Below are 144,179 nucleotides of genomic sequence, written 5' to 3' on the forward strand. Positions count from 1 at the left end.
CATCCGCTAGGCAGCACCTTGCCTCCTCCTTCGTGTCGAGCCCCCCCCCCCGGCCCGGTGGTGGCAACGCTGGATCCACGACTGATGGGGCCGGATCCAGCCTCGGCCGGGCGGCCAGTGCGTGGGTCAGACTGCTGGTGCATGGTTGCTCGGGGGTTTCGCCGGCGACGGCTTCATCGGTGGCTGACCTTCTTGTGCTGGCGTGCGGCCTTGGCTTGGAGAGCACAGGGAGAAATCTCAGATTGCGTCATGCCAGCCAGAATGGCTTTGTTGATGTGCTATCGTACATGTAGCTTCCTGAATGTCAGGTGTTACGGGAAACCATTTGAGGACATCATTGTCCGGTATAGCGCTGGTGTCGGCATTGGTGACATTGTTTGATGTCATCCCCTCCCTGGAGGTGATGTCGCAGATAGAGGTCTATGGGAAAAGGGCAAGCAATAGAGCATCTGGACTTCAAGTTTGTAAGTAGGCGAGTGATGTGACAGACTGCTACGTGGGAAGACAGTGCAAGATTGAAGTCTGAATGAAGAAGAAGCCTGAAGCTTAGTTTTGTGGGTTACTTTATTTATTATATATTTTTTCATGCATTTGTGAAATCCCTCGTCGAGGTGAGTCTAATAACTCTTATAACTCTTTTGGTTGTAGTCATTCGCATGTGAATGATCAAGGCCGGAACTTTTACCATAATCTAAAAAAATTCTTTGTTATGATTTTCTTTGTGAAAATATTGGAAAATAATTCGAAATACTATGATTCAATCCAACTATCTATTAGAGAATTTTGATGGAAAGAGAACAGGTTAAAATAGTTATATACTAATAAAAGAAAAAAAGATTTATCTGCCAAGCAAAGAGAAAAATATATACAACATGTTCTAAGACAATCTATAGTAGTAGGAAGGTGCACTAGAGATACTAATTCATAAGAATGGAGTGTAATAAAAAAATATTTAAGAAATAATGGTATGTGAACTCATCCAAATTCATCAGATCACATGGTTCCTAAATGCAAGTTCATCAAGACATCACAATATCTTTTAAAAAAATCTAAAAGGATGAAAAATATGCAAATTGTGAGAACAGATAAATAAATTAGTTCGAAATGTAGACATAGATATTCTCTAACCAAACATTTTATTAAACAATTCATCAACTTCGTCAATTTTGAGGATGGTTCATTCTTTGAATATGCTTATAATTGTCACACTCCAAAATTTCAATTTTGGGATGTGACCATCTAGACCTTTTGAGAATTATCCAGATTTTACTTGCTTTTATTCTCAACTTTCTAGAGCAATTGCATTCCTTGAAAACATCTAGACTCTTTTTCACGAGCTCTAACTATTTTATTGGAGCTTCTTGTGTTCTATTTATTCTGTGGAAATTTTTCTCTTATAGTTTTTGGATAAAATTAACAGAGCTTATTTCTTCTTCCTAGCTGAAGAAAAGAATTAATTTTATTTTCTTTATTCTTTCCCCTCTTTTCTTCCTTTTCTTTTCTCCCCTTGTTTTTTTTCCTCCGCCAGCCCACTTTCCCTTGTTATTTATTTTCCTCCGCCGGCCCATCTTTTGTTTCCTTTTCTAGTTGCTTCTCCATCGGCCCACCTCAGCCCGTCCGTGAGGTCAATGCGTGCAGCATGCTAGCATCGCCATCGTCCTTGACTCAAACATGTTAAGAAATCAGATATTTGTTGCACACAAACACACACTACCAAGAACACTAGGAAGGACACTGATGTAGAGAGGAGGAATTCCTTGTATTGCTTTCACTTTTCAATAGTTACAAGTGATGGATGACAGGATGAGACCTCCTATTTATAGATGGAGAGTCTCATATGAATACAAATGTATAGTGTATGAAAACTTGAACTTCTCCCCCTATCCTCATTAATTGGCCACCATCAAAGTCAAGGAATTCACATTGCTTTTGGACTTTGATTCATAACACTCCCCCTTGGCCAATTATAGTCATGGTACTTTTAGGTATGGGACTTCAGGTCCCAAAGCCTTCTCATCCTCTTCCTTGGGTCAGAATAGATCTTTACCCGCTTCCAAGGATCGAACGACCATGGGGGTTTTCAGAGGGTGGCACTTGTCTATATTAAACTTTTCAACTACCCTCTTTGTGTAGGTGGACTGGTGTACAAACACTCCTTTAAGGAGGTGTTTGAGCTGCAGGCCCAAACAAAATTTGGTTTTACTCAAATCTTCATCTCAAAATCCATCTTGAGGTAAGCTGATGCTTCCTCAATGTCCCTTGTGGTCCTGATGATATTCAAATCATCAACATAAAATGAGATGATGCAGAATCCATCAGTGGATTTCTTGATGAACAAACAGGGACAATCAATATTGTTTGTGTAACCTCTCTTCAGGAGAAAGTTACTCAAATGGTTGAACCACATCATTCCAGACTGTTTCAACCCATACAACGACTGCTGCAGACGGACGCTGAACATGTTGCGATTTGTCCTTCAGGAACTCTCATATAAATTTTCGAATCAAGTGACCCATATAAATATGCGGTCACAACATCCATCAACTGCATTTTTAAATTCAAGTTGGCTGCCATAGATATGAGATATCGGAACGTTATGCCACTCATAACAAGAGAGTAAGTCTCATCATAATCGATGCCGGGTCTCTGCGTGAACCCTTGTGCCACCAGCCTCGCTTTGTATCTTACCACCACACCAAGTTCATTCCTCTTCCGGAGGAAGACCCATTTGCATCCTACAGGGATGACTTTTGGAGGTGTTCAGACTACAGGTCCAAAAACCTCTCTTTGAGAAAGCGAGTGCAATTCTGCCTCAATTGCTGCTTTCCATTTGTCCCAGTCAAAGCGCTTCTAGCACTCTATTATGGACTTTTGTTCTGGATCCGGATCCATTGAATCAGCATTTTTTGAGGCAAAATTTATGTCGACATTAGTGGTCTTTCTATTGTATGACTCTCCTGATTATACATAATTAGTGGCGATCTTCTCATGATCATCCTCCCGCTCATCGTGATTTCCCATAACGATCGAGCTGGGGCGTTCCGATCCACCAATACGATATTGAGCGCACGACGCATGGTGGTTTCCATCTTCAGGATGGGGTCCTTCAGGGACCAACTCGACTCCAGGTCGAGCCACCACGTTAGGGGCGTTTTCAACTTCAGGTTGAGCTTCTTCAACTGATTCTTTAAGTGATGCAAGTGGATCAAGTACTCGCCTCTGCGGACGTCTCCACGGGACCTTGTCCTGAGTGCTCAGAGAACTCCCCCTCTTCCTAGGATTAGGGGCGGAGACTGTAGAGTTGGTAGCCATGAGGGGTATCTGAACTTTCTCCGGCGCATTTACTGCAGGTATCAACCTTGTCACTTTCTTATGATTAGTGAAGGCATGTGGCAGCTCATTTGCAAGATTTTGCAAATGTATGATCCTTTGAACTTCCAGTTCAGACTCACTGGTGCTTGGATCTAAGGATTGCAACCCCGATGCATTCCATTCAATTTCACGACATTCTTCTGGATGTCTATCTCCCCCTAATGCTGGGAAATGGTCTTCATCGAAGACACAATCAGCGTATCAAGCCGTATGAAGATCCCCAGTCATATGCTCTAAATATTTGATTTTGGATGGAGTCTCATAACCAACATAGATCTCCAACTTCTTGTGGGGTACCATTGATGTATGTTGTGGTGGTGGTATTGGCACGTATACTGCACTGCCAAATATACGCAGATGGGAAATACTTAGTCCTTTTCCACGCACCAACTGTAAGGGGGATGTTTCATGATATGCAGTTGTCCGGAGTTGAATTAGTGCTGCAGCATGCAACATTGCATGGCCCCAACAACTGGTTGGCAGCTTACAATTCTGCAACAACAGCCATGCAATCCACTTGATCCTCTTGATCAAGGATTCAGCTAGACTGTTTTGTGTGTGGACATGTGGTACTGAATGCTCTACCTTGATGCCCATGGCTAAGCAATAATCATCAAAGGCTTTTGACTGGAACTCACCAGCATTATCTATCTGAATGGACTGAATGTGGTTATCAGGGAAACTCGCCTTTAGCTTGATTATTTGGGCAATGAGCTTGGTTTTTAGTGGACAACAAGTCCACATAGCACTATCTGGTAGATGCATCAATTAGTACCATGAAATGCCTAAACGGGCTCGACAGGGGTTGAATAGGTATCCTTTGCAGGAACACAGGCAACTCATCCCTAATCTTCAGGATGGATGGTCTAGTGATTAGCTTCCCCTTTGCACATGTAGTGCAAATTAAATCTCTAGGATTAGGGAAGTCTCTAACATCATGGCCAGCAGAATTATTGATGATTCTCCTCATCATGCTCAACCCAGGATGACCCAATCGGTCATGCCATATTCGAAACGATTTCGCATTTCGGAATATGGTTTTCATTGCAACATATCCTTCACTGAGTTTTATGTACATATAGTACAATCCTGATGGCGAAGAAGGGAGTTTTTCCACTACTTGCTTCTGGTATCAGTCGAATTTAGTGATTAGCAGGTAATCAGAACATTGCTCAATCTCGGTTTCTACATGGAAACCGTTCGCACGGATGTCTTTGAAGCTCGAAAGGGTACGTTTTGAGTCAGGATACAATAATGCATCCTTCACAAAGATTCTAGTACCCATAGGGAGAACCAGTGTGACACTTCCAGTGCCCACAATATGAGCATTGCTTCCGGCAATGGTCATAATATTTCAATTTATGAGCATTGCTTCCGGCAATGGTCATAATATTTCAATTTCTCTTTGTCAACGTTTGGAAATATGTGGTTTCCCTTAGTATCATATTAGTAGTGCCACTGCCTACCAGACAGATCTCCGCTTCAGCCATAGGGCTCCCAATGATTCTATTAAATACAATAAATATGAATTTAACATAAGACAATCATAAAGGCAAGACTTTATTACCTTGCTACCGGGAAATAAAAATTTGGACCATACGTTAGTCAAATGCTGTTCAGGAGCATGTATGTCCAAATATTACCGACTAACATTTGTGGACTTCGCATGATATTTTGGTGATTACTGCAGGTTCCCCCAAAATATCAAAGTCATCAAGAAGGTCATCCTCATCGTCGTCCATTTGGACGTCTCCACTGTTCGCGTCGATCTTTATGTCGGCACGTTTTTGAGCTTCACGCCCGCTGGTGTCATCGTGCTTCTGAGCTTCCGGCTCAGTGGCGAGGTGGGACTCATATTGACCTTTTTCTTTCATTCTTTCTCAGCTGGTAAAGGTCAACGAGGTGTTTTGGGGGTGCGGCAGTTTCGGGACCAATGCCCATTTGGCTCGGCATCTGTAGCAATTTTGCTCTTTCCCACAATGATCACCTCTTTCCTTCTTAGCGATGTCCGACATCTGTATAGTAGATGTATAGAGTTATTGTCGGTGCATAATCTTTAGGATTATGACTTATGCATAGTCTTCGAGAGTATACAATTTCCCAGTTGTAATCTTCAGAATTATATTGCAATTAAACGTATAATATATAAATTGGAAGAATTTAAATTTGCAAAATTTTAATAGATGCGAGAAAATAAATTGAATTAAATAAAGTGGACTTCGGGCCACTAAAGATCCACGGACTTCAGGCCGTGTCATTTAAGTATTGTAGTGGACTTCGGGCCACTACTGCTGCACGGGCATCGAGCCGTGTATCGATCTGGACTTCAGGCCACTATATTGTTTGCAATAAATAATTAGGCAGGAAATAAATGCATAAATATAAAATGAATGAAATAATAACATAAAAAGTAAATATAGTGGGCTTTAAGCCACTAAATTTCCACGGGCTTCGGGCCGTGTTATTTGGATATTTCAGTGGACTTTGGGCCACCGAGTAAATGACTTTAGGCCATTTATTTTTAGCCTCGTATGCAGAGGCGAGCAGCTGTACAGCTGTGGCTATGCAGCTGCGATAAGGGTTTTTTTTACCGACCGGTGGGATCAAACCGCCGCCCACCGGTAGCGGTAAACCGGTCTGGTTTGACAGATTACCGGTAAAAACCGGACAAATTCAAAATCCAAATCAAAAACCTCTGTTCAACCGGTTGTTATCAGTAAGCCGACCAGTTAGACCGGTATACCGGTCTGGTTTGACCGGTTTCCGGTTGTTTAAACAAAAAAATCTGACGGTTGTAAAGTGGTTCCTGGGTGTGAAATAAATGGGAATTTTGGCATGAGCTATGCACATATTAAAGTTAAAGACCACACCAAAACAATAATTTATAATCATGCATACAAATACAATAGTAATAAGCGTGCATACAAATACCGTAGTCATAAGTGTGCATACAAATACCATAGTCATTATCATCCATACATTGATACACATAAATAAAAGTTCAACGTAGGAACGGGAAGACCCCCATTTGGGACACAGTTTGCTATTCGGCGGTGGACATCACAGTGATACCTCACACTCTAAGCAGCTCAGCCTTGTAGTGTTGCCAAGTTTGGCCCGTCCACGCCGATGTTGTCTTCCATTCCTGAACTAACATAGTGTAAAAATCGGGGTCTTCCCATTCGTAGACCCATCTCGTCGATGGCTGCATGGTCGGTGTCCTGAGTAGCATGTGTGAACAATTGGCGTCCCATTCGTACACCCATCTCGCTGATGTCAGGTATGAGATAGTGAAAAGACTGCGAGGTATCGCTGTAGGAGGAAGAAGAGTACTGTGGAGTGTCGTAGTCCGTCGGTCCAATTGTTCTCCTCTGCGATTGCGGTGCTCCATGGTCGGTGTCCTGAGTAGCATGTGTGAACTGAGTCTCCCCTGCAATCAACCATATATCATAATTAGTACTCATAGTGAGAAATATGTGTGCATATGTAGGTGCAATGTATACATGTGAAACGAACACCACCAACACCACCACGACCACCACCACCACCACCACCACCACCACTACCACCACCACCACCACTACCACCACCACCACCACCACCACCACCCCCACCACCACTACCACCACCACCAGCATCAGCACCATCACTATTATCACCATCATCAGACGAGCTGCTATCCTTGGTCTCTTGATACGGTGGACTATGCTCACCTTCGCCATCATCAGTCTCGGTGTCGCTGCTCACTGGTTTTGTTGCTGCTTTGCCTTTTCCTTTTTGACACTTCGGGTCAGCCTTCGTAGGCCCCTTCTGGAACTTCCACTTCCCTAGGTGAGTGTCACCCATATGTTTACGTGCCCAATCGTTGATACAATCATCCCCCGTAGCCTCATGTAGATCTGAGAGGTTTATTTGATCTCTGATAATATGGGATGGGAGATGGACGTCTCTGTCATCATCATCCTCTTCCAGAACTGGAGCCCGGTTAGATCTACCATATTCCATCCATTCCCGCACCAGATTATTCTCATCATAGAATGAAAGATGGGCCAGCTGGTCAATGAAATCACCTTCTTCACGCATCGGTGAGCCGGAGACCTCCTCAAATCACAGACGAAGGTTGTAGTTGACATAGACAAGCTTGTTAAGTTTCTTGTGCGACAACCGATTGCGAACCTTTGTATGCAGTAAGGCAAAAGTACTCTAGTTCTGCTCGCATCCACTGGACGAACAACATTGTGAAACAAGCTGCATGGCAAGGTACTGCAGCTTTGGAGTGCTTGATCCGAATATCATCCACCAGGACACTGCATGTGCAACCGAGTATGTAAGCAATATATTCAAATAGAGCAAAAAACAATGTCGTATGGAATAACTCTTACATGTGGATGTCCTTGGGTCCATCACCATTTTTATTGCCATTTCACCGCCAAACTCGCGAACCTTCTGCCGAAACAGGTCAAGCTCCTGTAATGCCTGCACGGCGCTCTGGAGATCCATCATGCGCTGAATTGTATCCTTGAGTGCACAAAATATTTCTTGAGTTGGATCCATCGTATATGCATACCTCGGATTTAGGACAGCAGCTGCAAAATATAAATCACTTCAAATAAGCATAAGGTCAATAGAGCTTAAAAATAGATGACTCGTATAGTCTTACCTGGACCCACATACGTGCCTATGAACACGTCAGGCAACCTCCCGTCCACAACGTTGAGATACTCCGTCAGAGTGGAAACATTTGTTCCAAAGAAAGACTACAGCTCCCGTCTCGTAGTCTGGTAGGCCATCACGAGTTCGCACATGTTGGGCCGCTTGTCCTGATCAGCGAAGCAAAGGAATTTGTATATTGGTTGAACTGTGTCGATGATATATTTCAATCCATCCCACCACTCCATACTTGAAAACCTGGCATGAGTAAATCTACCATCTTCGGTATCCGCCCATTTGCTTTGTAAAAACTCATTAGATGAAATCCACTGCATGAAACGATCACGTTTCCGATAGATGCTCTCTAGGAATATGTAGTTGGTTCCAAATTGAGTGGCATTCCACTTGACCAACTCACCACCGATTGCGTTCCTCATCATTGTATTCAACTGACCATGATTGTGTAACCAATTTGAAATTCGCTTGCACTGCTTGATCGTAATAGCATGTTCGGGCCTTTGAGTTATATCCTTCAACATCAAATTGACGGTGTGTGCTAGACAAGGTGTCTAAGCAATGTGTTCATACACATCTCTTAGTTCCTTGTATACTTTCTTGTAGTTCGAGCCGTTCTCAGTGACTACGTGCACGACATGCTCCGGTCCATGTTTATCGAATCTCCTGCCAACAAATGCAGATTCTTTAGTAACATATCAAAACATACTCAATGTCAATGGTACATGTTTAGGGACTACCTCGAGCAAATATGTGGCATCTTGAGTTCTTCCACTCGCATCAATAGACTTGTGGAACCACATGACCCCATTGCAATATATCAGAAAGTTGATGACACTCATCCTCGTCGGGCCAGTCCATGAATCACACATCAACATCATGCCAAATAAGGGCCAGTCTTTCTGAAACTTTACGTACCTCGTCTTCAAGTCTTGCTCGTTCTGGTCAAGGTACTTGCCATCAATATCCCGTCCAGTGGGTGATGTGATACCTTCACCTGCAACCATATGAAAATCATGAGATACAGGAATGTAAGCTCATAGATGTCATTCCAATGAAAGAAAACTTACCCCACTTCTGTGTCTCCCTGACCACGATGACAAAGTATGGACTGTCAGCCTGTCTTCCAGGTACTCCCGCAATATGGAAAAAATTTGACCAAGCTTTACCAATAGCTTCCTTTGCATTCCTACCCTTATGCGTCCAGGAGCCTGTATCAATCCTTGGTTGAGTCATTCCTCTTCTCCCACCGGCTGCCAAGTTATAGTCTTCCACCGCAGGACTCTCCCTCTGCGAAGTTGCCCGTCGAAACATCCTCTGCATATGATTCCCCCTCATCGAACCACTACCCCCTCCATGCTCGTATGCACCTCCTCTCTGTTCCACCCCCCCCCCCCCCCGTCGGAACTTGGCTTCCGCTCTCGATAGATCCATGGCACGCTGCAGCTGAGCCTCCTCATCTTCTTCATCACCGGGATAGTTTCCCTCTGCTGCAAACTTCTGCCGTCTCAACCTCTCTTGAGCCCGGTCAGTAGTTGCCTTTTTAGCCCTCTCAATGTCACGCTGAAAGAACTCCCGCACATCTGGTGGCACATTCCAGATGAACTCGATAACTTTTGAACTCAAAGCCTAGATGAACTCGATAACTTTTGAATAGATTTGAACGAAGCTACAGCGATGCGCCCGGTAGCTAAAGCTCAAATATACTCGGTAAAACGAAAACTCACCAGCAAATCAAGTCGCTCGAATGTGAGTTGTCCTTGATCAACTCCAAAGAACTCGTCGAAAAAAGAAGAGCAAAGGAATTGTAAAGTTTGTTGTATTGGATGTGTATCAAGTTTTTCCGGTCCCTTACAACTCATATTTATAGCCTAGCGCTATCAAGTCCTAGCCGATTACGGCAAACATTACTTGACCCTAAAGAAAAGACTATTTAAAAGATAAACTACTTAAAATATTACAACCGAATCATCAAGATTTTCGTAGAGTCCGGATCCTCTTCTCCTTTCTTGACTTCATCGGCAACTCTCCATCGGCCGAGCACCAGAGCTAGCGGATCAGCATCTTCGCAGAATATTCCTCTGGCCCATCGGACGGGCTCCATCGGCCAATTCCAACCCTGTGCATATTTTGGTTTCTTTCAAATTGGCCACCTTCCCTTCACAAAAATCAACTTCCTTGACACGTGTCAAAAAACGGTGTCAATACATGCCCCCTAATTTCGGAATAATTTATTTTGTTCCGAAATTACTCCAACCAGCATTCAAAGCCATTCCTCGTACCCCGTGCACATGGCTTACCCCGTACAACTGGGTAAAACTCTTCTTTGCCCTCAACCCTTCATCTTCTTGTCCGCACAACGGGAATCTGCTGATTCTCCTTCTGTCTTTTTACCCCCGCATCCCTCGATTAGATCCAAGACTAAAGGCTATGCAGGGGCACGCAACCGATTCACCTTCCCTGCCTTGGGCTATAAATCACCCCACCGGCATTGTATTCTCTTCATCGGCCAAAGCTTTCTTTGCCTTCTTCTTCTTCCAGCCCAAAAAACCCCAGCCTCCACTCCTTCCTCAAGACAGATGGCCAACAACAAGCGCATCGGTGAGGGCTCCTCCGATGTTCCTCCACTGCTCCGGCCCCGTCTGGGTAAGTCATTGTTTTCTTCTCTGTCAATGCTGCATCTCTGATATGCTTTTGACCATCTGCTCTTCTCTGTAGATACGCCGCCATGGAACTTCCCCCAAACTTCCGGATCCTGGATGCAGGCACCAAGGAGTACATCCGTGACCTCCTCCGCCAGCTCAACGAGGTCCGTAGCGACCTCGACCGGGCATGGACGGACTAGGTCATCATCCACGGCCAACTCACCAGCGCCGACACCAAGGCCACAAGTAAGTTTTAGAACCATGTCTTCTTTAATGACCTTCAGATTTTCCACTCTCATCCCTTCCTCTTTCTTAGAGCTGGAGGCACAAGTCCAGTCTCTGCTTGACGCCGCCCGAGTCGCCATTGACTCGGTGAATGCGAAGGGGGACACCATCGCCGTGTGTCTCCATTCCAGCCCGCGTCACTGAGGTCGCAGAGTACGGGGCCCATGAGGGCACCGCCAGAGCCATCGCCGTCGTCTCCACCATGTCCGGGGCGGACTATCGGCAATGGGCACCGGTCTTCCCCGAGCCAGGACCACGGCGCGATGCCTTCGAAGAGCTTGTTGAGGACCTCTACTACCCAGCTGATGCCGTTGCCCATGATGTCAGCTCGGAGGGGGTCATTAGCAACCCCTTCGGGGAAGAGTCAAACTAGGTTGTAGCATGTAACAGCCTATTCTGGCTTTTGTAAATATAATCAATGAATGGCTCCCCTTGTTGGCTCTTGTCTTCTGTCTTTACTGTATTTTGCATTAATTTCCGTCTTGCAATCGCTCCAAATATAACAATACCTTCTTGCGATCACAATTGAACCAGAAAACCAAATCAAAAATAAACCATGCATCTCTAGATTAAATTTTTTGATCTAAGGGCGATACATGTCATATCGGCCACGAAAACACTTGAACGCATTATGATACGATCAAGCCTTTTCTTATTTTTCGTGCTAAAGACGATACACTCTCTGCATTGGCTATCTTGAATTCAACCGATCTTTTTACTTAATCGGCTATGCATCTACCCAAACACTTGGGTAATATTTCTTCAGATACTTCCCATTAAGAGCTCTAGAATACTCTTCCCCTTTGAGTGTCTCTAAAATATAGGCATTGCCAGGAACGCATCTGTTTACTCTGAATGGTCCTTCCCACGTCGGCGACCACTTGCCAAATTTTGAACTCTTTGTTCCTATTGGCAGTATCAACTTCCAAACCAATTCCCCATGCTCAGGTTTTGGCTTTTACTTTTTTATCATACCATCGGCTAACTCTGGCTTTATTTGCCTTAACATTTATGAGAGCCTTCAGCCGATGACCAGCCAAATCCTCTAATTCATCTTTCATCAGAGCAGAGTATTCATCGGCCGTCAATTGATTCTGAAATGTGACACGCCGTGAATCAAGTTTCAACTCCCATGGGAGAACAGCTTCATGTCCGTATACCAAATGATATGGAGACACCTTTGTAGCACCATGACAAGCCATTCTGTATGCCATAAAGCCTCATGAAGCACAGTATGCCACTTTCTAGGATATTCATCAATCTTTCTCTTGATCAATTTGATGACCCCTTTATTAGATGCTTCTTCCCGACCGTTAGCTTGGGCATAATATGGAGAAGAATTCAGCAATTTAATCCCCATTCCAGTAGCAAATTCCTAAAATTCATCTGACGTAAACATAGTACCCTGATCGGTCGTAATGGTCTGTGGAATACCAAACCGATAGATAATATGTTCTTTGACGAATTCAATCATCTCCTTTGATGTAACATTTTTCAGAGGAATTGCTTCAACCCACTTGGTGAAATAATCAGTAGCGACAAAGATAAACTTATGATTTTTACTGACCGATCAAATCAATTCCCCATCCTCTAAACGGTCACGGCTTGATTATGGGATTCATGGCTGACGCAGGAACTCTTTGCACGCTCCCAAACTTCTGACATTCTTGGCATCCTCTGTAATATATGAAGCAATCTTCCAGTATCGTCGGCCAAAAATATCCATTCCTTCTGATTACCCATTTCATCTTATAGGCCGATTGATGGGATCCACAGACCCCTTCATGAATTTCACCCATTAATACCTTAGCTTCTTCTTTATCGATGTATTTGAACAAAACTCCATCAATCGTCCGATAATATAAATCTTCCTCCAACAATACTTACTTGATTGCCTGGAATCTGATTTTTCTGTTCACTTTCTTGGATGGATCTTTCAAATAATCAATAATCTCTTTCCTCCAATCATCAGCTGTTAATTCCAAGGCCATTATTCCTTCCATCTGCCGATATCCTAAAGCATGCTGAGCCAGCCGATTTGCATCACTGTTATGAAATTTGGGAACATGCTCGATGGTTACCTTCTTGAATTCTTTCAGCAGCCGGAGACATTCTTCATGATATAACTGCAAAATATCATCTTTGCATTCGTACTCCCCATCTAACTGATTAATCACCAGCATAGAATCTCCAAAAATCTCAACAGCATTGGCTTTGATCTCTCGAAGTAATTGAATTCCCTTGAGAATAGCACGATACTCAGCTTGATTATTGGTTGCAGAGGCTTCAATTGGAAATGAGAACTCAAAATTTGCCCCCCCCGAGGGGAAATCAGCACCACACCAATTCCAGAACCATTCCCACATGAAGATCCATCAAAGAATAAAATCCAAGGAACAAGATCTACCATGTTTAGCTCTGGTCCACAATGTTGCACAATACAATCGGCTATGGCTTGACCCTTAACTACTTTAGCCGATTCATATCTCAAATCAAATTTTGATAATGCCAAAATCTATTTCCCTATTCTCCGTTTTAAAATTGGCAATGAGAGCATATATCTAATAACGTCATCTTTGCTCACAACAACACATTCGGTCGATAATAAATAATATCTAAGCTTGGTACAGGAGAAGTATAAGCAAAGACACAATCTCTCGACAGGAGAATACCTGGTTTCAGCATCCAGCAACCTTCTGCTCACAAAATAAATAGCTCTTTCTTTTCCTTCAAATTCTTGAATAAGGGCCGATCCGATAGCACGCTCATCAGTCGATAAATACAATTTAAACAGCTTGTGCTTTTGGGGAGGAACCAACACCGGAGGATTTACCAAATAATATTTGATTTCATCCAATGCCTTCTGATGTTCCTCTCTCCATACAAATTAATGATCGGCCTTCAACTTCAGTAAAGAACTGAACGGCTGAATTTTTCCCGACAGATTAGATATAAATCTTCGAATAAAATTAATCTTGCCGATCAATGCTGAAGTTCAACCTTCGTTGTAGGGGCTTCAACTTTGTCGATGGCTGATATAGTCTTCTGACTGATTTCAATCCCTCACTCATGTACCATAAAACCCAAGAATTGGCCAGCTGATACACCAAAAGCGCACTTGTTTGGATTCATCTTTAAACCATGCTTTCTGGTGCATTCCAAAGCTCTACGCAGATCGGCCAAATGTTCTTGGTGCCCCTTCGATTTCACAACCACGTCATCAATGTATATCTCCACAATTTTGCCGATGAGTTCATGAAATATATAATTCATGTCTCTCTGGTACGTAGCACCAGCATTTTTTAATCCGAAGGTCATGACTACCTACTCGAATAAACCGAGATGCCCTAGACATCTGAACGCAGTCTTGTGGATGTCTTCTTCTGCCATAAAATCTAATTGTATCCAGCATTGCCATCCATAAAACTGATCACTTTGTGCCCAGTAGCAGCATCTACCAACATATCAACTATTGGCATAGGGTAACCATCCATCGGCGTAGCTTTGTTGAGATCCCTGAAATCAATGCACACTCGTAGTTTTCCATTCTTCTTGTAAACAGGAACCACATTAGAAATCCATCCGGCATAACGACACTGCCGAACAAAATTAGCTTCAATTAACCATGTAATCTCGGCCTTTATATCTGGCAAAATCTTAGGATTACATCGCCTCGCTCCTTGTTGATATGGCCGATATCACGGTTTTATAGGCAAACGATGTTCCACGATAGATCTATCCAAGTCAGGCATCTCATAATATTCCCAAGCAAAGCAATCTTTGTACTCTCTTTTCAGTTCCTGCTTGTATTTGGGATCCAAGTTGGCGCTAATAAATGTCGGCCTCAGTCTATCACCATCTCCAATGTCAATTTCCTATAGTAAATCGGCCGACGTAAACACATGCCCCAACTTCCCTTCTTCCTCTAGGAACTCATCCATCAGGAACTTTCTGAAGAACCGACTGCTTGGATCGGTGTGGAACTGTTACTGGTCGATTCGCCATCGGCCTTAGCCTTGACACGCCAGACTTGTGATTTGACGCTTTCTTGTTTAGAGTCTGTTCTTGTTCTTCCTCAATGATCTCCAGCTGGCGTAACCTCTAAACACATCGCTTCTGGGACCTGGTCAAACCTCCTGGGCACCATTGAAACTGATCCATACGATCAGGCTCATGTTCTGGATCTCTCCGCATTGGCTGATCATCATGTACTCTGTCATCGACCACCTGTTCTAGCTGATCGTGTACAGGCACTCTTCTCCCAGCAGGATCACGTAGCATTGTGCTGCCCCCCAGTCGATCATGCACTGATACCCTTTTTCCTAGCCGATCATGCATAGGAGTGCGCTCACATAGATAGGGCTCATGACGCGACCTTTCATATGATCGGCTGCCTTGACCATTACATTCGGGACAATCATATGCCGATGGCAATATCAACCCTTCTTCCCAACAGTAGACAAAGAAAGGACACCTCCAATGATCTAGCTCGCGTCGCTCCTCTTCTTCTCTATGCTGCTGCCTTTCACCATCACGCTGAAACTTGTTCAACAGCATTTGAGACGTTACACGTCTACGTGATGCCGATGAACGATCAGCATCCCTCATCGGACCCTTTCCTTTGACCTCATCGGCCGCTATCTGCGCTTTAGGATCAACAGCTCCAGATTTCTTGGCCGATGATGACGTTAGAATCTTAGCTTGAGAAGAACATTCATCTCTGGCCACATCAACCATGTTCGTGGCGAAAGGATGTCCGTCGATCTTCATCGTCTTCTTGGGAGCTTCAAACTTCAATCTCCCTTGTTCGAATGCCATCTGAATCTGCTGTCGGAAGACCTTGCACTCATTTGTGTCATGTGACGTGGCATTGTGCCACTTGCAGTACTTTATATTCTTGAGCTTGTCCTCCGATGGAATCTTGTGATATGACTTCAACTTGATCCACCCTTCCGACAATAACAAGTCAAAGATCTTATTGGCTTTGGTGATGTCGAACCCATATGACTCAGGCTCTTTCTTTCCAAATGGACACGTCACCGGCTTCTTGCTGTTCTGTATCCACTCAGCCGATGTGACTGTTTCTTGCTCCCCTTCAGACTCATCATTAGCAGTATATTCCACATAGTTGATCTTCTTCTGAAAAGGCTTCTTGGACTCGTAGGATCGAGTCTCTCCTGTCATCCGACTTGCGATCTGGCTAATACTTTCAAACTCCTGTGATGCATATTTATCTTTAATGTGCGGCAAGAGCCCGTTAAATGCTGCATCGGCCAACTGCTGATCGGACAGAACTAAACTGTAACATCGGTTCTTGACATCTCTGAACCTTTGGATAAATGCAGCAACCGATTCATCGTTTCTTTGTCTCAAGCCAGTCAAATCGGTCAACTTTAACTCAGTAATCCCAGAGAAAAAGAACTAATGAAATTGTCTCTCTAGATCGACCCAATATAATATGGAGTTTGCCGGCAAAGTGGTGAACTAAGCAAAGGCCGATCTAGACAAAGACAAGGAGAACAAACGGACTCTGAGTGCATCTTGGTTGCCCGCTTCTCCCAACTGTAGAAGGAACCTATTAACATGTTCCATCGTAGAAACTTCTCCCTGCCCTGAGAACTTTGTGAAGTCAGGCATCTTGTACTTGTGGGGGAGAGGAATCTGATCATAAGCTGGAGGATAGGGAGTCTTGTACATGACGGATTGTTGCTTTGGTCTCAAACCAAACTTCTCCCTCATCACTTCAGCAATCTTTGTGCTCCAATCAACTTGCGGTTCAACTATTGGCATTTGCCGAGGGGAAACCGTGCTCGTTGCATTGGTCATCATCGTAAGTTGCTGAGCTACATGGTTCATCGGCTGTCCAGCCGATTGCATCTGATGTGTTTACTGTACTATCCGATTGGGTGTTTGCTGAGTCATCGTCGGCTGTGTAGCTGATGGGTTAGCCAATTGTTGACCAGTAATATCCATGTACGGCACATTGACATACCGTATCTGTCCAGTTGCTTGATTGTGGAATACCAGTTGATTCCCTTCTGATGCGGAGATTGCGACAATAACACTTCTGAAGGAGATTGGGGTTCCGATGCATTAGCTTGTGCCATATGTTGTGGACTCCATGCGCCTTGTGCATTTGGCTGTGTTGCCAATGCATCCTGCTGCGTACCCATCGGCTGAACGGCCGATGGATCAGGCTAAGAGGCTATCGGCTGAGAAGCCGATGCATTAAACTGCATCTTGGGTGACGTAGAAAAGAAATCTAGATGCATACCATACCCAGTAGCAAGATCCCATCCTTTAGGAAATTCGGACGTAGATCCACCTTGCACAGTAGTAACAATCGGTGGCGTGGTTGAGTAGATAGGATCTATCGTACCCGCCGGTGCTACAGAAGTCATCTAGGGTGGAGTTTGACTGTTGCTTGTTCCTGCCTGGCCATCTTGAGCCGATAGGGCTGCTGCCATAGACACCTCCAAGGGAGTATATTGCATCTGATCTGGTTGTATATAGCAAGGACCCATGCACCCTGGTAACGTGCCTTCAGCAAAATTCTTGGCCACTGCATTATGCACCGTGTTGCCCATGACTGTTGCACTCTTGATGAAGGCTTGTGCCACAACCTGGCCAACTGCGTCTATCATATTGGTTTCACATTGAGCATTCACTCTATATGACTTGAGGCATTCATGTTTGAATTTCTCTACCAACTCTTCATATTCCTTCTTCTGTTCTTCTTTGAGCTTATCTTCAGGAACAGGAATCTGGTTTTCTTCACTAACTGCAGATTTATCTGTGAGTTCCACCATGTTGAAGCTTTCGTGTCCCACCGAGCGTGCCAAAAGATGTGTTGACGCAAAAATCAACACACTGGAATCCGAGGGCAAGTGTTCGCCGAGTCACGGAAAGTCAACCAAGCGTGCCAGTCAATTTGACCTGAAATTGACAAGGGAGAAAACAAAAACAAATTCGAGAGCGTATCGGCCGGGATTCCGAATATCTCTCAGATGGGCGTATCGTCAAGCTTTGCCGATACTATAAACGATAAAAAGATATTAAATGCAAGCGCGTAGTAAAGAGCGCATCGGCAGGATCAGCCGATACACTAAACGACAAAACCGGCTTTGAATAGCCGATCGTGTATGTATGACAAGATCTAAGCTACAAATGTGTAACTTAGATGGTGTGAAGCTAAAAACAGATCTAAACCGGCTTTTGAGGTAACTAAAGTGTTACTCCAAAACCTAAAGCCGATCTAGTATATTTTTAGATGTGATAATGGCCAAAAAGCATAGGAAAACCTATAAATCTAGCCGATATCGATAATTGGTGAATAAATTTAGACGAGACGACAGCGATGCGGCCGGAAGTCAAAGCCTAGATGAACTCGATAACTATTAAATAGATTTGAACGAAGCTATAGCGACGCGCCTAAAGCTCAAATATACTCGGTAAAATGAAAACTCACCAGCAAATCAAGTCGCTCGAATGTGAGATGTCCTTGATCAACTCGAAAGAACTCGTCGAAGAAAGAAGAGAAAAGGCGAAGTCGCCGAAAAAGTGCAAAGGAATTGTAAAGTTTGTTGTATTGGATGTGTATCAAGTTTTTCCAGTCCCTTACAACTCATATTTATAGCCTAGCGCTATCAAGTCCTAGCCGATTACGGCAAACATTACTTGACCCTAAAGAAAAGACTATTTAAAAGATAAACTACTTAAAATATTACAACCGAATCATCAAGATTTTCGTAGAGTCCGGATCCTCTTCTCCTTTCTTGACTTCATCGGCAACTCTCCATCGGCCGAGCACCAGAGCTAGCGGATCAGCATCTTCGCAGAATATTCCTCTGGCCCATCGGATGGGCTCCATCGGCCGATTCCAACCCTGTGCATCTTTTGGTTTCTTCCAAATCGGCCACCTTCCCTTCACAAAAATCAACTTCCTTGACACGTGTCAAAAACGGTGTCAATATCTGAGTTTTGGACGCTATGAAGGTCGCCAGCGCGGTGGGCCTTAATGGGCCGGCCCATTTGTTTTCTTTTTCTTTTTTGGTTTAACTTCAAATGCCCGCAAAGTATACTAAATGAACGAATATTTGAGAAATTTTGACACGAATAGATTTGTCGCAACTTGAAGTATTTTTAGGAATTTTTTGGGAATTTTTCATTTTTTGAAAAATCAAATTTGATTTTTGAATTTGAGCCAATTTCTAACCGCCCGGTACCGGAACCGGCCCGGACCGGTTCCACCGGTTACCGCGGTTTCAGGACCGGTTCCGGTCGGAAAAAATAACCTTGGCTGCGATATCACAAAGTAATAAATGAGGCCGAGCCCCTCGCACCGTCCCACGTTCCCACTCACGAGAGGAACGGTTTTTAGAGAACAGAGCCCATTCTTATCTTCTTTCGGAAGAAAAGAAAGGATTGCCATCCTTCTCTCTATTCTCTATCTCCTCAAGATGGGAATGGGCCGACCCGGCCCTAGCCTTGGACCCGGCCCATGACCTCGAGGCCAATTCTAGGGGTCATGGGTCGACCCATTTCTCCTAGATGCTATGGCTTTGATGGCTCATTAGTTATTATGAGTCGACCCAAATATTTTTCTATAATCCTAAACCATGAATACTATCAACACTTTTAGAAAAGATAAGATTGAAGATTAAAATATATGACAATAATATATTAAGATTGTTAGCAATGCATCAAATTAAATATGTTTACTAGCGATCCATGATTTTAATTTTATCCATTTTCACTTCTAACATATGATATTCCTCACAATATTTTGAAGTATATAGAATCTAATAACCTATGACCAGTTCTATTTATTCAAAAGAATGACGAAAACCAATAAATCAAATAAAAAAATTTATTAATATGACAAGTGGGTCGACCCATAATACCTATTGGGTCAATAGGTTCCGGCACTATTGACCCATTTTGAAATTTAGGGTAGGCCCCTAGAACCTAACCCTATTTTTGTGGGTCCAGTCAACTAACCAATGGGTCGACCCGACCCATTCCCATCCATACTCTCTCCCCTATCTCCTTTGCTTCACACACAGGAGAGAGGAGGCGGTGCTGGCCTGACCAGGCCGCAGGGCGTTCTACGCCCGCGCCCCTCCCCTGGCGCTCGGGCTGGCGGTCGGAGGCCGCGCGCGTGCGGTGGCCGGGGAGTCGCGCCCGAGCTGGGCGTTGCGCAGCGCGTGCTGGCAGCCATGGCCGAAGGCTGACCGCGCCATTCCGACGGCTGGGGGGTTGCCCGCACCCAGGCCGTACCAGTCGCGCCCGTGTTGAGCCGAGCCGGCGGCTGGGGGCCCGCGCCTAGGCCTAGGCATTGTCTCGCCGGAGCACCGGCAGCTGGCGACCGTGGGCTGCGACAACGGTTTAGCTTGTAGGGCCATGGTGTGGCGGCCGGGGGTGCCCGCGCCAGCCGATGGTGCGCCGCGTGGCCTCGCGCTCGTCTTCAGGACGGCGCAATCTGTTCTCTCCTATGCAACACGGCATCCGTAGGTTCGATTTGCACGCATGTCATCAGGACAACGGCAGTTTGGCACATTCCAAGGCCTGTCCTCAACGCGCGACGACAGGGCCATCCTTGCGACGCCACCGTCGATTCTCTAGACCGATGGGGTTATTTTCGGCGATGGACAGCAACGACGGCTGAGCCACTTTCATGTCGCTGGGCGCTGCCGATGCGCCAACAACATAGTGGTTCCTGCTTGTGTTCTTGTGTGTGTGTGTGTGTATGTGTGTGTGCGTGCTTGCTTAAAGCAAAGTCACAGAGTGCAAGAAAAATTGATTTCTCACCTTGTTACCTTTAGCTCTGTAGAATTTCGTGCTGATAACGTGTTAAGAAATCAGCTCTTTGTTGCACACAAACACACAATACCAAGGACACTGATGTAGAGAGGAGTTTCTTGTATTGCTTTCACTTTTCAGTAGTTACAAGTGATGGATGAGACCTCCTATTTATAGATGGAGAGTCTCATATGAATACAAATGTATAGTGTATGAACACTAGAACTTCTCCCCCTATCTTCATTAATTGGCCACCATCAAAGTCAAGGAATTCACATTGCTTTGGACTTTGATTCATAACAAAACAAGCTAGCGTTGCCGCCGTTGTTCCTGTGCACCTCGCTCTCGGCCCCACGCCCACGCCCTGACTTGCTTCTCCTCTGCCGTGCATAGGGATGGCAAGGGTACAAATTCGCTGGGTTTACCCACAGATCGAGAAATTGATGACCCAGACCCATACCCTAATGGAGTAAAAATCCATTGGATTTTCAGCTTTCAGGTACCCATTGCCATCTCAAGTCGCACGCTCGTCTCGTTGGGAGTACAACTGAGCCTGCCGACGGGTGCTCATCGCTAATTCTCCACGTCTGTTGGCCGCAGGACCAATCCAGCGCCTCCCACGCACGGCTAAAGCAACCTGCCAAAGCCTTGGCGCCGACCCTCGTCATCTCTCCGCCCTGGCCCCTGGAAAAGCTGTCACCCTAGAATAGAACCGACATTACCGGAAACCGCGAGTTCACCGTGTGCCTCAATGTTTGCCGTGTGCTTTTCCTCGGGCACACGGTGAACAGAACTTTTGCCGTGAGCCGAGAACTAAACACACGGCGAACAGAAAGCACATGGCGAATCGAGACTTCGCCGTGTGCACCAGGCCCGACACACGGCGAATCAAGACTTCGTCGTGTGCCCATCAGACAGCCCACGACAAAATAGGCTCCACATTAACGGCCGTTCGCTGCAGCTCAACGCCGTCAGCATTCGCCGTGTGCCCACAGCCCAGCACACGGCGAACCTTAATCTTTGCCGTGTACCTTGGGGCAGCACACGGCGAAATCATGGCCCCATTAACCGATACCAAACGGCCGTGGACGTCGTCGCCTTTGCCGTGTGCTAGAGTTAGGCACACGGCAAACGTAAGGGTTTGCCGTGTGCTGTTTCTAGGCACACAGCAAAGAAGAATGTTCGCCATGTGCTGAGCCTTTTTGAAAGGCCCTTGTTTGGTTTTGGTAATTGAGTTACAACTTAGGTGGACTAATAAGTGTTTATGTTGAGATACACAGGAGATTAGTCCACACAAAGACACTAGTATGAGCGACATATGCCATGGAGGAGAAATGGCTAAGGGTTGATGCTATGCTCATATAGTGTGATGGAGGAACTCATTACATATGAGACATGACATGGAGTTATGTGACCAAAGTGGAGAAGATCAAGACAAGGCTTGGCTTGATGGACCGGTTGCAATGGAGAAGGGCAAGTCAAGGCTTTGAAGCGAGGGACCGCGAGGCGGTGAAGCTTGGGCAAGATTTGGCGCCGATGGACCGAGGCAATGGTGAAGAGCGAGCAAGGTCAAGATCGATGGACCAAAGAGGTCATGTGATGATATGGAGTGGATCATATCATTCAAGGAAGATCAAGCCAAGTGTTGACTCATGAAGATGATCAAAAGGCTTGATGGAGTTTGGTGCTTGTGTGGCATCAATATTTGGGAAGATGAAATGGAATGCGCAAGGCAAAGGTATGACTTGTAGGGCATTTCATTTCATCGGTCAAAGGTTGTATAGAGAAGTGCATGACCGGATTTAGGATAGATGGCCGTACTATCAAGAGGGGCAAACTTGTTTGCATATCGGTCATCTAGTGCCACTTGAGCAATGAGTCCGGGCCTCCTCCTAGCCGTCCGTGCGCCCCCTCCTCCTTCCGCTGCCCTAACCCTAACCCTAGCCTGCACGTGGGACTCCACCCACGAGCAGCCACCTCCTGGTGTCGCCCCCCCTGCAAGCGACACCTCCTCCCACACCACCCAGGCGCCCCCCTTCCCTAGGGCTGCGCCTTCCCCCCAACAGATTCAATATGTTGATGTCCCCCGAGGTCTCCAGTTCCTCCTCTGCGCCTACTGCTCCAGTCATGGGTGAGGTCACGATCAGCCCCTTCGCCACCATCAACGTGAAGTCTCACGTCCCCATCATGCTGGAACTTCGTGCCTCCAACTACACCAAGTGGAGCATCTTCTTCCTCGACATGTGCGGCAAGTTTGGGCTGCTCAGGCACATCGACGGGACTGCTCCTCCTGATCCTGTTGATGCGCCCTATGCCCAAAATGACTGCTGCGTTCGCACTTGGCTGTATGGCTCCGTCTCGGAGTCCGTCCTCGACTTCACCATGGCGCCAAATCAGACAGTGCGACAGCTTTGGGTCGCCATTGAAAATCACATTCAAGTGAACAAAGCCCCTCGCTCCATCTACCTGAGTCATGAATTCCACAACATGACTCAGGGAGATCTGTCTGTTGAAGACTACGGGAAGAAGATGAAGGTCGCCGCCGATGCGCTTCGTGACGTTGGTCACCCAATTACGGAGGCCACCCTCGTCCTCAACCTCATGCGCGGCATCAACAAGAAATTCAGCAATACCGCTGACTTCATCGCCGGCCAGAAGAACATCACCTTCACCGAGGCTCTCGATCAGCTTCAGCTGAAAGAGCTCCGGCTGGCAAACGAAGATCAAGTTGCTGCTGCCACTGCTCTCGTCGCCGCCTCCAATTCTGCTGGCTGCGGCTCCGCTTGTCGGTCATCTTCAACCACAACCGGCGCCCAGCGGCAGCAGTCCCAGCAGTAGCAGCAGTGGCGCCCAAGGAAGAACCGGCACAATGGTGGCAGCAATCAGCAGCAGCAGCAGCAGATGCGCCCTCCTTCCCCAGCAGGCCCGTGGTTCTGTTTTAACCCATGGGCTGCTCAGGGAGGATGGCAGCCTGGCGGCCAAGGTGCTAGAACACGTGTTGGATCTTCTAGTATGGGCGGCTGGGGTGGGCAAGGTCTGCTAGGCCCTCCACCTCAGGCCCACACCGCCTTTGCCCCGCTCCAGCAATCCTCCCAAAACTCGGCACAGTCTTGGGATCAAGCTAGTCTTATTGCTGCACTTCAACAGATGTATGTCCAGGGCTCCTCTCCATGGGTTCTGGACACTGGCGCCTCCACCCACATGCACTCATCTGAAGGTATACTTCTTTCTCGTGCTCCCTTGCTGCATTCTTCTATTATTTCACATATTCCTGTCACGTCTCAGGGTCAATCAATCCTCCACACTCCAGCATCTAAATTCACATTGAACAACGTCCTTGTCGTTCCAACCATAGTTCGCAATCTTCTTTCTGTTAGACAGTTCACTCGCGACAATAGTTGTTCCATTGAATTTGATGCCCTTGGTTTTTCTGTGAAGGACCTCAGGACCCGACGCGTGATTCTTCGCTGCAATAGTGATGGTGACTTATACACCTCACTACTGCCACACCAGCCACTGCCCACGCCCTCGTTGCAGCTTCTTCATCCCTATGGCACCAGCGTCTTGGTCATCCTGCTCCAGCTACTGTTGCCTCCCTTCGCCAGAATAAACATATCTCTTGTACTAAAGTAGATCGCTTTGTCTGTCATGCTTGTCAGCTCGGCAAACACACGCGCCTCCCCTTTAGTACTTCTACTTCTAGGACTTCGTCGCCCTTTGAATTAGTTCATTGTGATGTTTGGACCTCTCCTGTTCCTAGTATCTCGGGCTACAATTATTATTTGGTCATCCTGAATGATTTTACTCATTTTTGTTGGACGTTTCCTCTTCATCATAAGTCTGATGTTCATGAGCATATCATTCAGTTTATTGCTTACGCACAAACTCAGTTCAGCCTCCCTGTTAAGTGCTTTCAGACTGATAACGGCAAAGAGTTTATTAATAATGCCACGACACAGCACCTAGCGTCTCGTGGGATTTTATTTCGTCGCTCTTGTCCCTACACCTCTCCACAAAATGGCAAGGCTGAACGCGTTCTTCGAACTCTTAACAACTTTGTGCGTACTTTGCTGATGCATGCATCTATGCCTCCTCCTTATTGGGCTGAGGCGCTATCTGCAGCCACGTACTTCTTAAACAGACGTCCATCATCTTCTATTTCTGGCGAAATTCCCTTTGCACGCCTCTATGGCCGACCCCCCTCCTTTGATCACTTGAGAGTTTTTGGGTGCCTCTGCTACCCCAATCTCCAAGCGACCTCGGCTCATAAGCTTGCTCCTCGGTCTGCTGCTTGTGTATTTTTGGGCTATCCATCGGCACATAAAGGGTATCGTTGTCTTGACATCTCCACCCGTCGTGTTATCATCTCTCGTCAAGTTGTTTTTGATGAGTTTTCTTTTCCCTTCGCACGCGACGCTCCAACCCCACCTTCTTTTGATTTTCTGCGAGACGATGATTTGGATATTATTGTGCCTTGCTCTACTAACAATCCAGTAGTAGCTTCGCCGGTCGCTCCATCCTCCATGGATGTTGAGTAGCCGCAACCTTTTGGTGGGAGCGGTGTCATACCTCCACCAGGACCATCTTCGGGCGACCTCAGTGCTGGTGGGCACGGTTCTGTACCCCCATCGGCTTCTTCACTTTCGGGCGGGAGCACCGCTCCTGTTGATGCGCCTGCTGCTCAGCAGGATGCTGCCCCTCCTGGACATTTCGGCAACGTCTACACTCGTCGCCCTCAGCAGCCTGCTGTCCAGCAGCAGCAACTTGCTGCTCCTCCCGGACGATTCGGCCACATCTACACTTGACGACCTGTTCAAGGACCTCTTCCAGTCAGACAGTTCAGTCCGTCTGCTCGGGTGTTGCCGCCGGTTCCTCCACCTCCACGCCCCATGCGTGGCCCATCACCACCGCCGATCATGCGCCGCTTGACTCGGCTTCAGACAGGGACCATTCAACCAGTGAGCTATAAGAATTTGTCTGCCGTGCATCTTATTGCTTCTCCGATACCGTCCAACTATCGGAGTGCTCTAGCTGATTCCAATTGGCGTGAAGCTATGGTTGATGAGTACAAGGCTTTCATGGACAATGGCACCTGGCGTCTTGTTCCTCGTCCACTAAGGGCTAATGTGGTCACAGGCAAATGGATCTTTAAACATAAACATCATTCAGATGGTTCTCTTGCTCGCCAGAAAGCTCGTTGGGTCATTCGGGGATTTTCACAGCAACATGGAATTGATTATGATGAGACCTTCAGTCCTGTGGTTAAGCCTGCAACAATCAGACTTGTCCTTAGCATTGCAACCTCTCGTCATTGGCTGATCCATCAGCTTGATGTGAAAAATGCTTTTCTTCATGGACATCTTGATGAGACAGTATACTGCCAGCAGCCTCCTGGTTTTGTTGATCCAGCACATCCTGATCATGTCTGTTTACTACAGAAGTCTCTATATGGTTTGAAGCAGGCTCCTCGTGCGTGGTACCAGCGTTTTGCCACATATATTCAACAGCTGGGTTTTGTTCCTTCGGTTTTCGACACCTCCTTGTTTGTTTACAAGGATGGCACTCAGTTGGCTTCTCTTCTGCTGTATGTGGATGACATTGTACTCACAACTTCTTCAGATGCACTGCTTCGCTCTATTATTGGTCGACTTCATATTGAATTCGCTATGACTGATCTTGGTGCACTTCATCACTTTCTAGGGATATCAGTTACTTGATCATCAGATGGTTTATTCTTGTCCTTGCTTTGGATCTCCTACAACGTGCTGGCATGAGTGATTGCCATTCCACCACGATGCCAGTAGACTATAAATCCAAGCTCTCTGCATCAGATGGCCCTCCTATTGCTGATCCTTCTGCCTACAAGAGTATTGCTGGTGCTCTTCAGTACTTGACTCTCACTCGACCAGATCTTGCCTATGCTGTTCAGTAAGTGTGCTTGTTTATGCATGATCCCAAGGAGCCACATCTCACTCTTGTCAAGCGCATCCTGCGCTATGTCAAGAGAACATTATCTTCTGGTCTTCAGATTGGTGTTGGACCCGTGGAGTCACTCACGGCATACTCTGATGCAGATTGGGCGGGTTGTCCCGACTCTCGACACTCCACTTCTGGCTACTGTGTCTATCTTGGTGACACTCTGGTTTCCTGGTCGTCTAAGCGACATACCACAGTCTCCGGCTCCAGTGCTGAGGCTGAGTACTGTGTAGTTACACATGTTGTTGCCGAATGTTGCTGGATATGTCAGTTGCTTCAGGAGCTTCATCTCCCTCTCTCCAAGGCTATGATCGTCTATTGTGACAATGTCAGCACAGTTTACATGACTGCCAACCCTGTTCATCATCGACGAACGAAGCATATTGAGATTGACATTCATTTTGTTCGCGAGAAGGTTGCCTTGGGACATGTTCGGGTTCTTCATGTGCCTTCTTCACATCAGTTTGCTGACATTATGACAAAGGGCCTCCCTGTACATTTGTTTAATGAGTTTAGGTCCAGTCTTGGTGTCTGACAGGCTCCCCCTGCAGCTGCAGGCGGGTATTAGATGTATATAGCTATATTGGTATTGTACACGTCATGTAACTTGTGCCCCAAGCCTATACGGCTTATATATATATATATATATGGTCACCCCCTATCCAAGGTGTGTGGTGTTTACCCTAATCATACCTCTCTACATTCTTCAACATGAACCTAGTTGTATGAGTTGCAGCTTTCAGTATATGGATGGATGGATGATAGATTGAAAGACTAGTTGTGATTAACTGTTTAGCACGACTTACATAGAAATAGAAGGCTGGCTATTGTTAGTAAATGTTTGGTTGGGTATCAGCTAGGTTGGTCTTTTGCAGTTTTGTTCATGTTTGGCATATTTGGAAGCTCGTCTGATATCTATGTTTCGATCCGTGCCTTTTGATTGATTTCAGCTATAGAGCTGGCTCTGGCTCTGGAAAAGCTAGTTAATGAGAAGCTGCACAACCTGCATGGTGTAAGTTGCTTTCACTCACATGCTTATTTGTGTAGAAATACTGTGTGCTTTGCGTAAGGCATACTTAAAAACATTTATGGGCAAACATAAATTGATTAACTGGAGCCACTACATGTTGTTTGTACAATTGTGCCACGTAAGATTTCTAATGAGTTTTTCACTTTTAATTAACAGGTGGCAACAAGGTGCAATGATCCTCAGCTCACAGACTTCATCGAGAGTGAGTTCCTTGAGGAGCAGGTAAATGCAACCAAAGCATATGTTCTGTATTGTGGAAACAAATGAGGCGGAGCCTTACTTTGTTCTATATAGTTTTTGCAGAGCCTTACTTTGTTCTATATAGTTGTTGCTCTACTTATGAAATCTTAGCTGAACGGAAGTTTTGTATTTTCTTTTGAAAGGTGGAAGCCATCAATAAGATCTCCAAGTATGTCGCCCAGCTGAGGAGAGTGGGCAAGGGACACAGTTAGTCTGTCGCTGAACTTGGTTTCATCCGCTGCTGTCTCATGCCTAAAGTTACCCCTAGTTGATATTGTCGAGATGTGATTTGCTTGCAGGTGTGTGGCACTTCGATCAGATGCTGCTCGAGGAAGTGTCAGGACATGTCTAGTGTGACCAGTGCAGGGTAACGCATTGGCCGGGAACTCCTTATGGGCCACGTGCCGGGTAATAGCTTTGGCCAGATGGGCCTTGCAGTTGGGCTTGCCGGCCAGCCTGTGACCGTGCATATTAATAACCGAACGGATGAAACCCCCGGGGTATCGATGAATTGATAGAGGAAACATTTCCCAAAGTTCCTCTTCTCAACTTTGTTCTTTCCCCTTCTAGCCATTTCCCCCGAATCTCTTTCTCTAGATATCTTGGATCATAACAATTGGTATCCAGAGCTACCGATCCCATCCACCAGCCTAGATTCCACCTAAAATTTTTGTCCTCCGTGAGTTCCTCGATCTGGCACCGTCGCGCAAACCGACGAGGTTTGAGTCGCAGATGACTTCTTCCATTGACGACCACTAAGAAGTTCGACGGGTTTGAAGCGGTGATGTCGAAGATGCTCGACAAGCTTACGGGCTTGGAGGTGTGGCAGACCATAGCGGACGCGGCGCTGGCTAATCTGCTGCCCTCGACTACCAGCACCGTGCCACCCTTGCACTGCGCTGAGTCGGCACCGCCTGTTTCGGCACCGCCGCCTCTTCCTCCTCTCCGGCTGTCCACAGCTCCGCCGCAACCGCCCGAGAGATGGATTAACCCGTTCAAACTCAATGTGGCTCCACAGTAGGATATGCGCCCACGTGCATCGTCCTAGGAGCGGCCCAACGGGCACCACGTCGCCTACCACCACAAGGATGTTGGCGGTGGGATCCTGGGATCCCATCCGCCACACCCGGTCACGGGTATGTCTCTTGACCCCCTTCCCACTCACCACGAGTTTCCAGTTGCTGAGCCACACCCTGTTGCTCGATCGTCCCTGCTCCCCAAGCTTGATTTTCCCAAATTCGATGGAGAGAACCCTAGGCTTTGGCGAGATCGGTGTGAGATGTATTTTGAGGTGTATGGGGTGAGCGATTCCTTGAAAACCCGTTTTGCTGCCTTGAATTTCTCGGGCGCAGCAACATCGTGGCTTCATTCCATAGAATGCAAGGGGCGCATTGGGGATTGGGAAGCCTGATACAGGAGGCTCTTCGAAGCCGCATCTGAGGCATGATTTCCTCAAACCTTATAGGAAGGATAAGGGCCTCTGTTTTAATTGTGGTGACAAGTGGAGCCGTCAACATCAGTGTCCTCAACAAGTTCCCTTGCACATTATTGAGGAACTGCTAGAAGTTTTGGATTATTCAGATGATGACATTACTGAAGAAAGCCAGTTGACCTAGCCAGTTGACTCTTCTCTGATGGCAGTCTCTGATTCTTCACATTCACCACCCCAGAAGAGAAGAACTATGCAACTCAGAGGTTTTTTGGGCAAACAGGAAGTATTGATCTTGGTTGATTCAGGAAGTATTTCTTCATTGGTCAGTGATGCTATTGTTCAGCAGTTGAAATTACCTGTGAAGCAAATCTCTTCTGAACAGTTTATTGTGGCAGATGGGGGTTCTATTCAGTGTTCTGGAATTGTGGAGAATCTGCAGTGGTGGACTTAGGGATACTCTTTCACCCAACATATGCGAGTCTTGGCCTTGTGTAGTTTTGATATCATCCTAGGAGCTGACTGGTTGGAAGACCATAGTCCTATGTGGGTCCATTGGCAAAAGAAGAAAATGAGGTTTACCCACAAAGGTCAAAGGATTTTGTTACAAGACCTTAAACATGACAGTATTGTCTGCAGACCTGTATCTTGCCACAAGTTGAAAGGCCTGCTCAAAAGAAAAGCTGTGACTCATGTTGTGCAGCTCCAGAGAGTCCCTTTATCTCAACCAGAGTCTGCACATATTGCTGCAATTACAGAACATGAACAGCAACAGGATTTACCCCCTGCCATTCAGTCAGTGTTGGACAAATTTCCCTTGGTATTTCAGGAAACAGATGCCTTGCCACCACAACGCAGGTGTGATCACACTATTGAGCTACTCCCAGGGGCCCAACCTGTGAATGCCAGAGCCTACAGGCTTCCTCCTGATAAAAAAGATGAGGTAGAGAAACAGCTGCGAGAGATGTTGAGCAAAGGTTTGATCCGACACAGCACAAGTCCCTTTGCTTCACCAGTGTTGTTGGTACGTAAGAAGGATGGGTCCTGGCGGTTTTGCATCGATTACCGCAGGCTTAATGATGTCACTGTGAAGAATAAGCACCCTATGCCCATTGTGGAAGAGTTGTTGGACGAGTTGGTTGGCTCTACATGGTTTTCCATGCTGGACTTACATTCTAGATATCATCAGATAAGAGTGGCAACACAAGATATCCATAAAACAGCTTTCAAGACTCATCAAGGCTTATATGAGTTTGTGGTTATGCCATTTGGATTAACCAATGCCCCAGCTACTTTTCAGGGATTGATGAATGAAATATTTGCTCCATTGCTGATGAAAGGTGTTTTGGTTTTCATGGTTGATATCCTTATCTATTCAGCAACATTGGCTAACCGTACCCTTTTGCTTGCAGCAGTCCTCCAGATTTTGGCAGATAACAACCTATTTGTTAAGCCCTCTAAATGCTCTTTTGCTTAGTCCAGCATTGAATACTTTGGACATGTGATTTCTAGCCAAGGGGTTTCCATTGACCCCAACAAAATCCAGGCAGTAACTGACTGGCCTACACCTACCAATGTCAAGGATGTCAGGGGATTTTTGGAATTGACTGGATATTATAGACATTTCATCAGACACTACAGTCTTGTTAGTCGACCTTTAACCTTATTGCTCCGGAAAGGAACACCATTTGTTTGGTCCTCAGCTACTCAGACAGCATTTGATACGCTGAAGCATGCGTTGGTGACTGCACCTGTCTTGGCACTACCCCAATTTCACAAATCATTCACACTGGAAACTGATGCAAGTGATCATGGAGTGGGGGCAATTTTGATGCAGGATGGACACCCTATTGCTTTTATTAGTCAAGCATTGAGTCCTTGCAATGCAGCCATGTCAACCTATGAGAAAGAATGTCTTGCGATACTAATGGCCATTGACAAGTGGCGTTCATACTTGCAGGCACAACCATTTGTTATCAGAATAGATCACAAAAGTCTGCTACACCTGACAGAGCAAAAAGATTCAGCAGAAGGCACTACTAAAGCTAATGGACCTGGATTACTCTATCCAGTATAAGAAAGGTATTAACAATGCTGCAGATGATTCTTTGTCCAGAAAGCCTGCTACTCCTCTTATGGCTGTCTCAATGTGTACTCCAAGTTGGATTGAACAATTGAAAACTGGGTATGCTAAGGATGAATTTACCAAACAGCTGTTGACTAAACTCAGTCTCTCACATGACAATGACAAGGGCTTTCAGTTACTCAATGGAGTGCTCAAGTACAAAGGTCGAGTTTGGGTTGGGAATAATGTTTTAGCTCAACAACATATATTGCAGGCTCTTCATGACAGTGGTATTGGGGAGCACTCTGAGTTTAATGCTACATATCAGAGGATAAAGCAGTTGTTTGCTTGGCCACAACTTAAGGCCTCTGTTCAGAAATATGTTGCTGCTTGTGAAGTTTGTCAGCAGGCAAAGGTAGAGCATGTCAAATCACCTGGCTTACTACAACCACTACCTGTCCCTACTGCTGCATGGACAGTGATAAGCTTAGATTTCATTGAAGGTCTTCCCACTTTTAACAACAAGTCAGTGATTCTGGTAGTGATTGATAAGTTCTCAAAATATGCACATTTTATTCTAATGTCCCACCCATTCACAGCTCTCCAAGTGGCTCAAGTGTACCTGAACCACATTTACAAGCTTCATGGTCTACCCTCTGCAATCATCCCAGACAGAGACCGTGTCTTCACAAGTAAAGTATGGCAAGAGTTATTTCATCTTTCTAACACCAAATTGCTGATAAGTTCGGCCTACCATCCACAAACTGATGGCCAAACAGAACGCCTCAATCAATGTTTGGAGACCTTTCTCCGTTGCCTGGTACATGCTTGTCCTAGAAAGTGGCTCGAGTGGCTTCCTCTTGTAGAGTACTGGTACAATACAACATTCCATTCAGCTCTGGGCAAAACACCATTCGAAGTTCTTTATGGTCACACCCCTCGCCATTTGGGCATCTCTGACTCTTCCTCCTGTGAGGCACCTGAATTGGAAGCTTGGCTTCAGGAGCGCGATCTGTTGAATAAGCTGATACAACAATAGCTTCTTGGGGCACAACAAAGTATGAAACAACATGCCGATAAGAATCGATCTGAATGAACATTTGAAGTGGGGGATTTAGTCTACTTGAAACTGCAACCCTACATTCAGTCTTCAGTGGCTCCACGCAGTAATCAAAAGTTGGCTTATCACTTCATCTAACATTGCGTTGTTGCTAGGATCGAGTGGCGTGGTGAGATCAAGTGAAAATCCTTTGAAAATGATTGTGAAATGCTAACACACATGCACATGGTGATGTTCATGTGGTGGTGTTGGCACATTTGCAAAGGAAAAAGAGTTGGAGTTGATGTTGATCAACTTTGGGAAGCAAGAAAGGTTTTTCGGTTTTCTCCGGAAATTAGGTGGTCTCTTGGAGTGGAGTACTGCTTTGATCCATTGTGTTTTGGATCAAGTATTTAGTTGGGTTGTGTAGCCCTCTGAATTAGCTTTCCATAGAGTCCAAAATCACCTAATTTGGACATCGGAGCTAAGAGTTATGGCCGTTTTACCGAGGTACATTTCTGCTGGAAATATACCTACGGACGGTCCGCCCATGTGGGGCGGACGGTCCGCCGTTATCTCGGATAAGCTCGAACAGAACCGTTTTTGTCTCTGTGGGTGGTCCAAAATGACCTGCGGACCGTCCGGGTCCATGGGGGCGGACGGTCCGCCTTTAAAAGCTGAAACGGGCGCAGAAACTTGGTTGTTCTGTCTTGGATGTCCAAAATGAACTGCGGACCGTCCGGTCCTTGGGGGCGGACAGTCCGCCTCCTACTGAAAATTCTGGGACAGAAACACTGCGGTTTCTGTGTGTGCTCACATTTTGAACTGCGGACAGTCCGCCCCTTGGGTGCGGACAGTCCGCCGGTCACTTCCAGATTTAGTCAGAGACGTTTGCAAATTGGTTGGTTCTAAGTTTTGAACCGCGGACAGTCCGCCCCAGGGGCGCGGACAGTCCGCCCGGGGCTCTAACGGTCGACTCTAACACATAATCATTGCAGTTCTAGCCGTTGGTTTTAAATGGCGGACGGTCCGGTTTTTGTGAGGCGGACAGTCCGCGAAAACTCAGTTTTCACGGGATTTGAGTGTAACAGCTAGTTTGGGGCCTCCCTCTATAAATAGAGGGTGTGGCCGGCCATTTGAGATGGGAGAGCACCTTGGGGACTTGGTGTCCATGTGTTAGAGTGCTTGAGAGCCCTCTACTCACTCTAACTTGATAGTAATCATCCGATCGAGTGAGAGAGCGATTCTAGTGCGATTGCTTTGAGAGATTGCATTGAGTGGCACTAGGTGATCGTGTTGCAAGCTGGTGTGCTTGTTACTCTTGGAGGTTGCCACCTCCTAGACGGCTTGGTGGCAAGAGACTCCGTTGAAGCCCGCAAGAAGTTTGTGCGGTGCTCCGGAGAAGAGTTTGTGAGGGGTATTGTGCTCACCCCGCGGGAGCCGCGAAGAGCAACTCTAGTTGAGCGAGACGTGAAGAGCAACAAGTGGTCCGGCCGGATCATGTGCTAGAGCTCGGTGTGAGCACTCCACGTGGGAGAGTGTGACTTGAGAGTCACCACTAGCAAGAGGATCGGCGGCAACCTTGGAGCTTGTCTCAACGGGGATTAGCTTGGTGGCAACCAAGTGAACCTCGGGATAAAAATCACCGTGTCAACTTTGTCTACTCTTCTCGGTGGTTTGCATTCTCCAAATCACAAGCATTGTATTTACATTCTTCTATATCTTGTGCTTGTGTAGTTGCTCTCTAGTGATTAGTTAGCTTGTGTAGCTTGCTAATCAACTTCTTGCTTGTGTAGCTAGAAGTAGAGATCCTAGTGTAACTAGTTAGCTTGTGTAGCTTAATTAGTTGCTCTTGCTTAGATTGTGTAGCTAAGCAAGTTGAGCACTTGGATTTGGATTGTGTATCCTTGTCCTTGAGCATCTAGTGAGCTTAGGTTTGGCTTTGTGATTTTGCTCATTAGAATTGTTTAGGAGCTCCCCCGGTTTGTGAAGTACTAGTGCTTAGGCTTGTGTGACTTGGCATTAGAATTGTTAGGAGAGCTCTTACTAGCTTGGCACTCCATTTGCTTTGTGTAGGATCCTTTTTGGAGGTGCCTAAGAGTCATAGTTAGAGGGGTGAAGTCTTGGCTAAGCGAATAGTTTCAATTCCGCATAAGTTTCGGTTAGCCGGCGTAATTAATTTTAGAAAGGACTATTCACCCCCCTCTAGTCCGCCATCTCGACCCTACAAGTGGTATCAGAGCCGAGGTCTCTCATTTGTGGTCCTTACCGACCCGAGAGGATGGCGACTTATGGGCTAGATGTTGAGTGTCCACACATTTTTGATGGCACACACTTTGCACTGTGGAAAAATTGGATGATATGCAATTTTAAATTTATTTGTCCTCAAATGTGGTGGATGGTGGATGTAGGTTTTTCTCATGTGTTAGATGAAGGAAATCTAACTCCAACACAAGAGAAATGCCTAGATCTAGACATCCAAGCTACTAACATATTATTTAGATCTTTGCATGATTGCATTCTTTGTGAGGTCATGGACAAGGAAACCGCCCATGAGATTTGGAGTTATCTAAATGAGAAATATGGGGCGGCCTCCGATGATCATGATGATTTTAAGGCCCTAGAGGAAATACATGAGGATGGTGAGCATATCCACGACATGGTAGTTGTGGAAGATTGCTCCACCTCATGGTCAAGTGATGATGATGATGATGATCAATCTACAACAAGCTCACTTGACATAATTGATGGTGATGATTCAAGTGTTGCAAATGATAATCCTACTCCAAGCACACTTGATAATAAAGTTGGTTCATGCATGGATGATATTTATACTTCAAGCTCATCTCCATCATCACATTGCTTCATGTCACAAGATGACACAAAGGTATCAAATTGCAATGTGATTGATCCTAATTCATATGATGAGCTCTTGAATAGATATGCTAGCATGACCAAATTATTTGAGGAAGTGTTAGCCAAAACAATCAAATTTGAAAAAGAAAACTCTTTTCTCAAAGACACATGTGAACAACAAAAGCATCTACTTTATGTCATGAGTTGTTCACATGAGGAGTTAAAATTGACTCATGAGGAGCTTAGTGTTGCTCATGAGAATTTGGTACTAGACCATGTTTTACTCACTAACAAGCTTTCCAGTAAAGTAATTAAAACTAGTGAGAGCTCATCACATGGGTCAAAGGATCAATTGCAAAATGTTGCTAACCCTTGTGATGTAGGAGAAACATGTATCCACCTCATGTGATGATTTATTGTCTATGCCATGTACTTCACATATAGATGCTTGTTCTTCTTCTACTATGCAATATGAGACTAACCTTGCAGAAGAAAACAAAGAGCTCCAAAGTCAAGTGAAGTATTTGAGCAACAAGATAGAGAGATGGACAAAATCAAAAGTCACCCTTGAAAGCATAATAAAAAATCAAAGAAGCTTCGGTGACATGAGCGGCATTGGTTCCATCGAGAGCAAAGCCAAAGGCAAGAAATGGGGCAAAAATAAATATAGTAGAAAGATGAAGAAGCAAGAAGAAATGGAGCTATCTCATTTCATGTGCTTTCAATGCCATGAGATGGGACATCTTGCAAATGGTTGCCCCAACAAAGAAAAGCTAAAGTTGAAGAAGGAAGAAGAGAAGCTTAAACATATCAAATGCTTCAAGTGCCGCACTTGGGGTCACCTCACCTCAATGTACCCAACCAAGCAATTGGTGAAGCAACAAGAACCTCAACCAAAGCCACAAGTTGAGCAAGAGAAGGCACCCCAACCTCAAGTCAAGATCAACCATGATGATCAAGTTGATGACTTGAAGATGATGAAAAAGAGAACAAGAAGGGGTGGCAAGGCAAGAGCAAGGCATCCAACTCATATTCAAGATGCCAAGATGTTAAGCAAGAACAAGATTCAAGATAAGAATCCACATGCTCACATCAAGTGCTATAGTTGTGCAATATTGGGTCACCTAGCTTCGGGCTGCCCAAACAAGCTTGAGAAGAAGGCTCAAGCAAACTATGAGAAGCAAGGCAATGAGAAGCATCAAATGAGTAAGAAAGAAAAGGCTCAACAAAAGAGAAGATGCTACTTATGCCGGGAAAGGGGACACATGGCTTATTCATGTCCCTTAGATAACAATTCTAAGCTTATTTCAATTGATGTAAATATTATGCTTAGAAAGGATGGTAATGGTACCTCATTTGTTACTATTGCAAAATATCCCGCTATTCATACTAAGGCTTTGCCAAAGTATGTTGCTCCTAACTTGAGAGGACCCAACCTAGTTTGGGTACCATCAAAACGTGGATAAATGTGTGTAGGTACCAATGACATTGGAGGCTTGACTCAATTGGTTTTATCTTGTTCAACATGTGATTGAGTCAAGTAATTGAAGCCTAGTGCTATTCTCATTCCAATGTCAAGTCAAAACAATGAAGTCCAAGTACTACAACATACAAGTATCTTTTTCTAGTTGCGATGAGTTATTGGAAATATTTGATGGCTTGCAAATTTATTTGAGTTGAATCTTGTTTTGGATGAAAAATCATTTTGCATATTGGAAAATGAGTTAAATGTCATTGACTTCTCAAAAATGATTTGAAAACTAGTACATATGACATTTGGTTCTTATGTATACTCTTTGTTTCATTTTTCTGATTTTTGAAGCAATTTTGAGCCATTTATGAGTTTTCATGATTTTACTCGTTTTATTTTTGAATTCTTATTATAACTTGTTCATATGAGTCTTTGGAAGATTTTCATGCAAGATTTGAGATTTTTAGATTTTTATATGAGCAATGATACAAATTCAAAATTGAAATTGTGAAAGTTGGCAAAATTCTGGGCTGTCTGAATTTTGGTAGTGCGGACAGTCCGCGGGTAAGAGGCGGACAGTCCGCCGTTCATGGGACTTGTTCACCAGAGAAGTTCTCAATCGCAAAAATACAATGCGGACGGTCCGCCAAAGGACCGCGGACGGTCCGCCTGTGTTGGGCAGTATTTGCCAGAGGCAGTTTCAGTCGAGCGGCAGTGTGAAAATTCAAAGGCGGACGGTCCGCTAGGATATCGCGGACAGTCCGCGAATGGACAAAAAGGAGGATCCTGACAGTTGAACTTATCATGAGCTACAAAGGTATATCCCTAGTTGATCACATTCATTTGGGTGCATATGAGATGTTTGAATTGGATATATATGCTCGTGTTGCTTGCTATAAGATGTTTGAATGGATTAAATGCTTAGTATTCAAAATTGAGTTAATTTGAATGGATATGATCATGAGATGACATTTAGTATGCGATATAATTGAATATATGTCTTGTGAGAGTATTCAAACAAGTTGACATCAAATTTGATTCAATTTGATGAAGTATAGCTCAATTGCTCAAAATCTATCCTTTATTGAAAATCTGAGTAAGCTGAGAAGATAGCCATAGTTGGATGATCAAATCTATTTGGATTGGCTTGAAATTTGGTATGCATGCCCTACACTTATGGTACTAGTTGCTGTATAAATTTCATGAGAAGATGATGAGAAATACTTTAGTTTTGGAGTGGATCTTGTCAATGCATGTGCAGCAGTTTTCAGCATGCACCCATGAGTGAAGATGTGAAATCTGGTAGCAATCTAGAAAAGCATTGAAGCTCAATTTTTTATGGCTACTAGATGACTTAGTTCCACACATCTCCACAAATTTTTGTGGCAATTCAACATGTACTTTGAGAGATTTGATGTATTCTTGGAGAAGTACAAAATCTGCCAGAAAAGTGACAAATGTTGAATTGATCTTGAGTCACTTAAATTGAAAGGTCCTCAAGTTGGAATCATCGTTACAAGTGGTTGAGGAACTTAGGTTTGGTTTTGAGAGGAGCTAGAAGCATGACAAGAAGCATGACAAGTATTAAGTACAAGGCCATTTGATTGTAGAGTGTACTTATCACATTTTTGGTACTAAAATTGGAAGATCAAGAAAAGCAAGTAATACCCAATATAGAGAGATTCATGATAATTCAAGTATATTCAAATGGTATTCTCTCATGCAAGCAAGGATCAAAGAGATGAAGCAAGCCAACCACAACAAGATAATGCATTTGATGATAAGTGATATTCATTTCATATGGGTGAAGGATGGTATTCATTGTCTTTACCAAGCTATTATAATTGGACTTCATGATGCTAGTTGGAGAACTAAATTGGAATCTAATGACTATCCTCTACTCCAACGTAGCAAGGTGAAATTGCCTGACATATGCATTCATACTATGCTAAGGACATAATTAATGCATATAGTCATATATAGTGATCATTCATGAAAAATAAAATAATTTTAAATGTTTTATGATGCCACTATTGCTTCTATGCTTGATATGATCTAGTGGTAACATATGACATGTTCATGAGCTAGTAAACCCAAGTAGTTGATCTAGAAAATGAGTTTTCAAGTGTTTAACTCAATATTGTCAAGATAACCCTTTGAATGAGGTGTGAAGAAGCTTGTCATTGGTTCAAACCGAGTTGAATTATTTGGGCAAGTAGTCTAGATCAAGTCAAAGAGAAAGAAGCTCATGGAAACAATCTAGTTCAAGAATTGGTTATCAATGTCAAATTCAATAAAGTGGTCCATCATGATTTTACAAGTGATACTAGATTCAACAAAAGGTATATAATTGTATCTCTACAAGTGATATACATGGTCATACAAGTAGTATTCATTCAAGTAGATCTAGTGCAATAATGTTGGTTCCACAAGTGATCCTCAACTTTAAGTGATCAATTCAAATCAAGAAAGCTACCCTCATCAAGAAGAGCTCAAGATTCAAGTAGATTGACAAACACTTTGACATAGGGGGAGGAGCCCCACTACAAGGTATCAAGGTCAAGAATCCTACTAGTATCCTACATGTGGCATTTCAAATCTTCATGTTTTCACATGTTGTTACAAGTAGTGTCAATTTTAATCAAATTGAAAGTGTCCATCAAAAATGAAGATTCAAGACTCAACCATCTACCCAAGTCCAACTCTTTGTATCAAACCACAAGCGCTTCATATGATTGCCTACAAGGGGTATTCAAGTGGTAGCCATTGATCTTCACATGGCAAATTTCATATGGTTTCGGCCCTTTTTATGGTCATTGATGACAAAGGGGGATAGAAATGAACAAAGATATGAATTATCCTTGGATGACAAAGGGGGAGATGAGATGAGAGTGCAATCATGGACATGGATCAGGAGGAGCAATATTGAGGAGGATCAATATTCTTGGACAAGAGGAGCACACAAGTAGGGGGAGCAAGCTCATGAACTTGGTTGTTTGCATTTGATATGTGCATATTCATGCGCTTGCTTGCATTTGCATAAGTTTTAAAATTTATATATGCATTGCTTGTGTGTGATGTATGCTAGTCATAGAACTTGATTGATTTGACAACTAGCATGCATAGATTGTAGCTAGACATTTTTTTTACAAGTGAATCAAGAGCTTTGCTAATATTGTTGATCTCATGAGGTATCTTGAGTTTTTGATGAATGTCTAGTTACTCATTGATGCTAAGGAATGAACTTCAAGGATGCAACTCAAATTGGTATCACTCAACTTAGTAGTGATAACAATCCCACAAATTTCATATTTATGCATGTGTGTGAGTTTAAAACCAAATCTCTTCAGCACACATGTAGGCGGAGTTATTACTACCAAGTCGGATTTTTATGGTGCTTATCCAATCTTTCACAAGTAGTCTTATTGGTGGATAAGAAACATAAAATCCAAACCAAGTTAGCTATTTACACATGTGTGAAGTGCTAGCTTGGAATATGCTTAATTTCCATATCTTTGTAGAGTTGTCATCAATTACCAAAAAGGGGGAGATTGAAAGGCCCTTGTTTGGTTTTGGTAATTGAGTGACAACTTAGGTGGACTAATAAGTGTTTATGTTGAGATACACAGGAGATTAGTCCACACAAAGACACTAGTATGAGCGACATATGCCATGGAGGAGAAATGGCTAAGGGTTGATGCTATGCTCATATAGTGTGATGGAGGAACTCATTACATATGAGACATGACACGGAGTTATGTGACCAAAGTGGAGAAGATCAAGACAAGGCTTGGCTTGATGGACCGGTTGCAATGGAGAAGGGCAAGTCAAGGCTTTGAAGCGAGGGACCGCGAGGCGGTGAAGCTTGGGCAAGATTTGGCGCCGATGGACCGAGGCAACGGTGAAGAGCGAGCAAGGTCAAGATCGATGGACCAAAGAGGTCATGTGATGATATGGAGTGGATCATATCATTCAAGGAAGATCAAGTCAAGTGTTGACTCATGAAGATGATCAAAAGGCTTGATGGAGTTTGGTGCTTGTGTGGCATCAATATTTGGGAAGATGAAATGGAATGCGCAAGGCAAAGGTATGACTTGTAGGGCATTTCATTTCATCGGTCAAAGGTTGTATAGAGAAGTGCATGACCGGATTTAGGATAGATGGCCGTACTATCAAGAGGGGCAAACTTGTTTGCATATCGGTCATCTAGTGCCACTTGAGCGATCTAACATTGCGTTGTTGCTAGGATCGAGTGGCGTGGTGAGATCAAGTGAAAATCCTTTGAAAATGATTGTGAAATGCTAACACACATGCACATGGTGATGTTCATGTGGTGGTGTTGGCACATTTGCAAAGGAAAAAGAGTTGGAGTTGATGTTGATCAACTTTGGGAAGCAAGAAAGGTTTTTCGGTTTTCTCCGGAAATTAGGTGGTCTCTTGGAGTTGAGTACTGCTTTGATCCATTGTGTTTTGGATCAAGTATTTAGTTGGGTTGTGTAGCCCTCTGAATTAGCTTTCCATAGAGTCCAAAATCACCTAATTTGGACATCGGAGCTAAGAGTTATGGCCGTTTTACCGTGGTACATTTCTGCTGGAAATATACCTGCGGACGGTCCGCCCATGTGGGGCGGACGGTCCGCCGTTATCTCGGATAAGCTCGAACAGAACCGTTTTTGTCTCTGTGGGTGGTCCAAAATGACCTGCGGACCGTCCGGTCCATGGGGGCGGACGGTCCGCCTTTAAAAGCTGAAACGGGCGCAGAAACTTGGTTGTTCTGTCTTGGGTGTCCAAAATGAATTGCGGACCGTCCGGTCCTTGGGGGCGGACAGTCCGCCTCCTACTGAAAATTCTGGGACAGAAACACTGCGGTTTCTGTGTGTGCTCATGTTTTGAACTGCGGACAGTCCGCCCCTGGGGTGCGGACAGTCCGCCGGTCACTTCCAGATTTAGTCAGAGACGTTTGCAAATCGGTTGGTTCTAAGTTTTGAACCGCGGACAGTCTGCCCCAGGGGCGCGGACAGCCCGCCCGGGGCTCTAACGGTCGACTCTGACACATAATCATTGCAGTTCTAGCCGTTGGTTTTAAATGGCGGACGGTCCGGTTTTTGTGAGGCGGACAGTCCGCGAAAACTCAGTTTTCACGGGATTTGAGTGTAACAGCTAGTTTGGGGCCTCCCTCTATAAATAGAGGGTGTGGCCGGCCATTTGAGATGGGAGAGCACCTTGGGGACTTGGTGTCCATGTGTTAGAGTGCTTGAGAGCCCTCTACTCACTCTAACTTGATAGTAATCATCCGATCGAGTGAGAGAGCGATTCTAGTGCGATTGCTTTGAGAGATTGCATCGAGTGGCACTAGGTGATCGTGTTGCAAGCCAGTGTGCTTGTTACTCTTGGAGGTTGCCACCTCCTAGATGGCTTGGTGGCAAGAGACTCCGTTGAAGCCCGCAAGAAGTTTGTGCGGTGCTCCGGAGAAGAGTTTGTGAGGGGTATTGTGCTCACCCCGCGGGAGCCGCGAAGAGCAACTCTAGTTGAGCGAGACGTGAAGAGCAACAAGTGGTCCGGCCGGATCATGTGCTAGAGCTCGGTGTGAGCACTCCACGTGGGAGAGTGTGACTTGAGAGTCACCACTAGCAAGAGGATCGGCGGCAACCTTGGAGCTTGTCTCAACGGGGATTAGCTTGGTGGCAACCAAGTGAACCTCGGGATAAAAATCACCGTGTCAACTTTGTCTACTCTTCTCGGTGGTTTGCATTCTCCAAATCACAAGCATTGTATTTACATTCTTCTATATCTTGTGCTTGTGTAGTTGCTCTCTAGTGATTAGTTAGCTTGTGTAGCTTGCTAATCAACTTCTTGCTTGTGTAGCTAGAAGTAGAGATCCTAGTGTAACTAGTTAGCTTGTGTAGCTTAATTAGTTGCTCTTGCTTAGATTGTGTAGCTAAGCAAGTTGAGCACTTGGATTTGGATTGTGTATCCTTGTCCTTGAGCATCTAGTGAGCTTAGGTTTGGCTTTGTGCTTTTGCTCATTAGAATTGTTTAGGAGCTCCCCCGGTTTGTGAAGTACTAGTGCTTAGGCTTGTGTGACTTGGCATTAGAATTGTTAGGAGAGCTCTTACTAGCTTGGCACTCCATTTTCTTTGTGTAGGATCCTTTTTGGAGGTGCCTTAGAGTCATAGTTAGAGGGGTGAAGTCTTGGCTAAGCGAATAGTTTCAATTCCGCATAAGTTTCGGTTAGCCAGCATAATTAATTTTAGAAAGGACTATTCACCCCCCCCTCTAGTCCGCCATCTCGACCCTACACTTTTGCACACGGCAAAATAAAAGGAACCGGTCGAATCCTCTAAGCAAGGCCATGAATACAAATATTATGGATAGTCATTTACAAATTATATGAAATCAAAAGGTGAACTAAAAATTATGAAAATTGTCATGAACTCATGTCATCATATATCGAGTCTCTAGTAAAAATTTGGTTGGATTATTCACTTGTTTCACAAACGCTACTTATAAACTACTGCTTCTCCTCAAAACATCCATATATCTTGAAAGGTTTTAGTTACGTGTGTATGTGTAACGATTTGTAAGTAATAATTTGGATTCTAAACTATTTCTATGAGTAACACACCACATAATAGTAGTTCATGTGCAATCATGATTTTTTTCTGAATGTGTTTGCCCTTTTTTGATTTTTTTAATACTATTAGAATTAAAGTGGAAATATTCAAATTGAGATATACACGCATAAAAAAATACAAAATTTTGAAATAAGCACTTCATATGATATGTTTATTTAATTTAATAATACTTTGCAATGTATATTTCGTTAAATTTAGTGAAACATGTTTGGAAAACAAAATGTGGACAAAATAAATTAGGTTTGCCGTGTGCCATAACCTAGGCACACGGCAAATCGCTGATATTGCGTCTAATTTCTATTTTTGTAAAAGAATCATTTGAAATTGAAAATTAAAAAAATGTTCGCCGTGTGCCCTGTATATGGCACACGGCGAAATAGTGTCTTCGCCGTGTGTCCAGGTCCAGGGCACACGGCGACCTCCTAAGTTCGCCGTGTGTCCTAGATCTGGCACACGGCGAACTGTTCGCTGTGTGTCCTGCATCTGGCACACGGCGAACTTTGCAACACTTAGCCGTTAGCTCTGGTCCATCACTCTCTCGCTCTCTCACTCTCTCTCACTCTCTCACGCCGGCCCGCCCTGCCCCGCCTCACCGGCACGGCCCCGGCCCGCCCGGCTCTCCCTCCCCGGCACCCCCCGCCCCGGTGCGGCCCCGCCGGCCTCGCCCTGCCTTGCCCCGGCGCCACCCCTCCGATGCGGCCCTACCCCGGCGCCGCCCAGGCCCAGCGCCCCCCTCGCCGCCCCGCCCTGCCGGCGCCCCGGCTCCATCACAGCCCTGCCCCATGGTGTCTTGCAGGAGAAGAAGAAGGTCGCTCGCCGTTAAGCTTCTAGGTGAGGACTTGAACAGAAATTTCACATCCTGTATTTTGGTAGTGCTTTTAATCAGTTTGTTGGTAGGTAGTTGTATGTCACTAGTTTAGATAGAAAACTCGATTTCCTGGTAGGTAGTTGTATCTCACTTTGCCGCTCTCGCCACCGCTAGAGAGTATTTTGGATAGAAAATTGTATTGCCTGTGATGATATATGCTATATATATTGACCTTGAGCTTGAGCATGGGTGTTAGTCGAAGTGTGTTATTTCTGTTCTATGGATATGCTTATCATGGTTGTCATGAAACCATGTGACACATCCATGCCCAAGCAACAACTCGGGTGCGATGATGTTAAGATTGGGCTGGATGTGTCTCATGGTTTAATGGCGGTCATGAATTTATTATAGGTTTCTTATGCTTCAAGTTCAAGGTCAAATGAAAGGGAACATATCTGAGGCATGTTTGTTCGTTGTCGACCACTGTACTGTTTTATCTTTGCAGAATTTCAAACTGAAATGTTCAATTATTGATACTATGTAGTTTTTTTGTAGGAGAGGTTGTGGCACCGTTCTTGACTCGTCACTTTGCAGGACAGTTAGATGAGTCGTCACAGACTTTCATTTACTTATCTTGTTTGTGCTTCACGTAACCTAGGCGTCTCCCGTTCGAAAGAGATACAATTCGAAATATGCAGCTCTTTGCATATATGGAACCGTATGTGTTTCGAATTGTCCCCGTTTTTGGGACAGTCCGAGGATGTGTTGATGTGGTTAGTTTCCATGCTCTACTACGATTCAAGATAGAGTATCGGTATCATCTCTCTGTTGTTCTCTGGATACACAATCTCCCTGTTGGGACGTGTATTTGGAGAACAGCGGGGAGGTGCTGCCGAAATTCTGTCTCGGATAGTTGTAAAGTATGGAAACTAACCACAGCTACACATTTTCAGATGGGATTAGGACCTATCTTCACCTATTAGAGCAAGCTAGACATCGTGTAGTTGGTATTGATTTTTAAATCACTTCCCCACATGGTAAAGGATGGATGACCGTGAGTGGATGTACAAGGGCTGGCAGAGCGAGCAAGAGTATGTTGAGTTTTCTCTAAAGGTCAATGACTTCTTGAAAAAGGCATTTGATAGAGGACAGAGTAGAATGCCGTGTCCATGTAACAAGTGTGAAAATAGAATACATCAATCACAACTCAGTATGGGTAAACACATTATCAGAAATGGGTTTGTGGAAAACTATACCCGGTGGATCTGCCATGGTGAAGCCCATCGTGCGAGAGAAGAGGTCGTCAGACAACACATCGATGATTATGATGCTAAAGTCGGTTGCGCAGACATGTTAGCAGACTTTCATGAAGCACACTTCCAAGAAGTACCTAGAGAGGAACCGCCAAAGCCTACCGCAAAGCAGTATTACGACATGTTGTCTGCGGCACAGAAACCACTTCACGGGCATACCAATGTTTCTCAATTTGATGCTATTGCACGTGTACTGGCCCTAAAGTCTGATGGTGGCATTAGTCGGGATGACTTTGATAAAATGTTGACGGTTTTTGGTAGTATGCTTCCGGAAGGACACATTCTTCCAAAGAGCTTGTACGAGGCACAAAAACTTCTTCGTAGTCTTAAGATGCCATATGAGAAGATACATGCTTGTCCGAAGGTATGCATGTTCTTTACAAAAGAACATGCAGACGCAAACTACTGTACAAAATGTAAATCATCTCAGTGGCTGGAGGTAGACTCTGGTGACGGTCAAAAGAAACAGCTCAAAATCCCCATGAAAATCGTACGGTACCTTCCATTCATACCGAGAATCCAATGTCTGTTCATGACCGAGGAGTCAGCACAACAGATGCGATGGCACAAAAACGGCAAACACTACCGTCCTGAGAAGATGATACATCCATCCGATGGTGAAGCAAGGAAACATTTTGACAGGCGTAACACAATGGAAGCGGGGGAGGCTCGAAATGTACGTCTTGCGTTGGCAACAGATGGATTCAATCCTTACGGAATGACGGCTGCCCCGTACAGTTGTTGGCCCGTGTTTGTTATCCCCCTCAACCTCCCCCCTGGAGTTATCTTTCAACGGCAGAACATATTCTTGTCGTTGATAATTCCTGGATATCCGGGGGATAATATGAGTGTGTATATGGAGCCTCTTATTGATGATTTGCTTAATGCTTGGGAGGAAGGTGTATGGACATATGACCGAGCTACAAAGAAAAATTTCAAAATGCGAGTGTGGTACATGTACTCACTGCATGACTTGCCAGCATATGCGATATTCTGCGGCTGGTGTGTGCACGGGAAGTTCCCTTGCCCAGTATGCAAGGCAGCTATGAGGTTCATCTGGTTGGCGAAGGGTGGCAAGTATTCTTCGTTCGACGAGCACCGACAATTCCTCCCTATTGACCATCCATTCCGACGTGACATCAAGAACTTTACGAAAGGTGTCGTGGTTGATGACCCTCCACCACAGATGATGTCAGGTGCCGCAGTCCGTAAGTGGTTACAGTCGTTGAGGGTTAAAGAAGGCGGTGGTTTTGTGGGTTATGGCGAAGAACATGCCTGGACTCAGATGTCGGGCCTGTGGAGGCTCCCCTACATGGATGATCTTCTTCTTCCTCATAACATTGATATGATGCACTCGGAAAAGAATATCGCCGAGGCACTATGGGGTACAATCATGGACATTCTTGTTAAAACAAAGAACAATGTTAAGGCCCGAGTGGATCAAGCTAGTTTATGTGATAGACCAAAACTGAATATTCCGCCACCCAAAGATGGTAAGAAATGGAAAAAACCTCCAGCTGAATTCGTCCTGAAGAAGCACCAAAGGAAAGAAGTACTAGAATGGTTCCAAACTTTAATGTTTCCCGATGGGTATGCAGCAAATCTAAGGAGAGGGGTGAATTTATCTACTATGCGAATCAATGGGCTGAAGAGTCATGACTACCACATATGGATTGAGCGGCTTCTTCCGGTGATGGTTCAAGGCTACCTCCCTGACCATGTCTGGCAAGTGCTGGCAGAGTTAAGCAATTTCTTCCGCCAGCTATGTGCTAAGGAGTTGTCTCGGACTGTGGTTGAACAAATGGAAAAATTGGCCCCTGTGTTGCTTTGTAACTTGGAGAAAATCTTTCCACCCAGCTTCTTCAATCTGATGCAGCATATGATTTTGCACCTCCCGTATGATGCACGGATGGGGGGGGGGCCTGTTCAGGGCCGTTGGTGCTACTCAATTGAGAGACAACTGTAAGGATCACTGGGGTGTCCGATCCTAGAGGGGGAGGGGGTGAATAGGGTCCCTAATCGCTTTTTAACCTAGGGCTCAATCTACTTGCATAAGATAAACCTAACACGTCCTATACATGCTAGTTATGACTAAGGTTTATCTTTGCTACTCTCTACTTACCCCAAAATACTTGCAACCAATAGCCAATCCTAAACAAACTAACTAGGAAAGTAAAGGCATGCAAGATAGAGTAAATGTGGAAACGTAATATGGTAAGTAAAGAGGTAAGTGCAAGAGGGATGCAAACTCCCCAAGTAGACACGGTCATGTAACGTGGTTCGGCACAAACGCCTACGTCCACGGGACACCGAGGCTCTTCCGATCACCATCTTGCACTACGCCACCAAGGCGATGCCGGCAAGCAAAGGCAAATGCCCACAAGACACCGAGTCTCATGCACCACCACCGTCTCTCTCGGTCACCCGGCCGAAATCCACTACGGAGCTTCTCCACCAAGGAGGGGGTCTCCTCTTCCCCCGCACAAAGTGTTGTTGCCACTCCACACCAAGTCGGAGGGTCACACGACGGATCACAAGGATTGCTTGCCGCAGCAAGACTTCTCTCAAGGGAGCTCTCGCAAGAACTAATCCCTATTACAAGCACTAAGCACTCTCACAAGTGTGCTTAAGCCTATATGATGTACAATGAAGCTCTATGGTGGTTGGAGATGATCTTTTGCTCTTGTATACTTCCTTGGAGTCTAGCACACAAATGAGCCGTGGGGTGGCATATATATAGCCCAACCCTCCAAACTAGCCATTGGGAAAAAGGCTGACGAAATCCCTTAACGCCGGTTAAACCGACGCTCTAGTTTTTGTCCTCACCGGTTTAACCGGTGAGTGTATTTTCCTAGCAACTAGCCATTACTGCTCCAACAGCTACTTGATCAATCGACCGACGCTCTTAAAACTAACATCGATCCAACCGGTGTAGGTAATCTCAGAAACCCCCCGAAAAATGGAGTCTCTGGACAACTGCACCGACACTCACTTTGCCTTGATCGTCGGTTTAACCGGCGCCTGTAAAACTTCTGTTGTTTCTTCTGTCTCCAAGTCCATTACACCGGTGAGTGTAAAACACCCAACGCCGGTTAATCCGGTGTCAAGTTCATTGCACCGATGAGTATAATTTTGCTCATCATCGGTTTAACCGGTGATAGCAAATTTGCTTTGTCTTGATCTTTTTGACTTGGATTTCTTCACGGTCTCTTCAATTCTTGTCTCTTCGGGCCTAGCTACGCCTATCTTCTCTTTGTCATCACTTGAACCTAAAAGCCTGAGAATGGTCATCTTAACAATCATATTAGTCCAAGTGTTTGTGTGTGTCATCAATCGCCAAAACATTATATTGAAATATGGCATGAGAGGTCATTTTCGTTACAACAACAAAAGATCCTTCAAACCAAATGAAAAAATAAATGCAAAATAGAAGCTTCCAATGCAGAAGCATACATTCTGGATGAAGTCTCCAACTATACAACAAAATACTATGGTGAAACCCTTCCAAGCGTGCATAATCCACCCACTCGTTACAATGAAGGCGAAAATGAAACGAACCTCAACATCTTCAAAGGGCAACTTGGAAGTGCAAGTGGTGCGACTCCTAAGGCCTTGGTCAATGAAGAGTTGCGCACTATCATGATGTATGTGTTGACGAACCTAGTGGAAGTCGAGCCGTACATATAGTAAGTTCTCAACAAACTATTTCCTCGAGTATTAACTATTCTGTATCCAACCCCCTTTACCTCTCATTTATATAGGGAATTTACTCAATAATTCTAGCGTCGCCGAAGAGTTCCAACCCCGCAGGAACTTGACGCCCTTCTTAAGTCGGGTGCGGGACAAAGAGCCCCCGATTTCATTTCTTAGTTCAAGCACAAGGTATAACAAACCATCATGCTTGTTAGACATTTGAAGTTCCTTTTCCATGTGAATAGTATGACAAACCATCATGCTTCTACCTGCAGGCCCAAAATGATGTGTCTATGTGTCCCGAGTTGAGACAGGTTGCCAATGGTTGTGCCTATAGGGTCTTATCATACTCCGGATATGATGTAAATGGATATCGCTTTCACACAAAAAGCCACGAGCAAAGTCGGCCCAATCGAAGAACAACAAATTCCAGAGTTTGTACGACAGGCCTTGATGGGGTCGAGTATTATGGCATAATTGAAGAAATCTATGAACTCACATTTCATGGTTGCAAACCTCTTAAGCCTGTCATATTCAAATGCCATTGGTTTGATCCTAACGAAGTGCGACGGACCCCTCATATCGGCCTAGTCGAAATTCGCTAGTCATCAGTGTATCTAGGAGACTATGTCTATATTGTGGCTCAACAAGCCACGCAAGTTTATTATCTCTCATATCCGTGCAAAACCGACGATCGCCTTATGGGTTGGGACGTTGTGTACAAGGTATCACCACACGGTAAAGTACCTATTCCAAATAATGAGGATTACAACATAGACCCAAACACATATGACGGGGAGTTCTTTCAAGAAGATGGGCTTGAAGGGCATTTTGAGATAGACTTAACCGGAGTGATCGAAATGGAAGTACACGATGATGAAATGGTTGATAACGAGGACGCTGGTGAGGAGGTTCATAATGCGAAGGACCTAGAATTACTTGAGCGATTACAATTAGGCGATGATAATGAGGATGAAATTCCACCTTTAGAGCACGGGGTTGAACTTCTCGACTTGCGTGATAGTGATGATGAGACATATGATCCAGCTAATCCCGATGAAGATGATTATTTCTAATACATGTATGATCCGTACTAATTGATTTATTTTCTTTAATTATGTTACTTTTTAATTATGTCGCATTTATTTTTCTTTCTCTTTATAAGATCATTTTGTATATATGTGCTGATTGGTTTACTATTTTAAATTGCAGGTGATTGAAGAAAGATGCCGGGCGGCGGACTTCAACGATCGGTCGCCTCACTGTACAGAAGAATGATGCCACACTCGGATGCTGGTGAGGGCTCCGATAGGGATTCCGAGTTGGGGCAAGGCAAGGGTCGAGGGAAGGGTGGACCCAAGAGGGGTGGAGGGAAGAGTGGAGGTAGGAGGCGACGAGAGCCTTCGCCTGTACCGCCGTCTGAGGAGGAGGAGGAGGAGCCTGCCCAGGACCAGGAGTAGGAGCGGGAGGAGGAGTGGCAGGTGGATGCACAGAAGGAGGAGGGGGGTCGTCTGAGGAGGAGGACACGGCCGAGGATACCTCTACGCCGGCTGTCTGGTTGCGAGGTCCCTCGCGACTCCCAGATAGGCCGATACCTATTGCCTTGCGCCCGCTGATTCAACCGTGTGGGGATATGTACGTAATTTGACATGTTATTACTACCTTTTCATTTCCTAACTCGAAAATCAAGGTACAAACTAATATTTTCTCTTAATCACTTTTGCAGGAGTTGGACTATCCTCAGTGGCGGTGCTCACAAACACAAGGTCAACGGCATCCTGGGTCTTTTGTGCAGGGAGCACTTCCCAGGCCTGGTCCACTATCAAGGATGGTACAAGCCGGCCTGGACGTGGGGCCACTACATTGCCGCCAACAACGATCAGTTGGATCGGAGCGGCGGAGCCTTTGAGAACAAGGCGGAGCGGGTAAAGGGCGAGCTCTGGGTAAGTTTTTCCCGGCCAAAAATGGTGAATACATCACATTTATTGAATATTTTGTTAATGATGACATGATCCATTGTCTTTATATGCAGGATTTTTACAGGTGTGATGAGGGATACGAGGAGCGGGCGGCGATTGTGGCTCACAATCGATGCGTTAAACTCATGAAGGACATGCATTATGAGGCGCAAGTCCAGTGCGTCATCAACTATTGTGCACATTTTCTAAAGCAGAAGATCGGGAAGTCTGAGGCGAGGGATTTGAACCTGACCCGAGAGCAATATTTACAGGTAAGTTCAAATTTATTATAAGATGAAAAACATCAATAAATGTCTCTTTTCCTACAGGTCATGCATTTGATCACGTGTAGGTTCCTGCGTGGTGGTGTCGTAATGACACCGTGTGTTGGGAGCGCATAGTGGACAAGTGGTTCGACCCCGAGTAGCAGGCTTTGCACGACGCTGGCCGACAGCGGCGATTGCTGATGCCAGGTCCAGCGCACCATCAAGGCAGCCTCAACAACGACGAGTACAGGGCTAGATGGGTACACAGTACACAGACTCATTTCTCTAATCTAACATTCAATTCAGCATAATTTGTAATCAACTTCTTCCTTTTTCGCAGTCGTCCTCACATGAAGGCCAGGAGTGCAACCCGTTCGTGGGATGGGCTCTGGCCCGCAAGGGCAAGGCGACATCCAACGTCACCTACAACCCTGACGACCCGTCCGTCCACAGTCGTATCCAGGCGTACACAGAGATGGGAAGACAGGTTCATGGTCCAGACTGGGATCCGAGCTCCCAGCCCTTTGATGGAGAAATCATTATGAGGGTGGGAGGAGGCAAGAAACATGGGCGCTACTACATTGGCGATGGCCTTGTAGACACGGCCAACACTCCCACCCTATCCCAGATTCGAGCGAGGAGCACGGCCAATAGCTTGGCCATACGCCCAAGTGTAGGAACTTCAGGTTATTTCTTATTTATTCATAGTTCATTCGTTTTGTACATATATTTGCTTTGCATTGTAACATTGCCGTGAACTATTGTAGCACCGAATGCAAGCGCAACAGGCGGCGTATGAGGCGGCACTGGCCAAAGAGAGGAGGATATGACAAGAGAACGAGCAGAAGCAGGTGGCCGAGATGGCCCAGATGTACAACTACATTCAAAGTCTTTCTGTCCAAATGGGTAATCCCATCCCAGCCATGCAATTCCCTGTGGCTCCTCCTCCTACTACTCCTCCGGTGAGTATCTTGAAAACCCTTTAGTTTTTTTTGAAGTATTAGATACTTAGAGAACTTTAGACTTAGAGATTGTGACTTACATTACTCACTTAACGATTTAGGGGACCAACATCTGATCCTTTAGTGCTCTATATATTGGCAAAATAAGTAAGCGAAATGGAAAGCGTTTGCAATAGCGCTAGTGTGTCTAAATTTCAATTTGGAGTTTTCATTTGGATATCCAAGTTCATAGAAAATTTAAAGTAGGTTCCATTTTGAAAAAAAAGTTACTGGCTAAACTATCCCAAACTACATATAGAAATGTTGAAATTGATTTGTAAATAAAGTCATTGGCGAAGGTTTCTTCATAGAAGAGGTTCATGGATTCGTTTGCGGTAATTTGGTCGATCTAGTTATGCAAATCAAATTCGAAACTGAAGCTTCAAGCTCGAATTACAAGATGCATTATCATAGGAATTCGAAATCAGGTATTTCAATGAAAGTTTGAACTTCTGTTCTGTCTGTCCCAATGCATTTCAGTAAACGAGTGTAGCATATCTCCTCTCATGAATTATAACTTGAGAACTTGGCTTTTGTCTCACCTGCAATTTACTGTCTTACTTTTTTTGCAGAATCTATCGGCAGCATCGAATACACCAGAATTGTCGCCGGGCATCTCACCGACGCTCCCACAGTAGTTGTTCCCGCCTCAGTTCGGCGGCGCCCCACCGTTCGACGACCCACCACAGCCATAAACTTCATTATTTCAATATTTATGGACTTGTGAACTTCTGGATATGTATTTGTGAACTTCTGGATATTTTGTGAACCTGCAGGACTTTGCATTGGACTTCTGTATGTGTTTGATGTTATTTGTGGCTAGTTGTGATATATATATTGTGATATATAATGTCTGTGACGTTTGTTATGATATGTAATGCCTGTGATATATATGTTGTGATATGGGGTCCTTTTTACGTGAAAAACCAAAAAAATAGAATTTGTTTGGTCACTTTGCCGTGTGCCAGGGACTAGTCACACGGCAAAGTGACCATTTGGCCAGCCCTGAACACCAAGTTCGCCGTGTGCCTAGACCGGGCACACGGTGAACTGACCATAGTTCGCCGTGTGCCAAAGCCAGGGGCACACGGCGAACCTGAATACTTTGCCGTGTGCCAAAGCCAAGGGCACACGGCAAAGTGGGTAATTTCGCCGTGTGCCTGATTCCTGGCACACGGCGAAGTCCTCCGTCACGCCGTTAGGCCGGCGGCGTCACGACGTCTGGCCTTTTTTTTGCTGTGTGCCCTTGGATACACATGGCGAATGTGTTTGCCGTGTGTGCGACAGATGGCACACGGCAAACTAGGCCTCAGCCGTGCCTAGCGCTGCCGTCGGGGGTTCGCCGTCGGCCACTAACGGTGAAGTCTTCGCCGTGTGCCTACTAGGCTTCGCCGTGTGCTTGGGGCACACGGCGAATTAGAGAATTCCGGTTGTGCGAGCGCCACCGCCGTGTCTTCGGCCCTCCGATTCGCGACGTCCGTCAGCCTCCAGAGCCAAGCAACACCACCATGACAATCTCTCCAGTAGGGATGTAAATGGTACGGATATTTCCCGACTATATTCGAATTCGATCCGGTCTGAAAGGGTTTTTATCCGTTCATATCTGATTCTGAGTATTCAATATCCGTAACCGATCCGTATCCGAATAATCAAAATTTACATTTTTATGATGTTGACATCCATTGCAATCTTATCCACCAAAAATTAGCACTATCCATATTTGACTCTGTATTTGAACAAAAATATGAAAACAAATACGATATTAGTAATATCCGTCCGTATCCGATCTATTTACATCCCTACTCTCTAGCCAGAAGAGCCCCCAAAGGCCCTGTACGCCATGGCCAGAGCAGCTAAGGTTTTGCGATCTAATCCCTGCAAACCTTGTTTAGTTTAGTAGTATTGTTAGACCTAGTCCGTAGTTTACAATTAAATTTAGAATCAATGTGATTAATACTTATTTAAACTAGCTAGTTTTCAAAATAAAAGCTAATTAAAGTTTTACACCGATTTTTATAATTAATATTAAATTGATTAATGTCAATGTGAATATTTTTTTATATAACTTGTTTAGTTCAAACCACGCATCATAAAGTTTCATGCTTATATGTTCTCACAAGCATGTTTTTTATTTTTGCTAGTTAAATAGTTAATCGGTTTAATCTATACTGAAATTTGGTAAATAAAATATAACTAAATTTACCTCATGTTTACAAATATGAATTAAATTGAGTTAATTCTAATATATTCTTTACATGTGTTTTTATAATTAAAATAAATCAAGTTTATAGCTTTGTTTTTGTTATAACATACATCTTCCGATAGTTATATCTTTTCAACAGTAGCTTCGTTTTTAGCGTTTCATGCGTTCTCGCGATCGTAGCTTCGAGCCATCTCCTTTAGTGTGTTCTTATAATGCTCTTATTTTGTTTAGTGTTGTGTTCTTAGTTGTGCTTGTTTGCTTCTTGTATGTTTGCACCGGTGCTTGTTGCGAATAGAAGAACACAGTTCAAGAGCTGGGAAGATGAAGCTCGAGATGCAAGAACAAGAGTTGAAGACTCTGAGCAGTTATTATACGGATTTAAGGCAAGTATATTCCTTGATCATGTTTTCTGTCCTAATAACTTTATTATTTTCTTGCATGCATTAAATTGATGGGATCCTATTATCCTTATTGTTATTCTTGTCCTTGAATAGGCTGAGTTATTTCAAATAAACTATTTTGGGTAGTTTGCTTAGTTGCTGAACAATAGTTATGGGCAGCTTATGAACACAATAATTGAGACATATTATTATATCTTTTGGAACAATGAGATGAGTTTGATAATAATAATTAAAATCAACCATGGAGCGACCACTCGGGAAAACAGCTTAACCACAAGAACTACATGACTCTGGTTTTGGCTGATTAATTAGATTTCTCAAGGTTGTTAGTAGCTTACCAAAAGGCGCAAGAGGGTGCCTGGGTTCAAGAGGGGTACTCGGCCTGCCAAAGGGGTTTGGTACGCTTACGAGGTACACTCGCTTTGAGGGAGGGTGCACTCGCCCAGCTGTCGAAACCTCAGTGGGCTATTACTAGTTAGAGAGTAATTTTAAAGGCCTCATAATGAATCACTAGCACTAACCAAAAGAAGTGTTTAAGGGCCTTGCAAACTCGGGCATCAAGTCGACTTGTGGGTAAAGTGTGCAACTTCTGTAGAGTGAAAACTGGTATATCAGTCGTGTCCACGATCAAGAGCGACTCGGACCCTCACATGTCTACTTAATAGAAATTATTGCTTTAATTTGGTGGTTTAATGTTCCAAGTTAATTTATTATTTTATTTATCATTATATTTTTTTATAAATGTGGGATGATTTTCATCATTCTAGTAAATAGATTCTTAATGCTCAACTTTTATTTAAAATGCTTACCACTTATTCAGACAGTCTTTATCTTTGATTTAGTTTTGCATGTCAATTATTTTCTAATATACTTGCTGAGTACGATATATGCTCACCCTTGCTATAACCACACTGCTCAGAGAAGTCAAAAGAGAAAGTTGCTTGAAGTTTGCTGAAGATGTTGTTGAGTTCTAGGCGTACGCAATCCCTGGTTGATTGCCTGTGAAGTGTGCAGCCGTTGTTTCCAGTTCAAGTTGTGTATCTTTGATAGACCTTTTAATCGTTATAAGCCTTGTTTATATGATATTATTGCTCATTATGCCATTATGATGTCACTATATGTATGAAACTTGATTTTGGCGTACATATAGTTATGCATTCGGTTTTCTTTTTAAAACCGGGTGTAACAATAATGGTAAGATTTGCGTATATGTGTTTACAGAGATGAGTGTACCTTTGTTGTGAGTTACTAAAAATTGTTATTAATAGCAAACTGAAATACCAAGCCATCAAGTACTTAAGTATAATTTTACCATCCTCAAGGGTCACCGACTTAAAAAAAAGAGAAAAGAAAAAACTTTCATAAATAAAACATTCAAAATATATAACAAAAGGGAAAAACCTCGCAAAAACCCCCCACCCGTGACCCGTCCTGTCGTTCCCCTCCCGCAACCGGCGATCCCAACCTTCCGCGGCGGCGGCGAAGATGATCATCTCGGTGCGCTGCTTCACCTGCGGCAAGGTCATACCGCCTCCGCCTCCCCTTTTCTCACCTACATGGTCCCCTCCTCCGTGACTAGAGGCGAGGGATTCGCTGTTCCGTGCGCCTAGGGTTAGTACTCTCGAATTGTGCATAATGTTTCGTTTTTCTTCTGATTTGTGGCTGCGCAGGTGATCGGGAACAAGTGGGACATGTACCTCGACCTCCTCCAGGCGGACTACACCGAGGGGTAGGCTCAATTTTACCCAGGCAATGGTCACATCCCCTAAGAATCGACATCTGTATTACGAAATTGTAATCTTTCTGCGTTGGTACTTCGATCACTTGGATGTTTAGGGTTATGATGGAATGCCATGTGGAGACGATTAGGCTGTCTAGGGGGGGGGGGGGGGTAACAACAGGCTTAGATACACGCTCTCGGTTTTTAGATGTTCAATCCATCCTTGTGGAATGGATTCAGTTTGTTTGTTCATTAGTCATACTGTGAGGAATATTTACCAGGCATGTATAATTGGTTGGGAATATGCAATGTGTGCCACGGCTCCAGTGATCTACTAGGTCTGTTATGCTTAATTTGTACATTGCCAATGCATCGAGCATCTATACTGGATCCTGGTGTGCTTTGACTGAGGAATCTGATGCTCGAAAAATGGTTGTAACATGTCATAAAAAGGCTTCTGTAGCTTCTGGATCTACACATGCTCGATTTGTGTCACTGTGGAACTTATGCCTTATGGTAAGGACATGTTATTCTGCTATGAGGCAGTTTGTTAACCACCAAGGAAATTAATTGTAGAAGAATGTTTTAGATAGTTGGTTTCAATGCAATTTGTAGCTGAATTGCCATAGGTACAACAAAACAGTAGCTATGGATGCACGTTCCTTTTCTGATTTGTTCAGTTATATATTTCTGTCACTGAATAAAACTAGTTGTTTGCACCCAGTTGCCTCCCTGAGCTTATGTTTTACTTTTGTCCTGATCTCATTGCTTGCTGATGGCCCTGTTGAAGTTCTTTGGTGTTGCATACTTCATTTATCTTGATATTCTGGTTTTTTATATGATGTGTTGACAGAGGCAGCCAGTGATTAGAAAAAATATTTTATAACATAGAAATCTCTACCTACGATTCGCGGCTAATTCCGTGAGCAGGGAAGCAGGCCACGTCGCCAGCTTTTTCCAACCGTCGGATCGGTCGGGCGGACGGCCTGGATCTCGCGTTTTTCATTCATTTGACACAAAAGCCCTCGAACTTCCTCGGAATACAACCCGCCGTCCACACCCCTCTCCCAGAACTTTTTTCGAATAAGCCTCTAAAGTTTTCTGAAATCGATCCGCAATCCACCACACCTCCCACCGGACACCGCCGCGCGCCCCACGAGCTGCCCGCCGCCGGCCATGCGCCCGCCGCCAGCCCGAGCTCACCGGGGAGAGAGAGAGAGCACGCGCGCGGTGGGATGGCGAGAGCGGAGGGGCATAAGTGACACCCTAGGTGTCTTTTTTGTAGTTGTGTATTTATTGTATACATCATGTGCTTGAATTGCTTGAAAAAGGATCTTTTTGTAAATATAAAGGTTATATGTGTAATTATGATTTTATGCAAGGTCCTTTCTACGGTCATATTTGAATTGGGTGTGCAATTATAGCTTTTGTGGAGGGTGCTTTTGCAAAATTTAGTGCATTTATTGCTTGGCAGGAAACTTTTCAAATCAGCCCATGTTTGAAGTGAAATTTCATTGAAAAAGACAAGTTTCCTTTGAATTCAAATTCCCTTCTATGTTTTCAAAATTAGCTCTCTATCCTTTGATCAAATAAATTTTTTCACAACATCAAAGTTGTAGATCTTGAAACATTGAACAACTTTTATGTTGGGCACTTTTTCATTTGAGCCCTATTTTAAAAGTTATCGCTGTTTTACAGTGGGGTCCCTGGAAATTTCAGAAATTGCAAATCGGTCCTTTCTTCCACCTCTAGCTCCTTCCTCTGTTTTCCCCCGCCGCCGCTGTGCAGAGCCGTCGCCGGCGCAGTGGAGGGCCTGCCCGGCCACGTTCTGCATCGCGCTGGCACCCACGCGTCGAGCTGCTCCTCCTCCACCGCCCATTGTCTCGCGCTGGAGCTCCCCTGCCGTGCCACGCAGCCCAGAGCAGCCTGCCGGCCGCCACCTCGCCGTCGCGGTGGCGAGCCCGCTGCAGAGGCCGCCGCCCTCTCCTCGCGCGCGCCCGAGCACTACAAATACCCCAGAAACCGATTCCCCTCGCTCTTTTGCTCTCTCCTCGCTCCCACGCCGCAGAACGCCGCCGCCGCTCCACCCCGTACGCCGGCAAGCTTGACGCCGCCGCGGATCCACCTCACCGCCGCTCCTCCGCCCGCTCTGACCCCCTAGCGAGCACCGCTGTGGCCTCGCGCAACTCCCAGACCACTTCCCCTCGCCCAATCCTCACCGGAGCGCCGCCTCCGCCGTTCTCCTCCGCCGCCGACCCGCCCTGCTCCGTCGAGCCGCTGCCTCCGAGCCCCTCTCTACACTCCAAGACCACTCAGAGGTGCGCCTTGGACCTCTGTAGCTCCCACACCCCTCCACCCTCGCCGCCAGTGATCCCCTCGCCGGGATTCAGCCGGTCAACCACCGCGCCCCCCTCTGACCCGGCCAAGGACCTCGGGTTTAGAATTCTAGAAACTCCAGGGTGTTCTTTGAATAGACTGTGACTCATGTGAATAGTGCTCTAAGGACTTCTTTGTAATTTCTAGCTGAGAACTTTGAAATTCAGTAGAAATTCGTAGGAAATTCGTAAAATAGCAAATCTTGATGTTCTGGAATCCTTGTGTAAATCTATTTACAGTAGAACCATAATATGTAGGTGTTTGTTGCATGTTTTTGCTGTATAAATGGTTTTGTGTCACTAGGTAAATACATACTAGGTGTTTTATCTTTTTCCTAACTGATGATTGAATCCATGTCTTGCAGTGAAACTTTTATGGTAGTTTGTTCTTGTAACACTAGTATTTCTATAAAAATTTCGTGGTCAGTTCTCTTGTGTAGCTATTTATTTGATTTAATCCTTGTTTAGTAGACTTTAATTATGATAAATAGTTTATGCTAATGATAAATCATGAAAATATTCTTGAGTATTATTTTCGAGTATCTTAGATTGTACATGAAGTTTGAGCATCAGTTCATCAACAAAACAGGAGATAAAAATGAATCTTGCTAATATGTTGTTCTGTTTTGTTTATTTTCTCATATTTATTTCTATGTAGATAAAATAATGAAAAATTCACAGTAGCTAAATCATCCATGTGTAAGCCTTCTGTTAAATTTTGAGCCTCTGTTTTTTCTCTATCTTAACCTGTGTAATTCAATCTTGTTCTAGGTGTGATCTGAATGATTGAATTGTTATGAATAATTGGCTACATGTTTTGGCATGATTTTTATAGGAGAGCTTAATCTGTTCATTTTTTGTTTAGGGTAATTTTTTCCAAATTTATAACTGTTTGTGATCTGAGTTGTTAATTTATTAGCAAACCTTGATTTAATTACTATTGGAATCAACCACCACTCACTTTGTGATGTTAGTGCAACCTTCATGTGCTGTTGATCATGATGCCTTGTGTAGTTAAATTTGTTGAGTTACTACTCTATAAACGATTGCCCATGTGTGTTTATAATACTGTTCTTGCATTACATATAGATACGACTACCTTATCGGACGGGACGTACGAGCTGATCCCGGAGTCTGACGGAGGTGATCCAGAAGTCCAGGTGAACGCCGCTGAACTAACTGAAGCCCCGAACCAAAGTTCGGAAGAGCCTAGAGCTGAAATAGTTAGCGACTACCGAGAAGGCAAGCCCCGGACATAACCTATATTTCAAATTATTATCATTTACTGTTTTTACTTGCTTAGGATTTGAATTGAAACCATAGATGCATGATCCTAGGAACCTATGTACTGAACACTAGACCTGAGTTCGACTACTTGCTAAGCTTATAGGACCGGTAAAAGTCGAGTGATTGCCTGTCACTCGCGAGCTTTATAGGAATTGCTTGTTTACTTTCTGTTATCAATATAAGGACAACGGACGGGGTCGTGTTCGATATCATAACCTTTGGTGAGACCCTGTCTGTATTGATGAACTTGCTAAGGTCGCGGTGTGTGGTAGTGCTGGTTAAGTTTTTGAACGTACTAGCCACATGCCGTAAATATGGTACGCGGTAAGCCAAGTAACCGATTGGACCGGGGAGTGGATATACCTGACACTCTCTCTTAGGGATAGGTTTTATTTTTATGTTGCGCAACACTACGACTTCGAGGGACAAGGTTCGGCCTTGGAGCCCTGTAGTCGGGGAGAGTGTTCCTATCCACAAGCCGGAAAGAAAGGAAAACGGTTGTTTGGAAACGACCCGATAGTGTTCCAAACGTGTGTGTTAGGTTTGCCTGGCCAGGTTAAGAAATTCGATTCGAATCGTCTGCTTCTCATAGTTTGGGACTGCTTGATCTCTTTGCCACACAGAGTAATAAGAGCTACATTATGATATTCAATTTTGATGTTTGCTTAAAGATCTACCATGGTTGTTTAGTAGTTGCTTACATAGAATGGTTAATCTACTAGAATCTTGAAGGCTAAAATTTGAAAGTAAGGACCTACACTTTATTGCTTTTCAGTAAAAGGAAACCAGAGCCTCTCAAACCCTGCATAGTCTAGCTAAAGTGGGTTTAGTATACCCGTTGACGGTTAAGTTTTGCTGAGTATTAGAATACTCAGCCTTGCTGTTGAAAACCTTTTCAGGTATGAGTTTTGAGGAGCAGATCGCTAGCTTGACCTATCCCTGCTCTTTGCCTCCTGGCTGGTCCGTCGAGTGGGATACGTCCTCGGCCGGCAATGACTTTGACGAGTGATACCATGCTTGGGCTAGCCTGGTATACTTTTGCGACGTGTTGTAGCCATCGTGTTTTATCTTCCGCTGTTTAAACTCTGAACTTATAGTTATGGCTTGGATAACTGTTTTACTAAGGTTGATCTTGTAATAATGCTTTAGAACTGGTTTGTAATAACTTTTATGCCTGTGATGTAAAATTTGTGGTTGTAATACCTCTGGACTCGCCTTCGTGCGGGGTATGCTTGTTCGATCCAAGAACCGGTGGTTGTATTGGGACGTTACCCGACAGACCAAGAATTGTTCCGTTTGAAGTGCGTGTGAGTTGGTGTTGCCTTTATGGTGATGGACTGCGCACTTGAGCCGGGATAATTCAGGTGGTTCTGCCACAGCTGGTATTAGAGCTGCAAGCGTACACCAGAGGTGTTGGAACCTTAAAAATCGTTTTCCGTATAAAATTAGTACAACAAAGAATTTCGGAAAACTACGTTGGAATCGTTAAGGGTTGTGCATAGAACGTAAAGTCCTAGGGAATTTACGGGAATTACTAGGTGGCTATTTATGTATGGTTTATGTTATCTGACTTCCAGCACTTTACATTTTGTTAAACCATACTCACAAGCAACTCTTAATTCCTGTAACGACGCACCTACGTTGAGGTAAGAAGGTAAGGATCCTCAGTCAGCTGAGGGAGTCTGACCTTCCCGTCGGTGATGCGAGCCGAACGCTGCCCTCAAGCAGTGACTTACTTGAGGTGCTTCCAATATACCGACTATTAGTTGACTATATTGGAAGTAAAGTGTGCTCAGTCAGCTGAGGGAGTCTGACCTTCCCGTCGGCGATGCGAACCGAACGCTGCGCTCAAGCAGTGGCCTACTTGAGCTGCTGCCAATATACCGATCTCGGTCGACTATATTGGGAGTAAAGGAACTCGTGAATACGCCACTGAGTAGCGTATGTTAACGTTGGCCATACGGTGGAAATTGTATGGCTGCCGCTTCTATAGTGAGCGGTAATGTTTTGGGACGCTTTCATGAGTGCTGGCATGAAAGGTTCATTGGATATATATATATATATATATATATATATATATATATATATATATATATATATATATATATATATGTTCTGTCAATCTTCTGCAGGTACACTAAACACGATCCGATAAGTTAAGAACGGTTAGAATGTATCGACTAGCTATATAGGGAGAGCCGTATTTATGTATGCCACCGTGCTAACCACATAAGCCCAACGATAGTTGGCAATTGTTTATCTTGTGAGGACGGTCAGGACGTGCATGCATATCAAGATGATGTTTGAATTGGTTCCTAGTGTTTGAAGTTGTTACATGAGCTTTGTAAGGATTTTCTAGTATGAATCCTCATAGATAAGTGTTAGTGTGCTTAAATCATGAGTGAGTTAAATTTTGATTTTAGAAGCATACTTGTTAAAATGCTTAGACTTTCTTGGATAAAAAAAAGATGGTTTTGAGTCTAGATTTCATCCTAAGCCCCATCTTGTTGTTATAAGGATCTTTTCATTTCTTAGAATCTCAAATGATGAACCAGTACCGATTGTGGTTTATTATTTTCTGAGTTTGGAACCATATCATCTTTTGAATTAGAATCATAATTGCTTTTCCGCAGTCTTCTTAAAGCTTTATTTGAGAAGTCTTGAGATAATCACATTACTCACATTTGAATCTTTTTAATTCAGATGGCGGACTGTTACCATATCCGTTGGGATGAGGAGGAAAATGCTCATACCGACTGTCTGTACTGGGAGGGTTTTCCGAGGATTCTTTGGGATTCACTCCGTATCTTCCACTACCCAGATCCACCCCAGTACACGGGACGCCAGTTTTCTGAGGATGGAATTCAGAAGAACCGAGTTACCATGACCATTCCTCAGCACCCCACCTTGGATTGGCCACCTATTGATATTGAGGTGGTGGGATATCGTTTGGTGGATGCTTTTGAGACGGCAGCTCTCAGAGCTATTACTACTTTTTGTGAGCACCATCCTGAGGAGGTAGCTGCGTATCCTATTAGTTTGTTTCCATCAGTCAATGCTGGTAATGCAGAGTGGCTCTTCAGGACCACACACTTTGGGCACTTAATTGGAGATGTAGCTGAGGAGACTATTCAGGCAGTAGTCAGATATATGAATGCGCAGTCTCACTACCAGATACTTCAGCAGCGACACATGGAGCAGGTGATAGACTTGGCCCAGTCCTTCCAGCGAGGTCTTCGTTTGAGGGATACTCAGATTCAGGGACTTCAGGATGCCGTTGCTGGTAGAGATCATGCCATTGCACAGTTTGAGCATCAGGCTTTGGAGCATGGTGCTGAGATAGTGCAGCGTGATACAGTGATTGGTTTTCTTCAGGGGCAGGTGCATGAGCTTCAGGAAGATTGGGCTGATGCTTTGGCCCATATTGGTGTGCTCCAAGAGCAACTAGATGTTCCAGCCGCGCCTGCAGTAGCAGAAGAGGATCCAGAGCAGATGGAGGGAGTTTCAGAGATTGCTTCAGAGCACGCGCTTGCTGAGCCTAACCCTCAGCCGGACGACTCTTCTTCCGGCAGTGCCTCTTCTGTGGGCAACCTCGACGACTTCTAGGCACCTTAGACTCGTCCTAGATAGTTTGTGTTTTCTCTTGTTGTAGCATATGTACATAGGAAAGAGATGTTGTAAAATAGCCCTAGGGAGGAGTACCACTTGTTGTATTATATGTGGTAAGGGTGTGTGATGTAGGTTGTATGAAAAATGCTACTTTGGATGTAATATAAGTAGCGACTACCAGTTTGGAAATCATGATCTTCCTACTTGCCAAATCTCTTCATTTGTGCATTTCTAGTCCGTTTGATGAATGCTATTGATGTTGCAAATTTTGTGGCATGTATGCTCATCAACTATTAGCCTATTGAATCTATGAGACTATATTTTAGTCCAATCACTTCTATGATCTCTATTGATTAGCAGCGTAGCACAGAACGGTGAAGAGTGAATTGCTAGGTTATCTTCTTTACCCTTTTGTTCTCAGCGTTGAGTATCAATACGATGGAGCATGAAGCTATCTGACAGCTGACCCGTTCTGAGTTTTATGGGTTGCACAAATATGTGTTGTGCATATTGTGCTACACCGCATTTAGTTAAATTCTACTGATTTAATTTTGATATCCAGTGTTTGATCATTGAACTTACCATTGATTTTGGGAGCAAGAGAAATGTATCTAATGGATGTCTTCCATAATTACAGATGGTTGGTCAAACTCGTGGAACGCCTGAAGGCTTCGGCCGTGAGAGTGGCAGTGGATCTCAACAGCCACCGCCACCACCGTCGAATCTGGCCGAATTAATGGCCATGCAGACTGAGCTGCTTCGCCAGCTGGTCCAAGGGCAACAAAATCAGCCACGCCAACAGCATGGAGAACGGGATGCTCAACCCGCGGGTTACCAGGAGTTCTTTGGTACCCAACTTCCACTTTTCAGCCGAGCTGATGACCCACTGGATGCTGATGCTTGGCTCCGTACAATAAATTCCAAGTTTGCTCTGTTAGCGGTACCGTGTGCTGATGCAAACAAGGCCCACTTTGCCGCCCAACAACTTTGTGGTCCTGCACGTATATGGTGGGATCATTATTGTGAGATGCAGCCTGCTGAACATGTCATCTCTTGGGAGGAATTCCGAACTGCCTTCAGATCACATCATATTCCTGAGGGACTGATAGAAAGAAAGTTGAATGAGTTCTTGGCTCTAAATCAAGGAACCCGCACTGTTCTACAATATGCACAGACCTTCAATCACCTGTGCCAGTATGCGGGCCATCATGCTGATACTGATGCCAAGAAACATGATCGTTTCCGTCGTGGCCTCACTACCAAGCTCAAGGAACGCCTGAACCTTGTTCAACCCAACACTTACAATGAGCTGGTCAACCTGGCCATTACTCAAGAAGACTGTATTGCTGCCCATCGTGCTGAAAAGAAGCGGAAGGCACCAACAGGACCCTCGAGTGCTCAGCCACCGAGATATCGTTTGGTGCAAAATACTCCACCAAGGCCTCCCCAGAGAAATGCCCCAGTGGGCAGGCTTGTCTTTAGACCGCCTCAGCAACAAGGAGGATTCAGACCTCCAGTGCCCTAGCAGCAGCACCAGTAGCAGCAGCAACAGCAGCAGTTTGGCCCAAGGCCGAATGCCCCACAGTTCAATCATGGGAATGGCAACAATCGGTGCTATAACTGCGGCAGTACTGATCACTTTGCCAAGAATTGCCCGCGACCCAAGAGGTCTGATCCAGGGCAGAACTCCAACCAGAACAACAACAAGGGCAAGGGCAAGAGGCAAATGGTGCAAGTCCGGCAAGGGCGAGTTAACTTCACTACTCTTGCAGACCTTCCAGAAGGAGCACCAGTCATGACTGGTACTTTCTCTATCCACAATAAACCCGCAGTCATATTATTTGATTCTGGTGCAACTCATAGTTTTATAAGTGCCAAATTTGGAGCAAGAATAGGATTGGACTTTTGTCATACAAAGGGATCTTTTATGGTAGCAACCCCTGGTGGGAAGATAGCTTCCAATCAAATCACTACACATGTACCCCTTAAGTTGGGTAGTAAAGTGATAAAAACAGATTTGATCTTGTTGAATTTAGAAGGCATGGATGTTATTTTGGGCAAGGATTGGATGACTAAACATAAAGTACTGTTAGATATCTCTTCCCGAGCCATCGAGATAGATTCACCACCTCAAGGAGCCACCATACTCTATCTTCCACAACGAGAGTGCTTCAACTCTTGTGCATATGCCACAAAAGAAATTAAACTTGAAGATATCCCTGTTGTGTGGGAATATGCGGATGTATTTCCAGATGATTTGCCTGGAATGCCTCCTGATAGAGATATCGAGTTTGTTATTGAACTTCAACCCGGTACCGCCCTTATTTCAAAGAGGTCATACCGAATGCCTCCAAATGAGTTAGCAGAATTGAAAGTCCAACTCCAAGACCTTCTTGACAAGGGCTTTATACGTCCAAGTTCTTCACCCTGGGGATGTCCAGCCCTGTTTGTGAAGAAGAAGGACAACAGCTTGAGGCTATGTGTTGATTATCGGCCACTCAATGCAGTCACTATTAAAAACAAGTATCCTCTTCCCCGCATTGATATCCTGTTTGATCAGTTAGCTGGAGCTAAGGTTTTCTCTAAGATTGATCTTCGTTCTGGCTATCATCAAATTAAGATCAGGCTTTGTGATATTCCAAAGACTGGTTTCTCGACCAGATATGGACTCTATGAATATCTGGTTATGTCTTTTGGTCTTACCAATGCCCCGGCATATTTTATGTACCTGATGAATTCAGTCTTCATGCCGGAGCTGGATAAATTCGTCGTGGTATTCATTGACGATATTTTGATCTACTCCAAGAATGAAGAAGAGCACGAGCAACATTTGCGTATTGTTCTTCAATGATTACGAGATCATCATCTTTATGCCAAATTCTCCAAGTGTGAATTTTGGCTGTATAGTGTGAAATTCTTAGGCCATACTATCTCCAGTGATGGTATATCAGTTGATCCAACGAAAGTACAAGAAGTGATGGATTGGGAATCTCCTACTTCTGTTCATCAAATTCGCAATTTTCTTAGTTTAGCTGGATACTATCGTCGATTCATCCCTGATTTCTCCAGAATAGCCAAACCTATGACGGAGTTATTAAAGAAGGGAGTGAAGTTTGTTTGGAATGACAAATGTGAACGAGCTTTTCAAACTCTCAAAGCATGATTAACTACTGCTCCAGTGTTGGCTACACCGGACAGTACCAAACCTTTTGATGTCTATTGTGATGCTTCTGGTACGGGACTTGGTTGTGTGCTTATGCAAGACAACTGGGTTATTGCTTATGCATCAAGAGCTCTCTAGAATCATGAGAAGAATTATCCAACACATGATCTGGAGTTAGCAGCTGTTATACACGCTCTCAAGCTTTGGAGACATCATCTTATGGGAACTCATTGTAATATTTACACTGACCATAAGAGTCTCAAATATATCTTCACCCAAGCTGATCTCAATATGAGATAGAGACGCTGGCTAGAGTTGATAAAGGACTATGATCTAGAAGTGCATTATCATCCAGGAAAGGCTAGTGTGGTTGCGGATGCACTCAGCCGCAAGTCATAATGCCATTGTTTATCTATAGAGCCATTCAATGAAACTCTATGCCAGGAAATGATGAAGTTAAACCTAGAAATGGTACCTCAAGGAAGTTTGAACCATATATCAATTGAGCCTACACTTCATGATGGCATCATCATGGCACAATTACATGATGAGGGTATCAAGATCATCAAGGAAAAGTTATCACAAGGTGAAGCAAAGTACAAATGTTTCCGAGTGGATCCTAGAGGAGTTTTATGGTTTGAATCTCGACTTGTTGTACCCAAGGATCATCAGCTTAGAAAGCAAATTCTTGACGAAGCCCATCTATCGAAGTTTTCGATTCATCCGGGTAGTACAAAGATGTACCAAGATCTTAAACAAAATTTCTGGTGGACTCGAATGAAAAGAGAGATCGCCAGATATGTTTCTGAGTGTGATGTCTGTCAAAGAGTTAAAGCTAGTCACTTGAAAGTAGCTGGTACTCTCCAACCTTTACCCATTCCATCCTGGAAAGGGGAGGACATCAGTATGGATTTTCTTGTCGGTTTACCCAACACTTCGCAGAAGCATGATTCTATTTGGGTAATCGTTGATAGACTCACCAAGACCGCCTATTTTATTCTGGTTCATACTACTTATTATGCCAAGAAGTATGCAGAGATCTATCTTGATCAAATAGTCCGTTTGCATGGAGTTCCAAAGACGATCATTTCTGATCGTGGGGCTCAGTTTATTGCACGTTTCTAGGAGCAAATGCAAGAATCCCTTGGAATAAAATTGATTCGTAGTTCAGCTTATCATCCACAAACTGATGGGCAAACTGAACGAATCAATCAAATCCTTGAAGACATGTTGAGGGCATGTGCTATTCAATATGGCAAGAACTGGGACAAATGCCTAGCACTAGCTGAATTCTCATATAATAACAGTTATCAATCCAGTTTGCAAATGGCACCATTTGAAGCATTATACGGTCGAAGGTGTCGAACTCCTTTGAGTTGGTCACAAGCTGGAGAACGCAAAATTTTTGGGCCAGATTTAGTCTCTGAGGCAAAGGAGAAAGTTAAAGTTGTCCAGACTAATCTTAAAGCAGCCCAATCAAGACGAAAAAGTTATGCAGACAAAAGAAGAGATCCTTTACAATTCGAGGTAGGGGATTTCGTATATTTACGAGTATCTCCTACTAGAGGTGTTCAACGCTTCGGTATCAAAGGGAAATTAGCACCCCGATACATCGGACCATTTGAAATCATCGAAACTTGTGGACCCGTGGCCTACCGACTTCGTCTTCCTTCTCAGTTGGCCGCCATTCATGATGTCTTCCATGTATCACAACTCCGGAAGTGCACCAGGGTACCTACTGAGATCCTTGAACCACAAGATATCGAGATTGAATCTGATCTATCCTATGCGGAGTATCCAATCAAGATTCTTGACACCAAAGAAATAAGTACTAGAAGGGAGAAAGTTAAAATGTACAAGATTCAGTGGAATCACCATACCGAGGAAGAAGCTACTTGGGAGACTGAAAATTTCCTCCAAAGAAACTTTTCCGACTTTCTTAGAACAAATCTAGGTATCAAACCTTTCCATTCTTAGTCTTCCTGTAATCTCGGGGCGAGATTCCTTTTAGGGGGGAAGACTGTGACACCCTAGGTGTCTGCTTTGTAGTTGTGTATTTATTGTATAGATCATGTGCTTGAATTGCTTGAAAAAAGATCTTTTTGTAAATATAAAGGTTATATGTGTAATTATGATTTTATGCAAGGTCCTTTCTGCAGTTATATTTGAATTGGGTGTGCAATTATAGCTTTTATGGAGGGTGCTTTTGCAAAATTCAGTGCATTTATTGCTTGGCAGGAAACTTTTCAAATCAGCCCATGTTTGAAGTGAAATTTCATTGAAAAAGACAAGTTTCCTTTGAATTCAAATTCCCTGCTATGTTTTCAAAATTAGCTCTCTATCCTTTGATCAAATAAATTTTTGCACAACATCAAAGTTGTAGATCTTGAAAAGTTGAACAACTTTCATGCTGGGCACTTTTTCATTTGAGCCCTATTATAAAAGTTATCGCTATTTTACAGTGGGGTCCCTAGAAATTTCAGAAATTGCAAATCGGTCCTTTCTTCCACCTTCAGCTCCTTCCTCTGTTTTCCCCCGCCGCCGCTGTGCAGAGCCGTCGCCGGCGCAGTGGAGGGCCAGCCCGGCCACGTTCTGCATCGCGCTGGCACCCACGCGTCGAGCTACTCCTCCACCGCCCATTGCCGCCGCCCTCTCCTCGCGCGCGCCCGAGCACTACAAATACCCCAGAAACCGATTCCCCTCGCTCTTTTGCTCTCTCCTCGCTCCCACGCCGCAGAACGCCGCCGCCGCTCCACCCCGTACGCCGGCAAGCTTGACGCCGCCGCGGAGCCGCCTCACCGCTGCTCCTCCGCCCGCTCTGACCCCCTAGCGAGCACCGTCGTGGCCTCGCGCAACTCCCAGACCACTTCCCCTCGCCCAATCCTCACCGGAGCGCCGCCTCCGCCATTCTCCTCCGCCGTCGACCCGCCCTGCTCCGTCGAGCCGCCGCCTCCGAGCCCCTCTCTACACCCCAAGACCACCCAGAGGTGCGCCTTGGACCCCTGTAGCTCCCACACCCCTCCACCCTCGCCGCCGGTGATACCCTCGCCGGGATTCGGCCGGTCAACCACCGCACCCCCCTCTGACCCGGCCAAGGATCTTGGGTTTAGAATTCTAGAAACTCCAGGGTGTTCTTTGAATAGACTGTGACTCATGTGAATAGTGCTCTATGGACTTCTTTGTAATTTCTAGCTGAGAACTTTGAAATTCAGTAGAAATTCGTAGGAAATTTGTAAAATAGCAAATCTTGATGTTCTGGAATCCTTGTGTAAATCTCTTTACAGTAGAACCATAATATGGTAGGTGTTTGTTGCATGTTTTTGCTGTATAAATGGTTTTGTGTCACTAGGTAAATAAATACTAGGTGTTTTATCTTTTTCCTAACTGATGATTGAATCCGTGTCTTGCAATGAAACTTTTATGGTAGTTTGTTCTTGTAACACTAGTATTGTTATAAAAATTTCGTGGTCAGTTCTCTTGTGTAGCTATTTATTTGATTTAATCCTTGTTTAGTAGACTTTAATTATGATAAATAGTTTATGCTGATGATAAATCATGAAAATATTCTTGAGTGTTCTTTTGGAGTATCGTAACTTGTACATGAAGTTTGAGCATCAGTTCATGAAAATAACAGGAGCTAAAAATGAATCTTGCTAATCTGTTGTTCTGTTTTGTTTATTTTCTCATATTTATTTCTGTGTAGATAAATCATGACAAATTCACAGTAGCTAAATCATCCCTGTGTAGGCCTTTTGTTAAATTTTGAGCCTATTTTTTTCTCTATCTTAATCTGTATAATTCAATCTTGTTCTAGGTGTGATCTGAATGATTGAATTGTTATGAATAATTGGCTACATGTTTTGGCATGATTTTTATAGGAGAGCTTACTCTGTTCATTTTTTGTTTAGGATAATTTTTGCCAAATTTATTACTGTTTGTGATCTGAGTTGTTAATTTATTAGCAAACCTTGATTTAATTACTATTGGAATCAACCACCACTCACTTTGTGATGTTAGTGTAACCTTCATGTGCTGTTGATCATGATGCCTTGTGTAGTTAAATTTGTTGAGTTACTACTCTATAAACGATTGCCCATGTGTGTTTATAATACTGTTCTTGCATTACATATAGATACGACTGCCTTATCGGACGGGACGTACGAGCTGATCCCGGAGTCTGACGGAGGTGATCCAGAAGTCCAGGTGAACGCCGTTGAACTAACTGAAGCCCCGAACCAAAGTTTGGAAGAGCCTAGAGCTAAAATAGTTAGCGACTACCGAGAAGGCAAGCCCCGGACATAACCTATGTTTCAAATTATTATCATTTACTGTTTTTACTTGCTTATGCATTTACAGTTCTTAGGATTTGAATTGAAACCCTAGATGCATGATCCTAGGAACCTATGTACTGAACACTAGACCTGAGTTCGACTACTTGCTAAGCTTATAGGACCGGTAAAAGTTGAGTGATTGTCTGTCACTCGCGAGCTTTATAGGAATTGCTTGTTTACTTTCTGTTATCAATATAAGGACGGCGGATGGGGTCGTGTTCGATATCATAACCTTTGGTGAGACCCCGTCTGTATTGATGAACTTGCTAAGGTCGCGGTGTGTGGTAGTGCTGGTTAAGTTTTTGAACGTACTAGCCACATGTCGTAAATATGGTACGCGATAAGCCTAGTAACCGATTGTACCGGGGAGTGGATATACCTGACACTCTCTCTTAGGGATAGGTTTTATTTTTATGTTGCGCAACACTACGACTTCGAGGGACAAGGTTCGGCCTTAGAGCCCTGTAGTCGGGGAGAGTGTTCCTATCCACAAGCCAGAAAGAAAGGCAAACGGTTGTTTGGAAACGACCCGACGGTGTTCCAAACGTGTGTGTTAGGTTTGCCTGGCCAGTTTAAGAAATTCGATTCGAATCATCTGCTTCTCATAGTTTGGGATTGCTTGATCTCTTTGCCACATAGAGTAATAAGAGCAACATTATGATATTCAATTTTGATGTTTGCTTAAAGATCTACCATGGTTGTTTAGTAGTTGCTTACATAGAATGGTTAATCTACTAGAATCTTGAAGGCTAAAATTTGAAAGTAAGGACCTACTCTTTATTGCTTTTCAGCAAAAGGAAACCAGAGCCTCTCAAACCCTGCATAGTCTAGCTAAAGTGGGTTTAGTATACCTGTTGACGGTTAAGTCTTGCTGAGTATTAGAATACTCAGCCTTGCTGTTGAAAACCTTGTCAGGTATGAGTTTTGAGGAGCAGATCACTAGCTTGACCTATCCCTGCTCTTTGCCTCCTGGCTGGTCCGTCGAGTGGGATACGTCCTCGGCCGGCAATGACTTTGACGAGTGATAGCATGCTTGGGCTAGCCTGGTATACTTTTGCGACGTGTTGTAGCCATCGTGTTTTATCTTCCGCTGTTTAAACTCTGAACTTATAGTTATGGCTTGGATAATTGTTTTACTAAGGTTGATCTTGTAATAATGCTTTAGAACTGGTTTGTAATAACTTTTATGCCTGTGATGTAAAATTTGTGGTTGTAATACCTCTGGACTCGCCTTCGCGCGGGGTATGCTTGTTCGATCCAAGAACCGGTGGTTGTATCGGGACGTTACCCGACAGACCAAGAATTGTTCCGTTTGAAGTGAGTGTGAGTTGGTGTTGCCTTTATGGTGATGGCCTGCGCACTTGAGCCGGGATAATTCAGGTGGTTCTGCCACAGCGTAGGCCAGCACGGCACCGCGCGCAGCACTCGGCCGCGGCGAACGCCACTGCACGCCCCGCTGACCGGCCACCGCCGCGCGCCTCACAAGCCGAATCGAGCTGCCGGTGTGCGCCACCTCGGCCGCCAGCGGATCTGCCGCGCCCGCCGCGCGCATCTGTGCTCGGGGCCGCTGCCGCGCCGCACCTTTGTGGTCCTGCTCGGGACCGCCGCCGCCACCGCGCCGCGCCCCCGCTCGGCAGAGGCCTCGCACGCCGGATGGCTAGAGCTTCGGTCGCGACCAGGAGGGAGAGAGAGAGATGGACCCCGCCACCTGCCCGAGCTCATGTCGCGACGAGGGGAGAGAGAGAGTGGGGAGGAACCAAGCCAGGGGAGGGGCGCACGGCAGCACGGCACCGCGCGCAGCCCTCGCCCGCACCGGCCGCCGCCACGCGCGATAGGACTGGCAGCGTAGCGATGGCGGCCGTTCATCAAGGCTCGAGGGGTCCGACGGTAAGCGCCTCACCACCGGCAGTCGAGTTCGAGCATTGTGCGCTGTTCCTAGCAGGTCGAGCACCCCCGTTCAACCCGGCGGAGACGCTACTCCTCTCCAGGGAAAGGAATCTCCAACCATTGCAGACCGTTGTTTTCCAGTTTCATGCGGCCAATCCATCTTGCCGCCAGAGCTTATGCCAGCTGAGATACCCATGATCTGTATGTATTTGATGAAATGCACAACCGTGAAGGGAGCGGCGGTCGGCATCTCCATGAGAAACCGAAAAACGGTAAGCATGTCATGGCTTTAATTTTTTCCCAAATCCAAGAATATCCAAAAAAAGAATTTAGTGCTGCAACCTTGCACTCTTTGCATTTTTCCAAACTGTGATGTGATCTTATTTTCTTACCAGTTTACTAATAAATTATAAGTTTATTAGTATGAGATATAGTTTGGTTTAAGCATTGTATTCGCCTTGAGTTCTGTAGTATGAGCAATGACCCTTTTGTGTCATAAGAGTTGTAGGAGAGTGATCGGACTTTTTTTCAGAGGACAAACATTGACTAATTGCTTGTTCCCTGTACTGATCAGAGCTTTTCAAGTATGCATGTATATAGGTGGGCAACTCGGCATATATATATTTAAATAGGCTACTCTTTTTCTGGTGGCCCTTGAATGAATGATAGTGATACTATAGTGGATGGACACATGTTCCAGGTAGTGAAGATGCAGAGGAAAAACATTAGATGCTGTTATTATATCAATTAGGATATGCATCTGCTCAATCATTGTTGCAACTTGTTCAAGGGTCCTTGCCATTTACCGGATGTTTAACCATGTCCATGCCGTGCAGCTAACAAAAGCACCTTTTTTTTTATCGCAGCAACCATCAGGGAACTAACTAAAGTTCAGCATGTTATCTCTTGGGACTGCTCTACCAGAAATAAAAGGTTGCAGAGACATATTAATGTTTTCTCCTGAATACTAATATAACTTATAGTAGATCTGTATTCAAGCATTCGGATTGAGGGTTTCAAGAAAGGGCAGATCACTACAGACATGGATTCTTGCAGTTGAAACCCTTGTTGCTTCACTTCCTATTCAGGGTTGTAGATTGGAAAACAAACCTCTCCATTAAGATTTCTAGGAATTATTTTGAAAGCTTGCAGATTTGAGATGATAGTACCTACACATTCAAATAATTCCTGCATGAGTGAACCAGGTAGCTATGTCCTCTAAATACAAGAGCTTACCTTATATTTTGTTTAAAAACAACATATGAAACTGCAAGTGTTATATCCAAAAGTTCAACTTAAAAATTCTTATATTTTATTCTCAATCTATGTATACAGTTGTGCACACCATTATACATGTTGGCTTCCAATTGTCAGACAAGATACCATGCATCTCTGCTATTGTTGCCGGCAGAGATGTGCTTATTTAACTACTAAAAATCCTCTCTAAGTTATAAACAACTTCTGAATTCTAATCACGCGCAAGATCCATAATTTGCTCAGACACTGACAGATCTTTCTATCACTGACTCACTTATTTTGTTTCATGACCTTATATAATCTCTATTCTTTTCGTTTTGTTGTGTCAACAGCAGGCTGCAAGCAGTTCTCCCTAGCATAGGCGTCCACCCAGTAGAACATAATAGAAAAGAGATTCTTTATCAGTACCACATTTCAGAAGTTACATGGTCTGCCACTTCAAAGAAAATTCTTACTGTCCTAATAAGGTGTGTTGGGGTCAACACCTTCGGTCAGATCGCCGGAGGTACACGAAGACAAGGAGTCAAGGGCGAGCCGACGCCGACAGCCAGCATAAGGTGACCCATCTTCGCGCGTCTTCGGGTCAGGAAGCGAAGATGAGGCACCCGGAACACTGAAGCCGACGCCAGGAGCAATCGCGGAGGTGTTCCGTCTTCGCTGTTCCTCGATCAAGAAGACGGAGAGGGGCGAAGACTTGGTGACGTCTCGTAGAGTACTTAGCTGCAGGCCCAGGAGCTTCGTCGGGTACGATGAAGATGTCGGGGTCGGCGTGGGTCCCGCTGTTGAGCTGTGGCGCACTCAAATTGTAACGGGCAAATTACGCTCGCGTCTAGGAATATTCCAAGAATATTACCGTTGTAGGGGTGCAGTAGAGTAATTGTACATTGAAGGTGTAACGCCACCTATAAATACCCTGTGTAATGTTCATTGATGGGGAGATCTGGAAAAAGAGAACATTTACCACTCGATTTCCGGGCCGTTCATTACTGTTGTTGTGTTCGTCCGTTTCGGAGACAACCCCCACCAACAGTTTGGCGCCCACCCGTCGGTTCGATGCACCACATGGCGGCAACGAAGAAGAGAGGGACCACCGGAGCCACTTCGGAGGACACGACGACGACGACGACAACGACGACGACAATGACGATGATGACGACGACAACAACGCCCTCGCAGGGTGAAGCAGCAGCAACACAGGCGAACAGGGCTAGCAGCGATGGCGTCTCCATCGATGCCCTCGCAGATGGCCAGCTTGAAGTCAACCTTCTGGGCATCAGCGTCACAGCCGAAGACATCGCGGCGATGCGTCGTATCGATGCTCGCATCGAAGAGGCACGAAGGGTTCAGCAGCAAGCCTTGGAAGCAGGACCTTCAGAGCCACAAGTGACGACAAGGGCGAAGGGGAAGCAGACCATGCTCACCGAAGCAGAGCGTCAAGAGCAGTACAACAAGTTGAGGGAAGAGGAGCTTCGCTGCAAGGCGATGCAGGAGAAGTTCCGTGCCCAGAGGCTACAGCTGGAGCAATTGCAGGCTCCACCAAAACCACCGCAAAGGGATGTAGTCGGGGCCAACCCACGACATCAAGAACCACCGAGGTCCCGCCCGAAGTTCGTGCCAGTCGAAGAGATCTCTGACCACTCTGAGTCAGATGGCGAAGAGTGTTACCGAAGAAGCCATCACAGGATATCACCATTGTCCGAAGAACTGGAGGAGGTACAGTGGCCTCACCGTCTAAACCCAGCAATATTGCCCCAGTTCGATGGAGAGTCAAATCCCGAAGAGTTCCTCCTCAAGTACGAAGCCACCATCGAAGCATCAGGAGGAGGCACCGCATGTAAGGCGAAGGCGCTCGTCCTCGCATTAAAGGGCTTGGCGCAGCGCTGGTATGCAAATATCCCACCGGGAACCATTCTGTCTTGGAAGCAGCTCCGCCTTGAGTTATGTTCAAGCTTCCGCGCCGTAAGGCCCGACGAAGTCACATCTTGCGATTTTCACGATCTAAGGCAAGGAAGCATGACCTTGCAAGAATATCTCCAGAGTGTCATGAAGCTTCGCGCAAGAGCACCCAATGTTGCCGACCAGAGCATCATCGATTCGGTGGTGAAGGGGATCAATCTGGGACCATGCGGGGAATACATATCCTGGCGTAAGCCGAAGACAGTCACGAAGTTGTTCGAGATAATGCAAGAATATTGCATATCCGACCGGGCGATGAGGAGAAGGCTCGAGGAGAAGAACGAGCAGAAGAAATCACGAAGCTACGAGAGGTCCCATTCAAAACCATGGCACGCCGATGAGCCCAGGCAGAAAAGAACAGTGAACAATGTGACCGAAGAAGGACCCCGAGAGCACAGACACCATCACAAGGGAAAAGGCGAGAGGGACTGGCACGAAGAAAGACCCAACCGCGATGATCGTCACCATCGCGAAGATCGACAAAACAAAGGCCGAAGGGACAGCGGTGGTCGAAGGGAGAAAATTCCATTCTGTTTCTTCCACGGCAAGGATAAAGGCCACTGGACAAATGAGTGCCCTTTCGCCATTGAAAGGAAAGAGGAGTTTGATTGGCAGAATTCCCAACCAGCAAAACCAGTCAATTATACCTCGCAGCTGCCGCCTCAGTCTTCAACAACGCCAAATACTTGGGCTCCTACACCAAATTGGCCGGTGTCGTACCCGGTTTTCAATTATAACCCACTCCCGTATGCACCACCTCCGCAACAATCAATTCCAATGCTACCACCTCCGCAGTACAGCAGACATGGTCCACAAGCTCAACACCACTATCTTGCGACACAACAAATCTACCTCCACCTCCAAAACCTGAGCCGGGGACGATCCCCGAGCGAGCAATCAACACACCTTCGGGCAGCAGGGTCAACATCATCAATGCCATCTCCGGAGGATCCAACGAACCAGTTCATGAGACGAAGAAGTAGCGGAAAGAATATTTCAAAACAGTCTCCCACGTCAGCGAGGGCAGATGCTTCTGGACAACTTGGTCGCATGTCCCAATAACCTTCACGCAGGCAGATCTTCGGCTGCAGCACTACCCACATAATGACCCACTCGTCATAAGGGCGAACATTGGCAAGAATTCAGTGCACTTTGCCCCAATGATGTAGGGAGAATCTTGGTGGACAATGGGAGTTCAGTAGATATCCTCGTATGGCAGTGCTTCGTCAAAATGGGGTTTACCGAAGCAGCGCTGAAGAAGTCACAGTATCCACTCATTGGGTACGGAGGCAAGAGGATCGAGGCTCTTGGAAAGATAGAGCTCAACGTAATGTTTGGCGACGGTGCAACACAGAGAACTGAAGCAATTACTTTTGATGTGGTCGACATCAACTATCCCTACAACGCTATCTTCGGCTGCAACACCTTGGTCAAATTCGCAGCAGTAATCCATCAGTCGTACCTATGCATGAAGCTACCCACGGCCGGAGGAATTATCACTGTCTTCGGCAACCAAGAAGAAAGCAAGAAGGTGCGAGGCCAACGCATCCACCTCAGACAAGAACGTCCATGCCATTGAAGCACCAAATGAGGACAATGAGGCTGAAAACTGCGAAGAGCCTGAGAAGCTAGGGGGTGTATCCCCGGCGGAACACACGAAGAAGGTTCCCTTGTGTGAAGATGTGCCCGACCGAATGGTGATCATCGGGAAAGGGCTTGAAGAGGCCGAAGAGGCCAGGCTTATACAGTTTCTCCGCAACAAACAAGATGTGTTTGCTTGGTCCTCTTCGGATCTGCAAGGGGTCAGTCGAGAAGTCATCGAGCATGAGCTCAGGGTGAATCCGAAGGCGAAACCTGTGAAGCAGGGCCAAATATCAATGTCCGAAGAAAGGCAGAAAGCGGCTCAGGCTGAGGTACAAAAGTTGCTCGACGCGGGTGTCATCCGTGAGGTACAATACCCAGAATGGCTAGCAAATGTTGTAATGGTACCGAAGAAGAACGGGAAGTGGCGAATGTGCATTGACTTCACAATCTTGAACAAGGCGTGCCCGAAGGACGAATACCCACTTCCGCGAATTGACACCTTGGTCGATGCAGCAGCTTGCTCGGAGATGCTCAGTATGTTGGACTGTTTCTCAGGTTATCACCAGATATTTATGAACAAGACAGATGAAGAGAAGACCAGTTTCACCACCCCCTTCGGGACATATTGCTACGTGAGAATGCCGGAGGGCCTCCGCAATGCAGGATGCACTTTCAATAGAATGATCAAGAAGGTACTAGGAGATCAACTGGGAAGGAATATCTCCGCGTATGTTGACGATGTTGTTGTCCGAAGCAAGAGGAAGGAGGACCATATCCAAGATCTTCGCGAACCTTCGCCTCCATGGCTTGAAGCTGAACCCGGAGAAGTGCATCTTCGGAGTCCGAAGAGGAAAATTATTGGGATGCATGATAACAAAAAGGGGAATAGAGGCAAATCCAGAGAAGATAGAAGCGATCAGGCGGATGAAGCCGCCGACTACTAGAAAGGGGGTACAAAAGTTAACAGGCAGGTTGGCTTCTCTTAATCGATTCATATCAAAATCAGCTGAGAAGTGCCTACCATTTTTCAAGGCGCTGAAAGGTTCAGGCAACTTCGAATGGGGTGAAGAACAGGCGAAGGCCTTCGAAGACCTCAAACAGTATATCGAGAAGTTGGCGGTTATGTCCAGCCCTTCGGAGAAGGCGGAGTTGTTGTTATACATATCCACATCAGGCGCAGCCGTCAGTGCCGCTCTCGTCGAAGAGCGCATGGTCGAAGGGGCATTAACCCAAATGCCCATATACTTCATCTCCGAAGCCCTAAACGGGTCACAGTTGTTATACTCAGAAATGGAGAAGATGGCGTATGCAGTGGTCATGGCATCACGCAAGCTTCGTTACTACTTCCAGAGCCACAAAATCAAGGTTCCAACCTCTTTCCCACTTCGGGACATGTTTGAGAACAGAGAAGCCTCCGATAGAATAGGCAAATGGGCTACGCAACTAGCCGAGCACACCATTGACTCCGTCTCCAGATCAGCAATCAAGTCACAGGTCTTGGCAGATTTCATCGCAGACTGGACACCAGTCGCACCTTCGCAAGAGTAGCCGAAGATAGAAGCAATATGGCAACTTGAGTGTGATGGGGCTTACCAGAGAGACGGAGCAGGGGCTTCGGCAGTTCTTACAGCACCCTCGGGTACACAGCTGAAATACGCAGTCAGGCTTGACTTCACCGGGTGCACAAACAATGTAGCAGAATACGAAGGCCTTCTCTTGGGTCTTCGCAAAGCAAGAGCACTGGGAGCACGAAGATTGACTATCAGATCCGATTCAGAGTTGATCACAGGTCAAATAAACAAATCCAACAGGGCTCTCAAGCCAGAGCTGGCGAAGTACCTGGCAGCGGTGCGAAGCTTGGAAAAACACTTCCTCGGGTTTAGTATCCGTAGTTTCTCCAGAACGAAAAATAAGCAAGCTGATCAACTGGCAAAGGCAGCAGCACAGTTCGATCCATTACCGCCAGATGTCTTCTTCGAAACATTAAAGCAGGCCTCTGTAAATTGTACCGAAGAACCAGCCAAATTCATCAATGCCATAACCAGCGAAGACTGGAGGGACGCCATAATGGCCTATCTTCGCGGACACTTTGTCCCGGAGGATGAGAAGGAAGAAAAAAGAATGGCACTTCGGGCCAGAAACTACAGAATCATAGACGAAGAGTTATACCGAGGGGGAGTCTGCGCACCACTCTTAAGGTGCATCTCACGCGAAGAGGGCAAACAGCTGCTTGAAGAGATACATGCAGGGATGTGCTCTTCGCACATCGCAACGAGGGCTCTGGTCGGCAAAGCTTTCCGTGAAGGGTTTTATTGGCCGTCGGCTGTGGCATATGCTCACGAGGTGGTTCGCACGTGCCCAAATTGTCAAAAGCATGCCCCCTACAGCAAATTCCCACCCGATGAGGTGCAGTTACTGCCTCCGGTGTGGCCCCTCGCGCGATGGGGCATTGATATTGTCGGACCATTGCCCATGGCTCCAGGAAACTACAAGTACGCCGCTGTAGCGGTGGAATACTTCTCCAAATGGGTCGAAGCCAAAGCACTCAGGGACATAACAGCAGGAGCCCTGCAAAAATTCTTCTGGCAGAACATTGTCTGTCGCTTTGGGGTCCCGAAGGAGGTCATAGTGGACAATGGCAAGCAGTTCGACTGTACAACTTTCAGACAATTCACCACACAGCTTGGCACCAACTTATGCTTCGCATCGGTCTACCACCCGCAGTCCAACGGCGTGGTGGAAAGGGCCAAGGGCATCATCTTCGCAGGCATCAAGAAAAACATCACTGAGCTGCCGAAGGGGAAATGGGTGGACGAACTGCCGAGGGTCGTGTGGTCTCATAACACAACAGAGTCCAGGACCACAAAGTTCACACCATTCAAGCTTCTATATAGCGAAGAAGCCGTAACACCCGAGGAAATAAAACTCAAATCTTGGAGAACATCCGAAGGGGCAGAAAACATCGAAGAAGACATCAAGCCCTCAATTGACACAATCGAAGCTGGCAAGATACAAGCAGCAATCAACTTGGGAAAATATCAAGAGGAAACACGAAGATGGAGGAACAAGAAAGTGAAGCCCAGGAACATAAGAGAGGGCGACTTGGTGCTTCGAAGAATACCGAAGGCCAAGCAAAAAAGGCAAGATGTACAGCAAGTGGGAAAGCCCATTTATCATTGTATCGATGGCAAGGCCAGAGGCCTGCAGGCTCCGCACGCTAGAAGGCACCGAAGACCCATACTCATGGAACAAGGACATGCTACAAAGATACTATGTGTAGGAAGTGTGTAAAAGCCACCGGAGGGGAATAACCGAAGGGGCTTGTAGAATAATTTTTTTCTTTTTTCCTCGTGTAAATTAGCACAATGTACCAAAGGGCCCGTACTCTTTTCCTCACGGGGGAAGCTTTCGAGTGTCCACTCGGGCACCGAAGGTGTGAGGTTTTTAACGAGGCGGAACCCTATGTAACCCTTTGTGAAATACAAACAAAGCCCCCGCAAAAAGTCTCGAGCGCGCTGCAAAGGCTCCAAAGCATCTATCCCTCTTCGTCAAAGCGAAGAGGGGAGTCATCGGCGCGAAAGGCAAGCCGTTAACGCTTGAAAGAAGTGAGCACGAGGAGAAAACCCGATGGAGGGCTTCGCTCCCCTTAGCTCCACTTCCGAAAAAACTAACAAAATCCCGTCGCTGGAGCGACGAGTGGAAAGTCCTGTCGCGCGAAAGCCGAAGGCTAGGCACGAACCTCTCCGGCTAATAAGCCAAAGGTCGTCTAACAAAATCCCGTCGCTGGAGCGACGGGTGGAAAGTCCTGTCGCGCGAAAGCCGAAGGCTAGGCACGAACCTCTCCGACCAATGAGCCGAAGGTCCCCTAACAAAATCCCGTCGTTGGAGCGACGGGTGGAAAGTCCTGTCACGCGAAAGCCGAAGGCTAGGCACGAAACTCTCCGGCTAATGAGCCGAAGGTCGTCTAACAAAATCCCGTCTTTGGAGCGACGAGTGGAAAGTCCTGTCGCACGAAAACCGAAGGCTAGGCACGAACCTCTCCGGCTAATGAGCCGAAGGTCCCCTAACCTGTCGCGCGAATGCCGAAGGCTAGACATGAACCTCCCCGGCTAAGGAGCAGAGGGTCCATAATCAAATCGTTGGAGAGGCAAAAGCATGTTCCTCAGTCATCATCCCCGAAAGTCGAGCGAGGGGGGTGGCGCTTCGCAAAACAAGACACGCACGACGCCGGTGAAGATGAACAAACAAAAAGGCGCATGTAACCTCTCCCGCGCATAGGGGGTGTGGCACTTCGAAAAACACAGTTGTGCACAGTCGAAGGTTAAACGCCAAACAAAATGATAAATAACAAGGTACATGTTTGTTACATCGTGAAGATACACTTCGCGCGAAGGCACGAAGAAATAAATTACAAGGTACATGTTCGTCACACAGTGAAGATACATCTCGCGCGAAAGCACGAAGAAATAAGCTACATAGTCACATTTGAGGCCTCTTCCTCGAAGACTAGGCGGTCCACCTCTGATATTACGTCTCGGACCGCCACATCTATTATCTCTTCGGCCGTCCGTCGAAGAAACCCTTCGAATTCATCCCTGAAACCGAGGGCAACGCACATCAACTAGAGCTCTCGACGAAGATGCCTTTGCGTCGATACATAAAGTCGTGAGGCGACAGAGGCTCTTCGTCCACAGGCTCCGGTTTCGGCTCGAGGAGACCAGCCGGAGAACTATACGGCCTATCGGTATCAAGAATCCGTTTTATTTCACGACGAAGCCTGCGGTTAGCAAGGATCTTCGCGTGTTTCGCCAGATCACGCTGAAAATCGGCAAAAAACGCTTCGTCGCGGCGTTCCGTAGGTCATATAGGCGCGCCCTATTCGGCCAAAATGCTTCAAACGAAACCGAAGGATAACGAATATGGAACTTCGTCCAGGACGCACCAGCGACATAAAAGTTCCCTCGATTAAGCCGGTGAGGAACAACGTCTTCGGTCACCTGCGCAGGGGCCAACGCAGGGTCCTGCGCAGGCACCGAAGGTGTTAGAATCCAAAAATAATTATTACAATCAAGACACCCTATACAACAGCCTACAGCGACCCTCGCACCTCGCCAGCCGGAGGACGGGAAGAGGACGCCATTGTCTGGTCTTCGAGCCCCGGGGCTAAGTCAGCACCACTGCACCCGTTGTCGCCGTTTGTACCCTCGCCGCCAGGTCCTTCTTCGGCGGTCACAGCTTCATGGAGAATGGGCTCCGCAATGGCGTCAGCTTTCGACTGGAGCTGAAAGATTCCAATTCAAAAGTCAGCAAGTTCTCCGTTTGAAAATAACAACAATAAATAAATGAAAATCACCTGGTTCTTCATCCGCTCGACCTCGCGCTGTACAAGGGCACGACCTTCACCTTTGAAGAAGCGTTCCATGAAGCAGACGGCGATGTTCTTCGCCAAAGCCAGGAGCGCGTCCGGATTAACAGTGCCTTCGCCCGGCCAGTGGAAGGAGGGGTCGCGAAGGGAACGAAGTTGAGCCTTCGTCACAATGCTAGCCTGCCCAGCTTCAGAGGGGAAAAGGCTGTACACGGCGGCGCTGAGAGTACGGACGGCGACCATGGCACTAATGTCTTCGTGAAAATGAGCCCCGGCATCCAGCATGGCGACGCAGGCTCGAAGCCATTGAAAAAAGGAGCCCAGGCCAATTGTGTCGGTGCCCTCCGGGAACATATCCGAAGCCACAAGCCCGTACCGAGCGAGGAGGTCAGGCAGCTCTTCCTGCAGCTTCTCCGACCCAGTCTTTATAGCATCCTTGAAAGTGCGAAGCCGCTGTTGCATTGTATCTCGGCGCTTCGCAGCATCTTCAGCAAGTAATTTTGCGGCCCTCGCGGCGTCCTCGGCTTTCACCGCTCGATCGGCTGACGCGAGCAGCTCTGTGGTGAGGGTAGCTTTCTCCTCGGCAGGTCTGGCGAGGCGCGTCTGGAGCTCAGCTTTCTCTTTCTCCAGAGAGGCTACCTTCGCCTCCAGGTCGGCAACAATAGTTTTTGAATTGTCTTCGGCTGCCAGTTGCTGGGCAGCACAGCGCGCAGCCACGAAGGCCTTCAGCGACAAATCTTGTGCACTCTCCAGGATGTTGTTCAACCCGCTCCCCATCAAGTCTTTTTCCATAAGGGGAAAATAGAAGGAGTCTCCTGCTGCTGCAAGAAGCCCACGTTCGCGGTCCCGGCTCTCAAAACGAAGAGATTTGACGATATTCCCGCCGAGACGCACAACGGTGGGCTTCGCACCGAGCTCCACAGCAGTAGCTTCAGGATCATCGTCACGGACAAAGAAGCTACTGCTGTCCGACGAGCTGGATGAACTTTCGCTGCCGCTCTTCTTCGCATCGGAGGAGGATGCGGTCTTCCAGGATGAGGATGCAGCTTCGCCCTTTTTCCCGAAAGACACTTCGGCCTCTTGGCCGGTGATAGGGGCTGTGCGAGGGGACGAAGAGTGGCGGGGGGAGTCGGCCACGATGTTGACCTCCTCGACGTGCCCCTCGTCTTTGCTCTCCTAGGCAGTGCTGAACTCGAGATCCAGGGCGGGACGGACCGCCCTCAGAGGCACCGCCACTTGCGGAATGTCAAGAGGCGTCGCCTCCGGAGGAGGACGATTGCTGTCCGCGCTTCTGCCATCCTCGGATTCCACCTTGCTCTGCAGAGGAGATTGCTGCAGGATGGTGTCGAGCAGCCGACTTTTCTTTCTCGGCTCCGCGGACGAAGAAGCCTTCTTTCACTTTGCTTTCTTAAGAGCCTTCGCTTTCTCCGGGCCGCCATGACCTTCGGCAAGCTTCAACTCTGCCGACCGAGGAGGTGCCGAGAGGCCCAACGCGTGGAACACCCGGTTCCGTCGAGTCCCGCCAAGATGGCCGGCGAGGGCTTTATACTCATCCTTCGACACTGACCCAACCATCTCATCGGCCCGGCTCTCGATGACAGCTGGATCCACCCCTGCATCGCCGAGGAAGCAAGAAGTGTAAGCAAAGACACGAAGCATGCACCTCCATAACGAGTGTTCAAAAACTCACGGTCGGTCCGAAGGTTGAAGACGGTCGCGAAGTCAGGCACCGGAATACCCTCGATCCAGAGGTTTTCGGCTAACCAGGCAGAGATGGTCCAGCCGGCCATGACGGGAAAACAGCCACATGCGACAAATTCTTCGATGAGGTTGCGGGTGCTAAAGGTCTTCGATAGTTTCCGCAGAAGAACAAGAAGAGCTTCATCTTCGGCGCGAACATTGGAGGAAATCTTCGGAACGTCGCCTAGATCAGAGATATGGTCGACGACAAGAGGATGGGTCCTCGTGACGGGGTCCAAAGTAACCTTATGATAGAACCAATACGAGGACCAATCGTTGGCCCATTTGTTCTTGCTCGCCGGCACCGGGCTGGGAAGATTCTTGTGAAACGCGAAGGTATAACACCCGTATTGGGGAACAGCTGATATCTCCGCACCTCCGGTCGATTCCACTAAAATCTTCTTCGGCTGGTAATGCACCCGGAAGGCACGAGCGAAGCCGTCAGCGCTCGGAGCGAGGCGGCAGGTCTTCGCAGCCACATATACAGATTTAGGCGAACGACCGAAGTAGGTGTCATCTGATGCAAATACACTTTGAACAGACGAAAAATATCCACCACCACGGGGTCCAAGGGCATCCGAAGGCCAGCAGTGAACAAATCGCGGAACACAACTACCTCATCAGCGCGGGGATGAGCAGAAATCTCACCCGTCGGAGGAGCACGGACATCGTCAGCAGAGACGAAGCCCCGACGTGCCAGGTCATCGAGGAGGGAGGAAGTCATCTTGGACAAACCGAGGATGGTGGTTGTCGGATCTCCTGGTTGATTCCTCTTCGGCGCCATTTCCGAACATGCCGAGTGTTCTGAGAACGCCACTCTCGAGCTCTGAGAGGACCTTCGCGAATCGAGAAGCGAAGAGGCAGGGAAGCGGGGGCGGTGAAAAGTAAAATGAAGAATAATGGGGCCACTATTTATAGGAAAATGGCGAGCGCGAAATTTCACCGCGCGCGAGATGAAAAGACGCCAATGCCCCGCGCGACGCGTTTAGGATTACGAGGCTTCGAGGGTTTTACGGTCTTTTCATGTCTTCGCGCCAACGCAATTTCTCCCGCCAAATTTCGAATTCACCATCCTGCGCGCGAACTAACGGTTATGGAAACGAAAATTTTGGCTTCTTCGACGGGGGCACAACTTCTTTACAGGTGAACACGGACTGCGCTTCGACGACCACCATCGCGGCGCCCAGCCCGAATGGTGGCGCTTCGGGACGCCGACGGTGTCCACAGGATCGAAGTCGCGCCCCTAACGAAGATCGGGACGAGGCTCCGAGGGGCTACTGTTGGGGTCACCACCTTCGGTCAGATCGCCGGAGGTACATGAAGACAAGGAGTCAAGGGCGAGCCGACGCCGACAGCCAGCATAAGGTGACCCATCTTCGCGCGTCTTCGGGTCAGGAAGCGAAGATGAGGCACCCGGAACACTGAAGCCGACGCCAGGAGCAATCGCGGAGGTGTTCCGTCTTCATTGTTCCACGATCAAGAAGACGGAGAGGGGCGAAGACTTGGTGATGTCTCGTAGAGTACTTAGCTGCAGGCCTAGGAGCTTCGTCGGGTACGGCGAAGATGTCGGGGTCGGTGTGGGTCCCGCTGCTGAGCTGTGACGCACTCAAATTGTAACGGGCAAATTACGCTCGCGTCTAGGAATATTCCAAGAATATTACCGTTGTAGGGGTGCAGTAGAGTAATTGTACATTGAAGATGTAACGCCACCTATAAATATCCTGTGTAATGTTCATTGATGGGGAGATCTGGAAAAAGAGAACATTTACCACTCGATTTCCGGGCCGTTCATTACTGTTGTTGTGTTCGTCCGTTCCGGAGACACCCCCTACCAACAAGGTGAGCCATTGTTTCAAAGAAAGCTCCTTGAGAGAGAGAAAGACAAATATATGACTTAATTATTATGATCTACTAGAGATTTGATTTACCTAGGAAAAGGAAAATAAGAAATTCCTAGAAAAAATATACACATAATTAATATAAAGTTTATAGCCATCCTACATGTTACATGGATGTTTTTAACTTTCTGATATTGAATTCCTTCACTGGCCCTCGCTCCATTTTATGCCTCATGTCCTTGTTTTCAGTTAAGCGGATGAGGAAATAATATTTGAAAGTAAGGCAAAATATTGAAATTCAGCATAAATACATACTTTTACAAGTTTAGTTCCGATTATCTACCTCCAAGATGGTGTGACAATGTCCCTCCGCCGCGCCAGCCTTGCGTGCTGCCAACCATCCCCGGCTCTGCCGCCGGGAGGGCCCAGGTGAGTGACGGGCGCCGGGAGGGAGCTGGGAGAAGGCGTGAGGAGAGAGAGAGAGAGAGAGAGAGAGAGAGAGAGAGAGAGAGAGAATGGTAGGGACTAAGGAGGGTGTCGATTGGGGGAGGGGGTAAAAAATGTCACGTGGGTACCACAACCTATGACGAGTGCGGGGAAATTTCGTATAGAATAAAAAATCTCAATGACCAGGACAGATTAAAAAATCTCGATGATCAGGATAAAATATTCAGAAGAGACGCTAGAGCACAAATAGTACTCGACAAAAGAAACAAAAATCCATTTACTGTAATAATATGACAAAACACACACCCTGCCACATTACTCTACAGGTGTCCGGGTGACCTTGATGGCCAAAAAAGTGCTTAGCCTGCGACACATATTTAAAAATCTCATGCATGGATAAAATAAAAACACATTCTTACATGCTAATGCTATGTAGTTGTTCCACCTACTAACAGTTAGTGCAGCAATAATCTGCAACCAAAACAAAAAAACCGGAGAGAACAAATTGACCAAATAGTCTCACATACATAGCAACCTTTAAAAAAAATTATATCAACCTAATTACATTCTTCATCCATGTATCAAATAAAATTTCAAATAATACAATAAATGGTACAAACTAGGTCTCGCGCAGCAAGGCTGCACGACGTTTCTAGTGATCTAGGAAAGTTCAATGACCACTATGAGCTTGGTTTGACAAACAGATTCCTTTTTCAAAAAGCATTAGTAGCTTCTGGTGTAAGTTCAGCAGAATGCTAGTTCTAGAAGATAGATATGAATAAACATTTATTACATATGACTCCTAATTCATGCAAATACTGAGCTGTACTCACCCAAGTCTGTATTATTTGGCTTCATGAAAGTATGTAATATTTATAACTAAAGAATGTGTCTTATCAGGATTAGGATATATAGTTGCTGATGTGAGTTAAGCATTTATTGGCTGGAAGTGTTTGTTGACATTCACGTCCTTGTGGACCAAGGGCACTTCAGTTTGATTAGCATTTCCTAGTAGCCACTAGTTACCTATGATTTGTTTGTTCCATCAAAGTACAAGTAATCTGATTTCTTGGTTTGTACGTCTGAATGTTATTAGGATCCTCCAAACTTATTTTTTGATAGTAAGCTAAAAGAAAATATTTCACTTTAGCAATCGAGCATCACTGCTGAATTTGATGTTTGTGCTCAGTCTCTCATATTATTCTTTTCTCAAATAGTTTAAACATAGTTTTACATATGTTTCAAACAACGCCAAGATGCACAGATAAGAAGGTGGATAAAAGAAGATGAAACTGTTGTAGCCATTGTTGATCTCCACCTATGTGTTATCACTTGGAAACCATCTTGTATGCTCTGCAGTATAGTAGATAAGAGTGAACATGCCTTGTATTTTTTTAAGCACTATCATACGCCAATTGCATTTTATCCAAGAATCAAGAACCTGTGGAAGCATGTATATCTCTAGAATCTGGGTATATTGAATTTAGGAATTTTCCAATTAGGATTTTGATTTCAGTACACATGTAACAGGTAACTCAATCTAAGCGGCATGCCCTAAATTTAATGAAATTTTGCAAGTTGTATGAAGCCACTAAGCCTATACTAAGATAAGACTTGAGGAGACCTACAATTGGCTTGAGATTGTCTCATTTTCGAAGCCTTTTCAGATTACTGCTTCTTTTTCTTTTAGCAAGGCCATTAATCAGCATATTCTGAACCTTTGTCACCATTACGTTTAGGAGGCTATGATGTTTTGTAGCAGGAACATTAATCTTCTTTCTTAACAACCAAAAACCCCTTTTTAGGCACAAGGCTAAGTTTGATGCCATTCAACATGAAGTTTCTCATATTTTTCTCATATGCATTACACTGTCAATTACTTCCATAATCCACATTCTTATCACAATGACAATGTTTGTGCTATTTTATCTTGGATTGTTTTGTTTGGAAATGTCTGTGCCATACGCAGTTCCTTGTTTAGTTGAGTGCAGACTGTCTTGAATTGAATCTGCTGGTATGGAATCACCTGTGCTAAGTTTGTTCTGTTTAATAAAAGAACCTGATCTATGTGGTCTCCAGAGTAATCGAAGCGAGGGAGCTGGGTGGGTAGTAAGAAGTTTAGTGTACTTTCAGACGTCTGATCCATATAAAATGGAAAATTCATATGCTGATAAAGGCACTGCTATTGTTTACCAACTAAGCGCCGCTTTCTGTGTCCATCTATTTTCAGGGACGCTCTGGATGCTTTGAACTTAGTCCGCTACTGCTGTAGGCGAATGTTGATGACCCATGTCGATCTCATCGAGAAGCTCCTCAACTACAACAGTAAGTCGAACTGTTCAGTACACCTTGTGCACTCTTCAATCAAAATTCGTTCTCTCTTCCCCCAACATGGCATGTCACTATAGCACTCTCATTCCTTGACAGCGCTGGAGAAGACCGACGCTGCCAGTTAAGCGAACCTGGCTTGCCCGAATGCTGGTCCATGGCACCTAGTACCCTTCAATGGAGTGTTATGCTGTGTGTTAATACAATGTGTCTGGAGTCTGGACAAACTCAAATGCTGTTCTCTCTATCCCATGCTCTGTCTGCCGACGAGTGTGTTTGGAAGGTCATCGTAACTTCAAGTTAACCAGGGATCTGCCTTGTGCTGCCTGCTATGTGATAATTTCTGAACAACTGGAAGAGTCATGGGCGTACTAATTGACATGCCGTTTTACCCTATGTGTCAAATTTCCATGGTTATATATATACTATCTTCCCCTGAAATTTGCGAGATCGAATGCGTCATGCTATACATTGTAAAATCTAATGGTAATCCACGTTGATGGATACCCGTAGCACTTTTTATCAGTTTATATTAAACATGGTGCAGTCAAACTTTGCTGTGGAAAGAAGAGGGAGAATTGGCCACCCTTGCACCATCAGGAAAGGCCAGAGGCCTGCAAGATTTCTCTCGTCCTTCCACCGTCCGCAGAGGCCCGTGGCTTTCAACAAATTGAGATTATTATCCATGTGCAAGTGTGACGATCATTCTGACAATTTTTGGCCGCAACTTCACCGTCATGACTCGGTGTCGGTTTGCTCCTGCTGCCATGCACGCGCGAAATGATTTTCAAGATCCCTTTCAGTGTCTCTAGGGGTTTGTCCATGTGCATGTCCCATGTGATGTAACATGCCCCAACTGGGGCTCTTATGATATGATGGTGATCCTAGCTTTCGCTTTCAGGGTCTTTTCAATGAATCTGTTCAACCCGACCTGCTCAGATCGTTCGTTGTCATGATGATGCTACTGACAATTACCGGTGAAACCGACTGTGGTTGTATAATGCTTGGACATGCACCGTCATGGCCTTCAGCTTTTAGATTAAGGGTATATTTTATTGTGAATGGCATTTTACAAGGATAATTTTCTCCAGATCCAGAATTTCACTTTGTCATCTTGGAGCAATTTAATGATTTTTCTCAGGAGAAATACAAACTAGTGGTCAGAAAGGAAATTCAGGTCGCTGATGCAGCTGAAAATCGTTCATTGAAGCTCTGGCAGAGTTCCTTTTTTTGTTCAGAGCAGGCATACAGATGATTACTTTTAACATCTAACCCTGAGGTGCGAGCAGTGTATATAGAACAAAGATTATACATTTCGGTGCGGGAAGAAACCCACAATTTCATATGCCTCCTACTTTATTTCTCAACCCTTTGGATGAGAATAACTGGGTATGACGAGTCTGTTCACTCTTCAGACAGTAAAAAGGGTCCCATCGGAGAGGGAAAAAAAGACCCCACATAAAAAAAAGCAGTAACTAAGCCATATATGATCAAATGAAATTCCTGGTGGAGGGCATCGCATGTGCCAACTCACATCCAAGGCGCAAAAATGTAATGCAACTTAAATAAAAGAAGGGATCTATACACTATCAAGGGATAGCTCCGCCATGGATCTGTCAGTCAAAGCTCGAGGACCGGCTCCATCTTCCCTTCAGATACTCTTCCAAGGAAGTGTTGGCTGCGATGAAGTCGGTGCTGGTGACAGAGGCAGAGTCGTCATCCACATCGAATGCGAGGTTGATGTAGGATTGGATGTTGGCGTTACTCCCTTTTACTGGTGGTGTCATCACACATTCATCAGCGTCAACCTCGTATGACAGTCCGACTTGTGATCGTGCCCACTTGAGTATATCAATGTCGCCTTTGAGAAGCTTCAGAACCTGATGTGTACATCCAAATGCTTGTAAGAAAAATGATAAACAACATGAGCACGCAGATCATGCATCAACAGGAAAAAAAAACTTACAACATCAATTTGAGGACGGTTCTGAGGTGCTTGTCTGATGCAGAGGGAAGCAGCAAGGGTCATCCTCTCAACTTCATCAGAGCGGCCTTCAGTAGGTAAGTTGGGATCTACAAGTTGTGCGAGCTTTCCTCCTTGTATGATGGAATTTGCCTGGACAAAACAAACAACAATTAATTATCTGTTTAAGCCAAAGAATAGAACCATTTCTTCTAAATAATCCAAACACGAAGTTGGTACACAATGGCAGTTGGTAGAAATAAGTGGAACTTACCCACATCACCAGGCTCTCCTGCCCTTTCGGACAACCAGTGCAAAGTGGTTTCCTGCCCGAGATGAGCTCAAGAAGGACGACACCAAAAGCATACACATCAATTTTGTTGTTCACCTTGCCATGCATGAAGTATTCGGGAGCCAAGTATCTGTCAAAATATCTCTATGTCAGTAAAACTGTAAAACAATTGTTGCAATGCAGCAAGAGATGTAAAACAAAAACGATTTATTAGATAACGAACCCAAAAGTTCCTGCAACATCATTGCATGTCATCTGAGATGTCACGTCAGCAGCCCAGACTGCGAGACCAAAGTCCGATAACTGCATCACACAAATAATGAAAGTTTCAGTTCACTTAATTTTCAAATGGCGCACTGACTGATCTATTCCATATTATACTAATATCTGACAGAAAAATAATACCTTTGGCTCAAAGCAGTCCGAGATGAGGATGTTTGATGACTTGACATCTCTATGGATCACCTGATGACTGTTGTCATTACCGTGGAGATAATCCAGAGCATGAGCAACTCCCACAGCCACACTGAACCTCTCAGTCCAACCAAATATATTCTTGCATCCTTTTTCACCTGCACAATAGTAACATTAGGATTACTTTTACATGGCAACAACACAGGCAGAACGCTATCAGGCAGTGAAGCAGTTGAACACACCATGCAGTATCTCTTCCAGGCTGCCTCTTTGCAGGTACTCGTACACTAACAGAAGGTCATCATTCTCGAAGCAGAAACTGATCAGGGATATCACATTCTTGTGTCTGAGAGAACTAACAATCTCAATCTCTGATACAAACTCCTTGAGTACCTCATCAGAATACTTCAGGATCTTCACTGCTAACTCCCTGCCATTTGCCAAACAGCCTCTGTAAACATGACTAGTACCACCTTCTCCAATTACACACTCTGCACAAAACAACCAACTAGATCGGTTAACACCACATGCCTACAAAAGTTTGAAGTAACAGAGATAAAATAGGCATTATAACAGAGATAAAATCGGATTATAAGTTTATAACAGAGATAAATTAGATGTGTGTACCTGTTGAGAAATTAGAGGTGATCTTTGCCAGCTCTCTGTAACTGAAGGAAGAATAAATGGATGGGAATTTCTCTTTGAGCAAGGTCAGTTCCTCTGGAGTTTCCTTCTCCAATTCTTCGATTACTACAGAAGACTTTCCTGAATTGCTCCTCAATGGGACAACCACCCGGTCACGAAGAATATGACTGGTACTCATGGAGTCTGGTCTTGTGGTTCTGTTGCATTCCGAATGGACTGGTGAAACTGCTGAATACCTACTCGGCAGCCGCATCGCCCACTGCACCACAGACATCTTTGACTTGTCAGGCAGGGAAGCTTTCCGGTCTGGCAAGAACTTCTTCCTCAGGAGAGGCCAGCCAGTTGCTACTTCTTGTGATTCGCGCCGGCAACCCTTCACCGGAACCAATGCTAGTGAAACTTCTTTTGGCAACGCGGGAGACCTCATTGGCATGGTGATGGCACGAGAAATGGACCTGTTGTCCTTTCCATGTTCCTCCCAAAGTTTCTCCCCAATCATGGACGACAAGAGCTTCCGGTAGCTCCTCCTTGGTGTCTCAGGTACTGCATTTCAATTCCACATTTGAGCATACTGAATCCATAGCAGCTCCAAAACCACTAAATGAACAAATGCATATGAAATTATTCAGCCAACATACTTGTGCTTTGGTATAATTCAGGTAGCATCCCATGGCCCGCATCTTTATGGTAAACAACTTTACCATTGTTCACTGCAAGAACCGAGCAGCCTGCCGGGACTCTCTTTGAGCAGTACTTGGCAACTGATGTGGAGGAGGATCTATATATTTGGAGGTAGCAAAAAACAGTACTTGTATCAGACAATAAATATCTTTGGACTAAGATGGCAATATATAGTAGGCAATGTGTCAAACTAAGTACCCGAAGGACCTGGAATTCTTGGCAACACCGAGGATGAGATGTGCAGCGCCACAGGAAGCTGCTTCTTTGACCAGAGTTTTGCGAATAGATGATCCTCCGCAGACCTTGAGCTCCAAATTAATCTGATGTGTGTAAATGGAGCAAGAAATTGATGAGAATTCTGAGGCAGCCTAAAAAAAATATCCAAAGTATGCAGTTGAATCCGAGGGAAGATGAATAGGATCAGTGGTTGCCAAAAGGAAAAACAATTGAGGCGCCCAAAACTTGAAGGCGTTGGACGCAAGAAAAAAGAGAGAAAAACAGGGGCGCCAAGTAGCGGTAGCAGGAGTGATACGGCACGGTGTGGAGACTTTGAAACGCAGGATTTGGCGGGTTGTGGACCAAAATTTCATTCACGGAGCATCTTCGAAAGCCATATCGAGGAGAAGAGGTCAGAGCTTTGAACGACCGAACGCAATACGACTCGCGGAAAGTGCACCGGAGGGGGAAAAAAAGGAGTATGTAAGCTCTGGCAGGGACGGACGGACCTGCTTGAGGTTGCAGAAACCGTCGTAGATGGCGAGCACCGACGAGAGCGAATCCGCGGCCCTGCTCCGCTCATCCAGCCCCATGAGCAATCCTGGAAAAAGGCGAGGGGGGAAAAACGGTGGTTAATTTCGCATCACAATCGCCGAATCGGGAAGAAAACAAAAGGAAGTTTCCAACTTTGCTCCTCGAACCAATCGCGGTAACGAACGAACGGGACTCGACAATCCAAGCGAGCAATCCGAGGAGCAGAAACGCTCGGGGGGCATGGATCATCGGTTTCCATCCGAAGGGGGAGGAAGGAACAAAAGGGGGGGGTGAGGAGCAAGGGGAGCTCTTGCGGATTAGGGATAGAAGATAGGGGGCGGCGGCGGTTACCGTCGGCGGCGGCGGCGACGTGCTGCGCGGCGACGTGGAGCGCGACGACGCGGTCCCCGGCATTGGCGACCTTGACGAGCGCCCAGGTGAGCAGCTCCCGGCTGGCGGCGTCCCGCCTGATCCCCACCACCACCGTCCTCCCTCCTCCTCCTCCTCCTCCCCCCGCCGCCGCCGGCGGCGCGGGGGGCGGCGGCGCGCGCGCCTCGCACTGCAGCAGCCGCTGGCGCCGCGCGCCGTCCGGGACGAGCAGCCTCATGGCGGGCGTGCGCGCGCCCCCCGAGCCCGAGGTCGCTCGCTTGTTCTTGGTTTGAGAGAGAGAGAGAGCTGGAACTGCGAAATGGGGGGATCCGCGGGAGGAGGCTGCGTTTTATGCGGCCGCCTGTTTCTTCCGCCTGCCGGTGAAACGATAATTAATTAACCAACGTCTCCCTCTTCTCTTCGCCCTTCCCCCGCTTGTCGCGGCCTCTTCCTTGCGTCTCCTTCCAGGACGGCGGCGGCTGCCTTGCTTTGCTTCGCTCAGGAGCCAGACATGCTCAGTTTTTTTTTAATTCGTTTTAGTTTTTGAGATTTGAGAAGAAATGAAAGAAGTAAAGGAATTTAGTTTTTTCTTTCTCCTGAGAGGACTCTGAATCTGAAGTCTGTACTGCTGCTGGTGCTGGTCACTTAGTCAGGGTTAAGTAACCTTTCCCAAGGGCGCGTTTAGTTGATTTTTTCTTTGGACACATGCATGGAGAACTAAATATAATTAAATAACAAAACTAATTACACAGTTTGGATGTACACGACAAGACGAATCTTTTGAGCCTAATTAGTGTATGATTAGCCATAAGCGCTACAGTAACCCACATGTGCTAATGATGTGGTCAAAAGCCTCAAAAAATTCGTCTCGCGGTTTCCAAGTGAGTTCTGAAATTAGTTTCTTAATTAGTGTCCGAAAAGCCCTCCCGACATCTGATAAAACCGTTGACGTGGCACCCAAAATTTTTTTGTTTGGGAACTAAAGACCCCAAGTACGGAGAGTTGGAGATTGGAGAGGATGGGAGGTGGGGTCACATGCAAAGATGCCTCCCGAGCATGATCCCACACAGACACACTGTTTGAGAGGGCTAGGATGAGCCATGATGGTGGTGGTGTCGCGCACCCATCATTTAATACTCTCTCCGTTCTAAATTGTAAGTTATTTCAAGAATATTTGAGAATAAAATCATCTCAATATTTGATCAAAATTATAGAGAGAAATGCAAAGATTTATGACATCAAATAGGTATACTATGAAAATATAACTAACAAAAAATCTAATGATACTTAGTTGGTATCGTAAATATTATTATCTTTTTGTATAAATTTGGTCAAACTTGAAAAAAATTTGACTCCCCAAGATACTTGGAATGACTTATAATTTGGAACCGAAGGAGTAGTAGAAGATTTTAAACCATAGGGAAAAGTATAGTTTTGTATCCTCAGTTATGGCATGGGTTTTGCCTCACATAACCTGGCTCTACGAGGAAATTTGCCTCATTTAGCTCCTCCTATAAGCTGGTTTGGACGAATATTCCCACGATCAAATTTTAGTTTAATTTTGCAGGGTGACAGTGTAGTAGCGAAAGTTATGCCTCATATTACAGAAGTGGCTAGGAATCTTTTCAAGAATTATTTGATTTATTTCCCTGGGGCAGCTGCATATGATTTTTTTCTAAAAAAAAAGGTTGCATCTGATATTAACTTAACGGCCAGTTTTTTTAAAAAAAAAACATGCAAACAATCACTAATATTTCCTAACTTTTATTCTTCCGTAGAATGAGATGGCACATGTCACCGCAAAAAAAAACAACTTACTGAGCATTTGCGAGGACATGGAAGCAAAAGAGCAACTTTATTAGAAGGTAGTTCAAACAATTCGATAAGTAAAAAAAAAGAGGTCAGAATTTTAAACAGATAATTGAACGGACAAAATGGACTCTTACCGCGGTAGGATGAAAAATTTTCCTTAATCACATCTTTAGTTACTTACTACTTTCCTCGTTCCAAATTATAGATTTTTTTTTCATTTTGGTAGGTACATAGATTTTGTTGGGAACGAAAAAGTATTATCAAAGCCTATGCTAAATTAGGCTGTATCCATCAAGGTTCCAAAGAACAAAGAACAGGGACCTGCCACGTCGACCCGTATGTACGTGGCATGGCATGCCAGTAGGCAGTGAGCCAGCTGGCGGGTAACGTACTAATTAACGGTTGCCACATTCGGATGGGGGAGCTGGGTTGATGCTTTTGATACCGTTACTGTTGCCATCGGTCGGCTTTTTTCTTCCATGCTGAGGTCAACTCCATTGCTCTACTTTTCTGAGGCCTCTTCCAATGGTTAGAGTCAACCACAAGCTAATAACAATAAAAAAAAAGCATAAGAGATAACATATGTCTAACTCTTACCACACAATTCATGATATAGATCTTACCACACAATTCATGATATAGATGAATCTACATATCAGCCTCCATACCCTTTTTAGTTTTTTTTTAAAACTCCATACATTTGGAGTACACTACTACATATAGGGCCATTTGTCCCGGTTCCAAAGGGCTATTTGTCCCGATTTTGGAACCGGGATTCGGCCGCCGGGACAAAAGCCCTGGAGGCTTTTGTCCCGGGTGGTAGAATCGGGACAAAATGTCCCTCGCGCTAAAAAATCTTTGTGCCCTGCGGGATTGGAACCCAAGACCTATTGCCTAGCGCATGGCCTGCTTGCCAACTCACCTAAGTAGTACATGTGACTCAGTAAAGAATAACTCCCTTTTGAACTATCACGTGGAGGGGCCTTTTGTCCGGGTTGGTAACACCAACCGGGATAAAAAGGGCCTTTTGTCCCGGTTGGTACCACCAACCGGGATAAAAGGGTCACCCTTTTGTCCGGGTTGGTGTTACCAACCGGGATAAAAGGGTTGGACCTTTTTGTTCCGGGTGGAGCCACCAACCGGGACAAAAGGGGGGCATTTTGTCCCGGATGGTGGCTCCACCCGGGACAAAAGGCCCCTGTCCCCCCGCTCCTTTGGACCCGGGACAAAAGCCACCTTTTGTCCCGGGTCCAAAGGTAACCGGGACAAATGATCTGGAACAAAGGCCTATTTTGTAGTATTGGTACGTGTATGAGATTATCTTTTGATCAAAAGGTAGCTCTTTTTTTTTCTTTTTCTCTCTCTTCCACCTAGATAAAATATTAGGTTTTAGTTGCTAGTCAACTTGGCACCATTGGAGGAGGCCTTATAAAAAACTTCATCCCTCTTTCTCAAGCCACAGAAAACACCTTTCAAAAAAATGCCACAGAAAACAAAAACCCCGACCATCGTGCACGTCTCGCTGATTCGGCAGGCCTGATAAACGCAGCTTCAGCTTCAATCAGCAATTCAGAATCTCAGACACCAAATTTGATCATTGTGCTATCTGCTGGTAAGCTCCCTCCCTCCCTCCCTCTCTCTCTCTCCCTAGCTACAAGATGATAATGCGACAGTGCACGACACACATCGAATCCGACATCTCGTGTCAAGCATATCCATCGGGGCATCGTGGGAAGAAACATTCTTCTCTCACTACTAAAAAATGTTGATTTGTCCCGGTTGGGAAACCTCTGTTGTCCCGGTTTCCTAACCGGAAACGCCAGTCCGGGACAAAAGGGGTGCCCTTTTGTCCCGGGTCTGGCAACCGGGACAAAAGAGGACCTTTTGTCCCGGTTGGTGTTACCAACCGGGACAAAAAGTCATTTTTTTCATGTTTTTCTTTTCTCAATTCTTTTTCTATTTTAATTATACTTTTGCATTTCAATTAAACTTATGTATTGGAATTCAGTGTGTATGATCTCCACTAATATATACATATATATAGTTACTTATATAATATTTGACCTAGATAGTTTTCATATATAAATTAATTCACTTATATATATATATATATATGTATACACATATCTATACATGTGAATTCCTTTACATATGAAAATGTCTAGGACCAATATTATATAAATATATATATACACATATATATTATTGGAGTGCTTATATATATAATACATACATACTCCATCATATTTCATAGGTATATTCGTTCTTAATTACATAGGTATATTCGTTCTTAATTACATAGTAGAATTCACCTTTTGGAAATTTAATACATACATACTCATAAATAGAAATTTAATACATAGACACACATATATATTTACATAGGTATATTCGTTCTTAATTACATATATACGCGTATATTGTCATATTTGCTGTGATTGTCAATATTAGATATTCCATCATAGTAGAATTCGCCTTTTGAATTGAGGACTTGCTCAACAATAAATCCGGAGAATTGTTCTTGAATCGCCATAATCTTTTCCTCCGGTATGAGTTTATCGCGCATCTCCCCGACCTATGGAAAAAGGGGATAATTAATTTCGACTAATTAAAATACGAGTTCAAATATTAACAAGTTTTTTACTTACTTCCTCCTCCCAATCTGTCCAGCCCTTTGGAGGACCTACCAGACCAGGGATGTTCTCGCATACATAGTATGCGCACAATACAGTGCCTGGTTTCTGCCTCATACACTTTAAGAGAGAAGAAATTATCAGGTATTTACATGAATATATAATAAAACTAATGAATCGTGCAACGAATCATCCAAGTGCGTACCGGAAAATCTGTCTTGATCTTCAATTCCTTGTCAAATTTGCCTGGATGATTTTTAGCGAATTCTTTCCAAACCCTGTGCATGATTAGAACAATTATAGTCAAGTAACAAAGTGATTCAAATTATCGGGCATCGACGGAGTAGTGGTAGAATTACTTTTTCATCATGTTAAGAAGATTTTCGTATTGTTCTGGAGGTCTCCTCAATGAGTCCATAACCACGAGTAGGTTCTTCTCGGGAATTATGACAATTAGGACAAAGTGTTCACTGCAAGATTATATGGAGGCAGTTCTTGGTAGTTAAGGTTTAAACAATTCGATTACAGAATAAAAAGAGTTAGATGGAAGGAATCACTCATGCAAAGTTGTAAGGAAACAATATCATTTGATTGTTGTGATGAACGCTTATGTACTTGAACAAGTTTTGGAATATCTCATCGGAATTGTCACGTAGAAGCCTCCAATTACAAGTAATTGGGTCGATCAAGCCGAGGTGAGAGTATCCCTTTCTTCTGCAAGTATGTATCTCCATTCTACATGATACCGAATAAATCAAGAGATCAGTATGTTGAGATCATGCAAAACAATACGTAAGGAGAGTAAAATACTTATAGAACCCACAAGCCGACCATAGAGATGTCAAGAGCCTCCTGATGGAACAGTTGGTAAATTTCTTCCCAGTTTATCCATATAATGGCCTCCCCCCATAAGAAATCGTCATCTTTAATCTTTACGCCCTGCATGAAGATGCAATCGGCCATTGCACGCATGTAGTGCTGGTGCAGCTTATACATTTGCGTTGGAAGCACAGACACTACTTCGGGGGGTACAAGAGTTTTGCCGATCTCAAACGTCCATTTAACGACCACATCGGCCTTTGGAATATCTTCTCCCCCTGCAATCTGAGCCGCCGTCAGGTTTGATTCTTTCAAAAATATAACAAAGTCTTGTTCTTGCGTTGTCTGTCCCACCACGAGAGGCTCTATTGATTGTTTCTTTTGGGCTCCGAGCTGTGAAACGTCGGACGACGACGACTTTGATTGTCTCTTCTTTTTCTCAGTAGTTTTGATAATTGTGCGTTCGTAGTCTGAAGGGGAGTCTCTCGGAATGAATTTTCTCTTATTTTCTTCGCACATCCCCTTAAAAAATTTCAAAACTATCGGATTTATGACTTTCTCGGGCTCCGGCTTCGGCTTCGGTTTGAAGTGCTCTTTAACTCTTTCTTGAGTTATCCGATCGCATTCTTCAAGGCTCATGTCCCAGGGTTTAATAGGAGCCTCCTTTGAAATGCTTGCCCTTCTTTCGTACCGCATGCCTGATGGGAAGAAACCGACGATGACCCATGTATACAACTTTCTTACAGTGAGTCAACCATATATTATCGGTATCATCTAAACAGTGTGTGCATGCTTTGTATCCCTTGTTCGAATGTCCTGACAAGTTACTAAGAGCAGGCCAGTCATTGATCGTTACGAACAGCAATGCTCGTAGGTTGAAGTTTTCCTGTTTGTATTCATCCCACATCCGTACACCTTCATCGCTCTAGAGCAATAAGGGTTCTTCGACCAATGGTCTTAGGTACACATCAATGTCATTTCCGGGCTGCTTTGGACCCTGGATAAGCACTGGCATCATGATGAACTTTTGTTTCATGCAGAGCCATGGTGAAAGATTGTACAGACAAAGAGTCACAGGCCAAGTGCTATGACCACTGCTCATCTCACCAAAAGGATTCTTGCCATCCGTACTCAAACCGAACCTTATGTTTCTCACATCCAAATCAAATTCAGGGTACGTTCTATCTATTTTTCTCCACTGCGACCCATCAGTGGGGTGTCTCAATATCGAGTCTTTCTTGCGTTCCTCTTTGTGCCATCGCATCAACTTAGCATTATTTTTATTTCTAAACAGACGCTTCAAACGTGGTATTATAGGCGAATACCACATGACCTTCGCAGGAACTCTCTTCCGGGGAGGCTCCCCCTCGACATCTCCAGGATCATCTTTTCTAATCTTGTAACGCAATGCACTGCATACGGGACATGCATCCAAATTCTCGTACTCGCCTCGGTAGAGGATGCAGTCGTTGGGGCATGCATGTATCTTTTGCACTTCCAGTCATAAAGGGCAAACAAGTTTTTTGGGTTCATACGTTGTGGCAGGCAATTCGTTGTCCTTAGGAAGCATTTTTTTAACAAGTTTGAGTAATTCACCAAATCCCTTGTCGGATACACAATTTGTCGCCTTCCATTGCAGCAACTCCAAGGTGATGTCAAGTTTCTTCAATCCATTTTGACAATCTGGGTACAACAACATATGGTGGTCCTCTAACAACTTCTGGAACTTCAACCTCTCCGTTTCACTCTCACAGTCTGCCTGCACATTGTGCAATGCCTGCCCCAGATCGTCGCTGGGATCATTTTCTGCTACATCTACTTCGGGCTCTTCCATGGGAATATCGTCCTCGAATACACCAATTCCAGCATTCCCGGGAAAGTGGTCGTCAAAATCTTCTTCTTCATTGTCTTCCATGGTAACCCCCTGTTCTCCGTGCTTCGTCCAACAAACATACTTCTCCATGAAACCATTTGCGAAAATGTGGCTGTGTAGGATTCTTGAAGATGAGTAATCCTTGTTATTGTTGCAATGAACACACGGGCAGCACATAAAACCATTCTGCTTGTTTGCCTCAGCCACAGACAAAAAATAATGCAGGCCATCAATGAATTCTTTCAAACGTCGGTCAGCATTGTACATCCATTGCCGGTCCATCTGCATTTTAAATAAATCGATTTGAATTCTTTACACGTATCGAATAAATAAAATATATCAAATCTAAATTAAACTAAATGTAACATAACATGAATAATTAAAAGATATGCAATATCCATCATACATCTTGATTAATTAAAAGGAGTACTTAATCCATTACAGAACTTAACAAAGGAGTATTATACATGAAACTTAAAAATTCGTTCAACAACACATAGGTTTTCAACCGTCCTTGCGTTGGAACGCAGAATGCTGTAACGGATTTCTTGCTGGTGCAGAAGAAGATGGCGGAGCTGAAACCTCCGAGTTTGGTGGTGACGAACCGTAACGCCGCAATAAATCCTCAAGATCAAACGGAGATTCCTCGGCCCTTGCCATGCATTCTCTATATTCTTTTTCCAAATAACGGAGCGCTGCCCTATGAAAAGCACTAGGTTTTTTGGACCGACGACCTACTCGAGTTGTGCCCTTCTCTCCAGAAGGACAACGATCACCCCCACCGGCGCCACTCCCTCCAGCTGCTGAAGCCATATTTTACTGAAAAATACCTTTATTTTCCACAAAATTATAAATTCTTACCATTACAATACAAAAATTATTTACTATTACAATTACAATGATCAAATTAATAACTCTTGCAAATAACAATGAAATCATATAAAAAGATGAAATGTATCATTAATCCTCAAGAAATCTCTAATTAATTGAAAGAAATCTCTATAACTTCTAATTACTTTGACACCCTTCAGTTCCAGGAGTACACTCTTTTCAATATCCAGAAACCCTCTAGAAGAAAAATAAACCTTTATTTCTGAAAATGTATATGTCAGTAACCTCAACCCTGCGGTGATGACACTGCCTTTCGGGGGGACACGGTGCGGTACAAGGATGTCACCAATCGGCCAGTCGCAGCACCAACATTTACGATTAATAGGCACAGCACTTGGCACAGGCAGCATGCTCGTTGATATGCTCTCAGTACAACAACGGGCATGCTGACTGCGTCAAATGCTGTCTTCTTATCAATCGGAAGTGCTGGTGATGCGACCAATCGATTTGCGACATCCTTATAGCGCATCGTGTATCCCCGAAAGGTAGTGCCATCACCGTTGGATGGAGATTAACGATGTATACTTGTTTCGAAATAAAGATTTTTTAGCTTCTAGATGGTTTCAATGTGAGCCTGATTAAATACATCACTAGAGTGTCAAAATAATCCATTCATAATACAAAAAATTCTAATATACTCATTTCATTAATTCATTCATGAATAAAAAAATCAACTATCCACAATATGGTCATATATACAAGTACATCACATGAAGTGTCTACACTCATTCTAAAAATTTCTACTATCCACATACTCATCTAAATCTAAAAGAAAATCACACCTACATATGCAATCTAGCTAGCTAAATGTCCAAGAAATGAGCTAGCTACACATTTTCTCTATTTCAAAAGCATGAAATGAGCTATACAAGCCAAGAAAGAAGAGAAAAACAAGCACCAAACCTTTAGCACCGATGGATGGACGGGGAATCAAAGATCTTCACAAATGTGGTGAAGAAATGAGCAAGAACTCCTCTATCCCGAGCCAAGAACAGCAAGAAAACAAATGAGCTGAATGGCTCGGGTGAGGGAGAGGGAAGGGGATAAGGGGCCCAAGGCCTTGTGTCCCGGTTGGAGACACCAACCGGGACAAAAGGGGGTCCTTTTGTCCCAGTTGGTGGTTCCAACCGGGACAAAAGTCCCCCCTTTTGTCCCCCCGCTGGCACGGCTAGCCGTTGGACCCGGGACAAAAGCCACCTATTGTCCCGGGCCCAAAGGCTGCCGAGACAAATGGTCTGGAATAAAAGCATGTTTTGTAGTAGTGTCTGCACTGCGTGCGTCTGATCGCATCGAGATATACACATCAGTGGGGTGAGTCCCATTCGTTACTAAAAAATGTTCATTAACCATGAACGACTGGCTGTCTACAGAGCTCGACGCTTGCTCTGAAAAACAAGTGACCACTTGTAAACTTTGACAGCCTTCGTTCGAAATCAAATTCAGGTGGGCATCTTGCCCCCGTTGGTTCGTCGAAAAAAAAACCATGAACGACTGGTGATGTGGACGTGCAATGTCGGCGAGCCAACGGAGATATCATCCGGTCATGACAAAATCGACCACCATCTAACTTGGCGCACAATTAGATCCATACATAAAAACGGTTCCTCTGCAGTACTACTACAGTAGGAGTCGATCTCCCTGACATGCGGGTCCGGATCCGTTAGCACCGGAAACCGACACGTCGGAGGGATGGATGAGCCCCATGGTACTGCACTACGGACGGCCACGTGTCTTGATCGGATCTCGGAGAACGTACATTCGGTCTCGTGATGTGCGCACCTCGTCCGGGAAGCCATTTGCTTGCGTCAGGTGACGTCATTTAACAGCGTCAAAAGTGTGGGGGCGAAGGAGGCACGATTAGAGCCTGGGCGAAACACGCTTTAACCCCGACCTAATGAACCGGCCGGCTACGGTTAGTTAGGCAGCTGATGACGGTACGTGCATGCGTCGGAGAAGGTTCCAGAAGCTAGCTCGGTCGTCAGTTGGAGCGGCCGGGTCCGATCCCCAAGAGAGGCAGGGTGACGGCAGCGTTGGCGTTTCAGACCGGCTAACTAACCGTAATCTGTGTGATTAGGAGATCCTGCAGCGGCCATCACCATCAGCATACCGAATTCACACCTGTCGACGACGAGCTAGGCATGAGCGCGTCGGCCGGCCAGAACACGTACCGTCTCTCTACAAGACTCTGTTTGCTGTCACGCCCTGAAACGAATTTCAGGTATTGCAATCAAGCATGTGTGCAGCTAGCTAGCCTTGAAACGCACTAGATGATTCTAGGCAAACTTACTTGTGCACGATACCAGAGAGAGGAACCGATCGATCGATCGAGGCCACCACTGCAGCACAAAGGATAAGCAAGTTGCTTGCTAGCTTATTCCTATTAGTTGTGGTGACACCAATCATTCTGTTTAAAGTAGTGAAGGCTCACGGCCAGGGATGCCTGGTGGCCGACTCGATGGTGACGGCCTTTGGAGGTACTACGCCCGCTAATGGGGTTGAACCCACCCCAAATCCGCCCCTACCCATATTTCAAGAGCCTTAACTACCACCCGCCCCGACCCACCCCGTCGGCCCAATGCCCCAACCCGCCCCAACCCGAAGTCACGATGGAAGATGATATGCGACTTACGTGCCGATCTACTACCATAGCGCCCCAACCCGTCCCAACCCGTCTATGTCGTCAACCCAACCCGCCCCAACCCATTTCATAGTGTCACCTGTTTCCACCCATCCAATAGTACCCGTATTAAAACCCATCCAAAAACCCATCAAGCCCCGCCCCATTAGCAGGAGTAGGAGGTACTAGATGAGGAGTAGCAAATACTAAAGTGAGCATTTGGATCCCTCGCAAAAAAAAAGTGAGCATTTGGATGAGGAGGCAGGAATGCAATCCATCGTCGCTTTTGTAGAAGGGAATGAAAGGCGACGCCTATCGGCTAGGGAAAGCATCTATCGGTCCCTTGTTTGATTCCATAGGGCACCCGTACCACCAGTACAAAGCTTAGAATAAACCTCGTGCACGGCTTCATCGATCGATCGGGATCGGTTTCAGAATATAGCCCCTGTCCATGCAAAGTTTTCTGGACTGACCGCCTCTATCCTCATCTGACGCGCAATAATAGTGAGTTTCTGAAGACGATGCAGACGGACAAGTGGCGTCCGGAGGCATATAAGCAAGTTAACTGACGAGAGCGACAGATTGTTCCAAGTCCTTTGTTTAGAGGTGCAAATGGGTGTCCCTTAGGGTAGTATACATTCCCCTTTTTTAGTTCAAAAGTTTGTACTAGTTTTTTAAAAGTGAAAAACTAGTATAAATTTACGGTGAATACTTTTAGGGGCACCTATTTGCACCACTACCTTTGTTGATCAGCGGCTGGGGTAGCTTTGCGGCGGCGGCATACTACGTTGCCATGGATGATGGACTGACTGCTCTGGTTTAGTTTTCCTTCTCTCAGGACAGAATTTCCTGAGAACAAATACCTGGTTTCTAACCAGCATCGGAATATAATAGAAGCGCTGATCTACTCTGGAGAACAAGTCTTGTTGATCTAAAGCAGAGTGGCAAGCAGAAGATCTAGGGAGAATAAGTCTTTTTTTTCAGGGGAAATTGTAGAGACACAATCTGATATAGGAATAGAAAAGGCAGCAGAGTGCTCACAATCATAACTTCTTTTTTTCTTCTTTTGATGATGTGCAGTGCAGGCAGGTCTATCCTGTTCTCCCCTTTTCGGTATAAGAAGAAGGTGGCCTGTAGCCATCATCGTACTGAACACACATCGGGGCATTGATGTTGTATATAGTATGTGTGCACAATACATGCACGAGGTCCACACGATATGTAGTTTTCTTTTTCTTCTGTACCCTTATAAACTAATTCCAGCCACTTAAACACCAACCATGCTAATTGGTAATTGCTAGTACTGGTCAAGTGTTTCTTAATCGAATACTCCCCCGTCCCTAAATAATTGTCTCCGTTGGTATGAGTGCCATAAGTTTGACTCAATTTATTAGTAAAACCCGTGCAACATTTGTATCTTCAAATAAATTTATTACAAACTAGATTCAAAGATCTTTCTAACGATACTAAATATTACCATAAATATTAATATTTTTAGTAGATATTTAGGCAAAGTTATTTCTCTGGAAACGAAAACGATAAATATTTAGGGATGGAGGGAGTACTCTATTGGTCTCGCAAAATTAAAAGAAAATTGTTGGTGCCGCCACGCGTGCTGCATCACCTACCTGCCGGTGGTGCATCCTTGTACGTGTGCCACAAATTTGTATTGCTCGCTCCATTCACCGACTGGGGATCAAGGAACAGTAGGGAGCACGCTGCGCACCACCACCACCAAGCAAGTTGGGTACTCCGCGTGCTTGTGGATACAAATGATGCATTCTCTTGACGATGCATGAGCATCCGACGGACCCGACAGCACAAACATCACATTCTTCTTCCATGACCGATCGATCCTTAAAGTTAAAAGGTCACGATGGTGGCCACCACACCGCTCCTTTGGTAAGTAGACTAGGTAGAGAATGAAGGCATCATTTGGGTCGTGTTGGAGAGGACGTACGGCAACCACAAACTAATCCAGTGATTAGACGGTCGCTTTGTTAACAACTAGAAATGAGATAGATGCTTCGGAATCCCCTTTATAAGTACGTCACCATGCATGTAATTAAGCTCGAATTCTCTGGTTTTAATTTTCCTTCTTCTGGAGGTAGAATTTCTCAGGAAGAAATTCGTTGCCCGAACCGATATCGGAATAGAAGTACTAATGTACTCGGAAAAGGCACGTCCTGATGTAAATATAATTGGAGCACTTCATTTCTAGCTTTTCTAATTATTTCCCATGAACTGGTGATGAAATTTACTTCATTGTTGAGGATTTAGGGAGAGATGCAAATTTTTTTTCGAAAATTGGACAGATCGACACACGCGCGCGCGATATATCCCATATTCCTCTTGATCTATCGACCTCTCCTTAATTAATAATTAGTTAAAGAGGGAAAAGGTCACGGGAAGAATGTCGGTAATCGATCAGCTCGATGGCTGTGGCCACCACTCCTTGTGGAAGTAGAGTAGCAAACGAAGCCATCATTTGGGGGTTGGGTTCGACGCACAGGATGATGATCGATGGTTCCTTTTGTAAAGGGAAAAGTTCAGTACTTAGCTAGTGGCTGAGGCAGCTACGGCAGCATCGATTCCTTGCACTCTTTGCTGCTGCAACGATGCTTGGCGCGCGCGCATGTTAGCCAACATGTTTGCTATTCCGAAGCTTGTACGAGCAAAAAAGGGTACGTGGCAGTACACCTTGAGACGATTGCGCAGCAAAGTCCATGCATGTCGCACGCAATCGACGGCGGCTAAGAAAAGGATCGGGGGAAACTAACGGTCCTCCAGTAGTGCATGTGCTTCGGTTACGCAGTGCCGCCCGGCCGTGTGCATGCGTGCGTGACGCTACTGCTTTAAATTTGGTGTCCCGTCCGGTCCCTCCACCACGTACGATCGACCGGGCCTGCTTGCAAGTTCTGTCGTCGAGTGTTTCAAGTTTAAAGTTTTATACTAATTTTTTGAAAATGAGATATGATTTTGGTGAAATAGTATAAAAGTTTGAACTAAAAAGAATTAGAGATGCACCTAAGAAACACTAATTGACACCCCTACTCCTAACCACCTATCTGGCATCAGTGAACGAGACACAGTGAAAAATTAGCCACGGGGTCTTTACCTTTGACTTCGAGGGAATGAACTAATATTCCTAGCGGTAATAATGTTTCTCTCTTGTTTTGCACGCCGCTGCCCGACGATAGGTTTTGGGTACCTTGGTGCTTTTGATCTTTCAAAAAAAAATATATATATTGGGTTCTTTTCTTTTCGGTGAACCCATTACCGAGACTCTTCCCTACTGGGTCGAGTGGGCTGGGCACCGGTTAACTTAAAGTTAATCGACTTGCATGGCTACTTACTGTGGACAACAAAAGGGCCAACAACAGCGGCGGAATTGGAATGAAAAATTTTAGGGGGCCGTACAAATATATGAAATACTTAATTTAGACAAAAAAATTTCATCCGGAACTCAACTTCGTCCCCAAACTTTCAAAACAATAATTTCTGTCCTCAAACTTCTCTATCTGGTTTAATTTAATCCTTTATCCTATGTGGCATGCTATGTTGGCACTCATTGTCACATCTGGTCAATTATAGTTAATAAAAATCATAATTTTCTATAAATTTTATTGTTATAAAAGTATCACCTTGATGAAACTAAATGATGTACAATTTTAAGGAATGGAGTTGATCCGAACATATTTATTATACACGTACAAAAGTTACTTTTTTGGAAAAAATTATGTAGACACAAGTTAAAATTTTGTTGTGTCTATATAAGTATGTGTGAACCAATATATGTTGTTGCTAAAAAAATAGAAACCCATTGTATGCTGATATGACATGCGATTCTTCTAGACTAAATTGAGCTGTATGAGAAAGATTGAGGGTTGAAACAATAATTCTGCAAGTTTAGGGATGAAATTAACTTCAACTAAAAATAATTTAAGAACAAAATAGTATATTCTGTTAAATAAAATCAGTCTTCTTTTTAATGTTTCATTGATTTTTACCAAAATTTAATCTAATTTTATTAGCTAATCATTAACTATGCATTGGGTTTTATTTCTTTAGGGGGGGGGGGCCATGGCCCCTGCCAGCCCCCCCCCCCCCCCCCCCCCCCGCTCCGCCACTTCAACAATGTATAGAAAATGGCGGAAGTACCATGTCACCAGCACGTGACCCCTACAAATCAACCCCTTGTGTTTTTTCCTTGACATTAGTAAGAGAATCTAAAGTCAATCATCAATATAAGATAGCAAAGGGTCGTTGGATGATCATTTAACGCACCAGAAAACATAAAATGAAGTTTTGGTAGTTTTAGGTTGATCAGTGGAGGGAGTTTCAGGGGATGATAGGTAAGGTGAATAAGGGGCTAGCCATGCTTGTATAGTGCAGGCCCGGTTTGCTTATTTGAATGGCTGGAGAGGCCCTTTATGCGGGCTTATGGAGTGCACATGGGCTTATACGGCCCATATTTGTGGGAGATGGATTTCAGCTCCATCTCCGATTATGCAGCCTACATAAGGCCTGGCGTAGCCACTGGCCATCCGAAGCCAACCTAGCCAGCGAGAGCAAAACCCCAGGCAGGCGTTAGGGTTACCTCCCTCTCTGCTATGCATGCTACCACCTCTCCTCTCCTCTGCTCGAGCTTTCCTACAGCCCATCACCCCGCCATCCATGGAGTTGGGTCGTCGTCCACAGGAGTGCGACGGATCCAATTGTTTCAGGCACGAAGTCAAGGTGAAAAGCACCGACATTTCCCCAATCTCACATTTTGATTTTCTCTAGGGTCCGCTAAGGGATGCAACAGAGAGGTGCTACTTCCCTTCTTGGCTGCTACGCCTTGCGCCTCCTCGTGTGGTACTCGTAGCACCCAGCACATAGCTGACCATGGTGCACTGGCGGCCTCGGTGTGGGGAGGGGAGGAGAGCTCGAGGCGGACACAAGAGAAGAGATGATGGAAGGTGAGCGGTGAGAATGTACCGTAGGGATTGGGAAAGGAGGAGCACTGCCTTTCATATAGGCCAAGGGGTAAGCATACCCAAAAAATGCTACAGTGTTCGCAACAGGCCCTAACAAGCAACTAATAATCATGCCCAATTGCATTAGTGCAAGCCAGTCCATTGTGCACCCAACCAAACACAATCTAGCTAGATCAAGAATTCACAATGCAACCAACCAAACACAGATCTAAAGACTTGCAATAGCCTTGCTAGAGCTAGCCATGCATTCCTCCTAACTAGGCTAGGAATAACCCAAGTAACCAATCACCACCCCGCCCCCTTTAGCGTTGAACGAAGATGATCTGTGGAGGCGAGTGCCACTAATCGTGCACCCTCTGCTATGCGACCACCACCTCCTTCTCCACCACCACCACACAAACTATTAGGCTTAATGCGACCGTACACGCTGGCACTTTCTTCCCATACTAGGAAGCTAGCGTCCCAGCTGTTCGACTGCAGTGGCTGAACTGCAATTTTGGAGGAGAAATACTACTACACTTTTGATCAAGTCTGTCCAGGTTTTGGCCTACTGCCTGTAGCGCAATCAGGGTGCCCACCCAGTGGTGGGATAACAAGATCACAAGGAGCCTCTGCACTAGGCGACAATGCGCGTGTCATCCTATCTATCCTCATCACGGCAAAATGGTCCGTGAGCAAGATGGCCATGAAGTAAAACATGGATTCAAGACCACATAGAAGCATAATAGCTTGGAAAACAACTTGAATCTCTAGAATATATCTGATGAAGTTTGGCAGGGTGGAGGGACTCCCCCCCCCCCCCCGAAAAAGCTGTCGGCATCAATCTTGAGAACTGTTCTAAAGGTCAGGGTAGAAAGGGTGCAACAACGGTGGTAAGCACCTTCATCTTGAAAGTGGCAAAATCTCATACCATAATTGCACGACTGTCTGTGTAAACAGAAATAGATTTGGCGGATACGTGCATGTGCTAATTGAGACACTACGATCTAAATGCCTAGCGAGTACTGTATTAAAATGACGAAAAGAGGAGGAAGATGACGAGGAACAAGAATAAATTGATCGATATATATTGTACCATCAAGCAAAGGCATGGACCATCAAGCAAAGGCATGGACTCAGTACGGATCATGCATGGGCTTAGATCCCTATTCTTTAGATTGCTTGCTCATCGTCATCGACAAAGTTTTGCTTCTCACTCCTTGCTAATTTTTTTTCTCTTTTGATAAAGGTACTGCATAATACATATATAAACCACACACTTCTTTTCATCTTATGGTAGGTAGCAAATATCAATAATGATTTAGAAAATATTGGAAGTACGAGGTTCCTGTCTAACACATAGGGGAGCATATGCCCCCTACCCACCCACACATTTGTGTTTTTATCCTTAGAGCAATGTTCTGATTTCATATATTATGTGTTCATTGGTACCATAATTATAGAGTGGTTTGTTTTTGGAGGCAAAGTCCAATGGCTGTCTTGTGCACTACAAGTTACCACCGGAAAGCAATTACAGCTGAATAAAATTACTGAGCTTCCAAGCAGTCCCTTAATCAGCATAATTAGTAAGGAAATATAACATCAGATCATCATGCACCATCCGCCACGCGACCACCACCACATGAACTGCCGACCTCAATGCGGTCATACACGCAGGCACTTGCTGCCCAGACCGGCAAGCTATAGCGTCATAGCTGCTTGGCTGCAACTGCTGAACTGCAGCGTTGGAGGAGAAATACCACTACCACTTTCTATCAAGTCCGTCCAGGGTGTGGCCTGCCGCCTGCAGCTCGAACAGGGTGCTCATCCAGTGGCAGGATATCGAGATCACGAGGAGCCGCTGCACTAGGTGAGGATGCACGCGCCATCCTCTCCGTCCTCATCACGGCACGATGATCCATGAGGCAAAACGTGGCAGGGTGAAGGGAGTGCTCCCTTCCTCCTCCTCGTAAGAAGAAGTCAGCGGCTTCAATCTTGAGGACCGTTCCCAGGGTCAGGGTAGAAAAGGCAGAATGACGATGGTAAGCACCTTGGCCTCAAAAGTGGCAAAATCCTGTACCATCATCATGGGAGTGTCTACAAACAGAAATAGAATTGGTGGATGCATGCATATGTTAACAGAGGCACTGTGATTTCCCAAACGATCTAAAGGCCCAGTGAGTTCTATGTCCTAGGGACAAGAATTATTGTATGAAAAATGGCGAAAAGAGGAGGAGGAACAAGAACAAATCAATTGATACTGTATGAAAATGATGAAAAGAGGTGGGAGATGATGAGGAACAAAAATGAATTGATCGATATTGTATCATCAAGCAAGTCATGGACTTGGTATGGAACATGCATGGGCCCTATCTAAATTCTTCGGATCGCTTGCTCATGATTATCCTCAACGTTGTGACTCCTTGCTCAAGTATTTCTCTTTTGGTAAAGGTACTACACAATACACATATCAAATGCGCACTTCACTGCATCTTACCGTAGATAGCAAATGTCAATAATGATTCAGAAAATGTTGAAAGTGCCAGGTTCCTAACATGTATGGGGGAGCATACGCCCCCTATCCACCCACCCATTTGTGTTTTATACTTAGAGCACTGTTTTGATTTCATTTATTATGTGTTCGTTGGTACCATAATTATAGAGTGGTTTGTTTTTGAAGTACCCAGAAAGCAATATACAAAGTAAACATCTTTCAATGGCTTTCTTGTGCACTACAAGTTACCACAAGAAAAGTAATTACAATTGAATAACATTACTGAGCTCCCAAGCATGCAGTCCCTTAATCAGCATAATTATTAAGGAAACATAACATCAGATCTTCATGATATATAAGATACATACTCCTAGACAAGAAAATCAACCGAGAACATAGTTTTCAATTTGCTGTTGTAGGCTATTATGGAGTTCTAGCAATGAAGGAAGTCGAGGAAAAAGGGATATATTAATTCTTTACTACTGAAAGAGGAGGGAGGTAGGTAAAGACATGAGGGATTGGATCACAGAAGTCATGATCGACAAGACTAACTGAAGGACCAAATAGGCGACCAGAGGGGGGTGAATGGGAGCCTCAAATTTGATTTGAAAAACCGAAGAGAAAAGTCCCGATTACACCCAACGCACCTCGGATGAAGAGTATCAGTACCGCATAGCTCAGAACGACTATCGGCACTAGTAATACTCTTGACACACAATCGGAAGCTCGATCGAGAAAAGTTCGAACAAAATCTCACAAGTTCAACCACGCAAACGAAGATCAGAGCAAAGCGTTCGGAAAGCCAAAATATCTCAGAAACTCGAACAAAGGGGTTAGAGCATAGATAAAACAAAAACTAGAAATACTGGAAAGACATCTAGCTAACAAGAGAACAACTAAACTAATTTTTGTTTTGCTTTTTCAGGTTTTAATTAAGCAGAAAATTAATTAAACCTAGAGCAGGAAAATAAATCTAGAGAAGGAGCTAAGCGACTAATACTAGAAGGCAGCCCTAAAACATGATTTTCTACTCAAAAGGGACCTAAGAAAAATCTAGCAAAGTCAACAGAAAAAGAAAAGACTGGTGAAGCAATTCATCGAACACCTTACGGGCAGAGTTGTGCTGATGAAAAACGAACACGATCAGAACCGGGATTTCCCACACACGCACTCGATTCGTCTCCCTGCACAAGAATCACACAAACAAGGAAACCAAATTTTTTGCTGTGAATCAAAGAAAAGAGTTAGCTTGCAATTGCTCCACCAGAACCGTGCCCTGCTGCTGCGCAAGATGGCTGCCGCTCCCAGCTGCGCACAGCCGACCGAACCTGGGCTCTTCGCGCGGTCCAAGGTCAGCACCTCCACCTGCAGCAGGTGGTGCTGCCGGCCATGCAGATCAGCAGCACCTCAGCCACCCTGGGATCCGCGCCCCCAACACTTGTCCTGCTGCTCAAGCTAGAACCAGATGCCTCCCTGCGCCATGAATCAAGAGCCAAACAAAACCAGCGCCCTACTGCTTGCGTGCTGCCCAACGCCTAGCAGTCCTCAGACCTGCGCCAAACAAATAGGAAGGGGGAAATGAACACCAGCACAAAAAAAAAAACTAGATGCACACAAGTTCAGATCGGATCAAAATCCCGGAGGACAAAAGGAAGAGAGGGCTTCCTTTCCCATGAATTTGTGGATCAAAGTCTCAATCCTCCATCTCAAATTCTAACCCTAGAAGAAAGAAGGAAGGAAACAAAACAAGAACACGGGGGAGAACAGAAGGGGCGGCGGGAACTGATGGATGGCTCCCCCTAGCTGCCCTCCTCTCTCTCTATTTTATTCCCTCTAACTTTCTAGACTAAAGACTAAAATACCCCTAGACTTAACTAGACACTAGAAAGCCCGTAGGGGGAAAACCGGAAAAGATACATTGGACTCATCCGACGGCCGAGGTTCTTTCTTCGACTCGAAACCTTCTCCGCGATGCCGCCATGTGGACGAAGATCCGTTTCGCGGTTTTGGAGGGTCCGCGAAATCCGAGTAGGTGGCCGGTTTTGAGAAAACCGCCAAAACTCCACGCACGGGAAGATTTCCGCCTCCACGCCGTGGCCCTAGACGCCGTTCCTGCCTCGGCCTTCTGACGACCCTAGACGCCGCCCGACGCCCGTCACCTCCTCGCCCGCAGCGAGGCCCTAGACGCTGTCGACGCCCGTCGCCTCCGTCAGTTCCGAGACCGACGCCCGTGCCTCCACGACTTGGCGTCTTCAACCGCCGTCAGCTTCCTTGGTTTTGTGGCGCAAACCAAGAAACCCGCCTTCCGTCGCCGCTTGCGTCCTCGATCCAGGAGTGGACGCCACAGCTACCGCCCGGCCTGAGCTCCTCCACGGCAACTCTCCGTTGACACTCGACGCCCGTGTACCTGCAATCCAAAGACCAAGCGCACGATCACACCGCACGGTTGACAATTCACTCATCACAGGCAGAATAGAGTACTCAACATTCCTCAATCTCCCCCTTGATGAGTGCATTGTCAACACACCACCTGAAACCAAAGAAGTGATAAAATAGAAGCAAGAAAGTGAAGAACTCAAGCAAGTGACAAAAAGCTCAGAAAGTCAAGAATAGTCACTTACTCAAGCACAGATCGATTCCCCAAGACAAGGACAACGGCTCGACGCAATCGATCAAAAGCCAAAACATGACTCCTCAAAGACAGAGGTTACGCTCGACGCAGTTATGCTGGAAGTGGAGGGAAAACGAGGAAACCAGGAGCCACAACCAAAGCAGAAACTCCCCAAGCAAAGTGTTTCCCTCTCACAAGTGCAGCTCTCCCAAAATGATGCACTCTCAATGCCCTGTGCACAACAAGTTTTTCAAAAAAAAAAAATCAAACAAGTCTCCCCCTTGTTCGATCACTTCTCCAAAAAATTCTCCCCCTTGTTGGCACATGCACACATCAAGCCTAAATAGACCTAAAGCTCCCCCTGAAGCTGAGACTCCCCCTGAACAGATGCCATGCCATGAATGCAATGCAGGAGGTGTAAGTGAAAGCATTCAGGGATACAATGATATGAGCAACATCTAGTCACAAGCACGTGTGCATCCATAAACAAGACCTGCATCTAACTCAACAGGGTATATCAAATCAGTCTAGAGCTAGGCAAGTTCAGTTTAGGAGAAATAAAAGCATCACCCAAAATCTAGCACTAACAAGTAGGGAATAGAAAGCAGTGCTAATCATACTCATACAGGTGAGCCAAACCAGCCAAAAGCATGTTGCAAACATTCATTTTTCAATCAAATTATATCAAGCAATTCTTAATGCCAGGGGTTGAAAACTTGTCATGCTTTACTTAGCAACGAGACCAAGCCTATGCCAAAGACAATCAGAAGCTTAAAGTACTCGTTTCAGTCATGCACAGCCTTGCCCGGGTTCTCACATGTGCAAAGTGAGCCGTCCCGAAAACTCGATCAGTGCGACAAGCAATCCCACCTGGATCTTTTCAATCCATTTCAAGAACAGTTCAAGCAATTTTATCAGATTTAGATCATTTCAAGTATGAATTGCTGAACGAAAGGCTACACTAGCATGAATAAGATAGCAAAGCACATCGACACGCCCTAACATGCTAGTAGCCAAGACAGGGTGATCATGTTTTCAGATTTTCAAATCAAAATAGCTTAACTCAGATGATGTCATATACACAGTGGAGCAAGCTATACATGATCAAATTTATCAACTCACACTAGCAGGCACTACAAGATCATAGCAATATATACAAGAATGCTAGTGCAAGTGAGACAATGCAAGATGCAAACATGTACAATGCATATGCACAATGCAACTACTAATCCTAGAAAACAAAGAGAAGAGCAAACAAGACCTACAAAACTAACCAAAGAAAAGTCAGCGATCAAAAGGGGTAACAAACCCCAAGCTCCCCTCGCAAGCGAGCAAAGGTGTCCTGCTCAAGCGGTTTGGTTAGAATATCTGCGGTTTGCCTCTCAGAAGGGACATGGATCAAGTCTATGTGGCCTCTCTCATGATTGTCTCGCAGGAAATGGAACCGGATATCTATGTGTTTGGTTCTGGAGTGTAGGACAGGGTTCTTTGCAATGCTAATGGCTGACATGTTGTCTATGAAAATGGGAACCCTATCATAACTCAGTCCATAATCATGCAAGGTTTGTCTCATCCATAGGATCTGGGAGCAGCAGCTAGCAGCGGCAACATACTCAGCTTCTGTGGAAGAAAGCGCTACGCTAGCCTGCTTGCGAGAGGACCAAGACACCAAAGATGTACCGAGAAATTGACAAGTGCCGGATGTCGACTTGCGATCCAACCGACACCCACCGAAATCGGCATCAGAAAAACCCACCAAAACTAGAGAAGAATCCGCAGAATACCAAAGACCAAATTCAGGGGTGAATTTCAGATACCTGAAGATGCGTTTCACCACCTGCCTGTGGGAGGTGCACGGCGAAGCCTGATACCACGCGCAGAGGCAGACGCCGAACTGGATGTCCGGTCGTGTCGCCGTCAGGTACAGGAGAGAGCCGATCATGCTCCTGTACTCCTTCTGGTCCACCGCCTCGCCGTCCAAGTCCTCATCAAGCGCCGTAGATGTGCTGATCGGAGTCGGCTGAGGAGACAAGTCACTCATGTCGAACTTCCGCAGCAAGTCTCTAGTGTACTTGGCTTGATGGACAAAAGTGCCCTGAGGAGTTTGCTTGATCTGCAGCCCGAGGAAGAACTGTAACTCACCCATCATGCTCATCTCGAACACCCTGGACATCTGCTCAGAAAACTTGGAGACAAGAGCGTGAGAAGAGCCACCAAAGATAATATCATCCATGTATATCTGAACTAAAAGAAAATCAGTGCCAGATCGCATGAGGAACAAAGTTTTATCAACACATCCCATTTTAAAGCCCTAAGTCAGCAAAAAAGTTTTCAATCTATCATACCAAGCTCTGGGTGGCTGTTTCAAACTATAAAGTGCTTTCTGAAGTTTGTAAACACGGTTTGGAAACTTGGGATTTTCGAAACCAGGGGGTTGTTTCACATAAACCTCTTCTTCGATAAAACCATTCAAGAAGGCAGATTTAACATTCATTTGGAAAACCTTAAAACCCTTGGAAGCAGCAAATGCAAGAAAGATTCGAATAGCTTCCAAACGAGCAACAGGGGCAAAAGTTTCCTCAAAATCAATACCCTCCTTTTGGCAAAACCCCTGGGCAACAAGACGAGCCTTGTTTCGAACAACCAACCCATCCTCACCCTGCTTGTTTTTGAAAACCCACTTCGTTCCGATGGGATTACAAGCAGGTGGAGGCTCGACCATAACCCAAACTTGGTTTCTTTCAAAATTCTCAAGTTCCTCATGCATGGCATTGACCCAATTAGAATCAGAAAGAGCGTGTCCAATATCCTTGGGCTCAAAAGAGGCAACAAATGCTGAATGAGCAAAGCCAGCGATACTTGTTACCTTGGACCTGGTGACTCGCTCGTTGAGATCACCTAGCATCTGTTGAGGTGGATGGCGACGCTGAATGTGTCGCGGTGCTTCCCGTGTTGAAGTCGCCTCCTCCTCAACCAAAGCTGGTGCCTCCTTAGGTGCAGCTGGTGAAGCCTGAGTCACCTCCTCGATCAGCCCCCGTGAAGTAGACGTAGTCGGATCGGGGCCGTCGTCATCGTCCGAGCTCGTTGCAGAGATAGCTGGGTCCACAGCACGCGTGGTAGCCTCAGCCTCGCCATCTGCAGCTTCTTCCTCCTCATCTTCAAAGATGGAGGTGCCGAGCTCATCATCTCCTGCAACTTCAAAGACAGAAGAATTGCACGGTGCAGTCTCATCGAAAGTGACTTCACAAGTCTCTCTGATGATGTTAGTATTAATAATCAGCACACGGTACGCTCTAGAGTGAGAAGCATAACTGAGAAAGACACCGTCAGACGCGCGAGACTCAAACTTATCAAGATTTCCATCTTTCAGCACAAAGCACCGGCAACCGAAAACTCTGAGATAGTCAACACGGGGCTGGCGTCCAAACCGCAACTCATAAGAAGTCCTGTGCATGAAAGCACGCAAGAAAATACGGTTGGACACGTAACAAGCGGTGTTAACCGCTTCAGCCCAGTATCTGCGAGGAGTCCTATGCTCATCGAGCATCGTCCTCGCCATCTCAACCAACGTCCGATTCTTCCGCTCTACACCTCCATTCTGCTGTGGAGTGTAGGGAGAAGAATACTGGTGTTCAAGCCCTTGATCACTGCAAAAGGCGTCAAAATGAGCGTTTTTGAATTCTGTGCCATCATCACTGCGGATCGCTCTCATGGCCTGGGGTAACTCATTTTTCAACCTCAAGATCAAGTCTCGAACAAACTCAAAAGCCTCATCCTTGGTTCTCATGAAAAAGACCCAAGAATAGCGAGAAAAATCGTCCACGATCACAAGAACGTACCACTTCCCACCAACAGACATCACCCGGGAAGGACCGACAGTGTCCATGTGTAGCAACTCTCCAGGGTGAGAGGTCATCACCTGATTAACAGGTGGATGAGAAGCGGCAATCATCTTCCCGTGGCGACACGGATGGCAAACAAGGTCCTTTTCAAACTTTAATTTGGGCAATCCTCGGATCAGGCCAAGTGAGCTCAGTCTCGACAACAAGTCAAAGCTCAAATGTCCAAGTCTCCTATGCCACTTCCGCAGATCAGAAGAAGGACCAGCCATCAAGCAATGAGAAGGGCCAAAAAGAGTTCCAGAGAAGTCAACTAAGAAAACTCGATCACGAGGTGTAATCCGGCAAACCAAATCTCCCCTGGAATCCAAAACACGCGAACAACCCTCCTTAAAGCGAACCTCAAACCCCTCATCAAGAAGTTGCGACACAGAGAGCAAATTAAAGCCAAGATTCGAAACCAAAGCAACTTCTCTCAGGGTAAAGCGATCAGAAACTCGAACAGCGCCAAGTCCATGTACCTTTCCTCTTCCATTATCCCCGAACACAATGTATTCCTTTGAGCGCATCGGGGTGAGGCTGGAGAACCATTTATCATTTCGGGTCATGTGGCGCGAACAACCAGAGTCCATGATCCACCTGTTCTCCAAGCCTCCGACCTACACATTAGTAGTGAGACAAAGGGTGAGCAAATGTCTCAACACTGGGGTTAGCAAAGTGAGAAGCAAACCAGTGTCGAGCCATTTGCTCTACAGAAGGGTTAGTTAAATCAGACAAAGCATATCCCCCGTCCCGTCTACCGCGTGACTGACGAACACCACCGCGAGGAAAGCGTGGAGCATCGAAACCTCCTCCAAAGCCTCGGTCCCGTGGTCCATAGCCGTACTGAAAACGACCAGGAGCACGACCGGCAAAGCGACCACCCGCTGGAGCACGGTAACCACCACCGTTTCCCTGACCTCCACCTACACGGCGCGCCCTAGCATCTCGCCTATCACCACGCCGAGGAGGACCATGCACCCGAGCAGAGTACATGTCCGCGTTCCGTCTCTCCTGCTCACGCCTCACAGCACGCTACCTTCTGAAGCAAAATTCCTCCAGGTGACCTTCCCTGTCACAGTACTCGCAGTGGTACCTCACCTCATACTTGGGAGGTGGAGGCCTAGCCTGTGGACGGGGAGGAGCAGCCCCCTTCTTCTGGGCAACCTGGGCTGCGGCAGCAGGGAGCGTATCAAGGGGATTCTTCAGCTCATTGGGCTTTGGAACCCAAACCTGCTTCTGCGGAGGTGCTTTCGGTGGTTCTTTAAGCACACCATCCGCGGGGTCAACAAGCGAAGGCTGCGTGCTCATACTAGCAGTGTTTCCAGCAGCCTTGACGATCTTACCATACAACTTGTCAAAGTCTGACTTCGTGTATATGTAACCGACCCCAAAACCATCACCACGCTTGAACTGCTTAATCATCATGCCCAACTGCGGCTCACTAGCAGAAACCCAACTAAGAATCGCCCTAAGATATGTATTCTCATTCTCCAAGTTGGCTTTCTCTACCGCAAGATTATCCAAATCAGAGATCAAACCAGGGCAAACAGAGCAGTCAATAGGTGGGCTAGACTCCACGACCTTAGTCTTCCCCAAAGACTTAATCAAGGCGTTCTTCTCATCTAGCTCCGACCTAAGCGTGGGACAAACCTTGCAAGCACCAAGCAGAACTGGCCTAGACTTCATCTCCTCTAGCTCGCACACAACAGTAGCAAACTTGGACTGCAACGAAGCTAGATCGGACTTAAAGATAGGACACTCATCACATTCAAGCACATCGCTAATGATAGGAGCGTCCTTAACCAGTTCTAGTTCATGCTTGGCCTTAGCGAGCTCATGAGACACGTCAGGAAGCGAAGTCTTAGCAACATCTAAGTTCGCGACGTTCTCATCATGCTTGGCACGGAGAGCAACAAGATCATTCATGTGAGATATGCAGCCAGCGCACTCATCCTCACTAGATTTCTCCCTAGCACAAGCCAGCTCAGCCCTAAGCTTTCTACGCTCTCTAGCTGCTTCCTTAAGCAGCCTCTTCTGGTTGTCGAGAGCGGCGTACAACTCCCTAACCTCTGTATCAAGCAGGTCGATCGTGGAGTTTACCTCTGAATCGCTCTTGGATCCAGGAGAAGAGCCGGAGTGCGTCGGTGTAGCATGTCCACCTGAAGACGCACGAGCACCATCGGCTTCGCCCGCCATGGTGCAGAAGCTCTTGCGCCGACCGGCCGCCAAGCAAAGGCCGATGAAGCCGGTGGCTTCCTTGTCCCACTTCTTCTTCTTCTTGTCGTCGTCGTCGTCGGAGGTCGGTGAAGAAGAGCGGTCGGTGTCGGAGCTCTTGTCGAGGTCGCTGAGCTGCGCCAGGAAGGCCTTCTCCCGCTTCTTGGCCTTGTACTGGAAGCGCTTCTTGAGCGACTCCTTGTCGAAGTGTCCTCCCCGGTCACGACTGCGGTGCTTGTGGCGCCGACGCTCCTTGTTGGAGCCTCCCTCGTCGCGGTCGCGGTGGCGGTAGTAGTCGAAGGAGTTGTTCTGGCCACCGCCGGACTTCTTGGGGCAATCGGCGATGAAGTGGTTCAGATCGCCGCAGTTGTAGCACCCGGGGTTCTTCTTCCTCTGCCTGTTGTGGTAGACGCGCTGGAACTTGCTGATGAGGAGGCACAAGTCGTCGTCGCCCAGCGTCTCCAGCTGCTCATCTGAAATAGAAGGCAAAGAGGCAAGAGAAAAGCCAAGAGCAGAGTTAGCGTTAGAGCCCGATCCACCACCTGGGCCAGTCACAAGAGCGACGCTCTTGGAAGGAGGGGCACCATTGAGCTTGGCTCGTGTCTGGTTATCCACCTCCGTGGCCTTGAGCTTGCTGAAAAGCTCGTTCACCGTCAGTCTCATAGCCAGCAGACTCAATGATGGTGTTCACCTTGAGATCCCACACAGAGCGATCAAGTGCGTAAAGCAACTTAAGGGCCTTCTCATGCTCTGTGTACTCAAGGGCACCAGCAGATCTGTTCGCATTGACCTTGTTCACAATCAACTGAAAACGACTGAACATCAGGTCAATGCTCTCACCCGGCTCCTGTGTGAAGTTCTCATACTCACGCCGGTGAGTCTCGAACAGTCTGGCCTTCACTTGAGGTGTACCCTCGTGGTAGTTCTCAAGACACGTCCAAATTTTGTGGGCTTCCTGAAAACCCTGGACGCGTGAGAACTCCGCACGAGAAACGCCAGCGAACAAGGCATTGACGGCCTTGGCATTAGCCTCGTGCTGGGTCACCTGAAGAGGCGTGGCCCGAACAGCAAGCACCTCGTAAAGCTGGTTCGTGGTAATCTCCCAGACATCGGCTCCCATGCTCTGCAGGAAGGCTCTCATGCGAACCTTCCAGTAGGCATAGTCCTCGCCGGAAAACACCGGGATCTTACCAAGACTCGCCATGGTCGCCGAGTGGTTTTCGAACCGGTTAAGGTACTGAAAACCTCAACCAAGCTTTGATACCAATAGAAGGACCAAATAGGCGACTAGAGGGGAGGTGAATGGGAGCCTCAAATTCGATTTGAAAAACCGAAGAGAAAAGTCCCGATTACACCCAACGCACCTCGGACGAAGAGTATCAGTACCGCATAGCTCAGAATGACTATCGGCACTAGTAATACTCTTGACACACAATCGGAAGCTCGATCGAGAAAAGTTCGAACAAAATCTCACAAGTTCAACCACGCAAACGAAGATCAGAGCAAAGCGTTCGGAAAGCCAAAATATCTCAGAAACTCGAACAAAGGGGTTAGAGCATAGATAAAACAAAAACTAGAAATACTGGAAAGACATCTAGCTAACAAGAGAACAACTAAACTAATTTTTGTTTTGCTTTTTCAGGTTTTAATTAAGCAGAAAATTAATTAAACCTAGAGCAGGAAAATAAATCTAGAGAAGGAGCTAAGCGACTAATACTAGAAGGCAGCCCTAAAACATGATTTGCTACTCAAAAGGGACCTAAGAAAAATCTAGCAAAGTCAACAGAAAAAGAAAAGACTGGTGAAGCAATTCATCGAACACCTTACGGGCAGAGTTGTGCTGATGAAAAACGAACACGATAAGAACCGGGATTTCCCACACACGCACTCGATTCGTCTCCCTGCACAAGAATCACACAAACAAGGAAACCAAATTTTTTGCTGTCAATCAAAGAAAAGAGTTAGCTTGCAATTGCTCCACCAGAACCGTGCCCTGCTGCTGCGCAAGATGGCTGCCGCTCCCAGCTGCGCACAGCCGACCGAACCTGGGCTCTTCACGCGGTCCAAGGTCAGCACCTCCACCTGCAGCAGGTGGTGCTGCCGGCCATGCAGATCAGCAGCACCTCAGCCACCCTGGGATCCGCGCCCCCAACACTTGTCCTGCTGCTCAAGCTAGAACCAGATGCCTCCCTGCGCCAAGAATCAAGAGCCAAACAAAACCAGCGCCCTACTGCTTGCGTGCTGCCCAACGCCTAGCAGTCCTCAGACCCGCGCCAAACAAATAGGAAGGGGGAAACGAACACCAGCACAAAAAAAAACTAGATGCACACAAGTTCAGATCGGATCAAAATCCCGGAGGACAAAAGGAAGAGAGGGCTTCCTTTCCCATGAATTCGTGGATCAAAGTCTCAATCCTCCATCTCAAATTCTAACCCTAGAAGAAAGAAGGAAGGAAACAAAACAAGAACACGGGGGAGAACAGAAGGGGCGACGGGAACTGATGGATGGCTCCCCCTAGCTGCCCTCCTCTCTCTCTATTTTATTCCCTCTAACTTTCTAGACTAAAGACTAAAATACCCCTAGACTTAACTAGACACTAGAAAGCCCGTAGGGGCAAAACCGGAAAAGATACATTGGACTCATCCGACGGCCGAGGTTCTTTCTTCGACTCGAAGCCTTCTCCGCGATGCCGCCATGTGGACGAAGATCCGTTTCGCGGTTTTGGAGGGTCCGCGAAACCCGGGTAGGTGGCCGGTTTTGAGAAAACCGCCAAAACTCCACGCACGGGAAGATTTCCGCCTCCACGCCTTGGCCCTAGACGCCGTTCCCGCCTCGGCCTTCTGACGACCCTAGACGCCGCCCGACGCCCGTCACCTCCTCGCCTGCAGCGAGGCCCTAGATGCCGTCGACGCCCGTCGCCTCCGTCAGTTCCGAGACCGACGCCCGTGCCTCCACGACTTGGCGTCTTCAACCGCCGTCAGCTTCCTTGGTTTTATGGCGCAAACCAAGAAACCCGCCTTCCGTCGCCGCTTGCGTCCTCGATCCAGGAGTGGACGCCACAGCTGCCGCCCGGCCTGAGCTCCTCCACGGCAACTCTCCGTTGACACTCGACGCCCGTGTACCTGCAATCCAAAGACCAAGCGCACGATCACACCGCACGGTTGACAATTCACTCATCACAGGCAGAATAGAGTACTCAACATTCCTCACTAACTAGCTTGGTTGAGAAAGTAGTAAGACGCTGGAGAGTCCAATAATGTTTTTGCTCGGATTGTTGAAGGTTTTCAAGTAAGTATCTCATGTATATAAACAAAAGTTTTGGATGTTGGTCTGAAGTGGACCAAGTACAATTAATTGCAATATTTCTATCAGAAAGATTTTCCCCTTATTTATATTTCTAATAATCCAATACTTTTCATTATATTTAGCCTTTGTGGTGGCAAAATACAAGTTATCTTTAGTGAGAGATACATTCTGTTTAAGAAAGAGAGAAAGGTAGGGTGATCACAAAGATTAGACCGAATTTTTCTTAATTTGATAATCTGCCGTACGCGCTGGCAGGCCCATATTTATCTCCCTCTTCGTTTTGGGACAACGTAACAAGGTAGCCGCCATAGCAATAATAATAACTGAACTCACATGAGTCCATTCCTGTGTTTATACATATATGTATGATCCAAAAAGCACGATGCTTACCAAAATACTGTTTTTTTCTGACACGCTTGCTCGTTTAATTTGGTTCAAACTATGATCCTGATGTGCCTGCACCGGTGCATAATTATAGAGTGGTTTGTTTTTCTGACACCGGTGCACCCTTACGTACACGTAGCGGTGATAAGAGATCATAGCTTTAGATGCTAAAAAAAAAAAGATCATAGCTAGGTTTAGTGGTATCTTCACAATCCAACTGGCACTTTTATATTTTTAGTTTAAAATTATATATGATTATCATAGTTCGATCTTTTTAAAATCCGACTCTTATATTATCGAAATCAAAGTTTTTAAAGCCCTTTACCACCCCTAGTATACATAAATGCCGGTGGGCGCATCTTATCTTATCTGCACACAGCTTTATTTTTGGAGCACAGTTCTTTTTTTTTTCTTTTTTGGAGGTGGTGGCCTTCACTTGAGAAAATAAAAACTGAAAAGTTTGATTTGATGATGATGTCCACCGTTCCTTTTGGAGGTATCCTGCAGATAAAGTGACGCTACGCTTCGTGATCCACGAGGATCTACCGTTCCTTTTGAGACCGGAGTACTACAATTGCTCGATCGATTCCATGGTGTGGAACAGCATACGCGGACGAGTGGCCGCCTAGGCGTTCGTTGCAACAGCGGGCGCGGTTGCCGGCAGGTGGCGCGTGGCGAGGACCCGCCTCGATCTGGCCGGTGTCCCTGTCCGCGGCCACGCATCTATCCCTGTCCCTGTCCGAACGCACCGGCCGGCCGGGCCTTTCGACCTGCCACCACCGGCCTCCGGCTGCCCGTGGCCACGCACGCGGTCGTCACAAGCCTGCAGGCGGCGTCTAGTGTTGATAAATTCGTGGCTGCCGGCCCTGCTCGCCGCGCCGCCCGCCAACGTCGCCGTCGGTGGTCTCGGACCATGAACAAATCACTGGGATCATCATCACTGGCTTGCGCATCGAGCTACCTAGCTAGTAGCTAGGGACAAGATGCATTCTGCTTCTGCCCGGGCGGCCGGCCCAACTGGTTGGGCCACCTGTGTCGCCCAACCTGCTGATTTGCTGAAGATCCCCGCTGCATTGCGTGGAGCGAGCCTGACGACGACTCGCATCGACCCCGGCCAGATCGACGGTGCCTAGCCTGGCCTGCCTGCCCCCACATGAACAGAACATGCTGCACGATCTGAGATGATCGTCTGTGGATGCACTTTGCGAATTCAAGTCGGCAACTTGCACATCGTCCAACACACACACACACACATATATATATATATATATATATATATATATATATATATATATATATAGGAATTATGGGCTTGGCCCATTTATTCTAATTAATACAATAAAAAAATTTAAAACCCACTATTAAATGGTAGGGAATCAATTGCTTAATTCCGTACCGGGATTTGAGGAGGATCTCAACCGACTTAAAGGGTGGATTTCATGTACACCACTTATGAAGCCGGTAAGAGGAGGTCGGTGAACCACACGCGCGAGCATGCTCGCTCGCCTCGCCGAGGCCGAGGCGAGGCGCGGCCGGACGTGCGGTGCGCGGCCGGACGAAACGTTGACAGTAATGACTAGAGAATCACACCAGTAACTGCCGCTTATCAAAGCTCTTTACGACGTCCAGGTTCGTTGAACCTGATGCACCTCCACGCCTATATAAACCACCCCATCCTCCCTCTTCTGCTTTCTGCCAGCAGGCCTCCGGAACCTCTGCTCGCTGAAGGTCATGCACGGGATGCGGGCAATCAGGTTTTGGGGGAGCGTCTTGACGCGACTGCTCGCTCCCTGATCGACTACTTCGTCTACTTCCCGGCGTGAACGAACGACTACTTCGTCAGCTTCCTGGTTGTAAGGAACATGGCACCATTTATGCCATTTCAAGTGATTTTGGTGATCGAATGACAACACAACACTTGGACTAATATGATTGTTAAGATGACCATTCTCAGGCTATTAGGTTCAAGTGATGACAAAAAGAAAGAGAAGATAGGCGCAGCAAGGCCCAAAGGGCCGCCCCTACGGGGGTTTCAGGGCAGCGCTCTGAAAGCTCTTCGGATCAGGAGCACCGGAAGAACCGATGCCTAAGCATCGGTGCATCCGATGCTTGTCTGAAGAACCGACCCTATGTTGTTTGGTGCAGAAGGGAATCGAAGCCAAGTCAGCCTATAGGCACCGGTTGAATCGACGGTCCAAGAAAGGGCATCGGTGCATTGGGCGTACTGTGTACCAGAGACGATGTCAAGTGCCCAGGAGAAGTTTCTTCAGCACCAGTTCAACCGACGGTGCATTGGAGTATTGCGTCGGAGCAATGACGTCAGCACCCAGGAGAATATTCTTAAGCACCGGATGAACCGGTGATGCATCGGTACAAAGCATCGGTTCAACCGGTGATCTCTGCGTCAGCTGTCAGGAGTTCAACGGCTACTTCGGGTTATGAGTGACCGGATGAACCGACGCTATCCCGCCAAGAGGCATCGGTTCTTCCGGTGATACGCAGAAATTTGCTGACCGTTGGAGCAACGGCTACAAGACTTGGTGGCCTATATATACGCCTCACCCCGGCCATTTGAAGTGTGCTGGAGACCAAGGAAGTATACAAGAGCCAAAAGATCATCTCCAAGCACCATAGTGCTTCATTGTACATCATATAGGCTTAAGCACACTTGTGAGAGTGCTTAGTGCTTGTAATAGGGATTAGTTATTGCGAGAGCTCCCTTGAGAGAAGTCTTGCTGCGGCAAGCAATCCTTGTGATCCGTCGTGTGACCCTCCGACTTAGTGTGGAGTGGCAACGACACTTTGTGCAGGGGAAGAGGAGACCCCCTCCTTGGTGGAAAAGCTCCGTAGTGGATTTCGGCCGGATGACCGAGAGAGACGGTGGCGGTGCACGAGACTTAGTGTCTTATGGGCACTTGCCTTTGCTTGCCGGCATCGCCTTGGTGGCGTAGTGCAAGACGGTGATCGGAAGAGCATCGGTGTCCCGTGGATGTAGGCGTTTGTGCCGAACCACGTTACATGACCGTGTCTACTCGGGAGTTTGCATCCCTCTTGCACTTACCTCTTTACTTACCGTATTACGTTTCCGCATTTACTCTATCTTGCGTATCTCTACTTTCCTAGTTGGTTTGATTAGGATTGGCTAGGTTGCAAGTCTTTTAGGGGTAAGTAGAGAGTAGCATAGATAAACCTTAGTCATAACTAGCATATATAGGACGTGTTAGGTTTATCTTATGCAAGTAGTTTGAGCCCTAGGTTAAAAAGCAATTAGCGACCCTATTCACCCCCTCCCCCTCTAGGGTCGGACACCCCGGTGATCCTTACACTGGTGACCGTTTGTGGGACTGCACTGCGAACCTCTTCCTGCATCGATATCGTTCGGCTACTTCAGGCAAGGCCAGTCGAATAGCATGTCTATTCCAGCTGGTAACGGCGCAACTGGTGCCTCCGGCACTGGTCCCGCCTTGCGGTACACTCTAAACCTATTCTGGTTTAACTTTTTGTTCATACTTATTAGTAAGAATAACATGAACATATGCACATATCTTATTCACACATTATCACTCATTTATGCCATGAAATTGCTAGTAATATTTGGAATTAAAATATACCAAAAATTGCCTAGATATCTAACAATCCAAAAACCTGATTTTATTAATAGGTTTTCGGTATATAGCTTTGCTGCATCAATCAAACCACCACCTTTTGATGGTTCAAATTACAAACGTTGGCAAGAGCGGCTTATACTATGGTTAACAATATCGAGAATGATCCATGTAAAAGAGGGTAAGCCTGAACAGTTCACTCCAGAGGAAGGGAGTGCGTTCGACGAGGCTAATACTCTCTTTCGAGGCTTGGTCATTAGTGTTCTCGGTGAAAACATGGTGGATTCCTATGTCCGGCTGCCAACTGGCAAAGTGTTGTGGGATGCTCTTGAGGCTCAATATGGAGTGTTTGACGCCGGCAGTGAGTTGTATATGATGGAGCAGTTTCTTGAATATAGGATGGTCGAAGACCGTTCTATGGTGGAACAGGCTCATGAAATACATACTCTGGCAAAAGATCTCAAAAATTGTAGCAAAGAGTCCCCATGTGTGTTACCCAATAAGTTTGTGGCCGGAGGTATTACCTCTAAGCTGCCACCTTCTTGGAGGGACTTTGCTACTTCTCTAAAACACAAGAGACAGGAGTTCACCATAGATTGACTCATAGGGACTCTTGATGTTGAGGAGAAGGCGAGAGCAAAGGACATACGTGGGAAAGGAGTTGTTGGTGCTTCTAGCGCCAATCTTGTTCAGAAGAACAACTCCCACAAGAACAAGAAAAAGCCACCCACAACCAACCAAAGACTAAGCAGACAACCACCTTCAAGAAAAAGAAGAAGAAGAGAGCTTGCTATATGTGCGCTAGTACGGAACACTTTGCTGCAAAAGTGTCCGAACCGCAAAGGCAACGACTCCGCCAACATGGACATTAGCGAGCCTGGAGTAACATCGGGGTACGGTAATTTATTACCTACAGTTCTTTCAGTTTTTTGTTCACCCGAATGGTGGGTTGACACTGGTGCTAATATTCATGTTTGTGCTGATGCTTCTTTGTTTTCTTCTTACCAGGACGGCGGGACTTCCTCCTTGCTGATGGAGAACGGATCGCATGCGCGTGTTCTTGGTGTTGGTACGGTAAATCTGAAGTTTACTTTGGGGAAGACCGTGCAGCTGAAGAACGTGCAGCATGTCCCCACCATCAAGAAGAATCTAGTCAGCGGCTCTCTACTGTGTAGAGATGGTTTTAAATTAGTCTTTGAGTCCAATAAATGTATCTTGTCTAAATTTGGTACTTTTGTTGGAAAAGATTATGAAAGGGGAGGCTTGTTCCGTCTTTCTTTGTCAGATGTTTGTAATAAAGTTGCATACAATGTTATTAACGTTGATGAAACAAATGTTTGGCATTCGAGGCTTTGTCACGTTAATTTTGGTTGTATGATGCGCTTAGCTAATTTGAGTTTAATTCCAAAGTTTACTTTTGTCAAAAATTCTAAGTGTCATGTATGTGTTGAATCAAAACAAACTTGCAAGCCCCATAAGGCCGCGGAGGCGAGGAGCTTGGCACCCTTAGAATTAATTTATTCTGATTTGTGCAAAATGAATAGAGTGTTGACAAAAGGTGGTAAAAGATATTTCATGACTTTGATTGATGACAGTACTAGATTTTGTTACATCTATTTGTTGAAGTCAAAAGATGAAGCTTTACACTACTTTAAAATCTATAAAGCTGAAGTAGAAAACCAACTTGAGAGAAAGATCAAAAGAGTTAGGTCAGATCGTGGTGGCGAGTACTTCTCAAATTTATTTACTTTATTCTGCGAGGAACATGGTATTATTCATGAGAGTACGCCTCCCTATTCACCTCAGTCAAATTGGGTTGCCGAAAGAAAGAACCGCACTCTAATGGATTTGGTTAACGCCATGTTAGATACGGCGGGACTTTCCAAGGAATGGTGGGGTGAGGCTATATTGATTGCATGTCATGTCCCAAACCGTGTTCCTACAAAGAATAAAGAGATAACACCATTCGAGGAATGGGAGAAGAAAAGGCCAACACCTTCATACTTACGTACATGGGGTTGTTTGGCAAAAATGAGTGTGCCAATAACCAAGAAACGTAAGTTTGGACCTAAAACTGTGGATTGTATCTTTCTAGGTTATGCTATTCACGGTGTTGGGTATAGATTTTTAATAGTGAAATCTGGAGTACCTGACATGCATGTCGGTACTATAATAGAGTCCAGAGATGCTATATTTTTTTAAAACATTTTTTCCCATGAGAGATGAAACAAGTTCATCTAGGCAAGAGTTCATCGAGGATGATAGCTCTGCTGAGCCGATAGAACACAATGAACATACTCTTGTGGAAAATCCTGAGGAGGATAACAATGATGCTCCGAGAAAGAGCAAGAGACAAAGGACTGTAAAGTCTTTTGGTGATGATTTCGTTGTATACCTCATAGATGACACACCCAGAACCATTGAAGAGGCATATTCATCTCCTGATGGTGACTATTGGAAGGAAGCAGTGAGGAGTGAGATGGATTCTATTATGTCTAATGGAACCTGGGAGGTCGTTGAACGTTCTTATGGATGTAAACCAGTTGGATGCAAGTGGGTGTTCAAGAAAAAGTTTAGGCCAGATGGTACTATTGAAAAGTACAAGGCTAGGCTTGTGGCCAAGGGTTATACCCAAAAAGAAGGAGAAGATTTCTTCGACACTTATTCACCAGTTGCCCGATTGACCACAATTCGAGTGTTACTTTCCCTGGCAGCCTCTTATGGTCTTCTCGTTCATCAGATGGATGTTAAGACGGCTTTCCTCAATGGAGAATTAGAAGAGGAGATCTATATGGATCAGCCAGATGGGTTTGTATCAAAGGGTCAAGAAGGGATGGTTTGTAAGTTGTTGAAATCTTTATATGGTCTCAAGCAAGCGCCTAAGCAGTGGCATGAAAAGTTCGACAGAACTTTGACGTCTGATGGCTTTGTTGTGAACGAAGCTGACAAATGTGTGTACTATCGCTATGGTGGGGCTGAATGAGTGATTTTGTGCTTGTATGTGGATGACATACTGATCTTTGGCACTAGCCTTAATGTGATTAAGGAAGTCAAAGAGTTTTTATCTCAAAGTTTTGAGATGAAGGATTTGGGAGAAGCTGATGTTATCCTTAATATAAAGCTGGTAAAAGAGAGCAATGGTGGGGTGATTCTTACACAATCTCACTATGTGGAGAAGATGTTAAGTCGCTTTGGTTATAGCGACTATAAACCTGTTTCAACACCATATGATGCCAGTTTAATTCTTAGGAAGAACAAAAGGATAATAAGAGATCAGCTAAGATATTCTCAGATCATTTGTTCATTGATGTATTTAGCTAGTGCTACAAGACCTGACATCTCGTTTGCTGTAAGCAAACTGAGCCGGTTTGTTTCAAACCCGGGAGATGATCATTGGAAGGCTCTTGAAAGAGTAATGCGCTATCCAAAGGAGACGATGAACTATGGAATTCACTACACCGGGTACCCAAGGGTACTAGAAGGATATAGTGATTCAAACTAGATTTCTGATGCTGATAAGATAAAGGCCACAAGTGGATATGTGTTTACACTTGGTGGTGGAGCTATTTCCTGCAAGTCGTGCAAGCAGACCATCTTAACGAGGTCAACTATAGAAGCAGAACTCACAGCATTAGATACCACCACTGTTGAGGCTGAGTGGCTTCTTGAGCTCCTTATGGACTTGCCGATAGTTGAAAAACCGATACCAGCAATTCTAATGAACTGTGACAATCAAACGGTGATTGTCAAGGTGAACAGTTCAAAGGATAACATGAAGTCATCTAGACATGTGAAAAGGCGGTTGAAATATGTCAGAAAATTGAGAAACTCTGGAGTTATAGCCCTGAACTATGTTCAGACGGCTAAAAATCTGGCAGATCAGTTTACAAAGGGTCTTTCACGAAATGTGATAGACAATGCATCTATGGAATTGGGGTTGAGACCCACGTGAGTCATTCTATAGTGGAAACATGTCCTATGTGATCGGAGATCCCGTGAATTAAGATGGTGAAACAAACTAAAGTCTAACTGAGAGAAGAGAACCTTTGTGAAAAGGGCTCTGTCGTAGCTCTAGAAGGAGGGCCACAGCCGGGTGGCGTAGTGCACCCACCTAACCTCAAAGGGTGGTTACCCGGGGAAGTGCAAGCTATTCCTCAGATCTACTCATGAAACAAGAACACAAAAACACACGAGGATTTAGAGTGGTTCGGGCCGCCGGAGCGTAATACCCTACGTCCACTGAGAGTTCTAATGCTTTAGAGTTCGTGGATGAGTATATCCTTTGTCTCTAAGCCCCCTTTTGAGACTTGAGTCCTTCTCTAGCGGGCGTCCCCCTTTTATAGCGCAAGGAGGACGCGTACACAAGCGTTGGACCCCGACAGGTGGGCCCAACAAGGATGTATAGTTTACCATAAAAAAGACATTAACAGTGCCTTGTGAATCTCTTTTTGGATACGCTTTATCGCCCTGTAGACTCTCTGACCGAGGGAGGTTTTCACATGTCCCATCGGCGAGGCGCCCGTTGAGGCGGCGTAGGTTGCGGCGTAGAGTGTTGGGTCTACCGCGTAGGCGTTATGATATTCCGTCGCCGAGCTGTCGTGCCTAACTGGCGTTGCAGACTAACGCACGTGGCGTGGGTGGCGCCAACGGCTGCACTGTGCTCCTTGGTAACGCGTGATCAACAGTACAGCCTGGCAAAAGTCACCTCGGGCTCTGCTGTGGCAGAGCGCACTTAACATCTCCCGCATTGAATGCGGTAGGTGGGCTAGTCTTCCCGGGGAAGCTTCGCGGCTACGCGCATGCCTGCGCCTGCGGGCACGTGGCGGCTCCGGACCCTAACAGGCGGGGTGCCTATTCCCTCCCTGCTGAGGGGTCCGGATAGTATGTGGGGTCCGGGGCCCCCGGCTGTTTGGCTGAGCGCTCCCTTCTCCGGGACACGTGGTGACACCGAACCCGTACCGAGCGGGAAGCAGGTCCGGGGATGTTGGTCCGGTGAGATGGAGTCGGACCCCAGGGGTCCGGCTGCTCAGCTCCTTAGGGCGTAGTTACGGATAACTACGCGAGTCTTGACACAGCAAGAGGGGGTACCCTAGTCCAGAGGTACCGATAGTGGCCCCCGGGCCCACCTCGGGGGCAGTACGAACCCGTAGGTGGGGCCATTATCATGATGTGTTCCGACGCAATCCTGGTTGCGTTGGCGTGCTCATGTCGCGAGCGGGTGCTCCGGACCTCCTAAAGGCCGTAGCACTTGTTGCCAGGTTCAGGCACTAGAGCGCTCTCCGCAGGGCGGCGAAGGTGCAGGCTTAGGGTACAAAACAAAGCTAAGCGGCTGCACGGACCTCGATCCGCCCAGATAGCGAGCATCGCTTCCCCGGACCCGGCTCCATGCGACCGTGGCGAGTGGTCTCCGCCGGAGCGGGCCACCGGAGTGGACTTGGAGCGACCGTGGCGAGCGGTCTCCGCCGGAGCGGGCCACGGGAGTGGACTTGGAGCGACCGTGGCGAGCAGTCTCCGCCGGAGCGGGCCACCGGAGTGGACTTGGAGCGACCGTGGCGAGCGGTCTCCGCCGGAGCGGGCCACCGGAGTGGACTTGGAGCGACCGTGGCGAGCGGTCTCCGCCGGAGTGGGCCACCGGAGTAGACTTGGGGCGACCGTGGCGAGCGGTCTCCGCTGGAGCTGGCCACCGGAGTGGACTTGGAGCGACCGTGGCGAGCGGTCTCCGCTGGAACGGGCCACCGGAGTGGACTTGGAGTGACCGTGGAGAGCGGTCTCCGCCGGAGCGGGCCACCGGAGTGGACTTGGACTGTTGCCATCGATCCTCCGAGATATGTTACCGGACCTCGTGGTGGGGCATAGGAAACCAAGCCTTATACTAGAAAGAAGTCCGGACCTCTAGACACAGCAGCTTCGGATACTAGGGTACTCGTAACAGGGCAGTGAAGTGCATAGGCTTAGGGTACATTACCAGGCTAAGCGGCTACGCAGAACTCCTCCACCCCAGGATACAAGCACCACTTCTCCGGAGCAGGTCCCTATAAGTTCGGACCGTCTTTCAGCTAGAAGTGGTGTCCCAACCTGACTATAATCTAGCAACTCAACTTGGATCGTTAGCAACAAAGAAAGATCTCTGTTCAGAAAAAAGGAAACAAGCAGGCTGAATGGACAAGTGCCATTAAGCTAATGTAAAGATAGGACTGAGAAAGCAAATTTCCTTCACTACTTGATTTGTGGTGTACATCAGAGGCCGGGATTACGAGGGCGGACCTCTACCGCTATGGACCACTTGCTGGTGTCGCCTGTTTGTGCGATGAAGCCAGAGGTCGGGTTTACAAGGGCGGACCTTTACCGCTCTGGACCACACGTAGGCACCACATCATTACAAAGGAGAACCACACTCAATCCTATCTAGTGATAACCTACAGTCGTCGCCCCGTAAGGCATGCTCATTGCTGGCCGTAGTGGAGCTGCCATCTTGGGGACTCTTCTGAGTCGTTGGGGGCGAAGGCACCGTGGACGTGCTTGTACAGCATCATCCAGCATCACCTCGGGAGCTTGCGGGGCTCTTCCCATCACAAGAACTGTCCCACGCTCAGATACCATGGGAACAAATTCTTTGGCTTTGAATGGGAGTGGCCCTGCCGTTGCCAGCTGCCGGCGGAAGCCAGCCCGATGGCCGCCTCAATGTGCTGAAGCCAGCTTGACACCCTGGCGCAGCGGAATGATGGGTGCTCGTTTGGACGAGCACGGAGCGTGGAGAAGGGCGGTCATTCGCCAGCTTCGCCTTGGTGCTGACATAGGGCCCCTGCGCCTTGCGATGGAGGCTGACGCCTGTCTGCAGCAGCTCCAAGAATGGCCTGAGCCAGGCGAGGGAGAAGGCGACAGACATCCTTCCGGCTCCAGGCTCCATCTTGAGAGGAAACCTCGAGCCGACGCTGTGCCACCGCAGGAGACCCCGGGTGGTTGCTTGAGAGAAAACCTTGAGCCGACGATAAGGTGTTGCAGGGTGACGTGCAGTAGGCGTCGCCCCTGCGCGCCACCGTGTCGGCTCTGAGGTGTCGTAGTGGCGACGCACAGCAGGCGCCACTGCCGTGCGCCACCGCGCCGAGGGCATTGCCGCCTCGGAGCCGTGGCATGCGGCGTGGGCGACGCCATGCCTCTCTTCATCTTCTCGGTGTTGTTGCAGAGGATGAGCTCAACCTCAGAAACCAGGAGGTGAGCGGAGATCTGGCCAACGCTTGCGCCTCCCCACGGACGGCGCCAAATGTCGTAGCTCTAGAAGGAGGGCCACAGCCGGGTGGCGTAGTGCACCCGCCTAACCCCAGAGCGTGGTTACCCGGGGAAGTGCAAGCTATTCCTCAGATCTACTCATAAAGCAAGAACACACGAGGATTTAGAGTGGTTCGGGCCGCCGGAGCGTAATACCCTACGTCCACTGAGAGTTCTATTGCTCTAGAGTTCGTGGATGAGTCTATCCTTTGCCTCTAAGCCCCCTTTTGAGACTTGAGTCCTTCTCTAGCGGGCGTCCCCCTTTTATAGCGCAAGGAGGACGCGTACACAGGCGTTGGACCCCGACAGGTGGGCCCAACAAGGATGTATAGTTTACCATCAAAAAGACATTAACAGTGCCTTGTGAATCTCTTTTTGGATACGCTTTATCGCCCTGTAGACTCTCTGACCGAGGGAGGTTTTCACCTGTCCCATCGGCGAGGCGCCCGTTGAGGCGGCGTAGGTTGCGGCGTAGAGTGTTGGGTCTACCGCGTAGGCGTTATGATATTCCGTCGCCGAGCTGTCGTGCCTAACTGGCGTTGCAGACTAACGCGCGTGGCGTGGGTGGCGCCAGCGGCTGCACTGTGCGCCTTGGTAACGCGCGATCAACAGTACAGCCTGGCAAAAGTCACCTCGGGCTCTGCTGTGGCAGAGCGCACTTAACATCTCCCGCATTGAATGCGGTTGGTGGGCTAGTATTACCGGGGAAGCTTCGCGGCTGCGCGCATGCCTGCGCCTGCGGGCACGTGGCGGCTCCGGACCCTAAGAGGTGGGGTGTCTGTTCCCTCCCTGCTGAGGGGTCCGGATAGTATGTGGGGGTCCGGGACCCTGTGGGAGGTCCGGGGCCCCGGCTGTTTGGCTGAGCGCTCCCTTCTCCGGGACACGTAGTGACACCGGACCCGTACCGAGCGGCAAGCGGGTCCGGGGATGTTGGTCCGGTGAGATGGAGTTGGACCCCAGGGGTCCGGCTGCTCAGCTCCTTATGGCGTAGTTACGGATAACTACGCGAGTCTTGACACAGCAAGAGGGGGTACCCTAGTCCAGAGGTACCGACAGGCTCATTCCGTGTATAAGGTGCATTTCTCTTCTAATCTGTATGGCAGGTTGGTCTATACCTTAATGTGTTCCAGGTGGTTTCTTTAAAACAAATGAGTTGTTTTCTTGAAACAAAGATGTTGTCCTACAGAATATCTGAAAGGAACACACCTATATGAGTCTGACTACTGGTCATGGTCTATGACAACTGGGTATTCTCTAGAAACTCATGAAGGGCCTGGAGTATGACTTATAAGCTCCAAACCGCGGGGATGCTTTTGCAGCCTAGTACCAGTGTAGGGCTCTGGTCAAACTTGTTTGCACAAGACTGGCAATTTAAGGCATAGTCCATTGTACAGTTGTAAATAAGTGTAGCTTTTGTCCTAGATGGAAGTTCAACTTAACAGTCTCTGTCAAATACTGGTATATCAATGAGGGAATGAGAGCATTTCCAGTGTGGCTTGAATTTCTTGGTGGGGATTGTTGGAATTATGGGCTTGGCCCATTTATTCTAATCAATACAATAAAAGAATTTAAAGGCCACTATTAAATGCTAGGGAATCAATTGCTTAATTCTGTACCGAGATTTGAGGAGGATCCCAACCGACTTAAAGGGTGGACTTCATGTACACCACTTGTGAAGCCGGTAAGAGGAGGTCGGTGAACCACGCGTGCGTGCGCGCTCGCTCGCCTCGCCGGGCCGGCCCGAGGCCGAGGCCGTGGGCGTGGGCGTGGGCGTGGGCGTGGGCGTGGGCGAGGCGAGGCGCGGCGCGGCCGGCCGGACGGGCGGTGCGGTGCACGTGCGCGGCCGGACGTGACGTGCAGGTGCGGTGCGACGTGATGTGCTGAGATGAGAAGAACGTTTTGCTGTTAAGAGCATTAAAACAGAGAATAAACATTGACAGTAATGACTGGAGAATCACACCAGTAACTGCCGCTCATCAAAGCTCTTTACGATGTCCAGGTTCGTTGAACCTGAGGCACCTCCACGCCTATATAAACCACCCCTTACTCCTCTCATCAACACACACTACAACACTTGATCCAGGTACTCCTGCTTAGGAGACCTCTCCCTTCTCCCTCTGCTGCTTTCTGTCGTTCCCATCACTAGTGCTGCGTGCACAGCTCTAGCGAGAGCAGGCCTCCGGAACCTCTGCTCGCTGAAGGTCCTGCACGGGACGCGGGCAATCAGGTTTTTGGGGAGCGTCTTGACGTGACTGCTCGCTCCCTGATCGACTACTTCGTCTACTTCCCGGCGTGAACGAACGACTACTTCGTCTACTTCCCGGCGTGAATGAACGACTCGTTCGTTCACGCCGGGAAGTATACGAAGTAGTCGTTCGTTCACGCCGGGAAGTAGACGAAGTAGTCGTTCAGGGAGCGAGCAGTCGCGTCAAAACACTCCCCAAAAACCTGATTGCCCGCTATCCCGTGCAGGACCTTCCGCGAGCAGAGGTTCCGGAGGCCTGCTCTCGCTAGAGCTGTGCGCGCAGCGCTAGCGATGGGAATGGCAGAAAGCAACAGAGGGAGAAGGGAGAGGCAGAAAGCAACAGAGGGAGAAGGGAGAGGCAGAAAGCAATAGAGGGAGAAGGGAGAGGTCTCCTAAGCAGGAGTACCTAAAGCAAGTGCTGATGGTGTGAGGATGAGTGGATGAGGGGGTGGTTTATATAAGTACCTAAAGCATGTGCTGATGGTGTGAGGATGAGTGGAGGAGGGGGTGGTTTATATAGGCGTGGAGGTGCCTCAGATTCAACGAACCTGGACGTTATAATGAGCTTTGATGAGCAGCAATTACTGATGCAATTGAATCACAGGAATCTCATTAACCGCAAAGGTTTTATTCTGATCATTCACCTGTAAACCGCACCTGCGCGCCTCGCCACTCCCTCGGCCTCGGCCCGGCGAGGCGAGGCGAGCGAGCGCGCGCGTGGTTCACCGACCTCCTCTTACCGGCTTTACAAGTGGTGTACACAGGGTCCACCCTTTAAGTCGGTTGAAATCCTCCTCAATTCCCGATACATAATTAAGCAATTGATTCCCTAGCATTTAATAGTGAGTTTTGAATTCTTTTATTACATTGAATAGAATAAATGGGCCAAGCCCATAATTTCAACACAGTTAAGATTCTTGCCCTTTATCTTCATTTAAATCAGCATTACTTGAAGGTTGAAAACCTTGTGCAAAGCACTCCTTTGTGATTCAACGAGCTGCTCATCTTTCTTGACCTTTTCTAAGACCCCGACAAATAATTCTTAGGTAACATTCTAACACCTAAATTATAAAGGAAAATAAAGAATGAAATTAGAAGTTTAAACCTAAAAATCTAATTATCCAACATAGTCACGAAGTAACAAATTACTAGATTTACTCACCGATTTGTTGTTGGTTGTTGCTGATTGCAAAATGTTGCTGCGGTAGTGGGGATGAGTCACTAGTGCAGGGGCAGACCAGCAGTAGATGATCAGGAGACACCAGACGGAAGACGCCACGAACCAGTAGCCGGACGCCGGGCGGGCGGGCGGCGGCGACAACAAAAAAGGGCAGGTGCGAAGTCTGCAACGAGGCGACGAGACGACGGACGTGCGATGTCAGTTCTTTCCCGTGTCGACTGCCGAGCCGAGCGATCGAGTCCCTGCAGCCTTCTGGACCTCTCCTGATATGTATCGGTGGGCCCTAGGCGGTCGCCCCTCCTGCCTAGGCTCAGAGCCGGGCCTGCCAGACAGCAGCAACAGCTCAGGGCTCGCCTCACCGGCTTTCGGATGCTTGTGGTGGTCGGCGGATGCGCATTCGATTAAGGTATGTTCTTGAAAGAAAGCTCACCCCACCTCCACGGTGTTTGGGTACGTACTATCCCTCCACCCGGAAACATGGAGAATTGAATTGGCCATTATAGCATCCATCTATAATGTTTACTAAAGGAACAATAACTACCCCTTCCGTTTCAAATTATAAGTCATTCTAAAAATTTTGGAGAGTTAAAATTTTTCAAGTTTAACTAAAATTATATAACAAGATAATAACATTTATGATACCAATTAAGTATCATTAGATTCTTTGTTAGCTATATATTTTCATAGTATACCTATTTGATATCATAAATTTTTGTATTTTCCTCTATAATTTTGGTCAAATTTTGAGATAGTTTGACTCTCTAAGATTTTTGGAATGAATTATAATTTGGAACGGAGGTAGTAATACACGGCCATATATGCGTGGGCGTTGCTGCCTTAGTACTGCTATTTTTGTGGCTAGTAGGTCTGATTTTTGGGGCAAATACTACTGTAAAAGGGGTACCAAACACAACTAGGGTAAAAATATTCGGGTTGTCTATATATTGATCGGGTTGGACCGGATTCGATTTCTTTTTCGAAGATGGTTGGTTTTATAGGTGGGCAATGGCCATTTAGGTTAGTTTCAGTGAAGAATGTCATCGTTTAGTTACTAAAATTGTGTGTGAACTAGGTAACTAAATCGGATGAGTATTATGGTGATGACACTTCTCTCACATCCTATGACACTCTTATACGTTCTATCTCTTATGTCATAACAGCAAATTTAATGTGTATTATACTTCTATAACACTTACATGGAGATTGATCTTAGGTACTAATGCACATTTGCCAAAACAGTGCACATTTGCCAAAACGTGTAATCACTAATGAAGACTGACATGGAGGGTTACTTGAGACATGAGTGTGCTCCCACGGAGACTGTCCTAATGGGTAGTTCTATAGCCATGCAGAATATCCTGGTGGAGTTACTTGGGACCTCGCGCCAAACTGGTCAGGCCGTTGCAGACTTGGGTCTTGTTTGTTTTTTCCACGTTATTTCATTCTACAAAAAGAATCTTGAATGCATGGTGTATTAAATAAAGTATATTTGTAAAAAAAATTCAGAGATGAGTGTAATTTTTCGGGACGAATCTAACGACGGTAATTAATCGATGATTTGCTACAGTGATGCTGCAGTAACCATTCTCTAATCGCGCGGTCAAAGACCTCATTAGATTCTTCAAGATCACTAGTGCGGGGTTGTGAAGTTGGTTTTATAAATTGGTTTTGTTTGATATCGTAATTAACAATCAAAATATTATTATTCACTAACACACTACAAACCAAACAACCTTGCTCTGCACGCGCCGCTCCCGGCACGGCCGGACGGGGCCCACGAGCACGGAAGCGTGGCCGGTCAACTCCCCGGCTCCCCGGCGGCCGCCGGCCCCCACCATGCCATGTGCGGTGCGCGGGTGAACCTCAGAACCTGGCCGGCCGGTCCGCCGGGCCCCGGCAGCTCGCCGGCGGGGTCTCCGGCGCGCAGCATGGCCGCCGGAGTTGCTGGACGTTTCCGCTCAGCCGCCCAATGCATGCCTTCTACTCCGGTTCCTGTCCGGTTCACAATCACACAGTCACGTGCGCGCTTACCGTCATGTCCGGATCGATTCCTGGATCGGAGGCTGCACCGCACCTACCCTTGCGGGGCCGCTTCAACTGCTGGCCAGTACAGCTAACCGTCGCTCGTGCACGAACAAATCGCCGGCAAGGTCGTGAGCGCCGTACGCGTGCGAGCCTACACGCACGGAACGAAATGTGTAGGCGTGTAGCTGTAGCTGCAGGGGACTAAGCGACAGTTGGCGCAACATTTTCTATTCTGATGGTACGTATGTAGTACTAGCTGTGCCTCCCAACAACTTGAAAACTCGTGCAGTTGAGCATGATGTATAGTAATGTGCCATTTCATTGATGAACCAGATACGGTCGGCTTGCTGCTCTTGCTCGCTCTGCTCTTGCTCTTGCCGGAAAATAGGTTGGCTTCTATTCTGGTATTATTAGTTTCAATTTTTTCCTTTATGTTGCGTGCCGGCCGGGACAGTGCGTAGCTTGCAGAATCAGACACTACTACCTGGTGATGTAATCCCAGGCCAAGCTGTGGCCCGGGCCGTCACGACATTCCTTTCTTTGGTTTATCGCAGTACGCTGCCAACGAAAGCGTACACTACTACTCTACTCTGTCTCTAATGATTAGTTGATTACAGTATGCAACTTCAACGCCAGCAGATTGTCGCATTCCTGGGCTGGGCTCCTTCGCCTGATGTGTCGGCTGATGGGCTCCTCGGTGGGGGCGGGGCTGGGCTGGGCGAGAGATGACAGGATGTGCGTAAAGTCTAAGGGACGACTGGTTGCGCCGGAGCGCGACTGCGCGACTCCTCGGCCCAGCAGGCCATCGGTCTTTTACTCAACGCACCCATCCAGACCGGCCTTCGTACTAGGCCGTGCTGGCCATTACAGATCAGATCAGATCGAGACGTCTTCCTTCATTTGGAAGGAATCGATGCCGCCATCGACGAGATGGGAGGCGGCAGTTGCGGGGTGGAGCTGTAGTAGCTGTGCGGCGGGGCTCGTGCCGGCGACGGAGAGGAGGGCCCGGAAGAAACCACGGGCTGCGACGCCACCTCGAAGATGGTAGTTGTGTGGCAGAGCAACGGCGAGGGAGATTGGTGGTTGCAGACTCCATGCCGGCAGCGGAGAGGACCTGAGAAAGCCACGGTTCGCGTGAGAACAAGGACGTCAAGCTGGGCTTGACCTGGAGGCGGTGACTCCCCAAGCAGACTAACATCCATAAGCATCGGAGGAGAGGAGGCGGAAGCGCGCACCCTGATGCACGGCATCCTCCGGCCCCGACGGGCCCGACGACAAATCAAGGTGAGTCCCTCTTCCCAACCTTCCGCATGCTCCATGTGCTACCTATGCTACTGCTAGTCATGTAGAGACGTAAGTGCAATTATGCTTATGTATGTGCTGCTTGCGAGGTGTGATGTGCTTCCCTGAGCGATAATGTTTATGTCTCTTTGGTCGTATGATGATGCTTGTTTGGGCTTGTGCTACCTATGCCACAGTATCTCTGTGCAATTTTTCTTATTCAATATGATGTGCAATATGCAGTGTGCAATGCAATTTTTAGATGCTTTTTTCTAAATTAGATTTTGTGTGATGTGCGATATGCTCCTTGTGACATAGCATCTCTTTTATTTTTTATTCAGAAACTGTATAGTGTGATTCAGATGTTTTTTTGGATTAGATCCTAATGTACCCTGTGTGCTTGAGTTTTTTGCTATAATTTTTGGATTAGAACTCATCATGTATTGAGATGTAAGTGCAATTTTGTGTTTATAACTCATGTGAAAAATTGTAGGTTGTTTTCCTAAGATTATAATGTGTAGTTTTTTAGATTAGAACGTATGCTGAACCTATATGGGAGATGCCCATTTTTCTGAACAGGGAGAAATTTAGTCTTTATATCTGTACAATTTATTTTATCTGAGATGTAGCAACTTATATTGACCATGTATCAACTTATTCAAAAATTTATTTTCTATTTTGATACAACATGCAACATCTTTATTTCAATTTATTTTAGATCACATACACTGTTTTTTTTCTTGTTGAACCCTCGCCGCTGCTAATCCTTGGCATATATATGTTGCTAATCCTCAGCTATATAGCAACTTTTGATAAAACAACTAATGCATTTTTATTTGATATTTTTTTACCTTTTTCTTTCTAGCATAGCATGGAAGCAAAAATTTGAAGTTACTGACACAGAACTCCTTTCCAAATTTGAAGTCAG

At 46.1% G+C, this 144,179-nt stretch overlaps 4 protein-coding genes and 1 long non-coding RNA gene across 12 annotated transcripts; 3 read left to right on the forward strand and 2 right to left on the reverse strand.

Moving 5' to 3' along the window:
* Positions 1 to 2,203: 2,203 nt before the first annotated feature.
* Positions 2,204 to 7,384, reverse strand: LOC120684729. The gene is made up of 3 exons (XM_039966617.1): positions 7,086 to 7,384; positions 6,633 to 6,802; positions 2,204 to 2,326 (listed from the first exon to the last, which is right to left on the reverse strand). Exons 1-3 carry the CDS (start codon positions 7,375 to 7,377, stop codon positions 2,204 to 2,206), a joined length of 585 nt encoding a protein of 194 aa, XP_039822551.1. The 5' UTR covers positions 7,378 to 7,384.
* A 15,511-nt stretch (positions 7,385 to 22,895) lies between these two features.
* LOC120684730 lies at positions 22,896 to 23,606 on the forward strand. The gene has a single exon (XM_039966618.1). The coding sequence runs from the start codon at positions 22,896 to 22,898 to the stop codon at positions 23,604 to 23,606; it is 711 nt and encodes a 236-aa protein (XP_039822552.1).
* Positions 23,607 to 51,222: 27,616 nt separating this feature from the next.
* On the forward strand, positions 51,223 to 51,432 carry LOC120685705. Its single transcript, XR_005679704.1, has 2 exons — positions 51,223 to 51,266; positions 51,356 to 51,432. It is a non-coding gene; the product is annotated as an uncharacterized LOC120685705 (long non-coding RNA).
* Positions 51,433 to 56,544: 5,112 nt separating this feature from the next.
* On the forward strand, positions 56,545 to 90,725 carry LOC120685706 (DNA-directed RNA polymerases I, II, and III subunit RPABC5-like). Of its 5 annotated transcripts, none has more exons than XM_039967772.1 (5): positions 73,377 to 73,796; positions 74,391 to 74,457; positions 75,114 to 75,248; positions 89,942 to 90,036; positions 90,120 to 90,725. In XM_039967772.1, exons 1-5 carry the CDS (start codon positions 73,742 to 73,744, stop codon positions 90,341 to 90,343), a joined length of 576 nt encoding a protein of 191 aa, XP_039823706.1. In that variant the 5' UTR covers positions 73,377 to 73,741; the 3' UTR covers positions 90,344 to 90,725. The 5 variants fall into 5 exon arrangements, with proteins under 5 accessions (XP_039823710.1, XP_039823708.1, XP_039823706.1 ...); XM_039967773.1 differs by having other exon boundaries at positions 75,117 to 75,248; XM_039967775.1 differs by having other exon boundaries at positions 90,139 to 90,316.
* Positions 90,726 to 91,294: 569 nt separating this feature from the next.
* Positions 91,295 to 95,484, reverse strand: LOC120685708 (probable serine/threonine-protein kinase PBL5). Of its 4 annotated transcripts, none has more exons than XM_039967778.1 (11): positions 95,136 to 95,484; positions 94,760 to 94,851; positions 94,242 to 94,354; positions 93,992 to 94,131; positions 93,336 to 93,896; positions 92,951 to 93,199; positions 92,700 to 92,866; positions 92,518 to 92,597; positions 92,277 to 92,424; positions 92,006 to 92,155; positions 91,295 to 91,919 (listed from the first exon to the last, which is right to left on the reverse strand). In XM_039967778.1, exons 1-11 carry the CDS (start codon positions 95,389 to 95,391, stop codon positions 91,656 to 91,658), a joined length of 2,220 nt encoding a protein of 739 aa, XP_039823712.1. In that variant the 5' UTR covers positions 95,392 to 95,484; the 3' UTR covers positions 91,295 to 91,655. The 4 variants fall into 4 exon arrangements, with proteins under 4 accessions (XP_039823712.1, XP_039823711.1, XP_039823715.1 ...); XM_039967777.1 differs by having other exon boundaries at positions 94,233 to 94,354; positions 95,136 to 95,483; XM_039967781.1 differs by lacking the exon at positions 94,760 to 94,851 and having other exon boundaries at positions 95,136 to 95,270.
* Between the last annotated feature and the right edge of the window lie 48,695 nt (positions 95,485 to 144,179).

This window comes from Panicum virgatum, chromosome 8N, assembly GCF_016808335.1.
Source record: "Panicum virgatum strain AP13 chromosome 8N, P.virgatum_v5, whole genome shotgun sequence".
Lineage (NCBI taxonomy): Eukaryota > Viridiplantae > Streptophyta > Magnoliopsida > Poales > Poaceae > Panicum > Panicum virgatum.

Coding starts and splice junctions, on each gene's coding strand:
- LOC120684729 (XM_039966617.1), bottom strand. CDS start 7,377: ATGGAATATGGTAGATCTAACCGGGCTCCAGTTCTGGAAGAGGATGAT. Junction 6,803..7,085: donor CGAGACTGATGATGGCGAAG/GTGAGCATAGTC, acceptor GGTTGATTGCAG/GGGAGACTCAGTTCACACAT. Junction 2,327..6,632: donor CTGACATCAGCGAGATGGGT/GTACGAATGGGA, acceptor TTGTTCATCAAG/AAATCCACTGATGGATTCTG.
- LOC120684730 (XM_039966618.1), top strand. CDS start 22,896: ATGGGTGAGGTCACGATCAGCCCCTTCGCCACCATCAACGTGAAGTCT.
- LOC120685706 (XM_039967772.1), top strand. CDS start 73,742: ATGCACAACCGTGAAGGGAGCGGCGGTCGGCATCTCCATGAGAAACCG. Junction 74,458..75,113: donor TGCTCTACCAGAAATAAAAG/GTTGCAGAGACA, acceptor TTGTGTCAACAG/CAGGCTGCAAGCAGTTCTCC. Junction 75,249..89,941: donor ATTCTTACTGTCCTAATAAG/GTGTGTTGGGGT, acceptor ATCTATTTTCAG/GGACGCTCTGGATGCTTTGA.
- LOC120685708 (XM_039967777.1), bottom strand. CDS start 95,391: ATGAGGCTGCTCGTCCCGGACGGCGCGCGGCGCCAGCGGCTGCTGCAG. Junction 94,852..95,135: donor CGTCGCCGCCGCCGCCGACG/GTAACCGCCGCC, acceptor GCCTTTTTCCAG/GATTGCTCATGGGGCTGGAT. Junction 94,132..94,232: donor AAGAATTCCAGGTCCTTCGG/GTACTTAGTTTG, acceptor CCAAATATATAG/ATCCTCCTCCACATCAGTTG.